The sequence below is a fragment of the Calliopsis andreniformis genome, unplaced genomic scaffold (genome assembly GCF_051401765.1).
Source record: "Calliopsis andreniformis isolate RMS-2024a unplaced genomic scaffold, iyCalAndr_principal scaffold0015, whole genome shotgun sequence".
In the NCBI taxonomy this organism is placed as follows: domain Eukaryota; kingdom Metazoa; phylum Arthropoda; class Insecta; order Hymenoptera; family Andrenidae; genus Calliopsis; species Calliopsis andreniformis.
This window is the reverse complement of record NW_027480428.1, coordinates 10,450,161-10,594,339: the sequence shown is the minus strand read 5'-3', so window position 1 is coordinate 10,594,339 and position 144,179 is coordinate 10,450,161.

Sequence of the window (144,179 nt, the reverse complement as noted above, 5' to 3'; positions counted from 1 at the left end):
TGTTGGAGCAACGCCCTAGGGTGAAGCCTAGGTTGCCCGGAAAGTAGAAATGACGTTAACTTTCACACTGGTTGCTATTATTCGTTCTATACGATGGAAAAACTGTTATATTTATAATGTATTTTATGCTTCGGGCGTTGACTTCTAAGGCCCTAGCTGTTTGATCTGGTGGAGCAACGCCCTAGGGTGAAGCCTAGGTTGCCCGGAACTTAGAAATGACCATAACTTTCACACTGATTGCTATTATTCGTTTTATACCATGGAAAAACTGTTATATTTATATTGTATTTTATGCTTCTGGCGGTGCCTTCTTGGGCCCTAAGTGTTCGATCTGTTGGAACAACGCCCTAGAGTGAAGCCTACGTTGCCCGGAACGTAGAAATGACCATCACTTTCACACTGGTTGCAATTATTCCTGATATACGATGGAAAAACTCTTGTATATTTATTGTATTTTATGCTTCTGGCGTTGACTTCTAAGGCCGTAGCTATTCGATGTGGTGGAGCAACGCCCTAGAGTGAAGCCTAGGTTGTCCGGAACGTAGAAATGGCCATTACTTTCACACTGGTTGAAATTATTAGTTTTATACGATGGAAAAACTGTTCTATTTATTTTGTATTTTATACTTCGGGCGTTGACTTCTAAGGCCCTAACTATTCCATCTGGTGGAACAACGACCTAGGGTGAAGCCTAGGTTGCCCGGAACGTAGAAATGACCATAACTTTCACACCGGTAGCAATTATACGTTTTATACAATGGAAAATCTGTACTATTTATTTTGTATTTTATGCTTCGGGCGTTCACTTCTTAGGCCCTAACTATTCGATCTGGTGGCACAACGCCCTGTGGTGAACCCTAGGTTGCCCGGAACGTAGAAATGACCATAACTATCACATTGGTTGCTATTATTCGTTTTATACGATGGAAAAACTGTTCTATTTATTTTGTATTTTATACTTCGGTCGTTGACTGCTAAGGCCCTAACTGTTTGATCTGGTGCAGCAACGCCCTAGAGTGAAGCCTAGGTTGCCCGGAACGTAGAAATGACCATAATTTTCACACCGGTAGCAATTATTCGTTTTACACGATGGAAAAACTGTTCTATTTATTTTGTATTTTATGCATCGGGCGTTGACTTCTAAGGCCCTAACTATTCAATCTGTTGGAGCAACGCCCTAGGGTGAAGCCTAGGTTGCCCGGAAAGTAGAAATGACGTTAACTTTCACACTGGTTGCTATTATTCGTTTTATACAATGGAAAAACTGTTCTATTTATTTTGTATTTTATGCTTCGGTCGTTGACTTCTAAGGCCCTAACTGTTTGATCTGGGGGAGCAACGCCCTAGAGTGAAGCCTAGGTTGCCCTGAACGTAGAAGTGACCATAACTTTCACACGGGTTGCTATTATTCCTGTTATAGGATGGAAAGACTGTTGTATTTTTATTGTATTTTATGCTTCAGGCGTTGACTTCTGAGGCCGTTGCTATTCGATGTAGTGGAAGAACGCCATAGAGTGAGGCCTAGGTTGCCCCGAACGTAGAAATGACCATAACTTTCATACTGGTTGCAATTATTCGTTTTATACAATGGAAAATCTGTTCTATTTGTTTTGTATTTAGTGCTTCGGGCGTAGACTTCTAAGGCTCTAACTGTTTGATCTGGTGGAGCATCGCCCTAGAGTGAAGCCTATGTTGCCTGGAACGTAGAAATGACCATAACTTTCACACTGGTTGCTATTATTCGTTTTAGACGATGGAAAAACTGTTGTACTTATATTGTATTTTATTCATCTGGCGTTGACTTCTTAGGCCCTAAGTATTCGAACTGGTGGAACAACGCCCTAGGGTGAAGCCTAGGTTGCCCGGAACATGGAAATGACCATTACTTTCACACTGTTTGCAAATATACATTATATACGATGGAAAAGCTGTTGTATTTATATTGCATTTTATGCTTCTGGCGTTGACATCTTACGCCCTAACTATTTAATCTGGTAGAGCACCGCCCTAGAGAGAGGCATAGTTTGCCCGGGACGTAGAACATACCATTACCTTCACACTGGTTGCAATTATTCCTGTTATACGATGGAAAAACTGTTGCATCTTTATTGTACTTTATGCTCCTGGCATTGACTTCTAAGGCCCCAACTATTCGATCTGGTGGAGCAACGCCCTAGAGTGAAGCCTAGGTTGCCCAGAACGTAGAAATGACCATAACTTTCACACCGGTAGCAACTATTCGCTTTATACGATGGAAAAACTGTTCTATTTATTTTGTATTTTATGCTTCACGCGTTGACTTCTAAGGAACTAACTATTCAATCTGTTGGAGCAACGCCCTATCGTGAAGCCTAGGTTGCCCGGAACGTAGAAGTGACCATCACTTTAATACTGGTTGCAATTATTCGTTTTATATGATGGGACAACTGTTGTATTTATATTGTATGTTATGCTTCGGGCGTTGACTTCTAAGGAACTAACTGTTTGATCTGGTGGAGCAACGCCCTAGAGTGAAGCCGAGGTTGCCCGGAACGTAGAAATGACCATAACTTTCACACTGGATGCAATTATTCGTTCTATACGACGGAAAAACTGTTATATTTATACTGTTTCTTATGCTTCTGGCGTTGACTTCTTAGGCCCTAACAATTCGATCTGGTGGAACAACGCCCTAGAGTCAAGCCTAGGTTGCCTGGAACGTACAAATGACCATCACTTCCACACGGGTTGCAATTATTCCTGTTACAGGATGGAAAGACTGTTGCATTTTTATTGTATTTTATGCCTCAGGCGTTGACTTCTGAGGCCGTAGCTATTCGATGTGGTGGAAGAACGCCATAGAGTGAAGCCTAGGTTGCCCGGAACGTAGAAATGACCATAACTTTCATACTGGTTGCAATTATTCGTTTTTATGATGGAAGAACTGTTGTAGTTATATTGTATTTTATGCTGCTGGCATTCACTTCTTAGGCCCTAACTATTCGATCTGGTGGAACAACGACCTGGGGTGAAGCCTAGGTTGCCCGGAACGTAGATATGACCATAACTTTCACACTGGATGCTATTATTCGTTCTATACGATGGAAAAACTGTTATATTTATATTGTATCTTATGCTTCGGGCGTAGACTTCTAAGGCCCTAACTGTTTGATCTGGTGGAGCATCGCCCTAGAGTGAAGCCTATGTTGCCCGGAACGTAGAAATGACCATAACTTTCACACTGGTTGCTATTATTCGTTTTAGACGATGGAAAGACTGTTATATTTAGATTGTATTTTATGCTTCTGGCGTTGACATCTTAGGCCCTAACTGTTCGATCTGGTGGAACAACGCCCTAGGGTGAAGCCTAGGTTGCCCTGAACGTAGAAATGACCATAACTTTCACACTGGTAGCAATTATTCGTTTTATACGATGGAAATACTGTTCTATTTACATATTATTTTATGCTTCGGGCGTTGACTTCTTAGGCCCGAACTATTTGATCTGGTGGAGCAACGCCCTATAGTGAAGCCCAGGTTGCCGGGAACGCAGAAATGACCATCACCTTCACACTGGTTGCAATTATTCGTTTTATACGATGGAAAAGCTGTTGCACCTTTATTGTATTTTATTCATCTGGGGTTGACTTCTAAGGCCGTAGCTATTAGATGTGGTGGAGCAACGCCCTAGGGTGAAGCCTAGGTTGCCCGGAACATGGAAATGACCATTACTTTCACACTGTTTGCAAATATACATTATATACGATGGAAAAGCTGTTGTATTTATATTGTATTTTATGCTTCTGGCGTTGACTTCTTACGCCCTAACTATTTAATCTGGTAGAGCACCGCCCTAGAGAGAAGCATAGGTTGCCCGGGACGTAGAACATACCATTACCTTCACACTGGTTGCAATTATTCCTGTTATACGATGGAAAAACTGTTGCATCTTTATTGTATTTTATGCTTCGCGCGTTGACTTCAAAGGCCCTAACTATTCAATCTGTTGGTGCAACGCCCTAGAGTTAAGCCTAGGTTGCCTGGAACGTAGAAATGAACATAACTTTCACACTGATTGCTATTATTCGTTTTATACGATGGAAAAATTGTTACATTTATATTGTATTTTATGCTTCTGGCGTTGACTTCTAAGGCCCTAAGTATTCGAACTGGTGGAACAACGCCCTAGGGTGAAGCCTAGGTTGCCCGGAACATGGAAATGACCATTACTTTCACACTGTTTGCAAATATACATTATATACGATGGAAAAGCTGTTGTATTTATATTGCATTTTATGCTTCTGGCGTTGACATCTTACGCCCTAACTATTTAATCTGGTAGAGCACCGCCCTAGAGAGAGGCATAGTTTGCCCGGGACGTAGAACATACCATTACCTTCACACTGGTTGCAATTATTCCTGTTATACGATGGAAAAACTGTTGCATCTTTATTGTACTTTATGCTCCTGGCATTGACTTCTAAGGCCCCAACTATTCGATCTGGTGGAGCAACGCCCTAGAGTGAAGCCTAGGTTGCCCAGAACGTAGAAATGACCATAACTTTCACACCGGTAGCAACTATTCGCTTTATACGATGGAAAAACTGTTCTATTTATTTTGTATTTTATGCTTCACGCGTTGACTTCTAAGGAACTAACTATTCAATCTGTTGGAGCAACGCCCTATCGTGAAGCCTAGGTTGCCCGGAACGTAGAAGTGACCATCACTTTAATACTGGTTGCAATTATTCGTTTTATATGATGGGACAACTGTTGTATTTATATTGTATGTTATGCTTCGGGCGTTGACTTCTAAGGAACTAACTGTTTGATCTGGTGGAGCAACGCCCTAGAGTGAAGCCGAGGTTGCCCGGAACGTAGAAATGACCATAACTTTCACACTGGATGCAATTATTCGTTCTATACGACGGAAAAACTGTTATATTTATACTGTTTCTTATGCTTCTGGCGTTGACTTCTTAGGCCCTAACAATTCGATCTGGTGGAACAACGCCCTAGAGTCAAGCCTAGGTTGCCTGGAACGTACAAATGACCATCACTTCCACACGGGTTGCAATTATTCCTGTTACAGGATGGAAAGACTGTTGCATTTTTATTGTATTTTATGCCTCAGGCGTTGACTTCTGAGGCCGTAGCTATTCGATGTGGTGGAAGAACGCCATAGAGTGAAGCCTAGGTTGCCCGGAACGTAGAAATGACCATAACTTTCATACTGGTTGCAATTATTCGTTTTTATGATGGAAGAACTGTTGTAGTTATATTGTATTTTATGCTGCTGGCATTCACTTCTTAGGCCCTAACTATTCGATCTGGTGGAACAACGACCTGGGGTGAAGCCTAGGTTGCCCGGAACGTAGATATGACCATAACTTTCACACTGGATGCTATTATTCGTTCTATACGATGGAAAAACTGTTATATTTATATTGTATCTTATGCTTCGGGCGTAGACTTCTAAGGCCCTAACTGTTTGATCTGGTGGAGCATCGCCCTAGAGTGAAGCCTATGTTGCCCGGAACGTAGAAATGACCATAACTTTCACACTGGTTGCTATTATTCGTTTTAGACGATGGAAAGACTGTTATATTTAGATTGTATTTTATGCTTCTGGCGTTGACATCTTAGGCCCTAACTGTTCGATCTGGTGGAACAACGCCCTAGGGTGAAGCCTAGGTTGCCCTGAACGTAGAAATGACCATAACTTTCACACTGGTAGCAATTATTCGTTTTATACGATGGAAATACTGTTCTATTTACATATTATTTTATGCTTCGGGCGTTGACTTCTTAGGCCCGAACTATTTGATCTGGTGGAGCAACGCCCTATAGTGAAGCCCAGGTTGCCGGGAACGCAGAAATGACCATCACCTTCACACTGGTTGCAATTATTCGTTTTATACGATGGAAAAGCTGTTGCACCTTTATTGTATTTTATTCATCTGGGGTTGACTTCTAAGGCCGTAGCTATTAGATGTGGTGGAGCAACGCCCTAGGGTGAAGCCTAGGTTGCCCGGAACATGGAAATGACCATTACTTTCACACTGTTTGCAAATATACATTATATACGATGGAAAAGCTGTTGTATTTATATTGTATTTTATGCTTCTGGCGTTGACTTCTTACGCCCTAACTATTTAATCTGGTAGAGCACCGCCCTAGAGAGAAGCATAGGTTGCCCGGGACGTAGAACATACCATTACCTTCACACTGGTTGCAATTATTCCTGTTATACGATGGAAAAACTGTTGCATCTTTATTGTATTTTATGCTTCGCGCGTTGACTTCAAAGGCCCTAACTATTCAATCTGTTGGTGCAACGCCCTAGAGTTAAGCCTAGGTTGCCTGGAACGTAGAAATGAACATAACTTTCACACTGATTGCTATTATTCGTTTTATACGATGGAAAAATTGTTACATTTATATTGTATTTTATGCTTCTGGCGTTGACTTCTAAGGCCCTAACTATTCGATCTGGTGGAGCAACGGCCTAGAGTGAAGCCTAGGGTGCCCAGTACGTAGAAATGACCATCACTTTCAAACTGCTTGCAATTATTCCTGTTATAGGATGGAAAAACTGTTGTATTTTTATTGCATTTTATGCTTCGGGCGTTGACTTCTAAGGAACTAACTATTCAATCTGTTGGAGCAACGCCCTATCGTGAAGCCTATGTTGCCCGGAACGTAGAAATGACCATTACTTTCACAGTGTTTGCAAATATACATTATATACGATGGACAAGCTGTTGTATTTATATTGTATTTTATGCTTCGGGCGTTGACTTCTAAGGAACTAACTGTTTGATCTGGTGGAGCAACGCCCTAGAGTGAAGCCTAGGTTGCCCGTAACGTAGAAATGACCATAACTTTCACACTGGATGCTATTATTCGTTCTATACGATGGAAAAACTGTTATATTTATATTGTATCTTATGCTTCTGGCGTTGACTCCTTAGGCCCTAACAATTCGATCTGGTGGAACAACGCCCTAGAGTGAAGCCTAGGTTGCCTGGAACGTACAAATGACCATCACTTCCACACGGGTTGCAATTATTCCTGTTATAGGATGGAAAGACTGTTGCATTTTCATTGTATTTTATGCTTCAGGCGTTGACTTCTGAGGCCGTAGCTATTCGATGTGGTGGAAGAACGCCATAGAGTGAAGCCTAGGTTGCCCGGAACGTCGAAATGACCATAACTTTTACACTGGTTGCTATCAGTCGTTTTATACGATAGAAAAACTGTTATATTTATATTGTATTTAATGCTTCGGGCGTAGACTTCTAAGGCCCTAACTGTTTGATCTGGTGGAGCATCGCCGTAGAGTGGAGCCTATGTTGCCCGGATCGTAGAAATGACCATAACTTTCACACTGGTTGCTATTATTCGTTTTAGACGATGGAAAAACTGTTGTACTTATATTGTATATTATTCTTATGGCGTTGAATTCTAAGTCCCTAGCTATTCGACCTGGTGGAGCAACGCCCTAGAGTGAAACCTATGTTACGCGGAACGCAGAAATGACCACTACTATCACACTGGTTACAAATTATTCCTGCTGTACGGTGGAAAAACTGTAGTATTTTTATTGCATTTTATGCTTCGGGCATTGACTTCTAAGGCCCTGACTATTCAATCTGTTGGTGCAACGCCCTAGGGTGAAGCCTAGGTTGCCCGGAACGTAGAAATGACCATAACTTTCACACTGGTTGCAATTATTCGTTTTATACGATGGAAAAGCTGTTGCATCTTTATTGTATTTTATTCATCTGGGGTTGACTTCTAAGGCCGTAGCTATTAGATGTGGTGGAGCAACGACCTAGGGTGAAGCCTAGGTTGCCCGGAACATGGAAATGACCATTACTTTCACACTGTTTGCAAATATACATTATATACGATGGAAAAGCTGTTGTATTTATATTGTATTTTATGCTTCTGGCGTTGACTTCTTACGCCCTAACCATTTAATCTGGTAGAGCACCGCCCTAGAGAAGCAGAGGTTGCCCGGGACGAAGAACATACCATTACCTTCACACTGGTTGCAATTATTCCTGTTATACGATGGAAAAACTGTTGCATCTTTATTGTATTTTATGCTCCTGGCATTGACTTCTAAGGCCCTAACTATTCGATCTGGTGGAGCAACGCCCTAGAGTGAAGCGTAGGTTGCCTGGAACGTAGAAATGACCATAACTTTTACACTTGTAGCAATTATTCGTTTTATACAATGGAAAATCTGTTCAATTTGTTTTGTATTTAGTGCTTCGGGCGTAGACTTCTAAGGCTCTAACTGTTTGATCTGGTGGAGCATCGCCCTAGAGTGAAGCCTATGTTGCCTGGGACGTAGAAATGACCATAACTTTCACACTGGTTGCTATTATTCGTTTTAGACGATGGAAAAACTGTTGTACTTATATTGTATTTTATTCATCTGGCGTTGACTTCTTAGGCCCTAAGTATTCGAACTGGTGGAACAACGCCCTAGGGTGTAGCCTAGGTTGCCCGGAACATGGAAATGACCATTACTTTCACACTGTTTGCAAATATACATTATATACGATGGAAAAGCTGTTGTATTTATATTGTATTTTATGCTTCTGGCGTTGACATCTTACGCCCTAACTATTTAATCTGGTAGAGCACCGCCCTAGAGAGAGGCATAGTTTGCCCGGGACGTAGAACATACCATTACCTTCACACTGGTTGCAATTATTCCTGTTATACGATGGAAAAACTGTTGCATCTTTATTGTATTTTATGCTTCTGGCGTTGACTACTAAGGCTCTAACTATTCGATCTGGTGGAACAACGCCCTAGAGTGAAGCCTAGGGTGCCCGGTACGTAGAAATGACCATCACTTTCAAACTGCTTGCAATTATTCCTGTTATATGATGGAAAAACTGTTGTATTTTTAATGCATTTTATGCTTCGGGCGTTGACTTCTAAGGAACTAACTATTCAATCTGTTGGAGCAACGCCCTATCGTGAAGCCTAGGTTGCCCGGAACGTAGAAGTGACCATCACTTTAATACTGGTTGCAATTATTCGTTTTATATGATGGAACAACTGTTGTATTTATATTGTATTTTATGCTTCGGGCGTTGACTTCTAAGGAACTAACTGTTTGATCTGGTGGAGCAACGCCCTAGAGTGAAGCCGAGGTTGCCCGGAACGTAGAAATGACCATAACTTTCACACTGGATGCTATTATTCGTTCTATACGATGGAAAAACTGTTATATTTATATTGTATCTTATGCTTCTGGCGTTGACTTCTTAGGCCCTAACAATTCGATCTGGTGGAACAACGCCCTAGAGTGAAGCCTAGGTTGCCTGGAACGTACAAATGACCATCACTTCCACACGGGTTGCAATTATTCCTGTTATAGGATGGAAAGACTGTTGCATTTTTATTGTATTTTATGCTTCAGGCGTTGACTTCTGAGGCCGTTGCTATTCGATGTGGTGGAAGAACGCCATAGAGTGAAGCCTAGGTTGCCCGGAACGTAGAAATGACCATAACTTTCATACTGGTTGCAATTATTCGTTTTTATGATGGAAGAACTGTTGTAGTTATATTGTATTTTATGCTGCTGGCATTCACTTCTTAGGCCCTAACTATTCGATCTGGTGGAACAACGACCTGTGGTGAAGCCTAGGTTGCCCGGAACGTAGATATGAACATCACTTTTACACTTGTTGCAATTATTCATTTTATACAATGGAAAAACTGTTCTATTTATTTTGTATTTTATGCTTAGCGCGTTGACTTCAAAGGCCCTAACTATTCAATCTGTTGGTGCAGCGCCCTAGAGTGAAGCCTAGGTTGCCTGGAACGTAGAAATGAACATAACTTTCACACTGATTGCCATTATTCGTTTTATACGATGGAAAAACTGTTACATTTATATTGTATTTTATGCTTCTGGCGTTGACTTCTAAGGCTCTAACTATTTGATCTGGTGGAGCACCGCCCTAGAGTGAAGCCTATGTTGCCCGGAACGTAGAAATGACCATAACTTTTACACTGGTTGCTATCATTCGTTTTATACGATAGAAAAACTGTTATATTTATATTGCATTTTATGCTTCGAGCGTTGACTTCTAAGGTCCTAACTATTCAATCTGTTGGAGCAACGCCCTATCGTGAAGCCTAGGTTGCCCGGAACGTAGAAGTGACCATCACTTTAATACTGGTTGCCATTATTCGTTTTATATGATAGAAAAACTGTTGTATTTATATTGTATTTTATGCTTCGGGCGTTGACTTCTAAGGAACTAACTGTTTGATCTGGTGGAGCAACGCCCTAGAGTGAAGCCTAGGTTGCCCGTAACGTAGAAATGACCATAACTTTCACACTGGATGCTATTATTCGTTCTATACGATGGAAAAACTGTTATATTTATATTGTATCTTATGCTTCTGGCGTTGACTCCTTAGGCCCTAACAATACGATCTGGTGGAACAACGCCCTAGAGTGAAGCCTAGGTTGCCTGGAACGTACAAATGACCATCACTTCCACACGGGTTGCAATTATTCCTGTTATATGATGGAAAGACTGTTGCATTTTCATTGTATTTTATGCTTCAGGCGTTGACTTCTGAGGCCGTAGCTATTCGATGTGGTGGAAGAACGCCATAGAGTGAAGCCTAGGTTGCCCGGAACGTAGAAATGACCATAACTTTTACACTGGTTGCTATCAGTCGTTTTATACGATAGAAAAACTGTTATATTTATATTGTATTTAATGCTTCGGGCGTAGACTTCTAAGGCCCTAACTGTTTGATCTGGTGGAGCATCGCCCTAGAGTGGAGCCTATGTTGCCCGGAACGTAGAAATGACCATAACTTTCACACTGGTTGCTATTATTCGTTTTAGACGATGGAAAAACTGTTGTACTTATATTGTATATTATTCTTATGGCGTTGAATTCTAAGTCCCTAGCTATTCGACCTGGTGGAGCAACGCCCTAGAGTGAAACCTATGTTACGCGGAACGCAAAAATGACCACTACTATCACACTGGTTACAAATTATTCCTGCTGTACGGTGGAAAAACTGTAGTATTTTTATTGCATTTTATGCTTCGGGCATTGACTTCTAAGGCCCTAACTATTCAATCTGTTGGTGCAACGCCCTAGGGTGAAGCCTAGGTTGCCCGGAACGTAGAAATGACCATAACTTTCACACTGGTTGCAATTATTCGTTTTATACGATGGAAAAGCTGTTGCATCTTTATTGTATTTTATTCATCTGGGGTTGACTTCTAAGGCCGTAGCTATTAGATGTGGTTGAGCAACGCCCTAGGGTGAAGCCTAGGTTGCCCGGAACATGGAAATGACCATTACTTTCACACTGTTTGCAAATATACATTATATACGATGGAAAAGCTGTTGTATTTATATTGTATTTTATGCTTCTGGCGTTGACTTCTTACGCCCTAACCATTTAATCTGGTAGAGCACCGCCCTAGAGAAGCATAGGTTGCCCGGGACGAAGAACACACCATTACCTTCACACTGGTTGCAATTATTCCTGTTATACGATGGAAAAACTGTTGCATCTTTATTGTATTTTATGCTCCTGGCATTGACTTCTAAGGCCCTAACTATTCGATCTGGTGGAGCAACGCCCTAGAGTGAAGCGTAGGTTGCCTGGAACGTAGAAATGAACATAACTTTCACACTGATTGCTATTATTCGTTTTATACGATGGAAATACTGTTCTATTTACATATTATTTTATGCTTCGGGCGTTGAATTCTTAGGCCCTAACTGTTTGATCTGGTGGAGCAACGCCCTAGAGTGAAGCCTAGGTTGCCCGGAACGTAGAAATGACCATAACTTTCACACTGGATGCTATTATTCGTTCTATACGATGGAAAAACTGTTATATTTATTATGTATCTTATGCTTCTGGCGTTGACTTCTTGGGCCCTAACAATTCGATCTGGTGGAACAACGCCCTAGAGTGACGCCTAGGTTGCCTGGAACGTACAAATGACCACCACTTTCACACGAGTTGCAATTATTCCTGTTATAGGATGGAAAGACTGTTGTATTTTTATTGTATTTTATGCTTCAGGCGTTGACTTCTGAGGCCGCAGCTATTCGATGTGGTGGAAGAACGCCATAGAGTGAAGCCTATGTTGCCCGGAACGTAGAAAACACCATAAGTTTCATACTGGTTGCAATTATTTGTTTTATACGATGGAAAAACTGTTGTATTTATATTGTATTTTATGCTTCTGGCGTTTTCTTCTTAGGCCCTAACTATTCGATCTGGTGGAGCAATGCCTCAGAGTTAAGTCTAGGATGCCCGAAACGCCGAAATGATCATTACTTTCACGCTTGTTGAAATTATTCCTGTTATACGATGAAAAGGCTGTTGTATTTGTATTGTATTTTATGCTTCAGGCGTAGGCTTCTAAGGCCGTAGCTATTCGATATGGTGGAGCACCGCCCTAGAGTGAAGCCTAGGATGCTCGGAACGTAGAAATGGCCATTACTTTCGCAATGTTTGCAATTATTCGTTTTATACGATGGAAAAAATGTTGTATTTATATTGTATTTTATGCTTCTGGCGTTGACTTCTAATGCACTAACTATTCGATCTGGCGGAGCAACGCCCTAGAGTGAAGCCGAGGTTTCCCGGAACGTAGAAATGACCATCACTATCAAACTGGTTGCAATTATTCCTGTTATATGATGGAAAAACTGTTGTATTTTTATTGCATTTTATGCTTCCGGCATTGACTTCTAAGGCCCTCACTATTCAATCTGTTGGAGCAACGCCCTAGGGTGTAGCCTAGGTTGCCCGGAAAGTAGAAATGACCATAACTTTCATACTGGTTGCAATTATTCGTTTTATATGATGGAAAAACTGTTGTATTTATATTGTATTTTATGCTTCTGGCGTTGACTTCTTATGCCCTAACTATTCCATCTGGTGGAACAACGCCCTATGGTGAAGCCTAGGTTGCCCGGAACGTAAAAATGACCATAACTTTCACACGGGTAGCAATTATTCGTTTTATACGATGGAAAAACTGTTCTATTTATTTTGTATTTTATGCTTCGGGTGTTGACTTCTAAGGCCCTACCTATTCAATCTGTTGGAGCAACGCCCTAGGATGAAGCCTAGGTTGCCCGGAAAGTAGAAATGACGTTAACCTTCATACTGGTTGCAATTATTCGTTCTATACGATGGAAAAACTGTTGCATTTATATTGTATTTTATGCTTCTGGCTTTGACTTCTTATGCCCTAACTATTCCATCTGGTGGAACAACGCCCTATGGTGAAGCCTAGGTTGCCCGGAACGTAGAAATGACCATAACTTTCACACCGGTAGCAATTATTCGTTTTATACGATGGAAAAACTGTTATATTTATATTGTATTTTATGCTTCGGGTGTTGACTTCTAAGGCCCTAACTATTCTATCTGTTGGAGCAACGCCCTAGGGTGAAGCCTAGGTTGCCCGGAAAGTAGAAATGACGTTAACTTTCATACTGGTTGCAATTATTCGTTTTATACGATGGAAAAACTGTTGTATTTATATTGTATTTTATGCTTCGGGCGTAGACTTCTTAGGCCCTAACTATTCAATCTGGCGGAACAACGTCCTAGGGTGATGCCTAGGTTGCCCGGAACGTAGAAATGACCATAACTTTCACACCGGTAGCAATTATTCGTTTTATACGATGGAAAAACTGTTCTATTTATTTTGTATTTTATGCTTCGGGTGTTGACTTCTAAGGCCCTAACTATTCAATCTGTTGGAGCAACGCCCTAGGGTGAAGCCTAGGTTGCCCGGAAAGTAGAAATGACGTTAACTTTCATACTGGTTGCAATGATTCGTTTTATACGATGGAAAAACTGTTGTATTTATATTGTATTTTAAGCTTCTGGCGTTGACTTCTAAGGCACTAACTATTCGATCTGGTGGAGCAACGCCCTAGAGTGAAGCCTAGGGTGCCCGGTACGTAGAAATGACCATCACTTTCAAACTGCTTGCAATTATTCCTGTTATATGATGGAAAAACTGTTGTATTTTTATTGCATTTTATGCTTCGGGCGTTGACTTCTAAGGAACTAACTATTCAATCTGTTGGAGCAACGCCCTATCGTGAAGCCTAGGTTGCCCGGAACGTAGAAGTGACCATCACTTTAATACTGGTTGCAATTATTCGTTTTATATGATGGAACAACTGTTGTATTTATATTGTATTTTATGCTTCTGGCGTTGACTTCTAAGGAACTAACTGTTTGATCTGGTGGAGCAACGCCCTAGAGTGAAGCCGAGGTTGCCCGGAACGTAGAAATGACCATAACTTTCACACTGGATGCTATTATTCGTTCTATACGATGGAAAAACTGTTTATTTATATTGTATCTTATGCTTCTGGCGTTGACTTCTTAGGCCCTAACAATTCGATCTGGTGGAACAACGCCCTAGAGTGAAGCCTAGGTTGCCTGGAACGTACAAATGACCATCACTTCCACACGGGTTGCAATTATTCCTGTTATAGGATGGAAAGACTGTTGCATTTTTATTGTATTTTATGCTTCAGGCGTTGACTTCTGAGGCCGTAGCTATTCGATGTGGTGGAAGAACGCCATAGAGTGAAGCCTAGGTTGCCCGGAACGTAGAAATGACCACAACTTTCATACTGGTTGCAATTATTCGTTTTTATGATGGAAGAACTGTTGTAGTTATATTGTATTTTATGCTGCTGGCATTCACTTCTTAGGCCCTAACTATTCGATCTGGTGGAACAACGACCTGTGGTGAAGCCTAGGTTGCCCGGAACGTAGATATGACCATAACTTTCACACTGGATGCTATTATTCGTTCTATACGATGGAAAAACTGTTGTATTTATATTGTATCTTATGCTTCGGGCGTAGACTTCTAAGGCCCTAACTGTTTGATCTGGTGGAGCATCGCCCTAGAGTGAAGCCAATGTTGCCCGGAACGTAGAAATGACAATAACTTTCACACTGGTTGCTATTATTCCTGATATACGATGGAAAAACTCTTGTATATTTATTGTATTTTATGCTTCTGGCGTTGACTTCTAAGTCCCTAGCTATTCGATCTGGTGGAGCAACGCCCTAGAGTGAAACCTATGTTATGCGGAACGTAGAAATGACAACTACTATCACACTGGTTACAAATTATTCCTGCTATACTGTGGAAAAACTGTAGTATTTTTATTGCATTTTATGCTTCGGGCATTGACTTCTAAGGCCCTAACTATTCAATCTGTTGGTGCAACGCCCTAGGGTGAAGCCTAGGTTGCCCGGAACGCAGAAATGACCATCACTTTCACTCTGGTTGCAATTATTCGTTTTATACGATGGAAAAGCTGTTGCATCTTTATTGTATTTTATTCATCTGGGGTTGACTTCTAAGGCCGTAGCTATTAGATGTGGTGGAGCAACGCCCTAGGGTGAAGCCTAGGTTGCCCGGAACATGGAAATGACCATTACTTTCACACTGTTTGCAAATATACATTATATACGATGGAAAAGCTGTTGTATTTATATTGTATTTTATGCTTCTGGCGTTGACTTCTTACGCCCTAACTATTTAATCTGGTAGAGCACCGCCCTAGAGAGAAGCATAGGTTGCCCGGGACGTAGAACATACCATTACCTTCACACTGGTTGCAATTATTCCTGTTATACGATGGAAAAACTGTTGCATCTTTATTGTATTTTATGCTTCGCGCGTTGACATCAAAGGCACTAACTATACAATCTGTTGGTGCAACGCCCTAGAGTTAAGCCTAGGTTGCCTGGAACGTAGAAATGAACATAACTTTCACACTGATTGCTATTATTCGTTTTATACGATGGAAAAACTGTTACATTTATATTGTATTTTATGCTTCTGGCGTTGACTTCTAAGGCCCTAACTATTCGATCTGGTGGAGCAACGGCCTAGAGTGAAGCCTAGGGTGCCCGGTACGTAGAAATGACCATCACTTTCAAACTGCTTGCAATTATTCCTGTTATATGATGGAAAAACTGTTGTATTTTTATTGCATTTTATGCTTCGGGCGTTGACTTCTAATGCCCTAACTATTCAATCTGTTGGAGCAACGCCCTATCGTGAAGCCTAGGTTGCCCGGAAAGTAGAAATGACCATAACTTTCATACTGGTTGCTATTATTCGTTCTATACGATGGAAAAACTGTTGTATTTATATTGTATCTTATGCTTCGGGCGTAGACTTCTAAGGCCCTAACTGTTTGATCTGGTGGAGCATCGCCCTAGAGTGAAGCCTATGTTGCCCGGAACGTAGAAATGACCATTACTTTGACACTGTTTGCAAATATACATTATATACTATGGAAAAGCTGTTGTATTTATATTGTATTTTATGCTTCTGGCGTTGACTTCTTACGCCCTAACTATTTAATCTGGTGGAGCAACGCCCTAGAGTGAAGCCTAGATTGCCCGGAACGTTGAAATGACCATAACCTTCACACTGGTTGCAATTACTCGTGTTATACGATGGAAAAACTGTTGTACTTATATTGTATTTTATTCTTATGGCGTTGAATTCTAAGTCCCTAGCTATTCGATCTGGTGGTGCAACGCCCTAGAGTGAAACCTAGGTTACCCGGAACGTAGAAATTACCAGTACTTTCATACTGTTTGCAGTTATTCCTGTTATACGATGGAAAAACTGTTGCATCTTTATTGAATTTTATGCTTCTGGCGTTGACTTCTAAGGCCCTAACTATTCTATCTGGTGGATCAACGCCCTAGAGTGAAGCCTAGGTTGCTCGGAATGTAAAAATGACCATAACATTCACACTGGTTGAAATTATTCGTTTTATACGATGGAAAAGCTGTTGCACCTTTATTGTATTTTATGCTTCTGGCGTTGACTACTAAGGCTCTAACTATTCTATCTGGTGGAACAACGCCCTAGAGTGAAGCCTAGGGTGCCCGGTACGTAGAAATGACCATCACTTTCAAACTGCTTGCAATTATTCCTGTTATATGATGGAAAAACTGTTGTATTTTTATTGCATTTTGTGCTTCGGGCGTTGACTTCTAAGGAACTAACTATTCAATCTGTTGGAGCAACGCCCTATCGTGAAGCCTAGGTTGCCCGGAACGTAGAAGTGACCATCACTTTAATACTGGTTGCAATTATTCGTTTTATATGATGGAACAACTGTTGTATTTATATTGTATTTTATGCTTCGGGCGTTGACTTCTAAGGAACTAACTGTTTGATCTGGTGGAGCAACGCCCTAGAGTGAAGCCGAGGTTGCCCGGAACGTAGAAATGACCATAACTTTCACACTGGATGCTATTATTCGTTCTATACGATGGAAAAACTGTTGTATTTATATTGTATCTTATGCTTCGGGCGTAGACTTCTAAGGCCCTAACTGTTTGATCTGGTGGACCATCGCCCTAGAGTGAAGCCAATGTTGCCCGGAACGTAGAAATGACAATAACTTTCACACTGGTTGCTATTATTCCTGATATACGATGGAAAAACTCTTGTATATTTATTGTATTTTATGCTTCTGGCGTTGACTTCTAAGTCCCTAGCTATTCGATCTGGTGGAGCAACGCCCTAGAGTGAAACCTATGTTATGCGGAACGTAGAAATGACAACTACTATCACACTGGTTACAAATTATTCCTGCTATACGGTGGAAAAACTGTAGTATTTTTATTGCATTTTATGCTTTGGGCATTGACTTCTAAGGCCCTAACTATTCAATCTGTTGGTGCAACGCCCTAGGGTGAAGCCTAGGTTGTCCGGAACGCAGAAATGACCATCACTTTCACTCTGGTTGCAATTATTCGTTTTATACGATGGAAAAGCTGTTGCATCTTTATTGTATTTTATTCATCTGGGGTTGACTTCTAAGGCCGTAGCTATTAGATGTGGTGGAGCAACGCCCTAGGGTGAAGCCTAGGTTGCCCGGAACATGGAAATGACCATTACTTTCACACTGTTTGCAAATATACATTATATACGATGGAAAAGCTGTTGTATTTATATTGTATTTTATGCTTCTGGCGTTGACTTCTTACGCCCTAACCATTTAATCTGGTAGAGCACCGCCCTAGAGAAGCATAGGTTGCCCGGGACGAAGAACACACCATTACCTTCACACTGGTTGCAATTATTCCTGTTATACGATGGAAAAACTGTTGCATCTTTATTGTATTTTATGCTCCTGGCATTGACTTCTAAGGCCCTAACTATTCGATCTGGTGGAGCAACGCCCTAGAGTGAAGCGTAGGTTGCCTGGAACGTAGAAATGAACATAACTTTCACACTGATTGCTATTATTCGTTTTATACGATGGAAATACTGTTCTATTTACATATTATTTTATGCTTCGGGCGTTGAATTCTTAGGCCCTAACTGTTTGATCTGGTGGAGCAACGCCCTAGAGTGAAGCCTAGGTTGCCCGGAACGTAGAAATGACCATAACTTTCACACTGGATGCTATTATTCGTTCTATACGATGGAAAAACTGTTATATTTATTATGTATCTTATGCTTCTGGCGTTGACTTCTTGGGCCCTAACAATTCGATCTGGTGGAACAACGCCCTAGAGTGACGCCTAGGTTGCCTGGAACGTACAAATGACCATCACTTTCACACGAGTTGCAATTATTCCTGTTATAGGATGGAAAGACTGTTGTATTTTTATTGTATTTTATGCTTCAGGCGTTGACTTCTGAGGCCGCAGCTATTCGATGTGGTGGAAGAACGCCATAGAGTGTAGCCTATGTTGCCCGGAACGTAGAAAACACCATAAGTTTCATACTGGTTGCAATTATTTGTTTTATACGATGGAAAAACTGTTGTATTTATATTGTATTTTATGCTTCTGGCGTTTTCTTCTTAGGCCCTAACTATTCGATCTGGTGGAGCAATGCCTCAGAGTTAAGTCTAGGATGCCCGAAACGCCGAAATGATCATTACTTTCACGCTTGTTGAAATTATTCCTGTTATACGATGAAAAGGCTGTTGTATTTGTATTGTATTTTATGCTTCAGGCGTAGGCTTCTAAGGCCGTAGCTATTCGATATGGTGGAGCACCGCCCTAGAGTGAAGCCTAGGATGCTCGGAACGTAGAAATGGCCATTACTTTCGCAATGTTTGCAATTATTCGTTTTATACGATGGAAAAAATGTTGTATTTATATTGTATTTTATGCTTCTGGCGTTGACTTCTAATGCACTAACTATTCGATCTGGCGGAGCAACGCCCTAGAGTGAAGCCGAGGTTTCCCGGAACGTAGAAATGACCATCACTATCAAACTGGTTGCAATTATTCCTGTTATATGATGGAAAAACTGTTGTATTTTTATTGCATTTTATGCTTCCGGCATTGACTTCTAAGGCCCTCACTATTCAATCTGTTGGAGCAACGCCCTAGGGTGTAGCCTAGGTTGCCCGGAAAGTAGAAATGACCATAACTTTCATACTGGTTGCAATTATTCGTTTTATATGATGGAAAAACTGTTGTATTTATATTGTATTTTATGCTTCTGGCGTTGACTTCTTATGCCCTAACTATTCCATCTGGTGGAACAACGCCCTATGGTGAAGCCTAGGTTGCCCGGAACGTAAAAATGACCATAACTTTCACACGGGTAGCAATTATTCGTTTTATACGATGGAAAAACTGTTCTATTTATTTTGTATTTTATGCTTCGGGTGTTGACTTCTAAGGCCCTAACTATTCAATCTGTTGGAGCAACGCCCTAGGATGAAGCCTAGGTTGCCCGGAAAGTAGAAATGACTTTAACCTTCATACTGGTTGCAATTATTCGTTCTATACGATGGAAAAACTGTTGCATTTATATTGTATTTTATGCTTCTGGCTTTGACTTCTTATGCCCTAACTATTCCATCTGGTGGAACAACGCCCTATGGTGAAGCCTAGGTTGCCCGGAACGTAGAAATGACCATAACTTTCACACCGGTAGCAATTATTCGTTTTATACGATGGAAAAACTGTTATATTTATATTGTATTTTATGCTTCGGGTGTTGACTTCTAAGGCCCTAACTATTCTATCTGTTGGAGCAACGCCCTAGGGTGAAGCCTAGGTTGCCCGGAAAGTAGAAATGACGTTAACTTTCATACTGGTTGCAATTATTCGTTTTATACGATGGAAAAACTGTTGTATTTATATTGTATTTTATGCTTCGGGCGTAGACTTCTTAGGCCCTAACTATTCGATCTGGCGGAACGACGTCCTAGGGTGATGCCTAGGTTGCCCGGAACGTAGAAATGACCATAACTTTCACACCGGTAGCAATTATTCGTTTTATACGATGGAAAAACTGTTCTATTTATATTGTATTTTATGCTTCGGGTGTTGACTTCTAAGGCCCTAACTATTCTATCTGTTGGAGCAACGCCCTAGGGTGAAGCCTAGGTTGCCCGGAAAGTAGAAATGCCCATAACGTTCACACTGGTTGCTATTATTCGTTTTATGCGATGGAAAAGCTGTTGTATTTATACCGTATTTTATGCTTCTGGCGTTGACTTCTTATGCCCTAACTATTCCATCTGGTGGAACCACGCCCTAGGGTGAAGCCTAGGTTGCCCGGAACGGAGAAATGACCATCACTTTCAAACTGGTTGCAATTAATCCTTTTATACGATGGAAAAACTGTTGCATTTTTATTGCATTCTATGCGTCGGGCGTTGACTTCTAAGGCCCTATCTATTCAATCTGTTGGAGCAACGCCCTAGGGTGAAGCCTAGGTTGCCCGGAACTTAGAAATGACCATAACTTTCACACTCATTGCTATTATTCGTTTTATACGATGGAAAAACTGTTATATTTATATTGTATTTTATGTTTCTGGCGGTGCCTTCTTAGGCCCTAAGTGTTCGATCTGGTGGAACAACGCCCTAGAGTGAAGCCTACGTTGCCCGGAACGTAGAAATGACCATCACTTTCACACTGGTTGCAATTATTCCTGATATACGATGGAAAAACTCTTGTATATTTATTGTATTTTATGCTTCGGGCGTAGACTTCTTAGGCCCTAACTATTCGATCTGGTGGAACAACGTCCTAGGGTGATGCCTAGGTTGCCCGGAACGTAGAAATGACAATAACTTTTACACTGGTAGCAATTATTCGTTTTATACAATGGAAAAACTGTTGTATTTATATTGTATTTTATGCATCTGGCGTTGCCTTCTCAGGCCCTACCTATTCGATCTGGTGGAGCAACACCCTACAGTGAAGCCAAGGTTGCCCGGAACGTAGATATGACCATAACCTTCACACAGGTTGCAATTATTCGATATCTACGATGGCAAAGCAGTTGTCTTTATATTGTATTTTAAGCTTCCGGTGTTGACTTCTTAGACCCTAACTCTTCGATCTGGTGGAGCAACGCCTCAGAGTTAAGTCTAGGATGCCCGAAACGTCGAAATGATCGTTACTTTCGCACTGGTTGCAATTGGTCATGCTATACAATGGAAAAACTGTTGTATTTATACTGTATTTTATGCTTCTGGCGTTGACTTCTAAGGCCGTAGCTATTCGATGTGGTGGAGCAACGCCGTAGAGTGAAGCCTAGGTTGCCCGGAACGTAGAAATGACCATAACTTTCACACCGGTAGCAATTATACGTTTTATACAATGGAAAAACTGTACTATTTATTTTGTATTTTATGCTTCGGGCGTTGACTTCTAAGGCCCTAACTATTCAATCTGTTGGAGCAACGCCCTAGGGTGAAGCCTAGGCTGCCCGGAACGTAAAAATGAAAATAACTTTCACACCGGTAGCAATTACTCGTTTTATACGATGGAAAAACTGTTCTATTTATTTTGTATTTTATGCTTCGGGTGTTGACTTCTAAAGCCCTAACTATTCAATCTGTTGGAGCAACGCCCTAGGGTGAAGCCTAGGTTGCCCGGAAAGTAGAAATGACGTTAACTTTCATACTGGTTGCAATTATTCGTTTTATGCGATGGAAAAACTGTTGCATTTATATTGTATTTTATGCTTCTGGCTTTGACTTCTAAGGGCCTAGTTATCCGATCTGGTGGAGCAACGCCCTAGAGTGATGCCTAGGTTGCCCGGAACGTAGAAATGACCATCACTTTCAAACTGGTTGCAATTAATCGTTTTATACGATGGAAAAACTGTTGTATTTATATTGTATTTTATGCTTCTGGCGTTGACTTCTAAGGGCCTAGTGATTCGATCTGGTGGAGCAACGCCCTAGAGTGATGCCTAGGTTGCCCGGAACGTAGAAATGACCATCACTTTCAAACTGGTTGCAAATATTCCTGTTATATGATGGAAAAACTGTTGTATTTTTATTGCATTTTATGCTTCCGGCATTGACTTCTAAGGCCCTCACTATTCAATCTGTAGCAGCAACGGCCTAGGGTGTAGCCTAGCTTGCTCGGAAAGTAGAAATGAACATAACTTTCATACTGGTCGCAATTATTCGTTTTATACGATGGAAAAGCTGTTGTATTTATATCGTATTTTATGCTTCTGGCGTTGACTTCTTGGGACGTAACTATTCGGTCTGGTGGAGCAGCGCCCTGGAGTGAAACCTAGGTTGCCCGAAACGTAGAATTGGCCATCACTTTCCAAATTGGTTGCAATTATTCCTGTTATATTATTGAAACACTGTTTTATTTTTATTGCATTATATGCTTCGGGCGTTGACTTCTAAGGCCCTAACTATTCAATCTGTTGGAGCAACGCCCTTGGGTGAAGCGTAGGTTGCTCGGAAAGTAGAAATGACCATAAGTTTCATACTGGTTGCAATTATTCGTTTTATACGATGGAAAAGCTGTTGCATTTATATTGTATCTTATGCTTCTGGCGTTGACTTCTAAGGCCCTAGCTGTTCGACCTAGTGATACAACGCCCTAGAATGAAGCCTAGGTTGCCCGGAAAGGAGAAATGACCATAACTTTCACACTGGTTGCAATTATTCGTTTTATACGATGGAAACGCTGTTGTATTTATATTGTACTTTATGCATCTGGCGTTGACTTCTAAGGCCGTAGGTATTAGATGTGGTGGAGCAACGCCCTAGAGTAAAGCCTAGGGTGCTCGGAACGTAGAAATGACCATTACTTTCACACTGGTTGCAGTTATTCGTTTTATACGATGGAAAAGCTGTTGTATTTATATCGTATTTTATGCTTCTGGCGTTTACTTCTAAGGACCTAACTATTCGATCTGGTGGAGCAACGCCCTAGAGTGAATCCTAGGTTGCTCGGAATGTAGAAATGACCATAACTTTCACACTGGTTGCAATTATTCGTTTTATACGATGGAAACGCTGTTGTATTTAAATTGTACTTTATGCCTCTGGCGTTGACTTCTAAGGCCGTAGCTATTAGATGTGGTGGAGCAACGCCCTAGAGTGACGCCTAGGGTGCTCGGAACGTAGGAATGACCATTACTTTCACACTGGTTGCAATTATTCGTTTTATACGATGGAAAAGCTGTTGTATTTATATCGTATTTTATGCTTCTGGCGTTGACTTCTAAGGCACTAACTATTCGATCTGGTGGAGCAACGCCCTAGAGTGTAGCCTAGGTTGCCCGAAACGTAGAATTGGCCATCACTTTCAAACTGGTCGAAATTATTCCTGTTATATGATGGAAACACTGTTGTATCTTTTTGGATTTTATGGTTCGGGCGTAGGCTTCTAAGGCCCTAACTATTCAATCTGTTGGAGCAACGCCCTAGGGTGAAGCCTATGTTGCTCGGAAAGTAGAAATGACCATAAGTTTCATACTGGTTGCAATTATTCGTTTTATACGATGGAAAAACTGTTGTATTTATATTCTATTTTATGCTTCTGGCGTTGACTTCTAAGGCACTATCTACTCGATCTGGTGGAGCAACGCCCTAGATAGAAGCCTAGTTTGCCCGGAACGTAGAATTGGCCATCACTTTCAAACTGGTTGCAATTATTCCTGTTAGATGATGGAAACACTGTTGTATTTTTTTTGCATTTTATGGTTCGGGCGTTCTCTTCTAAGGTCCTAACTATTCAATCTGTTGGAGCAACGCTCTATGGTGAAGCCTAGCTTGCTCGGAAAGTAGAAATGACCATAAGTTTCATACTGGTTGCAATTATCCGTTTTATACGATGGAAACACTGTTGTATTTTTATTGCATTTTATGCTTCGGGCGTTGACTTCTAATGCCCGAACTATTCAATCTGTTGGAGCAACGCCCTATGGTGAAGCCTAGGTTGCTCGGAATGTAGAAATGACCATCAGTTTCATACTGGTTGCAATTATTCGTTTTATACGATGGAAACGCTGATGCAGTTACATCGTATTTTATGCTTCTGGCGTTGACTTCTAAGGCACTAACTATTCGATATGGTGGAGCAACGCCCTAGAGTGAAGCCTAGGTTGCCCGGAACGTAGAAATGACCATCACTTTCAAACTGGTTGCAATTAATCGTTTTATACGATGGAAAAACTGTTGTATTTATATTGTATTTTATGCTTCTGGCGTTGACTTCTAAGGGCCTAGTGATTCGATCTGGTGGAGCAACGCCCTAGAGTGATGCCTAGGTTGCCCGGAACGTAGAAATGACCATCACTTTCAAACTGGTTGCAAATATTCCTGTTATATGATGGAAAAACTGTTGTATTTTTATTGCATTTTATGCTTCCGGCATTGACTTCTAAGGCCCTCACTATTCAATCTGTAGCAGCAACGGCCTAGGGTGTAGCCTAGCTTGCTCGGAAAGTAGAAATGAACATAACTTTCATACTGGTCGCAATTATTCGTTTTATGCGATGGAAAAACTGTTGCATTTATATTGTATTTTATGCTTCTGGCTTTGACTTCTAAGGGCCTAGTTATCCGATCTGGTGGAGCAACGCCCTAGAGTGATGCCTAGGTTGCCCGGAACGTAGAAATGACCATCACTTTCAAACTGGTTGCAATTAATCGTTTTATACGATGGAAAAACTGTTGTATTTATATTGTATTTTATGCTTCTGGCGTTGACTTCTAAGGGCCTAGTGATTCGATCTGGTGGAGCAACGCCCTAGAGTGATGCCTAGGTTGCCCGGAACGTAGAAATGACCATCACTTTCAAACTGGTTGCAAATATTCCTGTTATATGATGGAAAAACTGTTGTATTTTTATTGCATTTTATGCTTCCGGCATTGACTTCTAAGGCCCTCACTATTCAATCTGTAGCAGCAACGGCCTAGGGTGTAGCCTAGCTTGCTCGGAAAGTAGAAATGAACATAACTTTCATACTGGTCGCAATTATTCGTTTTATACGATGGAAAAGCTGTTGTATTTATATCGTATTTTATGCTTCTGGCGTTGACTTCTTGGGACGTAACTATTCGGTCTGGTGGAGCAGCGCCCTGGAGTGAAACCTAGGTTGCCCGAAACGTAGAATTGGCCATCACTTTCCAAATTGGTTGCAATTATTCCTGTTATATTATTGAAACACTGTTTTATTTTTATTGCATTATATGCTTCGGGCGTTGACTTCTAAGGCCCTAACTATTCAATCTGTTGGAGCAACGCCCTTGGGTGAAGCGTAGGTTGCTCGGAAAGTAGAAATGACCATAAGTTTCATACTGGTTGCAATTATTCGTTTTATACGATGGAAAAGCTGTTGCATTTATATTGTATCTTATGCTTCTGGCGTTGACTTCTAAGGCCCTAGCTGTTCGACCTAGTGATACAACGCCCTAGAATGAAGCCTAGGTTGCCCGGAAAGGAGAAATGACCATAACTTTCACACTGGTTGCAATTATTCGTTTTATACGATGGAAACGCTGTTGTATTTATATTGTACTTTATGCATCTGGCGTTGACTTCTAAGGCCGTAGGTATTAGATGTGGTGGAGCAACGCCCTAGAGTAAAGCCTAGGGTGCTCGGAACGTAGAAATGACCATTACTTTCACACTGGTTGCAGTTATTCGTTTTATACGATGGAAAAGCTGTTGTATTTATATCGTATTTTATGCTTCTGGCGTTTACTTCTAAGGACCTAACTATTCGATCTGGTGGAGCAACGCCCTAGAGTGAATCCTAGGTTGCTCGGAATGTAGAAATGACCATAACTTTCACACTGGTTGCAATTATTCGTTTTATACGATGGAAACGCTGTTGTATTTAAATTGTACTTTATGCCTCTGGCGTTGACTTCTAAGGCCGTAGCTATTAGATGTGGTGGAGCAACGCCCTAGAGTGACGCCTAGGGTGCTCGGAACGTAGGAATGACCATTACTTTCACACTGGTTGCAATTATTCGTTTTATACGATGGAAAAGCTGTTGTATTTATATCGTATTTTATGCTTCTGGCGTTGACTTCTAAGGCACTAACTATTCGATCTGGTGGAGCAACGCCCTAGAGTGTAGCCTAGGTTGCCCGAAACGTAGAATTGGCCATCACTTTCAAACTGGTCGAAATTATTCCTGTTATATGATGGAAACACTGTTGTATCTTTTTGGATTTTATGGTTCGGGCGTAGGCTTCTAAGGCCCTAACTATTCAATCTGTTGGAGCAACGCCCTAGGGTGAAGCCTATGTTGCTCGGAAAGTAGAAATGACCATAAGTTTCATACTGGTTGCAATTATTCGTTTTATACGATGGAAAAACTGTTGTATTTATATTCTATTTTATGCTTCTGGCGTTGACTTCTAAGGCACTATCTACTCGATCTGGTGGAGCAACGCCCTAGATAGAAGCCTAGTTTGCCCGGAACGTAGAATTGGCCATCACTTTCAAACTGGTTGCAATTATTCCTGTTAGATGATGGAAACACTGTTGTATTTTTTTTGCATTTTATGGTTCGGGCGTTCTCTTCTAAGGTCCTACCTATTCAATCTGTTGGAGCAACGCTCTATGGTGAAGCCTAGCTTGCTCGGAAAGTAGAAATGACCATAAGTTTCATACTGGTTGCAATTATCCGTTTTATACGATGGAAACACTGTTGTATTTTTATTGCATTTTATGCTTCGGGCGTTGACTTCTAATGCCCGAACTATTCAATCTGTTGGAGCAACGCCCTATGGTGAAGCCTAGGTTGCTCGGAATGTAGAAATGACCATCAGTTTCATACTGGTTGCAATTATTCGTTTTATACGATGGAAACGCTGATGCAGTTACATCGTATTTTATGCTTCTGGCGTTGACTTCTAAGGCACTAACTATTCGATATGGTGGAGCAACGCCCTAGAGTGAAGCCTAGGTTGCCCGGATCGTAGAATTGGCCATCACTTTCCAAATTGGTTGCAATTATTCCTGTTATATGATGGAAACGCTGTTGTATTTTTTTTTGCTTTTTATGGTTCGGGCGTTGACTTCTAAGGCCCTAACTATTCAATCTGTTGGAGCAACGCCCTAGAGTGATGCCTAGGTTGCCCGGAAAGGAGAAATGACCATCACTTTCAAACTGGTTGCTACTAATCTTGTTATACGATGGAAAAACTGTTGTATTTATATCGTATTTTATGCTTCTGGCGTTTACTTCTAAGGACCTAACTATTCGATCTGGTGGAGCAACGCCCTAGAGTGAATCCTAGGTTGCTCGGAATGTAGAAATGACCATAACTTTCACACTTGTTGCAATTATACGTTTTATACGATGGAAACGCTGTTGAATTTATATCGTATTTTATGCTTCTGGCGTTTACTTCTAAGGACCTAACTATTCGATCTGGTGGAGCAACGCCCTAGAGTGAATAGTAGGCTGCTCGGAATGTAGAAATGACCATAACTTTCACACTGGTTGCAATTATTCGTTTTATACGATGGAAAAGCTGTTGTATTTATATTGTATTTTATGCTTCTGGCGTTGACTTCTAAGGCACTAACTATTCGATCTGTTGGAGCAACGCCCTAGAGTGAAGCCTAGGTTGCCCGGAACGTAGAATTGGCCATCACTTTCAAACTGGTCGCAATTATTCCTGTTATATGATGGAAACACTGTTGTATTTTTTTTGTATTTTATGGCGCGGGCGTAGAGTTCTAAGGCCCTAACTATTCAATCTGTTGGAACAACGACCTAGGGTGAAGCCTAGGTTGCTAGGAAAGTAGAAATGACCATAAGTTTCATACTGGTTGCAATTATTCGTTTTATACGATGGAAAAGCTGTTGTATTTATATCGTATTTTATGCTTCTGGCGTTTACTTCTAAGGACCTAACTATTCGATCTGGTAGAGCAACGCCCTAGAGTGAATCCTAGGCTGCTCGGAATGTAGAAATGACCATAACTTTCACACTGGTTGCAATTATTCGTTTTATACGATGGAAAAGCTGTTGTATTTATATTGTATTTTATGCTTCTGGCGTTGACATCTAAGGCACTAACTATTCGATCTGTTGGAGCAACGCCCTAGAGTGAAGCCTAGGTTGCCTGGAACGTAGAATTGGCCATCACTTCCAAACTGGTCGCAATTATTCCTGTTATATGATGGAAACACTGTTGTATTTTTTTTGCATTTTATGGCTTGGGCGTAGAGTTCTACGGCACTAACTATTCAATCTGTTGGAGCAACGCCCTAGGGTGAAGCCTAGGTTGCTACGAAAGTAGAAATGACCATAAGTTTCATACTGGTTGCAATTATTCGTTTTATACGATGGAAAAGCTGTTGTATTTATATTGTATATTATGCTTCTGGCGTTGACTTCTAAGGCACTAACTATTCCATACGGTGGAGCAACGCCCTAGAGTGAAGCCTAGGTTGCCCGGAACGTAGAATTGGCCATCACTTTCCAAATTGGTTGCAATTATTCCTGTTATATGATGGAAACACTGTTGTATTTTTTTTGCATTTTATGGTTCGGGCGTTGACTTCTAAGGCCCTAACTATTCAATCTGTTGGAGCAAGGCCCTATGGTGAAGCCTATGTTGCTCGGAAAGTAGAAATGACCATAAGTTTCATACTGGTTGCAATTATTCGTTTTATACGATGGAAAAACTGTTGTATTTATATTCTATTTTATGCTTCTGGCGTTGACTTCTAAGGCACTATCTACTCGATCTGGTGGAGCAACGCCCTAGATAGAAGCCTAGTTTGCCCGGAACGTAGAATTGGCCATCACTTTCAAACTGGTTGCAATTATTCCTGTTAGATGATGGAAACACTGTTGTATTTTTTTTGCATTTTATGGTTCGGGCGTTCTCTTCTAAGGTCCTAACTATTCAATCTGTTGGAGCAACGCCCTATGGTGAAGCCTAGCTTGCTCGGAAAGTAGAAATGACCATAAGTTTCATACTGGTTGCAATTATTCGTTTTATACGATGGAAAAGCTGTTGTATTTATATTGTATATTATGCTTCTGGCGTTGACTTCTAAGGCACTAACTATTCCATACGGTGGAGCAACGCCCTAGAGTGAAGCCTAGGTTGCCCGGAACGTAGAATTGGCCATCACTCTCCAAATTGGTTGCAATTATTCCTGTTATATGATGGAAACACTGTTGTATTTTTTTTGCATTTTATGGTTCGGGCGTTGACTTCTAAGGACCTAACTATTCGATCTGGTGGAGCAACGCCCTAGAGTGAATCCTAGGTTGCTCGGAATGTAGAAATGACCATAACTTTCACACTGGTTGCAATTATTCGTTTTATACGATGGAAACGCTGTTGCAGTTACATCGTATTTTATGCTTCTGGCGTTTACTTCTAAGGACCTAACTATTCGATCTGGTGGAACAACAGCCTAGGCTGAAGCCTAGCTTGCCCGGAACGTAGAAATGACCATTACTTTCACACTGTATGCAATTATTCCTTTTATACGATGGAAAAGCTGTTGTATTTATATCGTATTTTATGCTTCTGGCGTTTACTTCAAAGGACCTAACTATTCGATCTGGTGGAGCAACGCCCTAGAGTGAATCCTAGGTTGCTCGGAATGTAGAAATGACCATAACTTTCACACTGGTTGCAATTATTCGTTTTATACGATGGAAACGCTGTTGTATTTATATCGGATTTTATGCTTCTGGCGTTTACTTCTAAGGACCTAACTATTCGATCTGGCGGAGCAACGCCCTAGAGTGAATCCTAGGTTGCTCGGAATGTAGAAATGACCATAACTTTCACACTGGTTGCAATTATTCGTTTTATACGATGGAAACGATGTTGTATTTATATTGTATTTTATGCCTCTGGCGTTGACTTCTAAGGCACTAACTATTCGATATGGTGGAGCAACGCTCTAGAGTGAAGCCTAGGTTGCCCGGAACGTAGAATTGGCCATCACTTTCAGACTGGTCCAAATTATTCCTGTTATATGATGGAAACACTGTTGTATTTTTTTTGTATTTTATGGTTCGGGCGTAGACTTCTAAGGCACTATCTATTCGATCTAGTGGAGCAACGCCCTAGAGTGAATCCTAGGTTGCTCGGAATGTAGAAGTGACCCTAACTTTCACACTGGTTGCAATTATTCGTTTTATACGATGGAACGCTGTTGTAGTTATATCGTATTTTATGCTTCGGGCATTGACTTCTAAGGCCCTAACTATTCAATCTGTTGGAGTAACGCCCTAGGGTGAAGCCTAGGTTGCTCGGAAAGTAGAAATGACCATCAGTTTCATACTGGTACCAATTATTCGTTTTATACGATGGAAAAACTGTTGTATTTATATTGTATTTTATGCTTCTGGCGTTGACTTCTAAGGCCCTAGCTATTCGATCTAGTGGAGCAACGCCCTAGAGTGAAGCCTAGGTTGCCCGGAAAGGAGAAATGACCATCACCTTCAAACTGGTTGCAATTCATCTTGTTATACGATGGAAAAACTGTTGTATTTTTATTGCATTTTATGCTTCTGGCGTTCACTTCTTAGGCCCTAACTATGCGATCTGGTGGAACAACAGCCTAGGGTGAAGCCCAGCTTGCCCGGAACGTAGAAGTGACCATTACTTTCACACTGTTTTGTAATTATTCCTTTTATACGATGGAAAAGCTGTTGTATTTATATCGTATTTTATGTTTCTGGCGTTTACTTCTAAGGACCTAACTATTCAATCTGTTGGAGCAAGGCTCTAGGGTGAAGCCTAGGTTGCTCGAAAAGTAGAAATGACCATAAGTTTCATACTGGTTGCAATTATTCGTTTTATACGATGGAAAAACTGTTGTATTTATATTTTAATTTATGCTTCTGGCGTTGACTTCTAAGGCACTATCTATTCGATCTGGTGGAGCAACGCCCTAGATAGAATCCTAGTTTGCCCGGAACGTAGATTTGGCCATCACTTTCAAACTGGTTGCAATTATTCCTGATATATGATGGAAACACTGTTGTATTTTTTTGCATTTTATGGTTCGGGCGTTCACTTCTAAGGTCCTAACTATTCAATCTGTTGGAGCAACGCCCTATGGTGAAGCCTAGCTTGCTCGGAAAGTAGAAATGACCATAAGTTTCATACTGGTTGCAATTATTCGTTTTATACGATGGAAACACTGTTGTATTTATATTGTATTTTATGCTTCTGGCGTTGACTTCTAAGGCCCTAGCTATTCGATCTAGTGGAGCAACGCCCTAGAGTGAAGCCTAGGTTGCCGGGAAGGAGAAATGACCATCACTTTCAACCTGGTTGCTACTAATCTTGTTATACGATGGAAAAACTGTTGTATTTATATCGTATATTATGCTTCTGGCGTTGACTTCTAAGGAGCTAACTATTCGATCTGGTGGAGCAACGCCCTGGAGTGAATCCTAGGTTGCTCGGAATGTAGAAATGACCATAACTTTCACACTGGTTGCAATTATTCGTTTTGTACGATGGAAACGCTGTTGTAGTTATATCGTATTTTATGCTTCTGGCGTTTATTTCTAAGGACCTAACTATTCGATCTGGTGGAGCAACGCCCTAGAGTGAATCCTAGGTTGCTCGGAAAGTAGAAATGACCATAACTTTCACACTTGTTGCAATTATTCGTTTTATACGATGGAAACGCTGTTGTAGTTATATCGTATTTTATGCTTCTGGCGTTTACTTCTAAGGACCTAACTATTCGACCTGGTGGAACAACGCCCTAGAGTGAATCCTAGGTTGCTCGGAATGTAGAAATGACCATATCTTTCACACTTGTTGCAATTATTCGTTTTATACGATGGAAACGCTGTTGTATTTATGTCGTACTTTATGCTTCTGGCGTTTACTTCTAAGGACCTAACTATTCGATCTGGTGGAGCAACGCCCCAGAATGAATCCTAGGTTGCTCGTAATGTAGAAATGTCCATAACTTTCACACTGGTTGCAATTATTCGTTTTATACGATGGAAAAGCTGTTGTATTTATATTGTATTTTATGCTTCTGGCGTTGACTTCTAAGGCACTAACTATTCGATCTGTCGGAGCAACGCCCTAGAGTGAAGCCTAGGTTGCCCGGAACGTAGAATTGGCCATCACTTTCAAACTGGTCGCAATTATTCCTGTTATATGATGGAAACACTGTTGTATTTTTTTTGCATTTTATGGCTCGGGCGTAGAGTTCTAAGGCCCTAACTATTCAATCTGTTGGAGCAACGCCCTAGGGTGAAGCCTAGGTTGCTAGGAAAGTAGAAATGACCATAAGTTTCATACTGGTTGCAATTATTCGTTTTATACGATGGAAAAGCTGTTGTATTTATACTGTATTTTATGCTTCTGGCGTTGACTTCTAAGGCACTAACTATTCGATATGGTGGAGCAACGCCTTAGAGTGAAGCCTAGGTTGCCCGGAACGTAGAATTGGCCATCACTTTCCAAATTGGTTGCAATTATTCCTGTTATATGATGGAAACACTGTTGTATTTTTTTTGCATTTTATGGTTCGGGCGTTGACTTCTAAGGCCCTAACTATTCAATCTGTTGGAGCAAGGCCCTACGGTGAAGCCTAGGTTGCTCGGAAAGTAGAAATGACCATAAGTTTCATACTGGTTGCAATTATTCGTTTTATACGATGGAAACACTGTTGTATTTATATTTTATTTTATGCTTCTGGCGTTGACTTCTAAGGCACTATCTATTCGATCTGGTGGAGCAACGCCCTAGATAGAAGCCTAGTTTGCCCGGAACGTAGAATTGGCCATCACTTTCAAACTGGTTGCAATTATTCCTGTTATATGATGGAAACACTGTTGTATTTTTTTGCATTTTATGGTTCGGGCGTTCACTTCTAAGGTCCTAACTATTCAATCTGTTGGAGCAACGCCCTATGGTGAAGACTAGCCTGCTCGGAAAGTAGAAATGACCATAAGTTTCATACTGGTTGCAATTATTCGTTTTATACGATGGAAAAGCTGTTGTATTTATATTGCATTTTATGCTTCTGGCGTTGACTTCTAAGGCCCTAGCTACTCGATCTAGTGGAGCAACGCCCTAGAGTGAATCCTAGGTTGCTCGGAATGTAGAATGGGCCATCACTTTCAAACTGGTCGCAATTATTCCTGTTATATGATGGAAACACTGTTGTATTTTTTTTGCATTTTATGGTTCGGGCGTTGACTTCTAAGGACCTAACTATTCGATCTGGTGGAGCAACGCCCTAGAGTGAATCCTAGGTTGCTCGGAATGTAGAAATGACCATAACTTTCACACTGGTTGCAATTATTCGTTTTATACGATGGAAACGCTGTTGCAGTTACATCGTATTTTATGCTTCTGGCGTTTACTTCTAAGGACCTAACTATTCGATCTGGTGGAACAACAGCCTAGGCTGAAGCCTAGCTTGACCGGAACGTAGAAATGACCATCACCTTCAAACTGGTTGCAATTCATCTTGTTATACGATGGAAAAACTGTTGTATTTTTATTGCATTTTATGATTCTGGCGTTCACTTCTTAGGCCCTAACTATGCGATCTGGTGGAACAACAGCCTAGGGTGAAGCCCAGCTTGCCCGGAACGTAGAAGTGACCATTACTTTCACACTGTTTTGTAATTATTCCTTTTATACGATGGAAAAGCTGTTGTATTTATATCGTATTTTATGTTTCTGGCGTTTACTTCTAAGGACCTAACTATTCAATCTGTTGGAGCAAGGCTCTAGGGTGAAGCCTAGGTTGCTCGAAAAGTAGAAATGACCATAAGTTTCATACTGGTTGCAATTATTCGTTTTATACGATGGAAAAACTGTTGTATTTATATTTTAATTTATGCTTCTGGCGTTGACTTCTAAGGCACTATCTATTCGATCTGGTGGAGCAACGCCCTAGATAGAATCCTAGTTTGCCCGGAACGTAGATTTGGCCATCACTTTCAAACTGGTTGCAATTATTCCTGATATATGATGGAAACACTGTTGTATTTTTTTGCATTTTATGGTTCGGGCGTTCACTTCTAAGGTCCTAACTATTCAATCTGTTGGAGCAACGCCCTATGGTGAAGCCTAGCTTGCTCGGAAAGTAGAAATGACCATAAGTTTCATACTGGTTGCAATTATTCGTTTTATACGATGGAAACACTGTTGTATTTGTATTGTATTTTATGCTTCTGGCGTTGACTTCTAAGGCCCTAGCTATTCGATCTAGTGGAGCAACGCCCTAGAGTGAAGCCTAGGTTGCCGGGAAGGAGAAATGACCATCACTTTCAACCTGGTTGCTACTAATCTTGTTATACGATGGAAAAACTGTTGTATTTATATCGTATATTATGCTTCTGGCGTTGACTTCTAAGGAGCTAACTATTCGATCTGGTGGAGCAACGCCCTGGAGTGAATCCTAGGTTGCTCGGAATGTAGAAATGACCATAACTTTCACACTGGTTGCAATTATTCGTTTTGTACGATGGAAACGCTGTTGTAGTTATATCGTATTTTATGCTTCTGGCGTTTATTTCTAAGGACCTAACTATTCGATCTGGTGGAGCAACGCCCTAGAGTGAATCCTAGGTTGCTCGGAAAGTAGAAATGACCATAACTTTCACACTTGTTGCAATTATTCGTTTTATACGATGGAAACGCTGTTGTAGTTATATCGTATTTTATGCTTCTGGCGTTTACTTCTAAGGACCTAACTATTCGACCTGGTGGAACAACGCCCTAGAGTGAATCCTAGGTTGCTCGGAATGTAGAAATGACCATATCTTTCACACTTGTTGCAATTATTCGTTTTATACGATGGAAACGCTGTTGTATTTATGTCGTACTTTATGCTTCTGGCGTTTACTTCTAAGGACCTAACTATTCGATCTGGTGGAGCAACGCCCCAGAGTGAATCCTAGGTTGCTCGTAATGTAGAAATGTCCATAACTTTCACACTGGTTGCAATTATTCGTTTTATACGATGGAAAAGCTGTTGTATTTATATTGTATTTTATGCTTCTGGCGTTGACTTCTAAGGCACTAACTATTCGATCTGTCGGAGCAACGCCCTAGAGTGAAGCCTAGGTTGCCCGGAACGTAGAATTGGCCATCACTTTCAAACTGGTCGCAATTATTCCTGTTATATGATGGAAACACTGTTGTATTTTTTTTGCATTTTATGGCTCGGGCGTAGAGTTCTAAGGCCCTAACTATTCAATCTGTTGGAGCAACGCCCTAGGGTGAAGCCTAGGTTGCTAGGAAAGTAGAAATGACCATAAGTTTCATACTGGTTGCAATTATTCGTTTTATACGATGGAAAAGCTGTTGTATTTATACTGTATTTTATGCTTCTGGCGTTGACTTCTAAGGCACTAACTATTCGATATGGTGGAGCAACGCCTTAGAGTGAAGCCTAGGTTGCCCGGAACGTAGAATTGGCCATCACTTTCCAAATTGGTTGCAATTATTCCTGTTATATGATGGAAACACTGTTGTATTTTTTTTGCATTTTATGGTTCGGGCGTTGACTTCTAAGGCCCTAACTATTCAATCTGTTGGAGCAAGGCCCTACGGTGAAGCCTAGGTTGCTCGGAAAGTAGAAATGACCATAAGTTTCATACTGGTTGCAATTATTCGTTTTATACGATGGAAACACTGTTGTATTTATATTTTATTTTATGCTTCTGGCGTTGACTTCTAAGGCACTATCTATTCGATCTGGTGGAGCAACGCCCTAGATAGAAGCCTAGTTTGCCCGGAACGTAGAATTGGCCATCACTTTCAAACTGGTTGCAATTATTCCTGTTATATGATGGAAACACTGTTGTATTTTTTTGCATTTTATGGTTCGGGCGTTCACTTCTAAGGTCCTAACTATTCAATCTGTTGGAGCAACGCCCTATGGTGAAGACTAGCCTGCTCGGAAAGTAGAAATGACCATAACTTTCACACTGGTTGCAATTATTCGTTTTATACGATGGAAACGCTGTTGTATTTATATCGGATTTTATGCTTCTGGCGTTTACTTCTAAGGACCTAACTATTCGATCTGGCGGAGCAACGCCCTAGAGTGAATCCTAGGTTGCTCGGAATGTAGAAATGACCATAACTTTCACACTGGTTGCAATTATTCGTTTTATACGATGGAAAAGCTGTTGTATTTATATTGTATTTTATGCTTCTGGCGTTGACTTCTAAGGCACTAACTATTCGATCTGTCGGAGCAACGCCCTAGAGTGAAGCCTAGGTTGCCCGGAACGTAGAATTGGCCATCACTTTCAAACTGGTCGCAATTATTCCTGTTATATGATGGAAACACTGTTGTATTTTTTTTGCATTTTATGGCTCGGGCGTAGAGTTCTAAGGCCCTAACTATTCAATCTGTTGGAGCAACGCCCTAGGGTGAAGCCTAGGTTGCTAGGAAAGTAGAAATGACCATAAGTTTCATACTGGTTGCAATTATTCGTTTTATACGATGGAAAAGCTGTTGTATTTATACTGTATTTTATGCTTCTGGCGTTGACTTCTAAGGCACTAACTATTCGATATGGTGGAGCAACGCCTTAGAGTGAAGCCTAGGTTGCCCGGAACGTAGAATTGGCCATCACTTTCCAAATTGGTTGCAATTATTCCTGTTATATGATGGAAACACTGTTGTATTTTTTTTGCATTTTATGGTTCGGGCGTTGACTTCTAAGGCCCTAACTATTCAATCTGTTGGAGCAAGGCCCTACGGTGAAGCCTAGGTTGCTCGGAAAGTAGAAATGACCATAAGTTTCATACTGGTTGCAATTATTCGTTTTATACGATGGAAACACTGTTGTATTTATATTTTATTTTATGCTTCTGGCGTTGACTTCTAAGGCACTATCTATTCGATCTGGTGGAGCAACGCCCTAGATAGAAGCCTAGTTTGCCCGGAACGTAGAATTGGCCATCACTTTCAAACTGGTTGCAATTATTCCTGTTATATGATGGAAACACTGTTGTATTTTTTTGCATTTTATGGTTCGGGCGTTCACTTCTAAGGTCCTAACTATTCAATCTGTTGGAGCAACGCCCTATGGTGAAGACTAGCCTGCTCGGAAAGTAGAAATGACCATAACTTTCACACTGGTTGCAATTATTCGTTTTATACGATGGAAACGCTGTTGTATTTATATCGGATTTTATGCTTCTGGCGTTTACTTCTAAGGACCTAACTATTCGATCTGGCGGAGCAACGCCCTAGAGTGAATCCTAGGTTGCTCGGAATGTAGAAATGACCATAACTTTCACACTGGTTGCAATTATTCGTTTTATACGATGGAAACGATGTTGTATTTATATTGTATTTTATGCCTCTGGCGTTGACTTCTAAGGCACTAACTATTCGATATGGTGGAGCAACGCTCTAGAGTGAAGCCTAGGTTGCCCGGAACGTAGAATTGGCCATCACTTTCAGACTGGTCCAAATTATTCCTGTTATATGATGGAAACACTGTTGTATTTTTTTTGTATTTTATGGTTCGGGCGTAGACTTCTAAGGCACTATCTATTCGATCTAGTGGAGCAACGCCCTAGAGTGAATCCTAGGTTGCTCGGAATGTAGAAGTGACCCTAACTTTCACACTGGTTGCAATTATTCGTTTTATACGATGGAACGCTGTTGTAGTTATATCGTATTTTATGCTTCGGGCATTGACTTCTAAGGCCCTAACTATTCAATCTGTTGGAGTAACGCCCTAGGGTGAAGCCTAGGTTGCTCGGAAAGTAGAAATGACCATCAGTTTCATACTGGTACCAATTATTCGTTTTATACGATGGAAAAACTGTTGTATTTATATTGTATTTTATGCTTCTGGCGTTGACTTCTAAGGCCCTAGCTATTCGATCTAGTGGAGCAACGCCCTAGAGTGAAGCCTAGGTTGCCCGGAAAGGAGAAATGACCATCACCTTCAAACTGGTTGCAATTCATCTTGTTATACGATGGAAAAACTGTTGTATTTTTATTGCATTTTATGCTTCTGGCGTTCACTTCTTAGGCCCTAACTATGCGATCTGGTGGAACAACAGCCTAGGGTGAAGCCCAGCTTGCCCGGAACGTAGAAGTGACCATTACTTTCACACTGTTTTGTAATTATTCCTTTTATACGATGGAAAAGCTGTTGTATTTATATCGTATTTTATGTTTCTGGCGTTTACTTCTAAGGACCTAACTATTCAATCTGTTGGAGCAAGGCTCTAGGGTGAAGCCTAGGTTGCTCGAAAAGTAGAAATGACCATAAGTTTCATACTGGTTGCAATTATTCGTTTTATACGATGGAAAAACTGTTGTATTTATATTTTAATTTATGCTTCTGGCGTTGACTTCTAAGGCACTATCTATTCGATCTGGTGGAGCAACGCCCTAGATAGAATCCTAGTTTGCCCGGAACGTAGATTTGGCCATCACTTTCAAACTGGTTGCAATTATTCCTGATATATGATGGAAACACTGTTGTATTTTTTTGCATTTTATGGTTCGGGCGTTCACTTCTAAGGTCCTAACTATTCAATCTGTTGGAGCAACGCCCTATGGTGAAGCCTAGCTTGCTCGGAAAGTAGAAATGACCATAAGTTTCATACTGGTTGCAATTATTCGTTTTATACGATGGAAACACTGTTGTATTTATATTGTATTTTATGCTTCTGGCGTTGACTTCTAAGGACCTAGCTATTCGATCTAGTGGAGCAACGCCCTAGAGTGAAGCCTAGGTTGCCGGGAAGGAGAAATGACCATCACTTTCAACCTGGTTGCTACTAATCTTGTTATACGATGGAAAAACTGTTGTATTTATATCGTATATTATGCTTCTGGCGTTGACTTCTAAGGAGCTAACTATTCGATCTGGTGGAGCAACGCCCTGGAGTGAATCCTAGGTTGCTCGGAATGTAGAAATGACCATAACTTTCACACTGGTTGCAATTATTCGTTTTGTACGATGGAAACGCTGTTGTAGTTATATCGTATTTTATGCTTCTGGCGTTTATTTCTAAGGACCTAACTATTCGATCTGGTGGAGCAACGCCCTAGAGTGAATCCTAGGTTGCTCGGAAAGTAGAAATGACCATAACTTTCACACTTGTTGCAATTATTCGTTTTATACGATGGAAACGCTGTTGTAGTTATATCGTATTTTATGCTTCTGGCGTTTACTTCTAAGGACCTAACTATTCGACCTGGTGGAACAACGCCCTAGAGTGAATCCTAGGTTGCTCGGAATGTAGAAATGACCATATCTTTCACACTTGTTGCAATTATTCGTTTTATACGATGGAAACGCTGTTGTATTTATGTCGTACTTTATGCTTCTGGCGTTTACTTCTAAGGACCTAACTATTCGATCTGGTGGAGCAACGCCCCAGAGTGAATCCTAGGTTGCTCGTAATGTAGAAATGTCCATAACTTTCACACTGGTTGCAATTATTCGTTTTATACGATGGAAAAGCTGTTGTATTTATATTGTATTTTATGCTTCTGGCGTTGACTTCTAAGGCACTAACTATTCGATCTGTCGGAGCAACGCCCTAGAGTGAAGCCTAGGTTGCCCGGAACGTAGAATTGGCCATCACTTTCAAACTGGTCGCAATTATTCCTGTTATATGATGGAAACACTGTTGTATTTTTTTTGCATTTTATGGCTCGGGCGTAGAGTTCTAAGGCCCTAACTATTCAATCTGTTGGAGCAACGCCCTAGGGTGAAGCCTAGGTTGCTAGGAAAGTAGAAATGACCATAAGTTTCATACTGGTTGCAATTATTCGTTTTATACGATGGAAAAGCTGTTGTATTTATACTGTATTTTATGCTTCTGGCGTTGACTTCTAAGGCACTAACTATTCGATATGGTGGAGCAACGCCTTAGAGTGAAGCCTAGGTTGCCCGGAACGTAGAATTGGCCATCACTTTCCAAATTGGTTGCAATTATTCCTGTTATATGATGGAAACACTGTTGTATTTTTTTTGCATTTTATGGTTCGGGCGTTGACTTCTAAGGCCCTAACTATTCAATCTGTTGGAGCAAGGCCCTACGGTGAAGCCTAGGTTGCTCGGAAAGTAGAAATGACCATAAGTTTCATACTGGTTGCAATTATTCGTTTTATACGATGGAAACACTGTTGTATTTATATTTTATTTTATGCTTCTGGCGTTGACTTCTAAGGCACTATCTATTCGATCTGGTGGAGCAACGCCCTAGATAGAAGCCTAGTTTGCCCGGAACGTAGAATTGGCCATCACTTTCAAACTGGTTGCAATTATTCCTGTTATATGATGGAAACACTGTTGTATTTTTTTGCATTTTATGGTTCGGGCGTTCACTTCTAAGGTCCTAACTATTCAATCTGTTGGAGCAACGCCCTATGGTGAAGACTAGCCTGCTCGGAAAGTAGAAATGACCATAAGTTTCATACTGGTTGCAATTATTCGTTTTATACGATGGAAAAGCTGTTGTATTTATATTGCATTTTATGCTTCTGGCGTTGACTTCTAAGGCCCTAGCTACTCGATCTAGTGGAGCAACGCCCTAGAGTGAATCCTAGGTTGCTCGGAATGTAGAATGGGCCATCACTTTCAAACTGGTCGCAATTATTCCTGTTATATGATGGAAACACTGTTGTATTTTTTTTGCATTTTATGGTTCGGGCGTTGACTTCTAAGGACCTAACTATTCGATCTGGTGGAGCAACGCCCTAGAGTGAATCCTAGGTTGCTCGGAATGTAGAAATGACCATAACTTTCACACTGGTTGCAATTATTCGTTTTATACGATGGAAACGCTGTTGCAGTTACATCGTATTTTATGCTTCTGGCGTTTACTTCTAAGGACCTAACTATTCGATCTGGTGGAACAACAGCCTAGGCTGAAGCCTAGCTTGCCCGGAACGTAGAAATGACCATCACCTTCAAACTGGTTGCAATTCATCTTGTTATACGATGGAAAAACTGTTGTATTTTTATTGCATTTTATGATTCTGGCGTTCACTTCTTAGGCCCTAACTATTGCGATCTGGTGGAACAACAGCCTAGGGTGAAGCCCAGCTTGCCCGGAACGTAGAAGTGACCATTACTTTCACACTGTTTTGTAATTATTCCTTTTATACGATGGAAAAGCTGTTGTATTTATATCGTATTTTATGTTTCTGGCGTTTACTTCTAAGGACCTAACTATTCAATCTGTTGGAGCAAGGCTCTAGGGTGAAGCCTAGGTTGCTCGAAAAGTAGAAATGACCATAAGTTTCATACTGGTTGCAATTATTCGTTTTATACGATGGAAAAACTGTTGTATTTATATTTTAATTTATGCTTCTGGCGTTGACTTCTAAGGCACTATCTATTCGATCTGGTGGAGCAACGCCCTAGATAGAATCCTAGTTTGCCCGGAACGTAGATTTGGCCATCACTTTCAAACTGGTTGCAATTATTCCTGATATATGATGGAAACACTGTTGTATTTTTTTGCATTTTATGGTTCGGGCGTTCACTTCTAAGGTCCTAACTATTCAATCTGTTGGAGCAACGCCCTATGGTGAAGCCTAGCTTGCTCGGAAAGTAGAAATGACCATAAGTTTCATACTGGTTGCAATTATTCGTTTTATACGATGGAAACACTGTTGTATTTGTATTGTATTTTATGCTTCTGGCGTTGACTTCTAAGGCCCTAGCTATTCGATCTAGTGGAGCAACGCCCTAGAGTGAAGCCTAGGTTGCCGGGAAGGAGAAATGACCATCACTTTCAACCTGGTTGCTACTAATCTTGTTATACGATGGAAAAACTGTTGTATTTATATCGTATATTATGCTTCTGGCGTTGACTTCTAAGGAGCTAACTATTCGATCTGGTGGAGCAACGCCCTGGAGTGAATCCTAGGTTGCTCGGAATGTAGAAATGACCATAACTTTCACACTGGTTGCAATTATTCGTTTTGTACGATGGAAACGCTGTTGTAGTTATATCGTATTTTATGCTTCTGGCGTTTATTTCTAAGGACCTAACTATTCGGTCTGGTGGAGCAACGCCCTAGAGTGAATCCTAGGTTGCTCGGAAAGTAGAAATGACCATAACTTTCACACTTGTTGCAATTATTCGTTTTATACGATGGAAACGCTGTTGTAGTTATATCGTATTTTATGCTTCTGGCGTTTACTTCTAAGGACCTAACTATTCGACCTGGTGGAACAACGCCCTAGAGTGAATCCTAGGTTGCTCGGAATGTAGAAATGACCATATCTTTCACACTTGTTGCAATTATTCGTTTTATACGATGGAAACGCTGTTGTATTTATGTCGTACTTTATGCTTCTGGCGTTTACTTCTAAGGACCTAACTATTCGATCTGGTGGAGCAACGCCCCAGAGTGAATCCTAGGTTGCTCGTAATGTAGAAATGTCCATAACTTTCACACTGGTTGCAATTATTCGTTTTATACGATGGAAAAGCTGTTGTATTTATATTGTATTTTATGCTTCTGGCGTTGACTTCTAAGGCACTAACTATTCGATCTGTCGGAGCAACGCCCTAGAGTGAAGCCTAGGTTGCCCGGAACGTAGAATTGGCCATCACTTTCAAACTGGTCGCAATTATTCCTGTTATATGATGGAAACACTGTTGTATTTTTTTTGCATTTTATGGCTCGGGCGTAGAGTTCTAAGGCCCTAACTATTCAATCTGTTGGAGCAACGCCCTAGGGTGAAGCCTAGGTTGCTAGGAAAGTAGAAATGACCATAAGTTTCATACTGGTTGCAATTATTCGTTTTATACGATGGAAAAGCTGTTGTATTTATACTGTATTTTATGCTTCTGGCGTTGACTTCTAAGGCACTAACTATTCGATATGGTGGAGCAACGCCTTAGAGTGAAGCCTAGGTTGCCCGGAACGTAGAATTGGCCATCACTTTCCAAATTGGTTGCAATTATTCCTGTTATATGATGGAAACACTGTTGTATTTTTTTTGCATTTTATGGTTCGGGCGTTGACTTCTAAGGCCCTAACTATTCAATCTGTTGGAGCAAGGCCCTACGGTGAAGCCTAGGTTGCTCGGAAAGTAGAAATGACCATAAGTTTCATACTGGTTGCAATTATTCGTTTTATACGATGGAAACACTGTTGTATTTATATTTTATTTTATGCTTCTGGCGTTGACTTCTAAGGCACTATCTATTCGATCTGGTGGAGCAACGCCCTAGATAGAAGCCTAGTTTGCCCGGAACGTAGAATTGGCCATCACTTTCAAACTGGTTGCAATTATTCCTGTTATATGATGGAAACACTGTTGTATTTTTTTGCATTTTATGGTTCGGGCGTTCACTTCTAAGGTCCTAACTATTCAATCTGTTGGAGCAACGCCCTATGGTGAAGACTAGCCTGCTCGGAAAGTAGAAATGACCATAAGTTTCATACTGGTTGCAATTATTCGTTTTAGACGATGGAAACACTGTTGTATTTATATTGCATTTTATGCTTCTGGCGTTGACTTCTAAGGCCCTAGCTACTCGATCTAGTGGAGCAACGCCCTAGAGTGAATCCTAGGTTGCTCGGAATGTAGAATGGGCCATCACTTTCAAACTGGTCGCAATTATACCTGTTATATGATGGAAACACTGTTGTATTTTTTTTGCATTTTATGGCTCGGGCGTAGAGTTCTAAGGTCCTAACTATTCAATCTGTTGGAGCAACGCCCTAGGGTGAAGCCTATGTTGCTCGGAATGTAGAAATGACCATAACTTTCACACTGGTTGCAATTATTCGTTTTATACGATGGAAACGCTGTTGTAGTTATATCGTATTTTATGCTTCTGGCGTTTACTTCTACGGACCTAACTATTCGATCTGGTGGAACAACAGCCTAGGGTGAAGCCGAGCTTGCCCGGAACGTAGAAATGACTATTACTTTTACACTGTTTGCAATTATTCCTTTTATACGATGGAAAAGCTGTTGTATTTATATTGTATTTTATGCTTCTGGCGTTGACTTCTAAGGCACTAACTATTCGATCTGTTGGAGCAACGCCCTAGAGTGAAGCCTAGGTTGCCCGGAACGTAGAATGGGCCATCACTTTCAAACTGGTCGCAATTATTCCTGTTATATGATGGAAACACTGTTGTATTTTTTTTGCATTTTATGGCTCGGACGTAGAGTTCTAAGGCCCTAACTATTCAATCTGTTGGAGCAACGCCCTAGGGTGAAGCCTATGTTGCTAGGAAAGTAGAAATGACCATAAGTTACATACTGGTTGCAATTATTCGTTTTATACGATGGAAAAGCTGTTGTATTTATATCGTATTTTATGCTTCTGGCGTTGACTTCTAAGGACCTAACTATTCGATCTGGTGGAGCAACGCCCTGTAGTGAATCCTAGGTTGCTCGGAATGTAGAAATGACCATAACTTTCACACTGGTTGCAATTATTCGTTTTATACGATGGAAACGCTGTTGTAGTTATATCGTATTTTATGCTTCTGGCGTTTACTTCTAAGGACCTAACTATTCGATCTGGTGGAGCAACGCCCTAGAGTGAATCCTAGGTTGCTCGGAATGTAGCAATGACCATAACTTTCACACTTGTTGCAATTATTCGTTTTATACGATGGAAACGCTGTTGTAGTTATATCGTATTTTATGCTTCTGGCGTTTACTTCTAAGGACCTAACTATTCGACCTGGTGGAGCAACGCCCTAGAGTGAATCCGAGGTTGCTCGGAATGTAGAAATGACCATAACTTTCACACGTGTTGCAATTATTCGTTTTATACGATGGAAACGCTGTTGTATTTATGTCGTACTTTATGCTTCTGGCGTTTACTTCTAAGGACCTAACTATTCGGTCTGGTGGAGCAACGCCCTAGAGTGAATCCTAGGTTGCTCGGAATGTAGAAATGACCATAACATTCACACTGGTTGCAATTATTCGTTTTATACGATGGAAAAGCTGTTGTATTTATATTGCATTTTATGCTTCTGGCGTTGACTTCTAAGGCACTAACTATTCGATCTGTTGGAGCAACGCCCTAGAGTGAAGCCTAGGTTGCCCGGAACGTAGAATTGGCCATCACTTTCAAACTGGTCGCAATTATTCCTGTTATATGATGGAAACACTGTTGTATTTTTTTTGCATTTTATGGCTCGGGCGTAGAGTTCTAAGGCCCTAACTATTCAATCTGTTGGAGCAACGCCCTAGGGTGAAGCCTAGGTTGCTAGGAAAGTAGAAATGACCATAAGTTACATACTGGTTGCAATTATTCGTTTTATACGATGGAAAAGCTGTTGTATTTATATTGTATTTTATGCTTCTGGCGTTGACTTCTAAGGCACTAACTATTCGATATGGTGGAGCAACGCCTTAGAGTGATGCCTAGGTTGCCCGGAACGTAGAATTGGCCATCACTTTCCAAATTGGTTGCAATTATTCCTGTTATATGATGGAAACACTGTTGTATTTTTTTTGCATTTTATGGTTCGGGCGTTGACTTCTAAGGCCCTAACTATTCAATCTGTTGGAGCAAGGCCCTAGGGTGAAGCCTAGGTTGCTCGGAAAGTAGAAATGACCATAAGTTTCATACTGGTTGCAATTATTCGTTTTATACGATGGATACACTGTTGTATTTTTATTGCATTTTATGCTTCGGGCGTTGACTTCTAAGGCCTGAACTATTCAATCTGTTGGAGCAACGCCCTATGGTGAAGCCTAGGTTGCTCGGAATGTAGAAATGACCATCAGTTTCATACTGGTTGCAATTATTCGTTTTATACGATGGAAACGCTGTTGCAGTTACATCGTATTTTATGCTTCTAGCGTTTACTTCTAAGGACCTAACTATTCGATCTGGTGGAGCAACGCCCTAGAGTGAATCCTAGGTTGCCCGGAAAGGAGAAATGACCATCACTTTCAAACTGGTTGCAATTAATCTTGTTATACGATGGAAAAACTGTTGTATTTGTATTGTATTTTATGCTTCTGGCGTTGACTTCTAAGGACCTAACTATTCGATCTGGTGGAGCAACGCCCTAGAGTGAATCCTAGGTTGCTCGGAATGTAGAAATGACCATAACTTTCACACTGGTTGCAATTATTCGTTTTATACGATGGAAACGCTGTTGCAGTTACATCGTATTTTTTGCTTCTGGCGTTTACTTCTAAGGACCTAGCTATTCGATCTGGTGGAGCAACGCCCTAGAGTGAATCCTAGGTTGCTCGGAATGTAGAAATGACCATAACTTTCACACTTGTTGCAATTATTCGTTTTATACGATGGAAACGCTGTTGGATTTATATCGTATTTTATGCTTCTGGCGTTTACTTCTAAGGACCTAACTATTCGACCTGGTGGAGCAACGCCCTAGAGTGAAACCGAGGTTGCTCGGAATGTAGAAATGACCATAACTTTCACACGTGTTGCAATTATTCGTTTTGTACGATGGAAACGCTGTTGTATTTATGTCGTACTTTATGCTTCTGGCGTTTACTTCTAAGGACCTAACTATTCGGTCTGGTGGAGCAACGCCCTAGAGTGAATCCTAGGTTGCTCGGAATGTAGAAATGACCATAACTTTCACACTGGTTGCAATTATTCGTTTTATACGATGGAAAAGCTGTTGTATTTATATTGTATTTTATGCTTCTGGCGTTGACTTCTAAGGCACTAACTATTCACTCTGTTGGAGCAAGGCCCTAGGGTGAAGCCTAGGTTGCTCGGAAAGTAGAAATGACCATAAGTTTCATACTGGTTGCAATTATTCGTTTTATACGATGGATACACTGTTGTATTTTTATTGCATTTTATGCTTCGGGCGTTGACTTCTAAGGCCCGAACTATTCAATCTGTTGAAGCAACGCCCTATGGTGAAGCCTAGGTTGCTCGGAATGTAGAAATGACCATCAGTTTCATACTGGTTGCAATTATTCGTTTTATACGATGGAAACGCTGTTGCAGTTACATCGTATTTTATGCTTCTGGCGTTTACTTCTAAGAACCTAACTATTCGATCTCGTGGAGCAACGCCCTAGAGTGAAGCCTAGGTTGCTAGGAAAGTAGAAATGACCATAAGTTTCATACTGGTTGCAATTATTCCTGTTATATGATGGAAACACTGTTGTATTTTTTCTGCATTTTATGGCTCGGGCGTAGAGTTCTAAGGCCCTAACTATTCAATCTGTTGGAGCAACGCCCTAGGGTGAAGCCTAGGTTGCTAGGAAAGTAGAAATGACCATAAGTTTCATACTGGTTGCAATTATTCGTTTTATACGATGGAAACACTGTTGTATTTTTATTGCATTTTATGCTTCGGGCGTTGACTTCTAATGCCCGAACTATTCAATCTGTTGGAGCAACGCCCTATGGTGAAGCCTAGGTTGCTCGGAATGTAGAAATGACCATCAGTTTCATACTGGTTGCAATTATTCGTTTTATACGATGGAAACGCTGTTGCAGTTACATCGTATTTTATGCTTCTGGCGTTTACTTCTAAGGACCTAACTATTCGATCTGGTGGAACAACAGCCTAGGGTGAAGCCGAGCTTCCCCGGAACGTAGAAATGACTATTACTTTTACACTGTTTGCAATTATTCCTTTTATACGATGGAAAAGCTGTTGTATTTATATCGTATTTTATGCTTCTGGCGTTTACTTCTAAGGACCTAACTATTCGATCTGGTAGAGCAACGCCCTAGAGTGAATCCTAGGCTGCTCGGAATGTAGAAATGACCATAACATTCACACTGGTTGCAATTATTCGTTTTATACGATGGAAAAGCTGTTGTATTTATATTGTATTTTATGCTTCTGGCGTTGACTTCTAAGGCCCTAGCTATTCGATCTAGTGGAGCCAGGCCCTAGAGTGAAGCCTAGGTTGCCCGGAAAGGAGAAATGACTATCACTTTCAAACTGGTTGCAATTAATCTTGTTATACGGTGGAAAAACTGTTGTATTTTTATTGCATTTTATGCTTCTGGCGTTCACTTCTTAGGCCCTAACTATTCGATCTGGTGGAACAACAGCCTAGGGTGAAGCCGAGCTTGCCCGGAACGTAGAAATGACTATTACTTTTACACTGTTTGCAATTATTCCTTTTATACGATGGAAAAGCTGTTGTATTTATATTGTATTTTATGCTTCTGGCGTTGACTTCTAAGGCACTAACTATTCGATATGGTGGAGCAACGCCCTAGAGTGAAGCCTCGCTTGCTCGGAAAGTAGAAATGACCATAAGTTTCATACTGGTTGCAATTATTCGTTTTATACGATGGAAACACTGTTGTATTTTTATTGCATTTTATGCTTCGGGCGTTGACTTCTAATGCCCGAACTATTCAATCTGTTGGAGCAACGCCCTATGGTGAAGCCTAGGTTGCTCGGAATGTAGAAATGACCATCAGTTTCATACTGGTTGCAATTATTCGTTTTATACGATGGAAACGCTGTTGCAGTTACATCGTATTTTATGCTTCTGGCGTTTACTTCTAAGGACCTAACTATTCGATCTGGTGGAACAACAGCCTAGGGTGAAGCCGAGCTTGCCCGGAACGTAGAAAAGACTATTACTTTTACACTGTTTGCAATTATTCCTTTTATACGATGGAAATGCTGTTGTATTTATATTGTATTTTATGCTTCTGGCGTTGACTTCTAAGGCACTAACTATTCGATATGGTGGAGCAACGCCCTAGAGTGAAGCCTAGGTTGCCCGGATCGTAGAATTGGCCATCACTTTCCAAATTGGTTGCAATTATTCCTGTTATATGATGGAAACGCTGTTGTATTTTTTTTTGCTTTTTATGGTTCGGGCGTTGACTTCTAAGGCCCTAACTATTCAATCTGTTGGAGCAACGCCCTAGAGTGATGCCTAGGTTGCCCGGAAAGGAGAAATGACCATCACTTTCAAACTGGTTGCTACTAATCTTGTTATACGATGGAAAAACTGTTGTATTTATATCGTATTTTATGCTTCTGGCGTTGACTTCTAAGGACGTAACTATTCGATCTGGTGGAGCAACGCCGTAGAGTGAATCCTAGGTTGCTCGGAATGTAGAAATGACCATAACTTTCACACTTGTTGCAATTATTCGTTTTATACGATGGAAACGCTGTTGTATTTATATCGTATTTTATGCTTCTGGCGTTTACTTCTAAGGACCTAACTATTCCATCTGGTGGAGCAACGCCCTAGAGTGAATCCTAGGTTGCTCGGAATGTAGAAATGACCATAACTTTCACACTGGTTGCAATTATTCGTTTTATACGATGGTAAAGCTGTTGTATTTATATTGTATTTTATGCTTCTGGCGTTGACTTCTAAGGCACTAACTATTCGATCTGTTGGAGCAACGCCCTAGAGTGAAGCCTAGGTTGCCCGGAACGTAGAATTGGCCATCACTTTCAAACTGGTCGCAATTATTCCTGTTATATGATGGAAACACTGTTGTATTTTTTCTGCATTTTATGGCTCGGGCGTAGAGTTCTAAGGCCCTAACTATTCAATCTGTTGGAGCAACGCCCTAGGGTGAAGCCTAGGTTGCTAGGAAAGTAGAAATGACCATAAGTTTCATACTGGTTGCAATTATTCGTTTTATACGATGGAAACACTGTTGTATTTTTATTGCATTTTATGCTTCGGGCGTTGACTTCTAATGCCCGAACTATTCAATCTGTTGGAGCAACGCCCTATGGTGAAGCCTAGGTTGCTCGGAATGTAGAAATGACCATCAGTTTCATACTGGTTGCAATTATTCGTTTTATACGATGGACACGCTGTTGCAGTTACATCGTATTTTATGCTTCTGGCGTTTACTTCTAAGGACCTAACTATTCGATCTGGTGGAACAACAGCCTAGGGTGCAGCCGAGCTTGCCCGGAACGTAGAAATGTCTATTACTTTTACACTGTTTGCAATTATTCCTTTTATACGATGGAAAAGCTGTTGTATTTATATCGTATTTTATGCTTCTGGCGTTTACTTCTAAGGACCTAACTATTCGATCTGGTAGAGCAACGCCCTAGAGTGAATCCTAGGCTGCTCGGAATGTAGAAATGACCATAACTTTCACACTGGTTGCAATTATTCGTTTTATACGATGGAAAAGCTGTTGTATTTATATTGTATTTTATGCTTCTGGCGTTGACTTCTAAGGCCCTAGCTATTCGATCTAGTGGAGCCAGGCCCTAGAGTGAAGCCTAGGTTGCCCGGAAAGGAGAAATGACTATCACTTTCAAACTGGTTGCAATTAATCTTGTTATACGATGGAAAAACTGTTGTATTTTTATTGCATTTTATGCTTCTGGCGTTGACTTCTAAGGACCTAACTATTCGATCTGGTGGAGCAACGCCCTAGAGTGAATCCTAGGTTGCTCGGAATGTAGAAATGACCATAACTTTCACACTGGTTGCAATTATTCGTTTTATACGATGGAAACGCTGTTGCAGTTACATCGTATTTTATGCTTCTGGCGTTTACTTCTAAGGACCTAACTATTCGATCTGGTGGAGCAACGCCCTAGAGTGAATCCTAGGTTGCTCGGAATGTAGAAATGACCATAACTTTCACACTTGTTGCAATTATTCGTTTTGTACGATGGAAACGCTGTTGTATTTATATCGTATTTTATGCTTCTGGCGTTTACTTCTAAGGACCTAACAATTCGATCTGGTGGAGCAACGCCCTAGAGTGAATCCTAGGTTGCTCGGAATGTAGAAATGACCATAACTTTCACACTGGTTGCAATTATTCGTTTTATACGATGGAAACGCTGTTGTATTTATATCGGATTTTATGCTTCTGGCGTTTACTTCTAAGGACCTAACTATTCGATCTGGTGGAGCAACGCCCTAGAGTGAATCCTAGGTTGCTCGGACTGTAGAAATGACCATAACTTTCACACTGGTTGCAATTATTCGTTTTATACGATGGAAACGATGTTGTATTTATATTGTATTTTATGCTTCTGGCGTTGACTTCTAAGGCACTAACTATTCGATATGGTGGAGCAACGCTCTAGAGTGAAGCCTAGGTTGCCCGGAACGAAGAATTGGCCATCACTTTCCAAATTGGTTGCAATTATTCCTGTTATATGATGGAAACACTGTTGTATTGTTTTTTGCATTTTATGGTTCGGGCGTTGACTTCTAAGGCCCTAACTATTCAATCTGTTGGAGCAACGCCCTACAGTGAAGCCTAGGTTGCCCGGAGAGGAGAAATGACCATCACTTTCAAACTGGTTGCAATTAATGTTGTTATACGATGGAAAAACTGTTGTGTTTATATTGTATTTTATGCTTCTGGCGTTGACTTCTAAGGACCTAACTATTCGATCTGGTGGAGCAACGCCCTAGAGTGAATCATAGGTTGCTCGGAATGTAGAAATGACCATAACTTTCACACTGGTTGCAATTATTCGTTTTATACGATGGAAAAGCTGTTGTATTTATATTGTATTTTATGCTTCTGGCGTTGACTTCTAAGGCGCTAACTATTCGATCTGTTGGAGCAACGCCCTAGAGTGAAGCCTAGGTTGCCCGGAACGTAGAATTGGCCATCACTTTCAAACTGGTCGCAATTGTTCCTGTTATATGATGGAAACACTGTTGTATTTTTTTTGCATTTTATGGTTCGGGCGTTCACTTCTAAGGTCCTAACTATTCAATCTGTTGGAGCAACGCCCTACGGTGAAGCCTAGGTTGCTCGGAAAGTAGAAATGACCATCAGTTTCATACTGGTTGCAATTATTCGTTTTATACGATGGAAAAACTGTTGTATTTATATTGTATTTTATGCTTCTGGCGTTGACTTCTAAGGCCCTAGCTATTCGATCTAGTGGACCCAGGCCCTAGAGTGAAGCCTAGGTTGCCCGGAAAGGAGAAATGACTATCACTTTCAAACTGGTTGCAATTAATCTTGTTATACGATGGAAAAACTGTTGTATTTTTATTGCATTTTATGCTTCTGGCGTTCACTTCTTAGGCCCTAACTATTCGATCTGGTGGAACAACAGCCTAGGGTGAAGCCGAGCTTGCCCGGAACGTAGAAATGACTATTACTTTTACACTGTTTGCAATTATTCCTTTTATACGATGGAAAAGCTGTTGTATTTATATCGTATTTTATGCTTCTGGCGTTGACTTCTAAGGACGTAACTATTCGATATGGTGGAGCAACGCCGTAGAGTGAATCCTAGGTTGCTCGGAATGTAGAAATGACCATAACTTTCACACTTGTTGCAATTATTCGTTTTATACGATGGAAACGCTGTTGTATTTATATCGTATTTTATGCTTCTGGCGTTTACTTCTAAGGACCTAACTATTCGATCTGGTGGAGCAACGCCCTAGAGTGAATCCTAGGTTGCTCGGACTGTAGAAATGACCATAACTTTCACACTGGTTGCAATTATTCGTTTTATACGATGGAAAAGCTGTTGTATTTATATTGTATTTTATGCTTCTGGCGTTGACTTCTAAGGCACTAACTATTCGATATGGTGGAGCAACGCCCTAGAGTGAAGCCTAGGTTGCCCGGAATGTAGAATTGGCCATCACTTTCCAAATTGGTTGCAATTATTCCTGTTATATGATGGAAACACTGTTGTATTTTTTTTGCATTTTATGGTTCGGGCGTTGACTTCTAAGGCCCTAGCTATTCAATCTGTTGGAGCAAGGCCCTAGGGTGAAGCCTAGGTTGCTCGGAAAGTAGAAATTACCATAAGTTTCATACTGGTTACAATTATTCGTTTTATACGATGGAAACACTGTTGTATTTTTATTGCATTTTATGCTTCGGGCGTTGACTTCTAAGGCCCTAACTATTCAATCTGTTGGAGCAACGCCCTAGGGTGAATCCTAGGTTGCTCGGAATGTAGAAATGACCATAACTTTCACACTGGTTGCAATCATTAGTTTTATACGATGGAAAAGCTGTTGTATTTATATTGTATTTTATGCTTCTGGCGTTGACTTCTAAGGCACTATCTATTCGATCTGGTGGAGCATAGCCCTAGATAGAAGCCTAGTTTGCCCGGAACGTAGAATTGGTCATCACTTTCAAACTGGTTGCAATTATTCCTGTTATATGATGGAAACACTGTTGTATTTTTTTTGCATTTTATGGTTCGGGCGTTCACTTCTAAGTTCCTAACTATTCAATCTGTTGGACCAACGCCCCAGGGTGAAGCCTAGGTTGCTAGGAAAGTAGAAATGACCATAAGTTTCATACTGGTTGCAATTATTCGTTTTATACGATGGAAAATCTGTTGTATTTATATTGTATTTTATGCTTCTGGCGTTGACTTCTAAGGCACTAACTATTCGATATGGTGGAGCAACGCCTTAGAGTGAAGCCTAGGTTGCCCGGAACGTAGAATTGGCCATCACTTTCCAAATTGGTTGCAGTTATTCCTGTTATATGATGGAAACACTGTTGTATTTTTTTTGCATTTTATGGTTCGGGCGTTGACTTCTCAGGCCCTAACTATTCAATCTGTTGGAGCAAGGCCCTAGGGTGAAGCCTAGGTTGCTCTGAAAGTAGAAATGACCATAAGTTTCATACTGGTTGCAATTATTCGTTTTATACGATGGAAACACTGTTGTATTTATATTGTATTTTATGCTTCTGGCGTTGACTTCTAAGGCCCTAGCTATTCGATCTAGTGGAGCAACGCCCTAGAGTGAAGCCTAGGTTGCCGGGAAGGAGAAATGACCATCACTTTCAACCTGGTTGCTACTAATCTTGTTATACGATGGAAAAACTGTTGTATTTATATCGTATATTATGCTTCTGGCGTTGACTTCTAAGGAGCTAACTATTCGATCTGGTGGAGCAACGCCCTGGAGTGAATCCTAGGTTGCTCGGAATGTAGAAATGACCATAACTTTCACACTGGTTGCAATTATTCGTTTTGTACGATGGAAACGCTGTTGTAGTTATATCGTATTTTATGCTTCTGGCGTTTATTTCTAAGGACCTAACTATTCGATCTGGTGGAGCAACGCCCTAGAGTGAATCCTAGGTTGCTCGGAAAGTAGAAATGACCATAACTTTCACACTTGTTGCAATTATTCGTTTTATACGATGGAAACGCTGTTGTAGTTATATCGTATTTTATGCTTCTGGCGTTTACTTCTAAGGACCTAACTATTCGACCTGGTGGAACAACGCCCTAGAGTGAATCCTAGGTTGCTCGGAATGTAGAAATGACCATATCTTTCACACTTGTTGCAATTATTCGTTTTAAACGATGGAAACGCTGTTGTATTTATGTCGTACTTTATGCTTCTGGCGTTTACTTCTAAGGACCTAACTATTCGATCTGGTGGAGCAACGCCCCAGAGTGAATCCTAGGTTGCTCGTAATGTAGAAATGTCCATAACTTTCACACTGGTTGCAATTATTCGTTTTATACGATGGAAAAGCTGTTGTATTTATATTGTATTTTATGCTTCTGGCGTTGACTTCTAAGGCACTAACTATTCGATCTGTCGGAGCAACGCCCTAGAGTGAAGCCTAGGTTGCCCGGAACGTAGAATTGGCCATCACTTTCAAACTGGTCGCAATTATTCCTGTTATATGATGGAAACACTGTTGTATTTTTTTTGCATTTTATGGCTCGGGCGTAGAGTTCTAAGGCCCTAACTATTCAATCTGTTGGAGCAACGCCCTAGGGTGAAGCCTAGGTTGCTAGGAAAGTAGAAATGACCATAAGTTTCATACTGGTTGCAATTATTCGTTTTATACGATGGAAAAGCTGTTGTATTTATACTGTATTTTATGCTTCTGGCGTTGACTTCTAAGGCACTAACTATTCGATATGGTGGAGCAACGCCTTAGAGTGAAGCCTAGGTTGCCCGGAACGTAGAATTGGCCATCACTTTCCAAATTGGTTGCAATTATTCCTGTTATATGATGGAAACACTGTTGTATTTTTTTTGCATTTTATGGTTCGGGCGTTGACTTCTAAGGCCCTAACTATTCAATCTGTTGGAGCAAGGCCCTACCGTGAAGCCTAGGTTGCTCGGAAAGTAGAAATGACCATAAGTTTCATACTGGTTGCAATTATTCGTTTTATACGATGGAAACACTGTTGTATTTATATTTTATTTTATGCTTCTGGCGTTGACTTCTAAGGCACTATCTATTCGATCTGGTGGAGCAACGCCCTAGATAGAAGCCTAGTTTGCCCGGAACGTAGAATTGGCCATCACTTTCAAACTGGTTGCAATTATTCCTGTTATATGATGGAAACACTGTTGTATTTTTTTGCATTTTATGGTTCGGGCGTTCACTTCTAAGGTCCTAACTATTCAATCTGTTGGAGCAACGCTCTATGGTGAAGACTAGCCTGCTCGGAAAGTAGAAATGACCATAAGTTTCATACTGGTTGCAATTATTCGTTTTAGACGATGGAAACACTGTTGTATTTATATTGCATTTTATGCTTCTGGCGTTGACTTCTAAGGCCCTAGCTACTCGATCTAGTGGAGCAACGCCCTAGAGTGAATCCTAGGTTGCTCGGAATGTAGAATGGGCCATCACTTTCAAACTGGTCGCAATTATTCCTGTTATATGATGGAAACACTGTTGTATTTTTTTTGCATTTTATGGCTCGGGCGTAGAGTTCTAAGGTCCTAACTATTCAATCTGTTGGAGCAACGCCCTAGGGTGAAGCCTATGTTGCTCGGAATGTAGAAATGACCATAACTTTCACACTGGTTGCAATTATTCGTTTTATACGATGGAAACGCTGTTGTAGTTATATCGTATTTTATGCTTCTGGCGTTTACTTCTAAGGACCTAACTATTCGATCTGGTGGAACAACAGCCTAGGGTGAAGCCGAGCTTGCCCGGAACGTAGAAATGACTATTACTTTTACACTGTTTGCAATTATTCCTTTTATACGATGGAAAAGCTGTTGTATTTATATTGTATTTTATGCTTCTGGCGTTGACTTCTAAGGCACTAACTATTCGATCTGTTGGAGCAACGCCCTAGAGTGAATCCTAGGTTGCTCGGAATGTAGAAATGACCATAACATTCACACTGGTTGCAATTATTCGTTTTATACGATGGAAACGCTGTTGTAGTTATATCGTATTTTATGCTTCTGGCGTTTACTTCTAAGGACCTAACTATTCGACCTGGTGGAGCAACGCCCTAGAGTGAATCCGAGGTTGCTCGGAATGTAGAAATGACCATAACTTTCACACGTGTTGCAATTATTCGTTTTATACGATGGAAACGCTGTTGTATTTATGTCGTACTTTATGCTTCTGGCGTTTACTTCTAAGGACCTAACTATTCGGTCTGGTGGAGCAACGCCCTAGAGTGAATCCTAGGTTGCTCGGAATGTAGAAATGACCATAACATTCACACTGGTTGCAATTATTCGTTTTATACGATGGAAAAGCTGTTGTATTTATATTGTATTTTATGCTTCTGGCGTTGACTTCTAAGGCACTAACTATTCGATATGGTGGAGCAACGCCTTAGAGTGATGCCTAGGTTGCCCGGAACGTAGAATTGGCCATCACTTTCCAAATTGGTTGCAATTATTCCTGTTATATGATGGAAACACTGTTGTATTTTTTTTGCATTTTATGGTTCGGGCGTTGACTTCTAAGGCCCTAACTATTCAATCTGTTGGAGCAAGGCCCTAGGGTGAAGCCTAGGTTGCTCGGAAAGTAGAAATGACCATAAGTTTCATACTGGTTGCAATTATTCGTTTTATACGATGTATACACTGTTGTATTTTTATTGCATTTTATGCTTCGGGCGTTGACTTCTAAGGCCTGAACTATTCAATCTGTTGGAGCAACGCCCTATGGTGAAGCCTAGGTTGCTCGGAATGTAGAAATGACCATCAGTTTCATACTGGTTGCAATTATTCGTTTTATACGATGGAAACGCTGTTGCAGTTACATCGTATTTTATGCTTCTGGCGTTTACTTCTAAGGACCTAACTATTCGATCTGGTGGAGCAACGCCCTAGAGTGAATCCTAGGTTGCCCGGAAAGGAGAAATGACCATCACTTTCAAACTGGTTGCAATTAATCTTGTTATACGATGGAAAAACTGTTGTATTTGTATTGTATTTTATGCTTCTGGCGTTGACTTCTAAGGACCTAACTATTCGATCTGGTGGAGCAACGCCCTAGAGTGAATCCTAGGTTGCTCGGAATGTAGAAATGACCATAACTTTCACACTGGTTGCAATTATTCGTTTTATACGATGGAAACGCTGTTGCAGTTACATCGTATTTTTTGCTTCTGGCGTTTACTTCTAAGGACCTAACTATTCGATCTGGTGGAGCAACGCCCTAGAGTGAATCCTAGGTTGCTCGGAATGTAGAAATGACCATAACTTTCACACTTGTTGCAATTATTCGTTTTATACGTTGGAAACGCTGTTGTATTTATATTGTATTTTATGCTTCTGGCGCTGACTTCTAAGGCACTAACTATTCGATCTGTTGGAGCAACGCCCTAGGGTGAAGCCTATGTTGCTAGGAAAGTAGAAATGACCATAAGTTTCATACTGGTTGCAATTATTCGTTTTATACGATGGAAACACTGTTGTATTTATATTGTATTTTATGCTTCTGGCGTTGACTTCTAAGGCCCTAGCTATTCGATCAAGTGGAGCAACGCCCTAGAGTGAAGCCTAGGTTGCCCGGAAAGGAGAAATGACCATCACTTTCAACCTGGTTGCTACTAATCTTGTTACACGATGGAAAAACTGTTGTATTTATATCGTATTTTATGCTTCTGGCGTTGACTTCTAAGGACCTAACTATTCGATCTGGTGGAGCAACGCCCTGGAGTGAATCCTAGGTTGCTCGGAATGTAGAAATGACCATAACTTTCACACTGGTTGCAATTATTCGTTTTATACGATGGAAACGCTGTTGTAGTTATATCGTATTTTATGCTTCTGGCGTTTCCTTCTAAGGACCTAACTATCCGATCTGGTGGAGCAACGCCCTAGAGTGAATCCTAGGTTGCTCGGAATGTAGAAATGACCATAACTTTCACACTTGTTGCAATTATTCGTTTTATACGATGGAAACGCTGTTGTAGTTATATCGTATTTTATGCTTCTGGCGTTTACTTCTAAGGACCTAACTATTCGACCTGGTGGAGCAACGCCCTAGAGTGAAACCGAGGTTGCTCGGAATGTAGAAATGACCATAACTTTCACACGTGTTGCAATTATTCGATTTATACGATGGAAACGCTGTTGTATTTATGTCGTACTTTATGCTTCTGGCGTTTACTTCTAAGGACCTAACTATTCGGTCTGGTGGAGCAACGCCCTAGAGTGAATCCTAGGTTGCTCGGAATGTAGAAATGACCATAACTTTCACACTGGTTGCAATTATTCGTTTTATACGATGGAAAAGCTGTTGTATTTATATTGTATTTTATGCTTCTGGCGTTGACTTCTAAGGCACTAACTATTCACTCTGTTGGAGCAAGGCCCTAGGGTGAAGCCTAGGTTGCTCGGAAAGTAGAAATGACCATAAGTTTCATACTGGTTGCAATTATTCGTTTTATACGATGGATACACTGTTGTATTTTTATTGCATTTTATGCTTCGGGCGTTGACTTCTAAGGCCCGAACTATTCAATCTGTTGAAGCAACGCCCTATGGTGAAGCCTAGGTTGCTCGGAATGTAGAAATGACCATCAGTTTCATACTGGTTGCAATTATTCGTTTTATACGATGGAAACGCTGTTGCAGTTACATCGTATTTTATGCTTCTGGCGTTTACTTCTAAGAACCTAACTATTCGATCTCGTGGAGCAACGCCCTAGAGTGAAGCCTAGGTTGCCCGGAAAGGAGAAATGACCATCACTTTCAAACTGGTTGCAATTAATCTTGTTATACGATGGAAAAACTGTTGTATTTATATCGTATTTTATGCTTCTGGCGTTGACTTCTAAGGACGTAACTATTCGATCTGGTGGAGCAACGCCGTAGAGTGAATCCTAGGTTGCTCGGAATGTAGAAATGACCATAACTTTCACACTTGTTGCAATTATTCGTTTTATACGATGGAAACGCTGTTGTATTTATATCGTATTTTATGCATCTGGCGTTTACTTCTAAGGACCTAACTATTCGATCTGGTGGAGCAACGCCCTAGAGTGAATCCTAGGTTGCTCGGAATGTAGAAATGACCATAACTTTCACACTGGTTGCAAGTATTCGTTTTATACGATGGAAAAGCTGTTGTATTTATATTGTATTTTATGCTTCTGGCGTTGACTTCTAAGGCACTAACTATTCGATCTGTTGGAGCAACGCCCTAGAGTGAAGCCTAGGTTGCCCGGAACGTAGAATTGGCCATCACTTTCAAACTGGTCGCAATTATTCCTGTTATATGATGGAAACACTGTTGTATTTTTTCTGCATTTTATGGCTCGGGCGTAGAGTTCTAAGGCCCTAACTATTCAATCTGTTGGAGCAACGCCCTAGGGTGAAGCCTAGGTTGCTAGGAAAGTAGAAATGACCATAAGTTTCATACTGGTTGCAATTATTCGTTTTATACGATGGAAACACTGTTGTATTTTTATTGCATTTTATGCTTCGGGCGTTGACTTCTAATGCCCGAACTATTCAATCTGTTGGAGCAACGCCCTATGGTGAAGCCTAGGTTGCTCGGAATGTAGAAATGACCATCAGTTTCATACTGGTTGCAATTATTCGTTTTATACGATGGAAACGCTGTTGCAGTTACATCGTATTTTATGCTTCTGGCGTTTACTTCTAAGGACCTAACTATTCGATCTGGTGGAACAACAGCCTAGGGTGAAGCCGAGCTTGCCCGGAACGTAGAAATGACTATTACTTTTACACTGTTTGCAATTATTCCTTTTATACGATGGAAAAGCTGTTGTATTTATATTGTATTTTATGCTTCTGGCGTTGACTTCTAAGGCACTAGCTATTCGATATGGTGGAGCAACGCCCTAGAGTGAAGCCTCGCTTGCTCGGAAAGTAGAAATGACCACAAGTTTCATACTGGTTGCAATTATTCGTTTTATACGATGGAAACACTGTTGTATTTTTATTGCATTTTATGCTTCGGGCGTTGACTTCTAATGCCCGAACTATTCAATCTGTTGGAGCAACGCCCTATGGTGAAGCCTAGGTTGCTCGGAATGTAGAAATGACCATCAGTTTCATACTGGTTGCAATTATTCGTTTTATACGATGGAAACGCTGTAGCAGTTACATCGTATTTTATGCTTCTGGCGTTTACTTCTAAGGACCTAACTATTCGATCTGGTGGAACAACAGCCTAGGGTGAAGCCGAGCTTGCCCGGAACGTACAAATGACTATTACTTTTACACTGTTTGCAATTATTCCTTTTATACGATGGAAATGCTGTTGTATTTATATTGTATTTTATGCTTCTGGCGTTGACTTCTAAGGCACTAACTATTCGATATGGTGGAGCAACGCCCTAGAGTGAAGCCTAGGTTGCCCGGATCGTAGAATTGGCCATCACTTTCCAAATTGGTTGCAATTATTCCTGTTATATGATGGAAACGCTGTTGTATTTTTTTTTGCTTTTTATGGTTCGGGCGTTGACTTCTAAGGCCCTAACTATTCAATCTGTTGGAGCAACGCCCTAGAGTGATGCCTAGGTTGCCCGGAAAGGAGAAATGACCATCACTTTCAAACTGGTTGCTACTAATCTTGTTATACGATGGAAAAACTGTTGTATTTATATCGTATTTTATGCTTCTGGCGTTGACTTCTATGGACGTAACTATTCGATCTGGTGGAGCAACGCCGTAGAGTGAATCCTAGGTTGCTCGGAATGTAGAAATGACCATAACTTTCACACTTGTTGCAATTATTCGTTTTATACGATGGAAACGCTGTTGTATTTATATCGTATTTTATGCTTCTGGCGTTTACTTCTAAGGACCTAACTATTCCATCTGGTGGAGCAACGCCCTAGAGTGAATCCTAGGTTGCTCGGAATGTAGAAATGACCATAACTTTCACACTGGTTGCAATTATTCGTTTTATACGATGGTAAAGCTGTTGTATTTATATTGTATTTTATGCTTCTGGCGTTGACTTCTAAGGCACTAACTATTCGATCTGTTGGAGCAACGCCCTAGAGTGAAGCCTAGGTTGCCCGGAACGTAGAATTGGCCATCACTTTCAAACTGGTCGCAATTATTCCTGTTATATGATGGAAACACTGTTGTATTTTTTCTGCATTTTATGGCTCGGGCGTAGAGTTCTAAGGCCCTAACTATTCAATCTGTTGGAGCAACGCCCTAGGGTGAAGCCTAGGTTGCTAGGAAAGTAGAAATGACCATAAGTTTCATACTGGTTGCAATTATTCGTTTTATACGATGGAAACACTGTTGTATTTTTATTGCATTTTATGCTTCGGGCGTTGACTTCTAATGCCCGAACTATTCAATCTGTTGGAGCAACGCCCTATGGTGAAGCCTAGGTTGCTCGGAATGTAGAAATGACCATCAGTTTCATACTGGTTGCAATTATTCGTTTTATACGATGGACACGCTGTTGCAGTTACATCGTATTTTATGCTTCTGGCGTTTACTTCTAAGGACCTAACTATTCGATCTGGTGGAACAACAGCCTAGGGTGAAGCCGAGCTTGCCCGGAACGTAGAAATGTCTATTACTTTTACACTGTTTGCAATTATTCCTTTTATACGATGGAAAAGCTGTTGTATTTATATCGTATTTTATGCTTCTGGCGTTTACTTCTAAGGACCTAACTATTCGATCTGGTAGAGCAACGCCCTAGAGTGAATCCTAGGCTGCTCGGAATGTAGAAATGACCATAACTTTCACACTGGTTGCAATTATTCGTTTTATACGATGGAAAAGCTGTTGTATTTATATTGTATTTTATGCTTCTGGCGTTGACTTCTAAGGCCCTAGCTATTCGATCTAGTGGAGCCAGGCCCTAGAGTGAAGCCTAGGTTGCCCGGAAAGGAGAAATGACTATCACTTTCAAACTGGTTGCAATTAATCTTGTTATACGATGGAAAAACTGTTGTATTTTTATTGCATTTTATGCTTCTGGCGTTGACTTCTAAGGACCTAACTATTCGATCTGGTGGAGCAACGCCCTAGAGTGAATCCTAGGTTGCTCGGAATGTAGAAATGACCATAACTTTCACACTGGTTGCAATTATTCGTTTTATACGATGGAAACGCTGTTGCAGTTACATCGTATTTTATGCTTCTGGCGTTTACTTCTAAGGACCTAACTATTCGATCTGGTGGAGCAACGCCCTAGAGTGAATCCTAGGTTGCTCGGAATGTAGAAATGACCATAACTTTCACACTTGTTGCAATTATTCGTTTTGTACGATGGAAACGCTGTTGTATTTATATCGTATTTTATGCTTCTGGCGTTTACTTCTAAGGACCTAACAATTCGATCTGGTGGAGCAACGCCCTAGAGTGAATCCTAGGTTGCTCGGAATGTAGAAATGACCATAACTTTCACACTGGTTGCAATTATTCGTTTTATACGATGGAAACGCTGTTGTATTTATATCGGATTTTATGCTTCTGGCGTTTACTTCTAAGGACCTAACTATTCGATCTGGTGGAGCAACGCCCTAGAGTGAATCCTAGGTTGCTCGGAATGTAGAAATGACCATAACTTTCACACTGGTTGCAATTATTCGTTTTATACGATGGAAACGATGTTGTATTTATATTGTATTTTATGCTTCTGGCGTTGACTTCTAAGGCACTAACTATTCGATATGGTGGAGCAACGCTCTAGAGTGAAGCCTAGGTTGCCCGGAACGAAGAATTGGCCATCACTTTCCAAATTGGTTGCAATTATTCCTGTTATATGATGGAAACACTGTTGTATTGTTTTTTGCATTTTATGGTTCGGGCGTTGACTTCTAAGGCCCTAACTATTCAATCTGTTGGAGCAACGCCCTACAGTGAAGCCTAGGTTGCCCGGAGAGGAGAAATGACCATCACTTTCAAACTGGTTGCAATTAATGTTGTTATACGATGGAAAAACTGTTGTGTTTATATTGTATTTTATGCTTCTGGCGTTGACTTCTAAGGACCTAACTATTCGATCTGGTGGAGCAACGCCCTAGAGTGAATCATAGGTTGCTCGGAATGTAGAAATGACCATAACTTTCACACTGGTTGCAATTATTCGTTTTATACGATGGAAAAGCTGTTGTATTTATATTGTATTTTATGCTTCTGGCGTTGAGTTCTAAGGCGCTAACTATTCGATCTGTTGGAGCAACGCCCTAGAGTGAAGCCTAGGTTGCTCGGAACGTAGAATTGGCCATCACTTTCAAACTGGTCGCAATTGTTCCTGTTATATGATGGAAACACTGTTGTATTTTTTTTGCATTTTATGGTTCGGGCGTTCACTTCTAAGGTCCTAACTATTCAATCTGTTGGAGCAACGCCCTACGGTGAAGCCTAGCTTGCTCGGAAAGTAGAAATGACCATAAGTTTCATACTGGTTGCAATTATTCGTTTTATACGATGGAAACACTGTTGTATTTTTATTGCATTTTATGCTTCGGGCCTTGACTTCTAAGGCCCTAACTATTTAATCTGTTGGAGCAACGCCCTAGGGTGAAGCCTAGGTTGCTCGGAAAGTAGAAATGACCATCAGTTTCATACTGGTTGCAATTATTCGTTTTATACGATGGAAAAACTGTTGTATTTATATTGTATTTTATGCTTCTGGCGTTGACTTCTAAGGCCCTAGCTATTCGATCTAGTGGAGCCAGGCCCTAGAGTGAAGCCTAGGTTGCCCGGAAAGGAGAAATGACTATCACTTTCAAACTGGTTGCAATTAATCTTGTTATACGATGGAAAAACTGTTGTATTTTTATTGCATTTTATGCTTCTGGCGTTCACTTGTTAGGCCCTAACTATTCGATCTGGTGGAACAACAGCCTAGGGTGAAGCCGAGCTTGCCCGGAACGTAGAAATGACTATTACTTTTACACTGTTTGCAATTATTCCTTTTATACGATGGAAAAGCTGTTGTATTTATATCGTATTTTATGCTTCTGGCGTTGACTTCTAAGGACGTAACTATTCGATATGGTGGAGCAACGCCGTAGAGTGAATCCTAGGTTGCTCGGAATGTAGAAATGACCATAACTTTCACACTTGTTGCAATTATTCGTTTTATACGATGGAAACGCTGTTGTATTTATATCGTATTTTATGCTTCTGGCGTTTACTTCTAAGGACCTAACTATTCGATCTGGTGGAGCAACGCCCTAGAGTGAATCCTAGGTTGCTCGGAATGTAGAAATGACCATAACTTTCACACTGGTTGCAATTATTCGTTTTATACGATGGAAAAGCTGTTGTATTTATATTGTATTTTATGCTTCTGGCGTTGACTTCTAAGGCACTAACTATTCGATATGGTGGAGCAACGCCCTAGAGTGAAGCCTAGGTTGCCCGGAAAGTAGAATTGGCCATCACTTTCCAAATTGGTTGCAATTATTCCTGTTATATGATGGAAACACTGTTGTATTTTTTTTGCATTTTATGGTTCGGGCGTTGACTTCTAAGGCCCTAGCTATTCAATCTGTTGGAGCAAGGCCCTAGGGTGAAGCCTAGGTTGCTCGGAAAGTAGAAATTACCATAAGTTTCATACTGGTTACAATTATTCGTTTTATACGATGGAAACACTGTTGTATTTTTATTGCATTTTATGCTTCGGGCGTTGACTTCTAAGGCCCTAACTATTCAATCTGTTGGAGCAACGCCCTAGGGTGAATCCTAGGTTGCTCGGAATGTAGAAATGACCATAACTTTCACACTGGTTGCAATCATTAGTTTTATACGATGGAAAAGCTGTTGTATTTATATTGTATTTTATGCTTCTGGCGTTGACTTCTAAGGCACTATCTATTCGATCTGGTGGAGCATAGCCCTAGATAGAAGCCTAGTTTGCCCGGAACGTAGAATTGGCCATCACTTTCAAACTGGTTGCAATTATTCCTGTTATATGATGGAAACACTGTTGTATTTTTTTTGCATTTTATGGTTCGGGCGTTGACTTCTCAGGCCCTAACTATTCAATCTGTTGGAGCAAGGCCCTAGGGTGAAGCCTAGGTTGCTCTGAAAGTAGAAATGACCATAAGTTTCATACTGGTTGCAATTATTCGTTTTATACGATGGAAAAACTGTTGTATTTATATTTTATTTTATGCTTCTGGCGTTGACTTCTAAAGCACTATCTATTCGATCTGGTGGAGCAACGCCCTAGATAGAAGCCTAGTTTGCCCGGAACGTAGAATTGGCCATCACTTTCAAACTGGTTGCAATTATTCCTGTTATATGATGGAAACACTGTTGTATTTTTTTGCATTTTATGGTTCGGGCGTTCACTTCTAAGGTCCTAACTATTCAATCTGTTGGAGCAACGCCCTATGGTGAAGACTAGCTTGCTCGGAAAGTAGAAATGACCATAAGTTTCATACTGGTTGCAATTATTCGTTTTATACGATGGAAACACTGTTGTATTTATATTGTATTTTATGCTTCTGGCGTTGACTTCTAAGGCCCTAGCTATTCGATCTAGTGGAGCAACGCCCTGGAGTGAATCCTAGGTTGCTCGGAATGTAGAAATGACCATAACTTTCACACTGGTTGCAATTATTCGTTTTATACGATGGAAACGCTGTTGCAGTTACATCGTATTTTATGCTTCTGGCGTTTACTTCTAAGGACCTAACTATTCGATCTGGTGGAGCAACGCCCTAGAGTGAATCCTAGGTTGCTCGGAATGTAGAAATGACCATAACTTTCACACTTGTTGCAATTATTCGTTATATACGATGGAAACGCTGTTGTATTTATATCGTATTTTATGCTTCTGGCGTTTACTTCTAAGGACCTAACAATTCGATCTGGTGGAGCAACGCCCTAGAGTGAAGCCTAGGTTGCCCGGAAAGGAGAAATGACCATCACTTTCAACCTGGTTGCTACTAATCTTGTTATACGATGGAAAAACTGTTGTATTTATATCGTATTTTATGCTTCTGGCGTTGACTTCTAAGGACCTAACTATTCGATCTGGTGGAGCTACGCCCTGGAGTGAATCCTAGGTTGCTCGCAATGTAGAAATGACCATAAATTTCACACTGGTTGCAATTATTCGTTTTATACGATGGAAACGCTGTTGTAGTTATATCGTATTTTATGCTTCTGGCGTTTACTTCTAAGGACCTAACTATTCGACCTGGTGGAGCAACGCCCTAGAGTGAATCCTAGGTTGCTCGGAATGTAGAAATGACCATAACTTTCACACTTGTTGCAATTATTCGTTTTATACGATGGAAACGCTGTTGTATTTATGTCGTACTTTATGCTTCTGGCGTTTACTTCTAAGGACCTAACTATTCGATCTGGTGGAGCAGCGCCCTAGAGTGAATCCTAGGTTGCTCGGAATGTAGAAATGACCATAACTTTCACACTGGTTGCAATTATTCGTTTTATACGATGGAAAAGCTGTTGTATTTATATTGTATTTTATGCTTCTGGCGTTGACTTCTAAGGCACTAACTATTCGATCTGTTGGAGCAACGCCCTAGAGTGAAGCCTAGGTTGCCCGGAACGTAGAATTGGCCATCACTTTCAAACTGGTCGCAATTATTCCTGTTATATGATGGAAACACTGTTGTATTTTTTTGCATTTTATGGTTCGGGCGTTCACTTCTAAGGTCCTAACTATTCAATCTGTTGGAGCAACGCCCTATGGTGAAGACTAGCTTGCTCGGAAAGTAGAAATGACCATAAGTTTCATACTGGTTGCAATTATTCGTTTTATACGATGGAAACACTGTTGTATTTATATTGTATTTTATGCTTCTGGCGCTGACTTCTAATGCCCTAGCTATTCGATCTAGTGGAGCAACGCCCCAGAGTGAAGCCTAGGATGCCCGGAAAGGAGAAATGACCATCACTTTCAAACTGGTTGCTACTAATCTTGATATACGATTGAAAAACTGTTGTATTTATATCGTATTTTATGCTTCTGGCGTTGACTTCTAAGGACCTAACTATTCGATCTGGTGGAGCAACGCCCTAGAGTGAAGCCTAGGTTGCTCGGAATGTAGAAATGACCATAAATTTCACACTTGTTGCAATTATTCGTTTTATACGATGGAAACGCTGTTGTATTTATGTCGTACTTTATGCTTCTGGCGTTTACTTCTATTGACCTAACTATTCGATCTGGTGGAGCAACGCCCTAGAGTGAATCCTAGGTTGCTCGGAATGTAGAAATGACCATAACTTTCACACTTGTTGCAATTATTCGTTTTATACGTTGGAAACGCTGTTGGATTTATATCGTATTTTATGCTTCTGGCGTTTACTTCTAAGGACCTAACAATTCGATCTGGTGGAGCAACGCCCTAGAGTGAATCCTAGGTTGCTCGGAATGTAGAAATGACCATAACTTTCACACTGGTTGCAATTATTCGTTTTATACGATGGAAACGCTGTTGTATTTTATCGGATTTTATGCTTCTGGCGTTTACTTATAAGGACCTAACTATTCGATCTGGTGGAGCAACGCCCTAGAGTGAATCCTAGGTTGCTCGGAATGTAGAAATGACCATAACTTTCACACTGGTTGCAATTATTCGTTTTATACGATGGGAACGCTGTTGTATTTATATTGTATTTTATGCTTCTGGCGCTGACTTCTAAGGCACTAACTATTCGATCTGTTGGAGCAACGCCCTAGGGTGAAGCCTATGTTGCTAGGAAAGTAGAAATGACCATAAGTTTCATACTGGTTGCAATTATTCGTTTTATACGATGGAAACACTGTTGTATTTATATTGTATTTTATGCTTCTGGCGTTGACTTCTAAGGCCCTAGCTATTCGATCAAGTGGAGCAACGCCCTAGAGTGAAGCCTAGGTTGCCCGGAAAGGAGAAATGACCATCACTTTCAACCTGGTTGCTACTAATCTTGTTACACGATGGAAAAACTGTTGTATTTATATCGTATTTTATGCTTCTGGCGTTGACTTCTAAGGACCTAACTATTCGATCTGGTGGAGCAACGCCCTGGAGTGAATCCTAGGTTGCTCGGAATGTAGAAATGACCATAACTTTCACACTGGTTGCAATTATTCGTTTTATACGATGGAAACGCTGTTGTAGTTATATCGTATTTTATGCTTCTGGCGTTTCCTTCTAAGGACCTAACTATCCGATCTGGTGGAGCAACGCCCTAGAGTGAATCCTAGGTTGCTCGGAATGTAGAAATGACCATAACTTTCACACTTGTTGCAATTATTCGTTTTATACGATGGAAACGCTGTTGTAGTTATATCGTATTTTATGCTTCTGGCGTTTACTTCTAAGGACCTAACTATTCGACCTGGTGGAGCAACGCCCTAGAGTGAAACCGAGGTTGCTCGGAATGTAGAAATGACCATAACTTTCACACGTGTTGCAATTATTCGATTTATACGATGGAAACGCTGTTGTATTTATGTCGTACTTTATGCTTCTGGCGTTTACTTCTAAGGACCTAACTATTCGGTCTGGTGGAGCAACGCCCTAGAGTGAATCCTAGGTTGCTCGGAATGTAGAAATGACCATAACTTTCACACTGGTTGCAATTATTCGTTTTATACGATGGAAAAGCTGTTGTATTTATATTGTATTTTATGCTTCTGGCGTTGACTTCTAAGGCACTAACTATTCACTCTGTTGGAGCAAGGCCCTAGGGTGAAGCCTAGGTTGCTCGGAAAGTAGAAATGACCATAAGTTTCATACTGGTTGCAATTATTCGTTTTATACGATGGATACACTGTTGTATTTTTATTGCATTTTATGCTTCGGGCGTTGACTTCTAAGGCCCGAACTATTCAATCTGTTGAAGCAACGCCCTATGGTGAAGCCTAGGTTGCTCGGAATGTAGAAATGACCATCAGTTTCATACTGGTTGCAATTATTCGTTTTATACGATGGAAACGCTGTTGCAGTTACATCGTATTTTATGCTTCTGGCGTTTACTTCTAAGAACCTAACTATTCGATCTCGTGGAGCAACGCCCTAGAGTGAAGCCTAGGTTGCCCGGAAAGGAGAAATGACCATCACTTTCAAACTGGTTGCAATTAATCTTGTTATACGATGGAAAAACTGTTGTATTTATATCGTATTTTATGCTTCTGGCGTTGACTTCTAAGGACGTAACTATTCGATCTGGTGGAGCAACGCCGTAGAGTGAATCCTAGGTTGCTCGGAATGTAGAAATGACCATAACTTTCACACTTGTTGCAATTATTCGTTTTATACGATGGAAACGCTGTTGTATTTATATCGTATTTTATGCATCTGGCGTTTACTTCTAAGGACCTAACTATTCGATCTGGTGGAGCAACGCCCTAGAGTGAATCCTAGGTTGCTCGGAATGTAGAAATGACCATAACTTTCACACTGGTTGCAAGTATTCGTTTTATACGATGGAAAAGCTGTTGTATTTATATTGTATTTTATGCTTCTGGCGTTGACTTCTAAGGCACTAACTATTCGATCTGTTGGAGCAACGCCCTAGAGTGAAGCCTAGGTTGCCCGGAACGTAGAATTGGCCATCACTTTCAAACTGGTCGCAATTATTCCTGTTATATGATGGAAACACTGTTGTATTTTTTCTGCATTTTATGGCTCGGGCGTAGAGTTCTAAGGCCCTAACTATTCAATCTGTTGGAGCAACGCCCTAGGGTGAAGCCTAGGTTGCTAGGAAAGTAGAAATGACCATAAGTTTCATACTGGTTGCAATTATTCGTTTTATACGATGGAAACACTGTTGTATTTTTATTGCATTTTATGCTTCGGGCGTTGACTTCTAATGCCCGAACTATTCAATCTGTTGGAGCAACGCCCTATGGTGAAGCCTAGGTTGCTCGGAATGTAGAAATGACCATCAGTTTCATACTGGTTGCAATTATTCGTTTTATACGATGGAAACGCTGTTGCAGTTACATCGTATTTTATGCTTCTGGCGTTTACTTCTAAGGACCTAACTATTCGATCTGGTGGAACAACAGCCTAGGGTGAAGCCGAGCTTGCCCGGAACGTAGAAATGACTATTACTTTTACACTGTTTGCAATTATTCCTTTTATACGATGGAAAAGCTGTTGTATTTATATTGTATTTTATGCTTCTGGCGTTGACTTCTAAGGCACTAGCTATTCGATATGGTGGAGCAACGCCCTAGAGTGAAGCCTCGCTTGCTCGGAAAGTAGAAATGACCACAAGTTTCATACTGGTTGCAATTATTCGTTTTATACGATGGAAACACTGTTGTATTTTTATTGCATTTTATGCTTCGGGCGTTGACTTCTAATGCCCGAACTATTCAATCTGTTGGAGCAACGCCCTATGGTGAAGCCTAGGTTGCTCGGAATGTAGAAATGACCATCAGTTTCATACTGGTTGCAATTATTCGTTTTATACGATGGAAACGCTGTAGCAGTTACATCGTATTTTATGCTTCTGGCGTTTACTTCTAAGGACCTAACTATTCGATCTGGTGGAACAACAGCCTAGGGTGAAGCCGAGCTTGCCCGGAACGTACAAATGACTATTACTTTTACACTGTTTGCAATTATTCCTTTTATACGATGGAAATGCTGTTGTATTTATATTGTATTTTATGCTTCTGGCGTTGACTTCTAAGGCACTAACTATTCGATATGGTGGAGCAACGCCCTAGAGTGAAGCCTAGGTTGCCCGGATCGTAGAATTGGCCATCACTTTCCAAATTGGTTGCAATTATTCCTGTTATATGATGGAAACGCTGTTGTATTTTTTTTTGCTTTTTATGGTTCGGGCGTTGACTTCTAAGGCCCTAACTATTCAATCTGTTGGAGCAACGCCCTAGAGTGATGCCTAGGTTGCCCGGAAAGGAGAAATGACCATCACTTTCAAACTGGTTGCTACTAATCTTGTTATACGATGGAAAAACTGTTGTATTTATATCGTATTTTATGCTTCTGGCGTTGACTTCTATGGACGTAACTATTCGATCTGGTGGAGCAACGCCGTAGAGTGAATCCTAGGTTGCTCGGAATGTAGAAATGACCATAACTTTCACACTTGTTGCAATTATTCGTTTTATACGATGGAAACGCTGTTGTATTTATATCGTATTTTATGCTTCTGGCGTTTACTTCTAAGGACCTAACTATTCCATCTGGTGGAGCAACGCCCTAGAGTGAATCCTAGGTTGCTCGGAATGTAGAAATGACCATAACTTTCACACTGGTTGCAATTATTCGTTTTATACGATGGTAAAGCTGTTGTATTTATATTGTATTTTATGCTTCTGGCGTTGACTTCTAAGGCACTAACTATTCGATCTGTTGGAGCAACGCCCTAGAGTGAAGCCTAGGTTGCCCGGAACGTAGAATTGGCCATCACTTTCAAACTGGTCGCAATTATTCCTGTTATATGATGGAAACACTGTTGTATTTTTTCTGCATTTTATGGCTCGGGCGTAGAGTTCTAAGGCCCTAACTATTCAATCTGTTGGAGCAACGCCCTAGGGTGAAGCCTAGGTTGCTAGGAAAGTAGAAATGACCATAAGTTTCATACTGGTTGCAATTATTCGTTTTATACGATGGAAACACTGTTGTATTTTTATTGCATTTTATGCTTCGGGCGTTGACTTCTAATGCCCGAACTATTCAATCTGTTGGAGCAACGCCCTATGGTGAAGCCTAGGTTGCTCGGAATGTAGAAATGACCATCAGTTTCATACTGGTTGCAATTATTCGTTTTATACGATGGACACGCTGTTGCAGTTACATCGTATTTTATGCTTCTGGCGTTTACTTCTAAGGACCTAACTATTCGATCTGGTGGAACAACAGCCTAGGGTGAAGCCGAGCTTGCCCGGAACGTAGAAATGTCTATTACTTTTACACTGTTTGCAATTATTCCTTTTATACGATGGAAAAGCTGTTGTATTTATATCGTATTTTATGCTTCTGGCGTTTACTTCTAAGGACCTAACTATTCGATCTGGTAGAGCAACGCCCTAGAGTGAATCCTAGGCTGCTCGGAATGTAGAAATGACCATAACTTTCACACTGGTTGCAATTGTTCGTTTTATACGATGGAAAAGCTGTTGTATTTATATTGTATTTTATGCTTCTGGCGTTTACTTCTAAGGCCCTAGCTATTCGATCTAGTGGAGCCAGGCCCTAGAGTGAAGCCTAGGTTGCCCGGAAAGGAGAAATGACTATCACTTTCAAACTGGTTGCAATTAATCTTGTTATACGATGGAAAAACTGTTGTATTTTTATTGCATTTTATGCTTCTGGCGTTGACTTCTAAGGACCTAACTATTCGATCTGGTGGAGCAACGCCCTAGAGTGAATCCTAGGTTGCTCGGAATGTAGAAATGACCATAACTTTCACACTGGTTGCAATTATTCGTTTTATACGATGGAAACGCTGTTGCAGTTACATCGTATTTTATGCTTCTGGCGTTTACTTCTAAGGACCTAACTATTCGATCTGGTGGAGCAACGCCCTAGAGTGAATCCTAGGTTGCTCGGAATGTAGAAATGACCATAACTTTCACACTTGTTGCAATTATTCGTTTTGTACGATGGAAACGCTGTTGTATTTATATCGTATTTTATGCTTCTGGCGTTTACTTCTAAGGACCTAACAATTCGATCTGGTGGAGCAACGCCCTAGAGTGAATCCTAGGTTGCTCGGAATGTAGAAATGACCATAACTTTCACACTGGTTGCAATTATTCGTTTTATACGATGGAAACGCTGTTGTATTTATATCGGATTTTATGCTTCTGGCGTTTACTTCTAAGGACCTAACTATTCGATCTGGTGGAGCAACGCCCTAGAGGGAATCCTAGGTTGCTCGGAATGTAGAAATGACCATAACTTTCACACTGGTTGCAATTATTCGTTTTATACGATGGAAACGATGTTGTATTTATATTGTATTTTATGCTTCTGGCGTTGACTTCTAAGGCACTAACTATTCGATATGGTGGAGCAACGCTCTAGAGTGAAGCCTAGGTTGCCCGGAACGAAGAATTGGCCATCACTTTCCAAATTGGTTGCAATTATTCCTGTTATATGATGGAAACACTGTTGTATTGTTTTTTGCATTTTATGGTTCGGGCGTTGACTTCTAAGGCCCTAACTATTCAATCTGTTGGAGCAACGCCCTACAGTGAAGCCTAGGTTGCCCGGAGAGGAGAAATGACCATCACTTTCAAACTGGTTGCAATTAATGTTGTTATACGATGGAAAAACTGTTGTGTTTATATTGTATTTTATGCTTCTGGCGTTGACTTCTAAGGACCTAACTATTCGATCTGGTGGAGCAACGCCCTAGAGTGAATCATAGGTTGCTCGGAATGTAGAAATGACCATAACTTTCACACTGGTTGCAATTATTCGTTTTATACGATGGAAAAGCTGTTGTATTTATATTGTATTTTATGCTTCTGGCGTTGACTTCTAAGGCGCTAACTATTCGATCTGTTGGAGCAACGCCCTAGAGTGAAGCCTAGGTTGCTCGGAACGTAGAATTGGCCATCACTTTCAAACTGGTCGCAATTGTTCCTGTTATATGATGGAAACACTGTTGTATTTTTTTTGCATTTTATGGTTCGGGCGTTCACTTCTAAGGTCCTAACTATTCAATCTGTTGGAGCAACGCCCTACGGTGAAGCCTAGCTTGCTCGGAAAGTAGAAATGACCATAAGTTTCATACTGGTTGCAATTATTCGTTTTATACGATGGAAACACTGTTGTATTTTTATTGCATTTTATGCTTCGGGCCTTGACTTCTAAGGCCCTAACTATTTAATCTGTTGGAGCAACGCCCTAGGGTGAAGCCTAGGTTGCTCGGAAAGTAGAAATGACCATCAGTTTCATACTGGTTGCAATTATTCGTTTTATACGATGGAAAAACTGTTGTATTTATATTGTATTTTATGCTTCTGGCGTTGACTTCTAAGGCCCTAGCTATTCGATCTAGTGGAGCCAGGCCCTAGAGTGAAGCCTAGGTTGCCCGGAAAGGAGAAATGACTATCACTTTCAAACTGGTTGCAATTAATCTTGTTATACGATGGAAAAACTGTTGTATTTTTATTGCATTTTATGCTTCTGGCGTTCACTTGTTAGGCCCTAACTATTCGATCTGGTGGAACAACAGCCTAGGGTGAAGCCGAGCTTGCCCGGAACGTAGAAATGACTATTACTTTTACACTGTTTGCAATTATTCCTTTTATACGATGGAAAAGCTGTTGTATTTATATCGTATTTTATGCTTCTGGCGTTGACTTCTAAGGACGTAACTATTCGATATGGTGGAGCAACGCCGTAGAGTGAATCCTAGGTTGCTCGGAATGTAGAAATGACCATAACTTTCACACTTGTTGCAATTATTCGTTTTATACGATGGAAACGCTGTTGTATTTATATCGTATTTTATGCTTCTGGCGTTTACTTCTAAGGACCTAACTATTCGATCTGGTGGAGCAACGCCCTAGAGTGAATCCTAGGTTGCTCGGAATGTAGAAATGACCATAACTTTCACACTGGTTGCAATTATTCGTTTTATACGATGGAAAAGCTGTTGTATTTATATTGTATTTTATGCTTCTGGCGTTGACTTCTAAGGCACTAACTATTCGATATGGTGGAGCAACGCCCTAGAGTGAAGCCTAGGTTGCCCGGAAAGTAGAATTGGCCATCACTTTCCAAATTGGTTGCAATTATTCCTGTTATATGATGGAAACACTGTTGTATTTTTTTTGCATTTTATGGTTCGGGCGTTGACTTCTAAGGCCCTAGCTATTCAATCTGTTGGAGCAAGGCCCTAGGGTGAAGCCTAGGTTGCTCGGAAAGTAGAAATTACCATAAGTTTCATACTGGTTACAATTATTCGTTTTATACGATGGAAACACTGTTGTATTTTTATTGCATTTTATGCTTCGGGCGTTGACTTCTAAGGCCCTAACTATTCAATCTGTTGGAGCAACGCCCTAGGGTGAATCCTAGGTTGCTCGGAATGTAGAAATGACCATAACTTTCACACTGGTTGCAATCATTAGTTTTATACGATGGAAAAGCTGTTGTATTTATATTGTATTTTATGCTTCTGGCGTTGACTTCTAAGGCACTATCTATTCGATCTGGTGGAGCATAGCCCTAGATAGAAGCCTAGTTTGCCCGGAACGTAGAATTGGCCATCACTTTCAAACTGGTTGCAATTATTCCTGTTATATGATGGAAACACTGTTGTATTTTTTTTGCATTTTATGGTTCGGGCGTTGACTTCTCAGGCCCTAACTATTCAATCTGTTGGAGCAAGGCCCTAGGGTGAAGCCTAGGTTGCTCTGAAAGTAGAAATGACCATAAGTTTCATACTGGTTGCAATTATTCGTTTTATACGATGGAAAAACTGTTGTATTTATATTTTATTTTATGCTTCTGGCGTTGACTTCTAAAGCACTATCTATTCGATCTGGTGGAGCAACGCCCTAGATAGAAGCCTAGTTTGCCCGGAACGTAGAATTGGCCATCACTTTCAAACTGGTTGCAATTATTCCTGTTATATGATGGAAACACTGTTGTATTTTTTTGCATTTTATGGTTCGGGCGTTCACTTCTAAGGTCCTAACTATTCAATCTGTTGGAGCAACGCCCTATGGTGAAGACTAGCTTGCTCGGAAAGTAGAAATGACCATAAGTTTCATACTGGTTGCAATTATTCGTTTTATACGATGGAAACACTGTTGTATTTATATTGTATTTTATGCTTCTGGCGTTGACTTCTAAGGCCCTAGCTATTCGATCTAGTGGAGCAACGCCCTGGAGTGAATCCTAGGTTGCTCGGAATGTAGAAATGACCATAACTTTCACACTGGTTGCAATTATTCGTTTTATACGATGGAAACGCTGTTGCAGTTACATCGTATTTTATGCTTCTGGCGTTTACTTCTAAGGACCTAACTATTCGATCTGGTGGAGCAACGCCCTAGAGTGAATCCTAGGTTGCTCGGAATGTAGAAATGACCATAACTTTCACACTTGTTGCAATTATTCGTTATATACGATGGAAACGCTGTTGTATTTATATCGTATTTTATGCTTCTGGCGTTTACTTCTAAGGACCTAACAATTCGATCTGGTGGAGCAACGCCCTAGAGTGAAGCCTAGGTTGCCCGGAAAGGAGAAATGACCATCACTTTCAACCTGGTTGCTACTAATCTTGTTATACGATGGAAAAACTGTTGTATTTATATCGTATTTTATGCTTCTGGCGTTGACTTCTAAGGACCTAACTATTCGATCTGGTGGAGCTACGCCCTGGAGTGAATCCTAGGTTGCTCGCAATGTAGAAATGACCATAAATTTCACACTGGTTGCAATTATTCGTTTTATACGATGGAAAAACTGTTGTATTTATATCGTATTTTATGCTTCTGGCGTTGACTTCTAAGGACCTAACTATTCGATCTGGTGGAGCAACGCCCTGGAGTGAATCCTAGGTTGCTCGGAATGTAGAAATGACCATAACTTTCACACTGGTTGCAATTATTCGTTTTATACGATGGAAACGCTGTTGTAGTTATATCGTATTTTATGCTTCTGGCGTTTACTTCTAAGGACCTAACTATTCGATCTGGTGGAGCAACGCCCTAGAGTGAATCCTAGGTTGCTCGGAATGTAGAAATGACCATAACTTTCACACTTGTTGCAATTATTCGTTTTATACGATGGAAACGCTGTTGTAGTTATATCGTATTTTATGCTTCTGGCGTTTACTTCTAAGGACCTAACTATTTGACCTGGTGGAGCAACGCCCTAGAGTGAATCCGAGGTTGCTCGGAATGTAGAAATGACCATAACTTTCACACGTGTTGCAATTATTCGTTTTATACGATGGAAACGCTGTTGTATTTATGTCGTACTTTATGCTTCTGGCGTTTACTTCTAAGGACCTAACTATTCGGTCTCGTGGAGCAACGCCCTAGAGTGAATCCTAGGTTGCTCGGAATGTAGAAATGACCATAACTTTCACACTGGTTGCAATTATTCGTTTTATACGATGGAAAAGCTGTTGTATTTATATTGTATTTTATGCTTCTGGCGTTGACTTCTAAGGCACTAACTATTCGATCTGTTGGAGCAACGCCCTAGAGTGAAGCCTAGGTTGCCCGGAACGTAGAATTGGCCATCACTTTCAAACTGGTCGCAATTATTCCTGTTATATGATGGAAACTCTGTTGTATTTTTTTTGCATTTTATGGCTAGGGCGTAGAGTTCTAAGGCCCTAACTATTCAATCTGTTGGAGGAACGCCCTAGGGTGAAGCCTAGGTTGCTAGGAAAGTAGAAATGACCATAAGTTTCATACTGGTTGCAATTATTCGTTTTATACGATGGAAAAGCTGTTGTATTTATATTGTATTTTATGCTTCTGGCGTTGACTTCTAAGGCACTAACTATTCGATACGGTGGAGCAACGCCTTAGAGTGAAGCCTAGGTTGCCCGCAACGTAGAATTGGCCATCACTTTCCAAATTGGTTGCAATTATTCCTGTTATATGATGGAAACACTGTTGTATTTTTTTTGCATTTTATGGTTCGGGCGTTGACTTCTAAGGCCCTAACTATTCAATCTGTTGGAGCAAGGCCCTAGGGTGAAGCCTAGGTTGCTCGGAAAGTAGAAATGACCATAAGTTTCATACTGGTTGCAATTATTCGTTTTATACGATGGATACACTGTTGTATTTTTATTGCATTTTATGCTTCGGGCGTTGACTTCTAAGGCCCGAACTATTCAATCTGTTGGAGCAACGCCCTATGGTGAAGCCTAGGTTGCTCGGAATGTAGAAATGACCACCAGTTTCATACTGGTTGCAATTATTCGTTTTATACGATGGAAACGCTGTTGCAGTTACATCGTATTTTATGCTTCTGGCGTTTACTTCTAAGGACCTAACTATTCGATCTGGTGGAGCAACGCCCTAGAGTGAAGCCTAGGTTGCTCGGAAAGGAGAAATGACCATCACTTTCAAACTGGTTGCAATTAATCTTGTTATACGATGGAAAAACTGTTGCATTTATATTGTATTTTATGCTTCTGGCGTTGACTTCTAAGGACCTAACTATTCGATCTGGTGGAGCAACGCCCTAGAGTGAATCCTAGGTTGCTCGGAATGTAGAAATGACCATAACTTTCACACTGGTTGCAATTATTCGTTTTATACGATGGAAACGCTGTTGCAGTTACATCGTATTTTATGCTTCTGGCGTTTACTTCTAAGGACATAACTATTCGATCTGGTGGAGCAACGCCCTAGAGTGAATCCTAGGTTGCTCGGAATGTAGAAATGACCATAACTTTCACACTTGTTGCAATTATTCGTTTTATACGATGGAAACGCTGTTGGATTTATATCGTATTTTATGCTTCTGGCGTTTACTTCTAAGAACCTAACAATTCGATCTGGTGGAGCAACGCCCTAGAGTGAATCCTAGGTTGCTCGGAATGTAGAAATGACCATAACTTTCACACTGGTTGCAATTATTCGTTTTATACGATGGGAACGCTGTTGTACTTATATTTTAATTTATGCCTCTGGCGTTGACTTCTAAGGCACTATCTATTCGATCTGGTGGAGCAACGCCCTAGATAGAATCCTAGTTTGCCCGGAACGTAGAATTGGCCATCACTTTCAAACTGGTTGCAATTATTCCTGATATATGATGGAAACACTGTTGTATTTTTTTGCATTTTATGGTTCGGCCGTTCACTTCTAAGGTCCTAACTATTCAATCTGTTGGAGCAACGCCCTATGGTGAAGCCTAGCTTGCTCGGAAAGTAGAAATGACCATAAGGTTCATACTGGTTGCAATTATTCGTTTTATACGATGGAAACGCTGTTGTAGTTATATCGTATTTTATGCTTCTGGCGTTTACTTCTAAGGACCTAACTATTCGACCTGGTTGAGCAACGCCCTAGAGTGAATCCGAGGTTGCTCGGAATGTAGAAATGACCATAACTTTCACACGTGTTGCAATTGTTCGTTTTATACGATGGAAACGCTGTTGTATTTATGTCGTACTTTATGCTTCTGGCGTTTACTTCTAAGGACCTAACTATTCGGTCTGGTGGAGCAACGCCCTAGAGTGAATCCTAGGTTGCTCGGAATGTAGAAATGACCATAACTTTCACACTGGTTGCAATTATTCGTTTTATACGATGGAAAAGCTGTTGTATTTATATTGTATTTTATGCTTCTGGCGTTGACTTCTAAGGCACTAACTATTCGATCTGTTGGAGCAACGCCCTAGAGTGAAGCCTAGGTTGCCCGGAACGTAGAATTGGCCATCACTTTCAAACTGGTCGCAATTATTCCTGTTATATGATGGAAACACTGTTGTATTTTTATTGCATTTTATGGCTCGGGCGTAGAGTTCTAAGGCCCTAACTATTCAATCTGTTGGAGCAACGCCCTAGGGTGAAGCCTAGGTTGCTAGGAAAGTAGAAATGACCATAAGTTTCATACTGGTTGCAATTATTCGTTTTATACGATGGAAAAGCTGTTGTATTTATATTGTATTTTATGCTTCTGGCGTTGACTTCTAAGGCACTAACTATTCGATATGGTGGAGCAACGCCTTAGAGTGAAGCCTAGGTTGCCCGGAACGTAGAATTGGCCATCACTTTCCAAATTGGTTGCAATTATTCCTGTTATATGATGGAAACACTGTTGTATTTTTTTTGCATTTTATGGTTCGGGCGTTGACTTCTAAGGCCCTAACTATTCAATCTGTTGGAGCAAGGCCCTAGGGTGAAGCCTAGGTTGCTCGGAAAGTAGAAATGACCATAAGTTTCATACTGGTTGCAATTATTCGTTTTATACGATGGATACACTGTTGTATTTTTATTGCATTTTATGCTTCGGGCGTTGACTTCTAAGGCCCGAACTATTCAATCTGTTGGAGCAACGCCCTATGGTGAAGCCTAGGTTGCTCGGAATGTAGAAATGACCACCAGTTTCATACTGGTTGCAATTATTCGTTTTATACGATGGAAACGCTGTTGCAGTTACATCGTATTTTATGCTTCTGGCGTTTACTTCTAAGGACCTAACTATTCGATCTGGTGGAGCAACGCCCTAGAGTGAAGCCTAGGTTGCCCGGAAAGGAGAAATGACCATCACTTTCAAACTGGTTGCAATTAATCTTGTTATACGATGGAAAAACTGTTGTATTTATATTGTATTTTATGCTTCTGGCGTTGACTTCTAAGGACCTAACTATTCGATCTGGTGGAGCAACGCCCTAGAGTGAATCCTAGGTTGCTCGGAATGTAGAAATGACCATAACTTTCACACTGGTTGCAATTATTCGTTTTATACGATGGATACACTGTTGTATTTTTTTGCATTTTATGGTTCGGCCGTTCACTTCTAAGGTCCTAACTATTCAATCTGTTGGAGCAACGCCCTATGGTGAAGCCTAGCCTGCTCGGAAAGTAGAAATGACCATAAGGTTCATACTGGTTGCAATTATTCGTTTTATACGATGGAAACGCTGTTGTAGTTATATCGTATTTTATGCTTCTGGCGTTTACTTCTAAGGACCTAACTATTCGACCTGGTTGAGCAACGCCCTAGAGTGAATCCGAGGTTGCTCGGAATGTAGAAATCACCATAACTTTCACACGTGTTGCAATTGTTCGTTTTATACGATGGAAACGCTGTTGTATTTATGTCGTACTTTATGCTTCTGGCGTTTACTTCTAAGGACCTAACTATTCGATCTGGTGGAGCAACGCCCTAGAGTGAATCCTAGGTTGCTCGGAATGTAGAAATGACCATAACTTTCACACTGGTTGCAATTATTCGTTTTATACGATGGAAAAGCTGTTGTATTTATATTGTATTTTATGCTTCTGGCGTTGACTTCTAAGGCACTAACTATTCGATCTGTTGGAGCAACGCCCTAGAGTGAAGCCTAGGTTGCCCGGAACGTAGAATTGGCCATCAGTTTCAAACTGGTCGCAATTATTCCTGTTATATGATGGAAACACTGTTGTATTTTTATTGCATTTTATGGCTCGGGCGTAGAGTTCTAAGGCCCTAACTATTCAATCTGTTGGAGCAACGCCCTAGGGTGAAGCCTAGGTTGCTAGGAAAGTAGAAATGACCATAAGTTTCATACTGGTTGCAATTATTCGTTTTATACGATGGAAAAGCTGTTGTATTTATATTGTATTTTATGCTTCTGGCTTTGACTTCTAAGGCACTAACTATTCGATATGGTGGAGCAACGCCTTAGAGTGAAGCCTAGGTTGCCCGGAACGTAGAATTGGCCATCACTTTCCAAATTGGTTGCAATTATTCCTGTTATATGATGGAAACACTGTTGTATTTTTTTTGCATTTTATGGTTCGGGCGTTGACTTCTAAGGCCCTAACTATTCAATCTGTTGGAGCAAGGCCCTAGGGTGAAGCCTAGGTTGCTCGGAAAGTAGAAATGACCATAAGTTTCATACTGGTTGCAATTATTCGTTTTATACGATGGATACACTGTTGTATTTTTATTGCATTTTATGCTTCGGGCGTTGACTTCTAAGGCCCGAACTATTCAATCTGTTGGAGCAACGCCCTATGGTGAAGCCTAGGTTGCTCGGAATGTAGAAATGACCACCAGTTTCATACTGGTTGCAATTATTCGTTTTATACGATGGAAACGCTGTTGCAGTTACATCGTATTTTATGCTTCTGGCGTTTACTTCTAAGGACCTAACTATTCGATCTGGTGGAGCAACGCCCTAGAGTGAAGCCTAGGTTGCCCGGAAAGGAGAAATGACCATCACTTTCAAACTGGTTGCAATTAATCTTGTTATACGATGGAAAAACTGTTGTATTTATATTGTATTTTATGCTTCTGGCGTTGACTTCTAAGGACCTAACTATTCGATCTGGTGGAGCAACGCCCTAGAGTGAATCCTAGGTTGCTCGGAATGTAGAAATGAGCATAACTTTCACACTGGTTGCAATTATTCGTTTTATACGATGGAAACGCTGTTGCAGTTACATCGTATTTTATGCTTCTGGCGTTTACTTCTAAGGACCTAACTATTCGATCTGGTGGAGCAACGCCCTAGAGTGAATCCTAGGTTGCTCGGAATGTAGAAATGACCATAACTTTCACACTTGTTGCAATTATTCGTTTTATACGATGGAAACGCTGTTGGATTTATATCGTATTTTATGCTTCTGGCGTTTACTTCTAAGGACCTAACAATTCGATCTGGTGGAGCAACGCCCTAGAGTGAATCCTAGGTTGCTCGGAATGTAGAAATGACCATAACTTTCACACTGGTTGCAATTATTCGTTTTATACGATGGAAACGCTGTTGTATTTTATCGGATTTTATGCTTCTGGCGTTTACTTCTAAGGACCTAACTATTCGATCTGGTGGAGCAACGCCCTAGAGTGAATCCTAGGTTGCTCGGAATGTAGAAATGACCATAACTTTCACACTGGTTGCAATTATTCGTTTTATACGATGGAAACGCTGTTGCAGTTACATCGTATTTTATGCTTCTGGCGTTTACTTCTAAGGACCTAACTATTCGATCTGGTGGAGCAACGCCCTAGAGTGAATCCTAGGTTGCTCGGAATGTAGAAATGACCATAACTTTCACACTTGTTGCAATTATTCGTTTTATACGATGGAAACGCTGTTGGATTTATATCGTATTTTATGCTTCTGGCGTTTACTTCTAAGGACCTAACAATTCGATCTGGTGGAGCAACGCCCTAGAGTGAATCCTAGGTTGCTCGGAATGTAGAAATGACCATAACTTTCACACTGGTTGCAATTATTCGTTTTATACGATGGAAACGCTGTTGTATTTTATCGGATTTTATGCTTCTGGCGTTTACTTCTAAGGACCTAACTATTCGATCTGGTGGAGCAACGCCCTAGAGTGAATCCTAGGTTGCTCGGAATGTAGAAATGACCATAACTTTCACACTGGTTGCAATTATTCGTTTTATACGATGGGAACGCTGTTGTATTTATATCGTATTTTATGCTTCTGGCGTTTATTTCTAAGGACCTAACTATTCGATCTGGTAGAGCAACGCCCTGGAGTGAATCCTAGGCTGCTCGGAATGTAGAAATGACCATAACTTTCACACTGGTTGCAATTATTCGTTTTATACGATGGAAAGGCTGTTGTATTTATATTGTATTTTATGCTTCTGGCGTTGACATCTAAGGCACTAACTATTCGATCTGTTGGAGCAACGCCCTAGAGTGAAGCCTAGGTTGCCCGGAACGTAGAATTGGCCATCACTTCCAAACTGGTCGCAATTATTCCTGTTAAATGATGGAAACACTGTTGTATTTTTTTTGCATTTTATGGCTTGGGCGTAGAGTTCTAAGGCCCTAACTATTCAATCTGTTGGAGCAACGCCCTAGGGTGAAGCCTAGGTTGCTAGGAAAGTAGAAATGAACATAAGTTTCATACTGGTTGAAATTATTCGTTTTATACGATGGAAAAGCCGTTGTATTTATATTGTATATTATGCTTCTGGCGTTGACTTCTAAGGCACTAACTATTCCATACGGTGGAGCAACGCCCTAGAGTGAAGCCTAGGGTGCCCGGAACTTAGAATTGGCCATCACTTTCCAAATAGGCTGCAATTATTCCTGTTATATGATGGAAACACTGTTGTATTTTTTTTGCATTTTATGGTTCGGGCGTAGACTTCTAAGGCCCTAACTATTCAATCTGTTGGAGCAAGGCCCTAGGGTGAAGCCTATGTTGCTCGGAAAGTAGAAATGACCATAAGTTTCATACTGGTTGCAATTATTCGTTTTATACGATGGAAAAACTGTTGTATTTATATTTTATTTTATGCTTCTGGCGTTGACTTCTAAGGCACTATCTATTCGATCTGGTGGAGCAACGCCCTAGATAGAAGCCTAGTTTGCCCGGAACGTAGAATTGGCCATCACTTTCAAACTGGTTGCAATTATTCCTGTTATATGATGGAAACACTGTTGTATTTTTTTTGCATTTTATGGTTCGGGCGTTCACTTCTAAGGTCCTAACTATTCAATCTGTTGGAGCAACGCCCTATGGTGAAGCCTAGCTTGCTCGGAAAGTAGAAATGACCATAAGTTTCATACTGGTTGCAATTATTCGTTTTATACGATGGAAACACTGTTGTATTTTTATTGCATTTTATGCTTCGGGCGTTGACTTCGAAGGCCCGAACTATTCAATCTGTTGGAGCAACGCCCTATGGTGAAGCCTAGGTTGCTCGGAATGTAGAAATGACCATCAGTTTCATACTGGTTGCAATTATTCGTTTTATACGATGGAAACGCTGTTGCAGTTACATCGTATTTTATGCTTCTGGCGTTTACTTCTAAGGACCTAACTATTCGATCTGGTGGAGCAACGCCCTAGAGTGAAGCCTAGGTTGCCCGAAAAGGAGAAATGACCATCACTTTCAAACTGCTTGCAATTAATCTTGTTATACGATGGAAAAACTGTTGTGTTTATATTGTATTTTATGCTTCTGGCGTTGACTTCTAAGGACCTAACTATTCGATCTGGTGGAGCAACGCCCTAGAGTGAATCCTAGGTTGCTCGGAAAGTAGAAATGACCATAAGTTTCATACTGGTTGCAATTATTCGTTTTATACGATGGAAAAACTGTTGTATTTATATTTTATTTTATGCTTCTGGCGTTGACTTCTAAGGCACTATCTATTGGATCTGGTGGAGCAACGCCCTAGATAGAAGCCTAGTTTGCCCGGAACGTAGAATTGGCCATCACTTTCAAACTGGTTGCAATTATTCCTGTTATATGATGGAAACACTGTTGTATTTTTTTTGCATTTTATGGTTCGGGCGTTCACTTCTAAGGTCCTAACTATTCAATCTGTTGGAGCAACGCCCTATGGTGAAGCCTAGCTTGCTCGGAAAGTAGAAATGACCATAAGTTTCATACTGGTTGCAATTATTCGTTTTATACGATGGAAACACTGTTGTATTTTTATTGCATTTTATGCTTCGGGCGTTGACTTCGAAGGCCCGAACTATTCAATCTGTTGGAGCAACGCCCTATGGTGAAGCCTAGGTTGCTCGGAATGTAGAAATGACCATCAGTTTCATACTGGTTGCAATTATTCGTTTTATACGATGGAAACGCTGTTGCAGTTACATCGTATTTTATGCTTCTGGCGTTTACTTCTAAGGACCTAACTATTCGATCTGGTGGAGCAACGCCCTAGAGTGAAGCCTAGGTTGCCCGGAAAGGAGAAATGACCATCACTTTCAAACTGGTTGCAATTAATCTTGTTATACGATGGAAAAACTGTTGTATTTATATTGTATTTTATGCTTCTGGCGTTGACTTCTAAGGACCTAACTATTCGATCTGGTGGAGCAACGCCCTAGAGTGAATCCTAGGTTGCTCGGAATGTAGGAATGAGCATAACTTTCACACTGGTTGCAATTATTCGTTTTATACGATGGAAACGCTGTTGCAGTTACATCGTATTTTATGCTTCTGGCGTTTACTTCTAAGGACCTAACTATTCGATCTGGTGGAGCAACGCCCTAGAGTGAATCCTAGGTTGCTCGGAATGTAGAAATGACCATAACTTTCACACTTGTTGCAATTATTCGTTTTATACGATGGAAACGCTGTTGGATTTATATCGTATTTTATGCTTCTGGCGTTTACTTCTAAGGACCTAACAATTCGATCTGGTGGAGCAACGCCCTAGAGTGAATCCTAGGTTGCTCGGAATGTAGAAATGACCATAACTTTCACACTGGTTGCAATTATTCGTTTTATACGATGGAAACGCTGTTGTATTTTATCGGATTTTATGCTTCTGGCGTTTACTTCTAAGGACCTAACTATTCGATCTGGTGGAGCAACGCCCTAGAGTGAATCCTAGGTTGCTCGGAATGTAGAAATGACCATAACTTTCACACTGGTTGCAATTATTCGTTTTATACGATGGAAACGCTGTTGCAGTTACATCGTATTTTATGCTTCTGGCGTTTACTTCTAAGGACCTAACTATTCGATCTGGTGGAGCAACGCCCTAGAGTGAATCCTAGGTTGCTCGGAATGTAGAAATGACCATAACTTTCACACTTGTTGCAATTATTCGTTTTATACGATGGAAACGCTGTTGGATTTATATCGTATTTTATGCTTCTGGCGTTTACTTCTAAGGACCTAACAATTCGATCTGGTGGAGCAACGCCCTAGAGTGAATCCTAGGTTGCTCGGAATGTAGAAATGACCATAACTTTCACACTGGTTGCAATTATTCGTTTTATACGATGGAAACGCTGTTGTATTTTATCGGATTTTATGCTTCTGGCGTTTACTTCTAAGGACCTAACTATTCGATCTGGTGGAGCAACGCCCTAGAGTGAATCCTAGGTTGCTCGGAATGTAGAAATGACCATAACTTTCACACTGGTTGCAATTATTCGTTTTATACGATGGGAACGCTGTTGTATTTATATCGTATTTTATGCTTCTGGCGTTTATTTCTAAGGACCTAACTATTCGATCTGGTAGAGCAACGCCCTGGAGTGAATCCTAGGCTGCTCGGAATGTAGAAATGACCATAACTTTCACACTGGTTGCAATTATTCGTTTTATACGATGGAAAGGCTGTTGTATTTATATTGTATTTTATGCTTCTGGCGTTGACATCTAAGGCACTAACTATTCGATCTGTTGGAGCAACGCCCTAGAGTGAAGCCTAGGTTGCCCGGAACGTAGAATTGGCCATCACTTCCAAACTGGTCGCAATTATTCCTGTTAAATGATGGAAACACTGTTGTATTTTTTTTGCATTTTATGGCTTGGGCGTAGAGTTCTAAGGCCCTAACTATTCAATCTGTTGGAGCAACGCCCTAGGGTGAAGCCTAGGTTGCTAGGAAAGTAGAAATGAACATAAGTTTCATACTGGTTGAAATTATTCGTTTTATACGATGGAAAAGCCGTTGTATTTATATTGTATATTATGCTTCTGGCGTTGACTTCTAAGGCACTAACTATTCCATACGGTGGAGCAACGCCCTAGAGTGAAGCCTAGGTTGCCCGGAACTTAGAATTGGCCATCACTTTCCAAATAGGCTGCAATTATTCCTGTTATATGATAGAAACACTGTTGTATTTTTTTTGCATTTTATGGTTCGGGCGTAGACTTCTAAGGCCCTAACTATTCAATCTGTTGGAGCAAGGCCCTAGGGTGAAGCCTATGTTGCTCGGAAAGTAGAAATGACCATAAGTTTCATACTGGTTGCAATTATTCGTTTTATACGATGGAAAAACTGTTGTATTTATATTTTATTTTATGCTTCTGGCGTTGACTTCTAAGGCACTATCTATTCGATCTGGTGGAGCAACGCCCTAGATAGAAGCCTAGTTTGCCCGGAACGTAGAATTGGCCATCACTTTCAAACTGGTTGCAATTATTCCTGTTATATGATGGAAACACTGTTGTATTTTTTTTGCATTTTATGGTTCGGGCGTTCACTTCTAAGGTCCTAACTATTCAATCTGTTGGAGCAACGCCCTATGGTGAAGCCTAGCTTGCTCGGAAAGTAGAAATGACCATAAGTTTCATACTGGTTGCAATTATTCGTTTTATACGATGGAAACACTGTTGTATTTTTATTGCATTTTATGCTTCGGGCGTTGACTTCGAAGGCCCGAACTATTCAATCTGTTGGAGCAACGCCCTATGGTGAAGCCTAGGTTGCTCGGAATGTAGAAATGACCATCAGTTTCATACTGGTTGCAATTATTCGTTTTATACGATGGAAACGCTGTTGCAGTTACATCGTATTTTATGCTTCTGGCGTTTACTTCTAAGGACCTAACTATTCGATCTGGTGGAGCAACGCCCTAGAGTGAAGCCTAGGTTGCCCGAAAAGGAGAAATGACCATCACTTTCAAACTGCTTGCAATTAATCTTGTTATACGATGGAAAAACTGTTGTGTTTATATTGTATTTTATGCTTCTGGCGTTGACTTCTAAGGACCTAACTATTCGATCTGGTGGAGCAACGCCCTAGAGTGAATCCTAGGTTGCTCGGAATGTAGAAATGACCATAATTTTCACACTGGTTGCAATTATTCGTTTTATACGATGGAAACGCTGTTGCAGTTATATCGTATTTTATGCTTCTGGCGTTTACTTCTAAGGACCTAACTGTTCGATCTGGTGGAGCAACGCCCTAGAGTGAAGCCTAGGTTGCCCGAAACGTAGAATTGGCCATCACTTTCAAACTGGTCGAAATTATTCCTGTTATATGATGGAAACACTGTTGTATTTTTTTTGTATTTTATGGTTCGGGCGTAGACTTCTACGGCCCTAACTATTCAATCTGTTGGAGCAACGCCCTAGGGTGAAGCCTAGGTTGCTCGGAAAGTAGAAATGACCATAAGTTTAATACTGGTTGCAGTTATTCGTTTTATACGATGGAAAAGCTGTTGTATCTATATTGTATATTATGCTTCTGGCGTTGACTTCTAAGGCACTAACTATTCCATACGGTGGAGCAACGCCCTAGAGTGAAGCCTAGGTTGCCCGGAACGTAGAATTGGCATCACTTTCCAAATAGGCTGCAATTATTCCTGTTATATGATGGAAACACTGTTGTATTTTTTTTGCATTTTATGGTTCGGGCGTTGACTTCTAAGGCCCTAACTATTCAATCTGTTGGAGCAAGGCCCTAGGGTGAAGCCTATGTTGCTCGGAAAGTAGAAATGACCATAAGTTTCATACTGGTTGCAATTATTCGTTTTATACGATGGAAAAACTGTTGTATTTATATTTTATTTTATGCTTCTGGCGTTGACTTCTAAGGCACTATCTATTCGATCTGGTGGAGCAACGCCCTAGATAGAAGCCTAGTTTGCCCGGAACGTAGAATTGGCCATCACTTTCAAACTGGTTGCAATTATTCCTGTTATATGATGGAAACACTGTTGTATTTTTTTTGCATTTTATGGTTCGGGCGTTCACTGCTAAGGTCCTAACTTTTCAATCTGTTGGAGCAACGCCCTATGGTGAAGCCTAGCTTGCTCGGAAAGTAGAAATGACCATAAGTTTCATACTGGTTGCAATTATTCGTTTTATACGATGGAAACACTGTTGTATTTTTATTGCATTTTATGCTTCGGGCGTTGACTTCGAAGGCCCGAACTATTCAATCTGTTGGAGCAACGCCCTATGGTGAAGCCTAGGTTGCTCGGAATGTGGAAATGACCATCAGTTTCATACTGGTTGCAATTATTCGTTTTATACGATGGAAACGCTGTTGCAGTTACATCGTATTTTATGCTTCTGGCGTTTACTTCTAAGGACCTAACTATTCGATCTGGTGGAGCAACGCCCTAGAGTGAAGCCTAGGTTGCCCGGAAAGGAGAAATGACCATCACTTTCAAACTGGTTGCAATTAATCTTGTTATACGATGGAAAAACTGTTGTGTTTATATTGTGTTTTATGCTTCTGGCGTTGACTTCTAAGGACCTAACTATTCGATCTGGTGGAGCAACGCCCTAGAGTGAATCCTAGGTTGCTCGGAATGTAGAAATGACCATAACTTTCACACTGGTTGCAATTATTCGTTTTATACGATGGAAACGCTGTTGCAGTTATATCGTATTTTATGCTTCTGGCGTTTACTTCTAAGGACCTAACTGTTCGATCTGGTGGAGCAACGCCCTAGAGTGAAGCCTAGGTTGCCCGAAACGTAGAATTGGCCATCACTTTCAAACTGGTCGAAATTATTCCTGTTATATGATGGAAACACTGTTGTATTTTTTTTGTATTTTATGGTTCGGGCGTAGACTTCTACGGCCCTAACTATTCAATCTGGTGGAGCAACGCCCTAGAGTGAAGCCTAGGTTGCCCGGAAAGGAGAAATGACCATCACTTTCAAACTGGTTGCAATTAATCTTGTTATACGATGGAAAAACTGTTGTGTTTATATTGTGTTTTATGCTTCTGGCGTTGACTTCTAAGGACCTAACTATTCGATCTGGTGGAGCAACGCCCTAGAGTGAATCCTAGGTTGCTCGGAATGTAGAAATGACCATAACTTTCACACTGGTTGCAATTATTCGTTTTATACGATGGAAACGCTGTTGCAGTTATATCGTATTTTATGCTTCTGGCGTTTACTTCTAAGGACCTAACTGTTCGATCTGGTGGAGCAACGCCCTAGAGTGAAGCCTAGGTTGCCCGAAACGTAGAATTGGCCATCACTTTCAAACTGGTCGAAATTATTCCTGTTATATGATGGAAACACTGTTGTATTTTTTTTGTATTTTATGGTTCGGGCGTAGACTTCTACGGCCCTAACTATTCAATCTGTTGGAGCAACGCCCTAGGGTGAAGCCTAGGTTGCTCGGAAAGTAGAAATGACCATAAGTTTAATACTGGTTGCAGTTATTCGTTTTATACGATGGAAAAGCTGTTGTATTTATATTGTATTTTATGCTTCTGGCGTTGACTTCTAAGGACCTAACTATTCGATCTGGTGGAGCAACGCCCTAGAGTGAATCCTAGGTCGCTCGGAATGTAGAAATGACCATAACTTTCACACTGGCTGCAATTATTCGTTTTATACGATGGAAACGCTGTTGTAGTTATATCGTATTTTATGCTCCTGGCGTTTACTTCTAAGGACCGAACTATTCGATCTGGTGGAGCAACGCCCTAGAGTGAATCCTAGGTTGCTCGGAATGTAGAAATGACCACAACTTTCACACTTGTTGCAATTATTCGTTTTATACGATGGAAACGCTGTTGTATTTATATCGTACTTTATGTTTCTGGTGTTTACTTCTAAGGACCTAACTATTCGATCTGGTGGAGCAACGCCCTAGAGTGAATCCTAGGTTGCCCGGAATGTAGAAATGACCATAACTTTCACACTGGTTGCAATTATTCGTTTTATACGATGGAAAAACTGTTGTATTTATATTTTATTTTATGCTTCTGGCGTTGACTTCTAAGGCACTATCTATTCGATCTGGTGGAGCAACGCCCTAGATAGAAGCCTAGTTTGCCCGGAACGTAGAATTGGCCATCACTTTCAAACTGGTTGCAATTATTCCTGTTATATGATGGAAACACTGTTGTATTTTTTTTGCATTTTATGGTTCGGGCGTTCACTGCTAAGGTCCTAACTATTCAATCTGTTGGAGCAACGCCCTATGGTGAAGCCTAGCTTGCTCGGAAAGTAGAAATGACCATAAGTTTCATACTGGTTGCAATTATTCGTTTTATACGATGGAAACACTGTTGTATTTTTATTGCATTTTATGCTTCGGGCGTTGACTTCGAAGGCCCGAACTATTCAATCTGTTGGAGCAACGCCCTATGGTGAAGCCTAGGTTGCTCGGAATGTGGAAATGACCATCAGTTTCATACTGGTTGCAATTATTCGTTTTATACGATGGAAACGCTGTTGCAGTTACATCGTATTTTATGCTTCTGGCGTTTACTTCTAAGGACCTAACTATTCAATCTGCTGGAGCAAGGCCCTAGGGTGCAGCCTAGGTTGCTCGGAAAGTAGAAATGACCATAAGTTTCATACTGTTTGCAATTATTCGTTTTATACGATGGAAAAACTGTTGTATTTATATTTTAATTTATGCTTCTGGCGTTGACTTCTAAGGCACTATCTATTCGATCTGGTGGAGCAACGCCCTAGATAGAATCCTAGTTTGCCCGGAACGTAGAATTGGCCATCACTTTCAAACTGGTTGCAATTATACCTGGTATATGATGGAAACACTGTTGTATTTTTTTGCATTTTATGGTTCGAGCGTTCACTTCTAAGGTCCTAACTATTCAATCTGTTGGAGCAACGCCCTAGGGTGAAGCCTAGCTTGCTCGGAAAGTAGAAATGACCATAAGTTTCATACTGGTTGCAATTATTCGTTTTATACGATGGAAACACTGTTGTATTTATATTGTATTTTATGCATCTGGCGTTGACTTCTAAGGCCCTAGCTATTCGACCTAGTGGAGCAACGCCCTAGAGTGAAGCCTAGGTTGCCCGGAAAGGAGAAATGACCATCACTTTCAACCTGGTTGCTACTAATCTTGTTATACGATGGAAAAACTGTTGTATTTATATCGTAATTTATGCTTCTGGCGTTGACTTCTAAGGACCTAACTATTCGATCTGGTGGAGCAACGCCCTGGAGTGAATCCTAGGTTGCTCGCAATGTAGAAATGACCATAAATTTCACACTGGTTGCAATTATTCGTTTTATACGATGGAAACGCTGTTGTAGTTATATCGTATTTTATGCTTCTGGCGTTTACTTCTAAGGACCTAACTATTCGACCTGGTGGAGCAACGCCCTAGAGTGAATCCTAGGTTGCTCGGAATGTAGAAATGACCATAACTTTCACACTTGTTGCAATTATTCGTTTTATACGATGGAAACGCTGTTGTATTTATGTCGTACTTTATGCTTCTGGCGTTTACTTCTAAGGACCTAACTATTCGATCTGGTGGAGCAACGCCCTAGAGTGAATCCTAGGTTGCTCGGAATGTAGAAATGACCATAACTTTCACACTGGTTGCAATTATTCGTTTTATACGATGGAAAAGCTGTTGTATTTATATTGTATTTTATGCTTCTGGCGTTGACTTCTAAGGCACTAACTATTCGATCTGTTGGAGCAACGCCGTAGAGTGAAGCCTAGGTTGCCCGGAACGTAGAATTGGCCATCACTTTCAAACTGCTCGCAATTATTCCTGTTATATGATGGAAACACTGTTGTATTTTTTTTTGCATTTTATGGCTCGGGCGTAGAGTTCTAAGGCCCTAACTATTCAATCTGTTGGAGCAACGCCCTAGGGTGAAGCCTAGGTTGCTAGGAAAGTAGAAATGACCATAACTTTCACACTGGTTGCAATTATTCGTTTTATACGATGGAAACACTGTTGTCTTTTTTTTGCATTTTATGGTTCGGGCGTTGACTTCTAAGGCCCTAACTATTCAATCTGTTGGAGCAAGGCCCTAGGGTGAAGCCTAGGTTGCTCGGAAAGTAGAAATGACCATAAGTTTCATACTGGTTGCAATTATTCGTTTTATACGATGGAAACACTGTTGTATTTGTATTTTATTTTATGCTTCTGGCCTTGACTTCTAAGGCACTATCTATTCGATCTGGTGGAGCAACGCCCTAGATAGAAGCCTAGTTTGCCCGGAACGTAGAATTGGCCATCACTTTCAAACTGGTTGCAATAATTCCTGTTATATGATGGAAACACTGTTGTATTTTTTTGCATTTTATGGTTCGGGAGTTCACTTCTAAGGTCCTAACTATTCAATCTGTTGGAGCAACGCCCTATGGTGAAGACTAGCTTGCTCGGAAAGTAGAAATGACCATAAGTTTCATACTGGTTGCAATTATTCGTTTTATACGATGGAAACACTGTTGTATTTATATTGTATTTTATGCTTCTGGCGTTGACTTCTAAGGCCCTAGCTATTCGATCTAGTGGAGCAACGCCCCAGAGTGAAGCCTAGGTTGCCCGGAAAGGAGAAATGACCATCACTTTCAAACTGGTTGCTACTAATCTTGATATACGATTGAAAAACTGTTGTATTTATATCGTATTTTATGCTTCTAGCGTTGACTTCTAAGGACCTAACTATTCGATCTGGTGGAGCAACGCCCTAGAGTGAAGCCTAGGTTGCTCGGAATGTAGAAATGACCATAACTTTCACACTTGTTGCAATTATTCGTTTTATACGATGGAAACGCTGTTTTATTTATGTCGTACTTTATGCTTCTGGCGTTTACTTCTATTGACCTAACTATTCGATCTGGTGGAGCAACGCCCTAGAGTGAATCCTAGGTTGCTCGGAATGTAGAAATGACCATAACTTTCACACTGGTTGCAATTATTCGTTTTATACGATGGAAAAGCTGTTGTATTTATATTGTATTTTATGCTTCTGGCGTTGACTTCTAAGGCACTAACTATTCGATCTGTTGGAGCAACGCCCTAGAGTGAAGCCTAGGTTGCCCGGAACGTAGAATTGGCCATCACTTTCAAACTGGTCGCAATTATTCCTGTTATATGATGGAAACACTGTTGTATTTTTTTTGCATTTTATGGCTCGGGCGTAGAGTTCTAAGGCCCTAACTATTCAATCTGTTAGAGCAACGCCCTAGGGTGAAGCCTAGGTTGGTAGGAAAGTAGAAATGACCATAAGTTTCATACTGGTTGCAATAATTCGTTTTATACGATGGAAACACTGTTGTATTTTTTTTGCATTTTATGGCTCGGGCGTTGACTTCTAAGGCCCTAACTATTCAATCTGTTGGAGCAAGGCCCTAGGGTGAAGCCTAGGTTGCTCGGAAAGTAGAAATGACCATAAGTTTCATACTGGTTGCAATTATTCGTTTTATACGATGGAAACACTGTTGTACTTATATTTTATTTTATGCTTCTGGCGTTGACTTCTAAGGCACTATCTATTCGATCTGGTGGAGCAACGCCCTAGATAGAAGCCTAGTTTGCCCGGAACGTAGAATTGGCCATCACTTTCAAACTGGTTGCAATTATTCCTGTTATATGATGGAAACACTGTTGTATTTTTTTGCATTTTATGGTTCGGGCGTTCACTTCTAAGGTCCTAACTATTCAATCTGTTGGAGCAACGCCCTATGGTGAAGACTAGCTTGCTCGGAAAGTAGAAATGACCATAAGTTTCATACTGGTTGCAATTATTCGTTTTATACGATGGAAACACTGTTGTATTTATATTGTATTTTATGCTTCTGGCGTTGACCTCTAAGGCCCTAGCTATTCGATGTAGTGGAGCAACGCCCCAGAGTGAAGCCTAGGTTGCCCGGAAAGGAGAAATGACCATCACTTTCAAACTGGTTGCTACTAATCTTGATATACGATTGAAAAACTGTTGTATTTATATCGTATTTTATGCTTCTGGCGTTGACTTCTAAGGACATAACTATTCGATCTGGTGGAGCAACGCCCTAGAGTGAAGCCTAGGTTGCTCGGAATGTAGAAATGACCACAACTTTCACACTTGTTGCAATTATTCGTTTTATACGATGGAAACGCTGTTGTATTTATGTCGTACTTTATGCTTCTGGCGTTTACTTCTATTGACCTAACTATTCGATCTGGTGGAGCAACGCCCTAGAGTGAATCCTAGGTTGCTCGGAATGTAGAAATGACCATAACTTTCACACTGGTTGCAATTATTCGTTTTATACGATGGAAAAGCTGTTGTATTTATATTGTATTTTATGCTTCTGGCGTTGACTTCTAAGGCACTAACTATTCGATCTGTTGGAGCAACGCCCTAGAGTGAAGCCTAGGTTGCCCGGAACGTAGAATTGGCCATCACTTTCAAACTGGTCGCAATTATTCCTGTTATATGATGGAAACACTGTTGTATTTTTTTTGCATTTTATGGCTCGTGCGTAGAGTTCTAAGGCCCTAACTATTCAATCTGTTGGAGCAACGCCCTAGGGTGAAGCCTAGGTTGCTAGGAAAGTAGAAATGACCATAAGTTTCATACTGGTTGCAATTATTCGTTTTATACGATGGAAAAGCTGTTGTATTTATATTGTATTTTATGCTTCTGGCGTTGACTTCTAAGGCACTAACTATTCGATATGGTGGAGCAACGCCTTAGAGTGAAGCCTAGGTTGCCCGGAACGTAGAATTGGCCATCACTTTCCAAATTGGTTGCAGTTATTCCTGTTATATGATGGAAACACTGTTGTATTTTTTTTGCATTTTATGGTTCGGGCGTTGACTTCTCAGGCCCTAACTATTCAATCTGTTGGAGCAAGGCCCTAGGGTGAAGCCTAGGTTGCTCTGAAAGTAGAAATGACCATAAGTTTCATACTGGTTGCAATTATTCGTTTTATACGATGGAAAAACTGTTGTATTTATATTTTATTTTATGCTTCTGGCGTTGACTTCTAAGGCACTATCTATTCGATCTGGTGGAGCAACGCCCTAGATAGAAGCCTAGTTTGCCCGGAACGTAGAATTGGCCATCACTTTCAAACTGGTTGCAATTATTCCTGTTATATGATGGAAACACTGTTGTATTTTTTTGCATTTTATGGTTCGGGCGTTCACTTCTAAGGTCCTAACTATTCAATCTGTTGGAGCAACGCCCTATGGTGAAGACTAGCTTGCTCGGAAAGTAGAAATGACCATAAGTTTCATACTGGTTGCAATTATTCGTTTTATACGATGGAAACACTGTTGTATTTAAATTGTACTTTATGCTTCTGGCGTTGACTTCTAAGGCCCTAGCTATTCGATCTAGTGGAGCAACGCCCTAGAGTGAAGCCTAGGTTGCCCGGAAAGGAGAAATGACCATCACTTTCAACCTGGTTGCTTCTAATCTTGTTACACGATGGAAAAACTGTTGTATTTATATCGTATTTTATGCTTTTGGCGTTGACTTCTAAGGACCTAACTATTCGATCTGGTGGAGCAACGCCCTGGAGTGAATCCTAGGTTGCTCGGAATGTAGAAATGACCATAACTTTCACACTGGTTGCAATTATTCGTTTTATACGATGGAAACGCTGTTGTCGTTATATCGTATTTTATGCTTCTGGCGTTTACTTCTAAGGACCTAACTATTCGATCTGGTGGAGCAACGCCCTAGAGTGAATCCTAGGTTGCTCGGAATGTAGAAATGACCATAACTTTCACACTTGTTGCAATTATTCGTTTTATACGATGGAAACGCTGTTGGATTTATATCGTATTTTATGCTTCTGGTGTTTACTTCTAAGGACCTAACAATTCGATCTGGTGGAGCAACGCCCTAGAGTGAATCCTAGGTTGCTCGGAATGTAGAAATGACCATAACTTTCACACTGGTTGCAATTATTCGTTTTATACGATGGAAACGCTGTTGTATTTTATCGGATTTTATGCTTCTGGCGTTTACTTCTAAGGACCTAACTATTCGATCTGGTGGAGCAACGCCCTAGAGTGAATCCTAGGTTGCTCGGAATGTAGAAATGACCATAACTTTCACACTGGTTGCAATTATTCGTTTTATACGATGGGAACGCTGTTGTATTTATATTTTAATTTATGCCTCTGGCGTTGACTTCTAAGGAACTATCTATTCGATCTGGTGGAGCAACGCCCTAGATAGAATCCTAGTTTGCCCGGAACGTAGAATTGGCCATCACTTTCAAACTGGTTGCAATTATTCCCGATATATGATGGAAACACTGTTGTATTTTTTTGCATTTTATGGTTCGGCCGTTCACTTCTAAGGTCCTAACTATTCAATCTGTTGGAGCAACGCCCTATGGTGAAGCCTAGCTTGCTCGGAAAGTAGAAATGACCATAAGGTTCATACTGGTTGCAATTATTCGTTTTATACGATGGAAACACTGTTGTACTTATATTGTATTTTATGCTTCTGGCGTTGACTTCTAAGGCCCTAGCTATTCGATCTAGTGGAGCAACGCCCTAGAGTGAAGCCTAGGTTGCCCGGAAAGGAGAAATGACCATCACTTTCAACCTGGTTGCTACTAATCTTGTTACACGATGGAAAAACTGTTGTATTTATATCGTATTTTATGCTTCTGGCGTTGACTTCTAAGGACCTAACTATTCGATCTGGTGGAGCAACGCCCTGGAGTGAATCCTAGGTTGCTCGGAATGTAGAAATGACCATAACTTTCACACTGGTTGCAATTATTCGTTTTATACGATGGAAACGCTGTTGTAGTTATATCGTATTTTATGCTTCTGGCGTATACTTCTAAGGACCTAACTATTCGATCTGGTGGAGCAACGCCCTAGAGTGAATCCTAGGTTGCTCGGAATGTAGAAATGACCATAACTTTCACACTTGTTGCAATTATTCGTTTTATACGATGGAAACGCTGTTGTAGTTATATCGTATTTTATGCTTCTGGCGTTTACTTCTAAGGACCTAACTATTCGACCTGGTGGAGCAACGCCCTAGAGTGAATCCGAGGTTGCTCGGAATGTAGAAATGACCATAACTTTCACACGTGTTGCAATTATTCGTTTTATACGATGGAAACGCTGTTGTATTTATGTCGTACTTTATGCTTCTGGCGTTTACTTCTAAGGACCTAACTATTCGGTCTGGTGGAGCAACGCCCTAGAGTGAATCCTAGGTTGCTCGGAATGTAGAAATGACCATAACTTTCACACTGGTTGCAATTATTCGTTTTATACGATGGAAAGGCTGTTGTATTTATATTGTATTTTATGCTTCTGGCGTTGACTTCTAAGGCACTAACTATTCGATCTGTTGGAGCAACGCCCTAGAGTGAAGCCTAGGTTGCCCGGAACGTAGAATTGGCCATCACTTTCAAACTGGTCGCAATTATTCGTTTTATACGATGGAAACGCTGTTGCAGTTACATCGTATTTTATGCTTCTGGCGTTTACTTCTAAGGACCTAACTGTTCGATCTGGTGGAGCAACGCCCTAGAGTGAAGCCTAGGTTGCCCGAAACGTAGAATTGGCCATCACTTTCAAACTGGTCGCAATTATTCCTGTTATATGATGGAAACACTGTTGTATTTTTTTTGCATTTTATGGCTCGGGCGTAGAGTTCTAAGGCCCTAACTATTCAATCTGTTGGAGCAACGCCCTAGGGTGAAGCATATGTTGCTAGGAAAGTAGAAATGACCATAAGTTTCATACTGGTTGCAATAATTCGTTTTATACGATGGAAAAGCTGTTGTATTTATATTGTATTTTATGCTTCACTCGTTGACTTCTAAGGCACTAACTATTCGATATGGTGGAGCAACGCCTGAGAGTGAAGCCTAGGTTGCCCGGAACGTAGAATTGGCCATCACTTTCCAAATTGGTTGCAATTATTCCTGTTATATGATGGAAACACTGTTGTATTTTTTTTGCATTTTATGGTTCGGGCGTTGACTTCTAAGGCCCTAACTATTCAATCTGTTGGAGCAAGGCCCTAGGGTGAAGCCTAGGTTGCTCGGAAAGTAGAAATGACCATAAGTTTCATACTGTTTGCAATTATTCGTTTTATACGATGGAAAAACTGTTGTATTTATATTTTAATTTATGCTTCTGGCGTTGACTTCTAAGGCACTATCTATTCGATCTGGTGGAGCAACGCCCTAGATAGAATCCTAGTTTGCCCGGAACGTAGAATTGGCCATCACTTTCAAACTGGTTGCAATTATACCTGATATATGATGGAAACACTGTTGTATTTTTTTGCATTTTATGGTTCGGGCGTTCACTTCTAAGGTCCTAACTATTCAATCTGTTGGAGCAACGCCCTATGGTGAAGACTAGCTTGCTCGGAAAGTAGAAATGACCATAAGTTTCATACTGGTTGCAATTATTCGTTTTATACGATGGAAACACTGTTGTATTTATATTGTATTTTATGCTTCTGGCGTTGACTTCTAAGGCCCTGGCTATTCGATCTAGTGGAGCAACGCCCCAGAGTGAAGCCTAGGTTGCCCGGAAAGGAGAAATGACCATCACTTTCAAACTGGTTGCTACTAATATTGATATACGATGGAAAAACTGTTGTATTTATTTCGTATTTTATGCTTCTGGCGTTGACTTCTAAGGACCTAACTATTCGATCTGGTGGAGCAACGCCCTAGAGTGAAGCCTAGGTTGCTCGGAATGTAGAAATGACCATAACTTTCACACTGGTTGCAATTATTCGTTTTATACGATGGAAAAGCTGTTGTATTTATATTGTATTTTATGCTTCTGCCGTTGACTTCTAAGGCACTAACTATTCGATATGGTGGAGCAACGCCTTAGAGTGAAGCCTAGGTTGCCCGGAACGTAGAATTGGCCATCACTTTCCAAATTGGTTGCAGTTATTCCTGTTATATGATGGAAACACTGTTGTATTTTTTTTGCATTTTATGGTTCGGGCGTTGACTTCTAAGGCCCTAACTATTCAATCTGTTGGAGCAAGGCCCTAGGGTGATGCCTAGGTTGCTCTGAAAGTAGAAATGACCATAAGTTTCATACTGGTTGCAATTATTCGTTTTATACGATGGAAAAACTGTTGTATTTATATTTTATTTTATGCTTCTGGCGTTGACTTCTAAGGCACTATCTATTCGATCTGGTGGAGCAACGCCCTAGAGTGAAGCCTAGGTTGCCCGAAACGTAGAATTGGCCATCACTTTCAAGCTGGTCGAAATTATTCCTGTTATATGATGGAAACACTGTTGTATTTTTTTGCATTTTATGGTTCGGGCGTTCACTTCTAAGGTCCTAACTATTCAATCTGTTGGAGCAACGCCCTATGGTGAAGACTAGCTTGCTCGGAAAGTAGAAATGACCATAAGTTTCATACTGGTTGCAATTATTCGTTTTATATGATGGAAACACTGTTGTATTTATATTGTATTTTATGCTTCTGGCGTTGACTTCTAAGGACCTAACTATTCGATCTGGTGGAGCAACGCCCTAGAGTGAATCCTAGGTTGCTCGGAATGTAGAAATGACCATAACTTTCACACTGGTTGCAATTATTCGTTTTATACGATGGAAACGCTGTTGCAGTTACATCGTATTTTATGCTTCTGGCGTTTACTTCTAAGGACCTAACTATTCGATCTGGTGGAGCAACGCCCTAGAGTGAATCCTAGGTTGCTCGGAATGTAGAAATGACCATAACTTTCACACTTGTTGCAATTATTCGTTTTATACGATGGAAACGCTGTTGGATTTATATCGTATTTTATGCTTCTGGCGTTTACTTCTAAGGACCTAACAATTCGATCTGGTGGAGCAACGCCCTAGAGTGAATCCTAGGTTGCTCGGAATGTAGAAATGACCATAACTTTCACACTGGTTGCAATTATTCGTTTTATACGATGGAAACGCTGTTGTATTTTATCGGATTTTATGCTTCTGGCGTTTACTTCTAAGGACCTAACTATTCGATCTGGTGGAGCAACGCCCTAGAGTGAATCCTAGGTTGCTCGGAATGTAGAAATGACCATAACTTTCACACTGGTTGCAATTATTCGTTTTATACGATGGGAACGCTGTGGTATTTATATTGTATTTTATGCTTCTGGCGCTGACTTCTAAGGCACTAACTATTCGATCTGTTGGAGCAACGCCCTAGGGTGAAGCCTATGTTGCTAGGAAAGTAGAAATGACCATAAGTTTCATACTGGTTGCAATAATTCGTTTTATACGATGGAAAAGCTGTTGTATTTATATTGTATTTTATGCTTCACGCGTTGACTTCTAAGGCACTAACTATTCGATATGGTGGAGCAACGCCTTAGAGTGAAGCCTAGGTTGCCCGGAACGTAGAATTGGCCATCACTTTCAAACTGGTTGCAATTATACCTGATATATGATGGAAACACTGTTGTATTTTTTTGCATTTTATGGTTCGGGCGTTCACTTCTAAGGTCCTAACTATTCAATCTGTTGGAGCAACGCCCTATGGTGAAGCCTAGCTTGCTCGGAAAGTAGAAATGACCATAAGTTTCATACTGGTTGCAATTATTCGTTTTATACGATGGAAACACTGTTGTATTTATATTGTATTTTATGCTTCTGGCGTTGACTTCTAAGGCCCTAGCTATTCGATCTAGTGGAGCAACGCCCTAGAGTGAAGCCTAGGTTGCCCGGAAAGGAGAAATGACCATCACTTTCAACCTGGTTGTTACTAATCTTGTTATACGATGGAAAAACTGTTGTATTTATATCGTATTTTATGCTTCTGGCGTTGACTTCTAAGGACCTAACTATTCGATCTGGTGGAGCAACGCCCTAGAGTGAATCCTAGGTTGTTCGGAATGTAGAAATGACCATAACTTTCACACTTGTTGCAATTATTCGTTTTATACGATGGAAACGCTGTTGTAGTTATATCGTATTTTATGCTTCTGGCGTTTACTTCTAAGGACCTAACTATTCGACCTGGTGGAGCAACGCCCTAGAGTGAATCCTAGGTTGCTCGGAATGTAGAAATGACCATAACTTTCACACTTGTTGCAATTATTCGTTTTAGACGATGGAAACGCTGTTGTATTTATGTCGTACTTTATGCTTCTGGCGTTTACTTCTAAGGACCTAACTATTCGATCTGGTGGAGCAACGCCCTAGAGTGAAACCTAGGTTGCTCGGAATGTAGAAATGACCATAACTTTCACACTGGTTGCAATTATTCGTTTTATACGATGGAAAAGCTGTTGTATTTATATTGTATTTTATGCTTCTGGCGTTGACTTCTAAGGCACTAACTATTCGATCTGTTGGAGCAACGCCCTAGAGTGAAGCCTAGGTTGCCCGGAACGTAGAATTGGCCATCACTTTCAAACTGGTCCCAATTATTCCTGTTATATGATGGAAACACTGTTGTATTTTTTTTGCATTTTATGGCTCGGGCGTAGAGTTCTAAGGCCCTAACTATTCAATCTGTTGGAGCAACGCCCTAGGGTGAAGCCTAGGTTGCTAGGAAAGTAGAAATGACCATAACTTTCACACTGGTTGCAATTATTCGTTTTATACGGTGGAAACACTGTTGTATTTTTTTTGGATTTTATGGCTCGGGCGTTGACTTCTAAGGCCCTAACTATTCAATCTGTTGGAGCAAGGCCCTAGGGTGAAGCCTAGGTTGCTCGGAAAGTAGAAATGACCATAAGTTTCATACTGGTTGCAATTATTCGTTTTATACAATGGAAAAACTGTTGTATTTATATTTTATTTTATGCTTCTGGCGTTGACTTCTACGGCACTATCTATTCGATCTGTTGGAGCAACGCCCTAGAGTGATGCCTAGGTTGCCCGGAACGTAGAATTGGCCATCACTTTCAAACTGGTCGGAATTATTCCTGTTATATGATGGAAACACTGTTGTATTTTTTTTGCATTTTATGGTTCGGGCGTTCACTTCTAAGGTCCTAACTATTCAATCTGTTGGAGCAACGCCCTATGGTGAAGACTAGCTTGCTCGGAAAGTAGAAATGACCATAAGTTTCATACTGGTTGCAATTATTCGTTTTATACGATGGAAACACTGTTGTATTTATATTGTATTTTATGCTTCTGGCGTTGACTTCTAAGGCCCTAGCTATTCGATCTAGTGGAGCAACGCCCTAGAGTGAAGCCTAGGTTGCCCGGAAAGGAGAAATGATTCATCACTTTCAACCTGGTTGCTACTAATCTTGTTATACGATGGAAAAACTGTTGTATTTATATCATATTTTATGCTTCTGGCGTTGACTTCTAAGGACCTAACTATTCGATCTGGTGGAGCAACGCCCTGGAGTGAATCCTAGGTTGCTCGGAATGTAGAAATGACCATAACATTCACACTGGTTGCAATTATTCGTTTTATACGATGGAAACGCTGTTGTAGTTATATCGTATTTTATGCTTCTGGTGTTTACTTCTAAGGACCTAACTATTCGATCTGGTGGAGCAACGCCCTAGAGTGAATCCTAGGTTGCTCGGAATGTAGAAATGACCATAACTTTCACACTTGTTGCAATTATTCGTTTTATACGATGGAAACGCTGTTGTAGTTATATCGTATTTTATGCTTCTGGCGTTTACTTCTAAGGACCTAACTATTCGACCTGGTGGAGCAACGCCCTAGAGTGAATCCTAGGTTGCTCGGAATGTAGAAATTACCATAACTTTCACACTGGTTGCAATTATTCGTTTTATACGATGGAAAAGCTGTTGTATTTATATTGTATTTTATGCTTCTGGCGTTGACTTCTAAGGCACTAACTATTCGATCTGTTGGAGCAACGCCCTAGAGTGAAGCCTAGGTTGCCCGGAACGTAGAATTGGCCATCACTTTCAAACTGGTCCCAATTATTCCTGTTATATGATGGAAACACTGTTGTATTTTTTTTGCATTTTATGGCTCGGGCGTAGAGTTCTAAGGCCCTAACTATTCAATCTGTTGGAGCAACACCCTAGGGTGAAGCCTAGGTTGCTAGGAAAGTAGAAATGACCATAACTTTCACACTGGTTGCAATTATTCGTTTTATACGATGGAAACACTGTTGTATTTTTTTTTGCATTTTATGGCTCGGGCGTTGACTTCTAAGGCCCTAACTATTCAATCTGTTGGAGCAAGGCCCTAGGGTGAAGCCTAGGTTGCTCGGAAAGTAGAAATGACCATAAGTTTCATACTGGTTGCAATTATTCGTTTTATACGATGGAAAAACTGTTGTATTTATATTTTATTTTATGCTTCTGGCGTTGACTTCTAAGGCACTATCTATTCGATCTGTTGGAGCAACGCCCTAGAGTGATGCCTAGGTTGCCCGGAACGTAGAATTGGCCATCACTTTCAAACTGGTCGGAATTATTCCTGTTATATGATGGAAACACTGTTGTATTTTTTTGCATTTTATGGCTCGGGCGTAGAGTTCTAAGGCCCTAACTATTCAATCTGTTGGAGCAACGCCCTAGGGTGAAGCCTAGGTTGCTAGGAAAGTAGAAATGACCATAACTTTCACACTGGTTGCAATTATTCGTTTTATACGATGGAAACACTGTTGTATTTTTTTTGCATTTTATGGTTCGGGCGTTGACTTCTAAGGCCCTAACTATTCAATCTGTTGGAGCAAGGCCCTAGGGTGAAGCCTAGGTTGCTCGGAACGTAGAATTGGCCATCACTTTCAAACTGGTTGCAATTATTCCTGTTATATGATGGAAACGCTGTTGTATTTATGTCGTACTTTATGCTTCTGGCGTTTACTTCTAAGGACCTAACTATTCGAACTGGTGGAGCAACGCCCTAGAGTGAATCCTAGGTTGCTCGGAATGTTGAAATGACCATAACTTTCACACTGGTTGCAATTATTCGTTTTATACGATGGAAACGCTGTTGTAGTTATATCGTATTTTATGCTTCTGGTGTTTACTTCTAAGGACCTAACTATTCGATCTGGTGGAGCAACGCCCTAGAGTGAATCCTAGGTTGCTCGGAATGTAGAAATGACCATAACTTTCACACTGGTTGCAATTATTCGTTTTATACGATGGAAACACTGTTGTATTTTTTTTTGCATTTTATGGCTCGGGCGTTGACTTCTAAGGCCCTAACTATTCAATCTGTTGGAGCAAGGCCCTAGGGTGAAGCCTAGGTTGCTCGGAAAGTAGAAATGACCATAAGTTTCATACTGGTTGCAATTATTCGTTTTATACGATGGAAAAACTGTTGTATTTATATTGTATTTTATGCTTCTGGCGTTGACTTCTAAGGCCCTAGCTATTCGATCTAGTGGAGCAACGCCCCAGAGTGAAGCCTAGGTTGCTCGGAATGTAGAAATGACCATAACTTTCACACTGGTTGCAATTATTCGTTTTATACGATGGAAACGCTGTTGTAGTTATATCGTATTTTATGCTTCTGGCGTTTACTTCTAAGGACCTAACTATTCGATCTGGTGGAGCAACGCCCTAGAGTGAATCCTAGGTTCCTCGGAATGTAGAAATGACCATAACTTTCACACTTGTTGCAATTATTCGTTTTATACGATGGAAAAGCTGTTGTATTTATATTGTATTTTATGCTTCTGGCGTTGACTTCTAAGGCACTAACTATTCGATCTGTTGGAGCAACGCCCTAGAGTGAAGCCTATGTTGCCCGGAACGTAGAATGGGCCATCACTTTCAAACTGGTCGCAATTATTCCTGTTATATGATGGAAACACTGTTGAATTTTTTTTGCATTTTATGGTTCGGGCGTTGACTTCTGAGGCCCTAACTATTCAATCTGTTGGAGCAAGGCCCTAGGGTGAAGCCTAGGTTGCTCGGAAAGTAGAAATGACCATAAGTTTCATACTGGTTGCAATTATTCGTTTTATACGATGGAAAAACTGTTGTATTTATATTGTATTTTATGCTTCTGGCGTTGACTTCTAAGGCCCTAGCTATTCGATCTAGTGGAGCAACGCCCTAGAGTGAAGCCTAGGTTGCCCGGAAAGGAGAAATGATTCATCACTTTCAACCTGGTTGCTACTAATCTTGTTATACGATGGTAAAACTGTTGTATTTATATCATATTTTATGCTTCTGGCGTTGACTTCTAAGGACCTAACTATTCGATCTGGTGGAGCAACGCCCTGGAGTGAATCCTAGGTTGCTCGGAATGTAGAAATGACCATAACTTTCACACTGGTTGCAATTATTCGTTTTATACGATGGAAACGCTGTTGTAGTTATATCGTATTTTATGCTTCTGGTGTTTACTTCTAAGGACCTAACTATTCGATCTGGTGGAGCAACGCCCTTGAGTGAATCCTAGGTTGCTCGGAATGTAGAAATGACCATAACTTTCACACTTGTTGCAATTATTCGTTTTATACGATGGAAACGCTGTTGTAGTTATATCGTATTTTATGCTTCTGGCGTTTACTTCTAAGGACCTAACTATTCGACCTGGTGGAGCAACGCCCTAGAGTGAATCCTAGGTTGCTCGGAATGTAGAAATGACCATAACTTTCACACTTGTTGCAATTATTCGTTTTATACGATGGAAACGCTGTTGTATTTATGTCGTACTTTATGCTTCTGGCGTTTACTTCTATTGACCTAACTATACGATCTGGTGGAGCAACACCCTAGAGTGAATCCTAGGTCGCTCGGAATGTAGAAATGACCATAACTTTCACACTGGTTGCAATTATTCGTTTTACACGATGGAAAAGATGTTGTATTTATATTGTATTTTATGCTTCTGGCGTTGACGTCTAAGGCACTAACTATTCGATCTGTTGGAGCAACGCCCTAGAGTGAAGCCTAGGTTGCACGGAACGTAGAATTGGCCATCACTTTCAAACTGGTCGCAATTATTCCTGTTATATGATGGAAACACTGTTGTATTTTTTTTGCATTTTATGGCTCGGGCGTAGAGTTCTAAGGCCCTAACTATTCAATCTGTTGGAGCAACGCCCTAGGGTGAAGCCTAGGTTGCTAGGAAAGTAGAAATGACCATAAGTTTCATACTGGTTGCAATTATTCGTTTTATACGATGGAAAAGCTGTTGTATTTATATTGTATTTTATGCTTCTGGCGTTGACTTCTAAGGCACTAACTATTCGATCTGTTGGAGCAGCGCCCTAGAGTGAAGCCTAGGTTGCCCGGAACGTAGAACTGGCCATCACTTTCAAACTGGTCGCAATTATTCCTGTTATATGATGGAAACACTATTGTATTTTTTTTGCATTTTATGGCTCGGGCGTAGAGTTCTAAGGCCCTAACTATTCAATCTGTTGGAGCAACGCCCTAGGGTGAAGCCTAGGTTGCTAGGAAAGTAGAAATGACCATAAGTTTCATACTGGTTGCAATTATTCGTTTTATACGATGGAAAAGCTGTTGTATTTATATTGTATTTTATGCTTCTGGCGTTGACTTCTAAGGCACTAACTATACGATATGGTGGAGCAACGCCTTAGAGTGAAGCCTAGGTTGCCCGGAACGTAGAATTGGCCATCACTTTCCAAATTGGTTGCAGTTATTCCTGTTATATGATGGAAACACTGTTGTATTTTTTTGCATTTTATGGTTCGGGCGTTCACTTCTAAGGTCCTAACTATTCAATCTGTTGGAGCAACGCCCTATGGTGAAGACTAGCTTGCTCGGAAAGTAGAAATGACCATAAGTTTCATACTGGTTGCAATTATTCGTTTTATACGATGGAAACACTGTTGTATTTATATTGTATTTTATGCTTCTGGCGTTGACTTCTAAGGCCCTAGCTATTCGATCTAGTATAGCAACGCCCTAGAGTGAAGCCTAGGTTGCCCGGAAAGGAGAAATGACCATCACTTTCAAACTGGTTGCTACTAATCTTGTTATACGATGGAAAAACTGTTGTATTTATATCGTATTTTATGCTTCTGGCGTTGACTTCTAAGTACCTAACTATTCGATCTGGTGGAGCAACGCCCTAGAGTGAATCCTAGGTTGCTCGGAATGTAGAAATGACCATAACTTTCACACTTGTTGCAATTATTCGTTTTATACGATGGAAACGCTGTTGTATTTATATCGTATTTTATGCTTCTGGCGTTTACTTCTATGGACCTAACTATTCGATCTGGTGGAGCAACGCCCTAGAGTGAATCCTAGGTTGCTCGGAATGTAGAAATGACCATAACTTTCACACTGGTTGCAATTATTCGTTTTATACGATGGAAAAGCTGTTGTATTTATATTGTATTTTATGCTTCTGCCGTTGACTTCTATGGCGCTAACTATTCGATCTGTTGGAGCAACGCCCTAGAGTGAAGCCTAGGTTGCCCGGAACGTGGAATTGGCCATCACTTTCAAACTGGTCGCAATTATTCCTGTTATATAATGGAAACACTGTTGTATTTTTTTTGCATTTTATGGTTCGGGCGTTGACTTCTGAGGCCCTAACTATTCAATCTGTTGGAGCAAGGCCCTAGGGTGAAGCCTAGGTTGCTCGGAAAGTAGAAATGACCATAAGTTTCATACTGGTTGCAATTATTCGTTTTATACGATGGAAAAACTGTTGTATTTATATTGTATTTTATGCTTCTGGCGTTGACTTCTAAGGCCCTAGCTATTCGATCTAGTGGAGCAACGCCCTAGAGTGAAGCCTAGGTTGCCCGGAAAGGAGAAATGATTCATCACTTTCAACCTGGTTGCTACTAATCTTGTTATACGATGGAAAAACTGTTGTATTTATATCATATTTTATGCTTCTGGCGTTGACTTCTAAGGACCTAACTATTCGATCTGGTGGAGCAACGCCCTGGAGTGAATCCTAGGTTGCTCGGAATGTAGAAATGACCATAACTTTCACACTGGTTGCAATTATTCGTTTTATACGATGGAAACGCTGTTGTAGTTATATCGTATTTTATGCTTCTGGTGTTTACTTCTGAGGACCTAACTGTTCGATCTGGTGGAGCAACGCCCTAGAGTGAATCCTAGGTTGCTCGGAATGTAGAAATGACCATAACTTTCACACTTGTTGCAATTATTGGTTTTATACGATGGAAACGCTGTTGTAGTTATATCGTATTTTATGCTTCTGGCGTTTACTTCTAAGGACCTAACTATTCGACCTGGTGGAGCAACGCCCTAGAGTGAATCCTAGGTTGCTCGGAATGTAGAAATGACCATAACTTTCAGACTTGTTGCAATTATTCGTTTTATACGATGGAAACGCTGTTGTATTTATGTCGTACTTTATGCTTCTGGCGTTTACTTCTATTGACCTAACTATTCGATCTGGTGGAGCATCGCCCTAGAGTGAATCCTAGGTTGCTCGGAATGTAGAAATGACCATAACTTTCACACTGGTTGCAATTATTCGTTTTATACGATGGAAAAGCTGTTGTATTTATATTGTATTTTATGCTTCTGGCGTTGACTTCTAAGGCACTAACTATTCGATCTGTTGGAGCAACGCCCTAGAGTGAAGCCTAGGTTGCCCGGAACGTAGAATTGGCCATCACTTTCAAACTGGTCGCAATTATTCCTGTTATATGATGGAAACACTGTTGTATTTTTTTTGCATTTTATGGCTCGGGCGTAGAGTTCTAAGGCCCTAACTATTCAATCTGTTGGAGCAACGCCCTACGGTGAAGCCTAGGTTGCTAGGAAAGTAGAAATGACCATAAGTTTCATACTGGTTGCAATTATTCGTTTTATACGATGGAAAAGCTGTTGTATTTATATTGTATTTTATGCTTCTGGCGTTGACTTCTAAGGCACTAACTATTCGATCTGTTGGAGCAGCGCCCCAGAGTGAAGCCTAGGTTGCCCGGAACGTAGAATTGGCCATCACTTTCAAACTGGTCGCAATTATTCCTGTTATATGATGGAAACACTATTGTATTTTTTTTGCATTTTATGGCTCGGGCGTAGAGTTCTAAGGCCCTAACTATTCAATCTGTTGGAGCAACGCCCTATGGTGAAGCCTAGGTTGCTCGGAATGTAGAAATGACCACCTGTTTCATACTGGTTGCAATTATTCGTTTTATACGATGGATACACTGTTGTATTTTTATTGCATTTTATGCTTCGGGCGTTGACTTCTAAGGCCCGAACTATTCAATCTGTTGGAGCAACGCCCTATGGTGAAGCCTAGGTTGCTCGGAATGTAGAAATGACCACCAGTTTCATACTGGTTGCAATTATTCGTTTTATACGATGGAAAAACTGTTGTATTTATATTGTATTTTATGCTTCTGGCGTTGACTTCTAAGGACCTAACTATTCGATCGGGTGGAGCAACGCCCTAGAGTGAATCCTAGGTTGCTCGGAATGCAGAAATGACCATAACTTTCACACTGGTTGCAATTATTCGTTTTATACGATGGAAACGCTGTTGCAGTTACATCGTATTTTATGCTTCTGGCGTTTACTTCTAAGGACCTAACTATTCGATCTGGTGGAGCAACGCCCTAGAGTGAAGCCTAGGTTGCCCGGGAAGGAGAGATGACCATCACTTTCAAACTGGTTGCAATTAATCTTGTTATACGATGGAAAAACTGTTGTATTTATATTGTATTTTATGCTTCTGGCGTTGACTTCTAAGGACCTAACTATTCGATCTGGTGGAGCAACGCCCTAGAGTGAATCCTAGGTTGCTCGGAATGTAGAAATGACCATAACTTTCACACTGGTTGCAATTATTCGTTTTATACGATGGAAACGCTGTTGCAGTTACATCGTATTTTATGCTTCTGGTGTTTACTTCTAAGGACCTAACTATTCGATCTGGTGGAGCAACGCCCTGGTGTGAATCCTAGGTTGCTCGGAATGTAGAAATGACCATAACTTTCACACTTGTTGCAATTATTCGTTTTATACGATGGAAACGCTGTTGGATTTATATCGTATTTTATGCTTCTGGCGTTTACTTCTAAGGACCTAACAATTCGATCTGCTGGAGCAACGCCCTAGAGTGAATCCTAGGTTGCTCGGAATGTAGAAATGACCATAACTTTCACACTGGTTGCAATTATTCGTTTTATACGATGGAAACGCTGTTGCAGTTACATCGTATTTTATGCTTCTGGCGTTTACTTCTAAGGACCTAACTATTCGATCTGGTGGAGCAACGCCCTAGAGTGAATCCTAGGTTGCTCGGAATGCAGAAATGACCATAACTTTCACACTGGTTGCAATTATTCGTTTTATACGATGGAAACGCTGTTGCAGTTACATCGTATTTTATGCTTCTGGCGTTTACTTCTAAGGACCTAACTATTCGATCTGGTGGAGCAACGCCCTGGAGTGAATCCTAGGTTGCTCGGAATGTAGAAATGACCATAACTTTCACACTGGTTGCAATTATTCGTTTTATACGATGGAAACGCTGTTGTAGTTATATCGTATTTTATGCTTCTGGTGTTTACTTCTAAGGACCTAACTATTCGATCTGGTGGAGCAACGCCCTTGAGTGAATCCTAGGTTGCTCGGAATGTAGAAATGACCATAACTTTCACACTTGTTGCAATTATTCGTTTTATACGATGGAAACGCTGTTGTAGTTATATCGTATTTTATGCTTCTGGCGTTTACTTCTAAGGACCTAACTATTCGACCTGGTGGAGCAACGCCCTAGAGTGAATCCTAGGTTGCTCGGAATGTAGAAATGACCATAACTTTCACACTTGTTGCAATTATTCGTTTTATACGATGGAAACGCTGTTGTATTTATGTCGTACTTTATGCTTCTGGCGTTTACTTCTATTGACCTAACTATACGATCTGGTGGAGCAACACCCTAGAGTGAATCCTAGGTCGCTCGGAATGTAGAAATGACCATAACTTTCACACTGGTTGCAATTATTCGTTTTACACGATGGAAAAGATGTTGTATTTATATTGTATTTTATGCTTCTGGCGTTGACGTCTAAGGCACTAACTATTCGATCTGTTGGAGCAACGCCCTAGAGTGAAGCCTAGGTTGCACGGAACGTAGAATTGGCCATCACTTTCAAACTGGTCGCAATTATTCCTGTTATATGATGGAAACACTATTGTATTTTTTTTGCATTTTATGGCTCGGGCGTAGAGTTCTAAGGCCCTAACTATTCAATCTGTTGGAGCAACGCCCTAGGGTGAAGCCTAGGTTGCTAGGAAAGTAGAAATGACCATAAGTTTCATACTGGTTGCAATTATTCGTTTTATACGATGGAAAAGCTGTTGTATTTATATTGTATTTTATGCTTCTGGCGTTGACTTCTAAGGCACTAACTATACGATATGGTGGAGCAACGCCTTAGAGTGAAGCCTAGGTTGCCCGGAACGTAGAATTGGCCATCACTTTCCAAATTGGTTGCAGTTATTCCTGTTATATGATGGAAACACTGTTGTATTTTTTTGCATTTTATGGTTCGGGCGTTCACTTCTAAGGTCCTAACTATTCAATCTGTTGGAGCAACGCCCTATGGTGAAGACTAGCTTGCTCGGAAAGTAGAAATGACCATAAGTTTCATACTGGTTGCAATTATTCGTTTTATACGATGGAAACACTGTTGTATTTATATTGTATTTTATGCTTCTGGCGTTGACTTCTAAGGCCCTAGCTATTCGATCTAGTATAGCAACGCCCTAGAGTGAAGCCTAGGTTGCCCGGAAAGGAGAAATGACCATCACTTTCAAACTGGTTGCTACTAATCTTGTTATACGATGGAAAAACTGTTGTATTTATATCGTATTTTATGCTTCTGGCGTTGACTTCTAAGTACCTAACTATTCGATCTGGTGGAGCAACGCCCTAGAGTGAATCCTAGGTTGCTCGGAATGTAGAAATGACCATAACTTTCACACTTGTTGCAATTATTCGTTTTATACGATGGAAACGCTGTTGTATTTATATCGTATTTTATGCTTCTGGCGTTTACTTCTAAGGACCTAACTATTCGATCTGGTGGAGCAACGCCCTAGAGTGAATCCTAGGTTGCTCGGAATGTAGAAATGACCATAACTTTCACACTGGTTGCAATTATTCGTTTTATACGATGGAAAAGCTGTTGTATTTATATTGTATTTTATGCTTCTGCCGTTGACTTCTATGGCGCTAACTATTCGATCTGTTGGAGCAACGCCCTAGAGTGAAGCCTAGGTTGCCCGGAACGTGGAATTGGCCATCACTTTCAAACTGGTCGCAATTATTCCTGTTATATAATGGAAACACTGTTGTATTTTTTTTGCATTTTATGGTTCGGGCGTTGACTTCTGAGGCCCTAACTATTCAATCTGTTGGAGCAAGGCCCTAGGGTGAAGCCTAGGTTGCTCGGAAAGTAGAAATGACCATAAGTTTCATACTGGTTGCAATTATTCGTTTTATACGATGGAAAAACTGTTGTATTTATATTGTATTTTATGCTTCTGGCGTTGACTTCTAAGGCCCTAGCTATTCGATCTAGTGGAGCAACGCCCTAGAGTGAAGCCTAGGTTGCCCGGAAAGGAGAAATGATTCATCACTTTCAACCTGGTTGCTACTAATCTTGTTATACGATGGAAAAACTGTTGTATTTATATCATATTTTATGCTTCTGGCGTTGACTTCTAAGGACCTAACTATTCGATCTGGTGGAGCAACGCCCTGGAGTGAATCCTAGGTTGCTCGGAATGTAGAAATGACCATAACTTTCACACTGGTTGCAATTATTCGTTTTATACGATGGAAACGCTGTTGTAGTTATATCGTATTTTATGCTTCTGGTGTTTACTTCTGAGGACCTAACTGTTCGATCTGGTGGAGCAACGCCCTAGAGTGAATCCTAGGTTGCTCGGAATGTAGAAATGACCATAACTTTCACACTTGTTGCAATTATTGGTTTTATACGATGGAAACGCTGTTGTAGTTATATCGTATTTTATGCTTCTGGCGTTTACTTCTAAGGACCTAACTATTCGACCTGGTGGAGCAACGCCCTAGAGTGAATCCTAGGTTGCTCGGAATGTAGAAATGACCATAACTTTCAGACTTGTTGCAATTATTCGTTTTATACGATGGAAACGCTGTTGTATTTATGTCGTACTTTATGCTTCTGGCGTTTACTTCTATTGACCTAACTATTCGATCTGGTGGAGCATCGCCCTAGAGTGAATCCTAGGTTGCTCGGAATGTAGAAATGACCATAACTTTCACACTGGTTGCAATTATTCGTTTTATACGATGGAAAAGCTGTTGTATTTATATTGTATTTTATGCTTCTGGCGTTGACTTCTAAGGCACTAACTATTCGATCTGTTGGAGCAACGCCCTAGAGTGAAGCCTAGGTTGCCCGGAACGTAGAATTGGCCATCACTTTCAAACTGGTCGCAATTATTCCTGTTATATGATGGAAACACTGTTGTATTTTTTTTGCATTTTATGGCTCGGGCGTAGAGTTCTAAGGCCCTAACTATTCAATCTGTTGGAGCAACGCCCTACGGTGAAGCCTAGGTTGCTAGGAAAGTAGAAATGACCATAAGTTTCATACTGGTTGCAATTATTCGTTTTATACGATGGAAAAGCTGTTGTATTTATATTGTATTTTATGCTTCTGGCGTTGACTTCTAAGGCACTAACTATTCGATCTGTTGGAGCAGCGCCCCAGAGTGAAGCCTAGGTTGCCCGGAACGTAGAATTGGCCATCACTTTCAAACTGGTCGCAATTATTCCTGTTATATGATGGAAACACTATTGTATTTTTTTTGCATTTTATGGCTCGGGCGTAGAGTTCTAAGGCCCTAACTATTCAATCTGTTGGAGCAACGCCCTATGGTGAAGCCTAGGTTGCTCGGAATGTAGAAATGACCACCTGTTTCATACTGGTTGCAATTATTCGTTTTATACGATGGATACACTGTTGTATTTTTATTGCATTTTATGCTTCGGGCGTTGACTTCTAAGGCCCGAACTATTCAATCTGTTGGAGCAACGCCCTATGGTGAAGCCTAGGTTGCTCGGAATGTAGAAATGACCACCAGTTTCATACTGGTTGCAATTATTCGTTTTATACGATGGAAAAACTGTTGTATTTATATTGTATTTTATGCTTCTGGCGTTGACTTCTAAGGACCTAACTATTCGATCGGGTGGAGCAACGCCCTAGAGTGAATCCTAGGTTGCTCGGAATGCAGAAATGACCATAACTTTCACACTGGTTGCAATTATTCGTTTTATACGATGGAAACGCTGTTGCAGTTACATCGTATTTTATGCTTCTGGCGTTTACTTCTAAGGACCTAACTATTCGATCTGGTGGAGCAACGCCCTAGAGTGAAGCCTAGGTTGCCCGGGAAGGAGAGATGACCATCACTTTCAAACTGGTTGCAATTAATCTTGTTATACGATGGAAAAACTGTTGTATTTATATTGTATTTTATGCTTCTGGCGTTGACTTCTAAGGACCTAACTATTCGATCTGGTGGAGCAACGCCCTAGAGTGAATCCTAGGTTGCTCGGAATGTAGAAATGACCATAACTTTCACACTGGTTGCAATTATTCGTTTTATACGATGGAAACGCTGTTGCAGTTACATCGTATTTTATGCTTCTGGTGTTTACTTCTAAGGACCTAACTATTCGATCTGGTGGAGCAACGCCCTGGAGTGAATCCTAGGTTGCTCGGAATGTAGAAATGACCATAACTTTCACACTTGTTGCAATTATTCGTTTTATACGATGGAAACGCTGTTGGATTTATATCGTATTTTATGCTTCTGGCGTTTACTTCTAAGGACCTAACAATTCGATCTGCTGGAGCAACGCCCTAGAGTGAATCCTAGGTTGCTCGGAATGTAGAAATGACCATAACTTTCACACTGGTTGCAATTATTCGTTTTATACGATGGAAACGCTGTTGCAGTTACATCGTATTTTATGCTTCTGGCGTTTACTTCTAAGGACCTAACTATTCGATCTGGTGGAGCAACGCCCTAGAGTGAATCCTAGGTTGCTCGGAATGCAGAAATGACCATAACTTTCACACTGGTTGCAATTATTCGTTTTATACGATGGAAACGCTGTTGCAGTTACATCGTATTTTATGCTTCTGGCGTTTACTTCTAAGGACCTAACTATTCGATCTGGTGGAGCAACGCCCTAGAGTGAAGCCTAGGTTGCCCGGGAAGGAGAAATGACCATCACTTTCAAACTGGTTGCAATTAATCTTGTTATACGATGGAAAAACTGTTGTATTTATATTGTATTTTATGCTTCTGGCGTTGACTTCTAAGGACCTAACTATTCGATCTGGTGGAGCAACGCCCTAGAGTGAATCCTAGGTTGCTCGGAATGTAGAAATGACCATAACTTTCAAACTGGTTGCAATTATTCGTTTTATACGATGGAAACGCTGTTGCAGTTACATCGTATTTTATGCTTCTGGCGTTTACTTCTAAGGACCTAACTATTCGATCTGGTGGAGCAACGCCCTGGAGTGAATCCTAGGTTGCTCGGAATGTAGAAATGACCATAACTTTCACACTTGTTGCAATTATTCGTTTTATACGATGGAAACGCTGTTGGATTTATATCGTATTTTATGCTTCTGGCGTTTACTTCTAAGGACCTAACAATTCGATCTGCTGGAGCAACGCCCTAGAGTGAATCCTAGGTTGCTCGGAATGTAGAAATGACCATAACTTTCACACTGGTTGCAATTATTCGTTTTATACGATGGAAACGCTGTTGCAGTTACATCGTATTTTATGCTTCTGGCGTTTACTTCTAAGGACCTAACTATTCGATCTGGTGGAGCAACGCCCTAGAGTGAATCCTAGGTTGCTCGGAATGTAGAAATGACCATAACTTTCACACTTGTTGCAATTATTCGTTTTATACGATGGAAACGCTGTTGGATTTATATCGTATTTTATGCTTCTGGCGTTTACTTCTAAGGACCTAACAATTCGATCTGGTGGAGCAACGCCCTAGAGTGAATCCTAGGTTGCTCGGAATGTAGAAATGACCATAACTTTCACACTGGTTGCAATTATTCGTTTTATACGATGGAAAAGCTGTTGTATTTATATTGTATTTTATGCTTCTGGCGTTGACTTCTAAGGCACTAACTATTCGATCTGTTGGAGCAACGCCCTAGAGTGAAGCCTAGGTTGCCCGGAACGTAGAATTGGCCATCACTTTCAAACTGGTCGCAATTATTCCTGTTATATGATGGAAACACTGTTGTATTTTTTTTGCATTTTATGGCTCGGGCGTAGAGTTCTAAGGCCCTAACTATTCAATCTGTTGGAGCAACGCCCTAGGGTGAAGCCTAGGTTGCTAGGAAAGTAGAAATGACCATAAGTTTCATACTGGTTGCAATTATTCGTTTTATACGATGGAAAAGCTGTTGTATTTATATTGTATTTTATGCTTCTGGCGTTGACTTCTAAGGCACTAACTATTCGATCTGTTGGAGCAGCGCCCTAGAGTGAAGCCTAGGTTGCCCGGAACGTAGAACTGGCCATCACTTTCAAACTGGTCGCAATTATTCCTGTTATATGATGGAAACACTATTGTATTTTTTTTGCATTTTATGGCTCTGGCGTAGAGTTCTAAGGCCCTAACTATTCAATCTGTTGGAGCAACGCCCTAGGGTGAAGCCTAGGTTGCTAGGAAAGTAGAAATGACCATAAGTTTCATACTGGTTGCAATTATTCGTTTTATACGATGGAAAAGCTGTTGTATTTATATTGTATTTTATGCTTCTGGCGTTGACTTCTAAGGCACTAACTATTCGATATGGTGGAGCAACGCCTTAGAGTGAAGCCTAGGTTGCCCGGAACGTAGAATTGGTCATCACTTTCCAAATTGGTTGCAGTTATTCCTGTTATATGATGGAAACACTGTTGTATTTTTTTGCATTTTATGGTTCGGGCGTTCACTTCTAAGGTCCTAACTATTCAATCTGTTGGAGCAACGCCCTATGGTGAAGACTAGCTTGCTCGGAAAGTAGAAATGACCATAAGTTTCATACTGGTTGCAATTATTCGTTTTATACGATGGAAACACTGTTGTATTTATATTGTATTTTATGCTTCTGGCGTTGACTTCTAAGGCCCTAGCTATTCGATCTAGTGGAGCAACGCCCTGGAGTGAAGCCTAGGTTGCCCGGAAAGGAGAAATGACCATCACTTTCAAACTGGTTGCTACTAATCTTGTTATACGATGGAAAAACTGTTGTATTTATATCGTATTTTATGCTTCTGGCGTTGACTTCTAAGGACCTAACTATTCGATCTGGTGGAGCAACGCCCTAGAGTGAATCCTAGGTTGCTCGGAATGTAGAAATGACCATAACTTTCACACTGGTTGCAATTATTCGTTTTATACGATGGAAACGCTGTTGTAGTTATATCGTATTTTATGCTTCTGGCGTTTACTTCTAAGGACCTAACTATTCGATCTGGTGGAGCAACGCCCTAGAGTGAATCCTAGGTTGCTCGGAATGTAGAAATGACCTTAACTTTCACACTTGTTGCAATTATTCGTTTTATACGATGGAAACGCTGTTGTATTTATATCGTATTTTATGCTTCTGGCGTTTACTTCTTAGGACCTAACTATTCGATCTGGTGGAGCAACGCCCTAGAGTGAATCCTAGGTTGCTCGGAATGCAGAAATGACCATAACTTTCACACTGGTTGCAATTATTCGTTTTATACGATGGAAACGCTGTTGCAGTTACATCGTATTTTATGCTTCTGGCGTTTACTTCTAAGGACCTAACTATTCGATCTGGTGGAGCAACGCCCTAGAGTGAAGCCTAGGTTGCCCGGGAAGGAGAAATGACCATCACTTTCAAACTGGTTGCAATTAATCTTGTTATACGATGGAAAAACTGTTGTATTTATATTGTATTTTATGCTTCTGGCGTTGACTTCTAAGGACCTAACTATTCGATCTGGTGGAGCAACGCCCTAGAGTGAATCCTAGGTTGCTCGGAATGTAGAAATGACCATAACTTTCACACTGGTTGCAATTATTCGTTTTATACGATGGAAACGCTGTTGCAGTTACATCGTATTTTATGCTTCTGGCGTTTACTTCTAAGGACCTAACTATTCGATCTGGTGGAGCAACGCCCTGGAGTGAATCCTAGGTTGCTCGGAATGTAGAAATGACCATAACTTTCACACTTGTTGCAATTATTCGTTTTATACGATGGAAACGCTGTTGGATTTATATCGTATTTTATGCTTCTGGCGTTTACTTCTAAGGACCTAACAATTCGATCTGCTGGAGCAACGCCCTAGAGTGAATCCTAGGTTGCTCGGAATGTAGAAATGACCATAACTTTCACACTGGTTGCAATTATTCGTTTTATACGATGGAAACGCTGTTGCAGTTACATCGTATTTTATGCTTCTGGCGTTTACTTCTAAGGACCTAACTATTCGATCTGGTGGAGCAACGCCCTAGAGTGAATCCTAGGTTGCTCGGAATGTAGAAATGACCATAACTTTCACACTTGTTGCAATTATTCGTTTTATACGATGCAAACGCTGTTGGATTTATATCGTATTTTATGCTTCTGGCGTTTACTTCTAAGGACCTAACAATTCGATCTGGTGGAGCAACGCCCTAGAGTGAATCCTAGGTTGCTCGGAATGTAGAAATGACCATAACTTTCACACTGGTTGCAATTATTCGTTTTATACGATGGAAAAGCTGTTGTATTTATATTGTATTTTATGCTTCTGGCGTTGACTTCTAAGGCACTAACTATTCGATCTGTTGGAGCAGCGCCCTAGAGTGAAGCCTAGGTTGCCCGGAACGTAGAACTGGCCATCACTTTCAAACTGGTCGCAATTATTCCTGTTATATGATGGAAACACTATTGTATTTTTTTTGCATTTTATGGCTCTGGCGTAGAGTTCTAAGGCCCTAACTATTCAATCTGTTGGAGCAACGCCCTAGGGTGAAGCCTAGGTTGCTCGGAATGTAGAAATGACCATAACTTTCACACTGGTTGCAATTATTCGTTTTATACGATGGAAACGCTGTTGTAGTTATATCGTATTTTATGCTTCTGGCGTTTACTTCTAAGGACCTAACTATTCGATCTGGTGGAGCAACGCCCTAGAGTGAATCCTAGGTTGCTCGGAATGTAGAAATGACCTTAACTTTCACACTTGTTGCAATTATTCGTTTTATACGATGGAAACGCTGTTGTATTTATATCGTATTTTATGCTTCTGGCGTTTACTTCTTAGGACCTAACTATTCGATCTGGTGGAGCAACGCCCTAGAGTGAATCCTAGGTTGCTCGGAATGCAGAAATGACCATAACTTTCACACTGGTTGCAATTATTCGTTTTATACGATGGAAACGCTGTTGCAGTTACATCGTATTTTATGCTTCTGGCGTTTACTTCTAAGGACCTAACTATTCGATCTGGTGGAGCAACGCCCTAGAGTGAAGCCTAGGTTGCCCGGGAAGGAGAAATGACCATCACTTTCAAACTGGTTGCAATTAATCTTGTTATACGATGGAAAAACTGTTGTATTTATATTGTATTTTATGCTTCTGGCGTTGACTTCTAAGGACCTAACTATTCGATCTGGTGGAGCAACGCCCTAGAGTGAATCCTAGGTTGCTCGGAATGTAGAAATGACCATAACTTTCACACTGGTTGCAATTATTCGTTTTATACGATGGAAACGCTGTTGCAGTTACATCGTATTTTATGCTTCTGGCGTTTACTTCTAAGGACCTAACTATTCGATCTGGTGGAGCAACGCCCTGGAGTGAATCCTAGGTTGCTCGGAATGTAGAAATGACCATAACTTTCACACTTGTTGCAATTATTCGTTTTATACGATGGAAACGCTGTTGGATTTATATCGTATTTTATGCTTCTGGCGTTTACTTCTAAGGACCTAACAATTCGATCTGCTGGAGCAACGCCCTAGAGTGAATCCTAGGTTGCTCGGAATGTAGAAATGACCATAACTTTCACACTGGTTGCAATTATTCGTTTTATACGATGGAAACGCTGTTGCAGTTACATCGTATTTTATGCTTCTGGCGTTTACTTCTAAGGACCTAACTATTCGATCTGGTGGAGCAACGCCCTAGAGTGAATCCTAGGTTGCTCGGAATGTAGAAATGACCATAACTTTCACACTTGTTGCAATTATTCGTTTTATACGATGCAAACGCTGTTGGATTTATATCGTATTTTATGCTTCTGGCGTTTACTTCTAAGGACCTAACAATTCGATCTGGTGGAGCAACGCCCTAGAGTGAATCCTAGGTTGCTCGGAATGTAGAAATGACCATAACTTTCACACTGGTTGCAATTATTCGTTTTATACGATGGAAAAGCTGTTGTATTTATATTGTATTTTATGCTTCTGGCGTTGACTTCTAAGGCACTAACTATTCGATCTGTTGGAGCAGCGCCCTAGAGTGAAGCCTAGGTTGCCCGGAACGTAGAACTGGCCATCACTTTCAAACTGGTCGCAATTATTCCTGTTATATGATGGAAACACTATTGTATTTTTTTTGCATTTTATGGCTCTGGCGTAGAGTTCTAAGGCCCTAACTATTCAATCTGTTGGAGCAACGCCCTAGGGTGAAGCCTAGGTTGCTAGGAAAGTAGAAATGACCATAAGTTTCATACTGGTTGCAATTATTCGTTTTATACGATGGAAAAGCTGTTGTATTTATATTGTATTTTATGCTTCTGGCGTTGACTTCTAAGGCACTAACTATTCGATATGGTGGAGCAACGCCTTAGAGTGAAGCCTAGGTTGCCCGGAACGTAGAATTGGCCATCACTTTCCAAATTGGTTGCAGTTATTCCTGTTATATGATGGAAACACTGTTGTATTTTTTTGCATTTTATGGTTCGGGCGTTCACTTCTAAGGTCCTAACTATTCAATCTTTTGGAGCAACGCCCTATGGTGAAGACTAGCTTGCTCGGAAAGTAGAAATGACCATAAGTTTCATACTGGTTGCAATTATTCGTTTTATACGATGGAAACACTGTTGTATTTATATTGTATTTTATGCTTCTGGCGTTGACTTCTAAGGCCCTAGCTATTCGATCTAGTGGAGCAACGCCCTAGAGTGAAGCCTAGGTTGCCCGGAAAGGAGAAATGACCATCACTTTCAAACTGGTTGCTACTAATCTTGTTATACGATGGAAAAACTGTTGTATTTATATCGTATTTTATGCTTCTGGCGTTGACTTCTAAGGACCTAACTATACGATCTGGTGGAGCAACGCCCTAGAGTGAATCCTAGGTTGCTCGGAATGTAGAAATGACCATAACTTTCACACTGGTTGCAATTATTCGTTTTATACGATGGAAACGCTGTTGTAGTTATATCGTATTTTATGCTTCTGGCGTTTACTTCTAAGGACCTAACTATTCGATCTGGTGGAGCAACGCCCTAGAGTGAATCCTAGGTTGCTCGGAATGTAGAAATGACCTTAACTTTCACACTTGTTGCAATTATTCGTTTTATACGATGGAAACGCTGTTGTATTTATATCGTATTTTATGCTTCTGGCGTTTACTTCTAAGGACCTAACTATTCGATCTGGTGGAGCAACGCCCTAGAGTGAATCCTAGGTTGCTCGGAATGTAGAAATGACCATAACTTTCACACTGGTTGCAATTATTCGTTTTATACGATGGAAAAGCTGTTGTATTTATATTGTATTTTATGCTTCTGCCGTTGACTTCTATGGCGCTAACTATTCGATCTGTTGGAGCAACGCCCTAGAGTGAAGCCTAGGTTGCCCGGAACGTAGAATTGGCCATCACTTTCAAACTGGTCGCAATTATTCCTGTTATATGATGGAAACACTGTTGTATTTTTTTTGCATTTTATGGTTCGGGCGTTCACTTCTAAGGTCCTAACTATTCAATCTGTTGGAGGAACGCCCTACGGTGAAGCCTAGCTTGCTCGGAAAGTAGAAATGACCATAAGTTTCATACTGGTTGCAATTATTCGTTTTATACGATGGAAAAGCTGTTGTATTTATATTGTATTTTATGCTTCGGGCCTTGACTTCTAAGGCCCTAACTATTTAATCTGTTGGAGCAACGCCCTAGAGTGAAGCCTAGGTTGCCCGGAACGTAGAATTGGCCATCACTTTCAAACTGGTCGCAATTATTCCTGTTATATGATGGAAACACTGTTGTATTTTTTTTGCATTTTATGGTTCGGGCGTTCACTTCTAAGGTCCTAACTATTCAATCTGTTGGAGGAACGCCCTACGGTGAAGCCTAGCTTGCTCGGAAAGTAGAAATGACCATAAGTTTCATACTGGTTGCAATTATTCGTTTTATACGATGGAAAAGCTGTTGTATTTATATTGTATTTTATGCTTCTGGCGTTGACTTCTAAGGCACTAACTATTCGATCTGTTGGAGCAGCGCCCTAGAGTGAAGCCTAGGTTGCCCGGAACGTAGAACTGGCCATCACTTTCAAACTGGTCGCAATTATTCCTGTTATATGATGGAAACACTATTGTATTTTTTTTGCATTTTATGGCTCTGGCGTAGAGTTCTAAGGCCCTAACTATTCAATCTGTTGGAGCAACGCCCTAGGGTGAAGCCTAGGTTGCTAGGAAAGTAGAAATGACCATAAGTTTCATACTGGTTGCAATTATTCGTTTTATACGATGGAAAAGCTGTTGTATTTATATTGTATTTTATGCTTCTGGCGTTGACTTCTAAGGCACTAACTATTCGATATGGTGGAGCAACGCCTTAGAGTGAAGCCTAGGTTGCCCGGAACGTAGAATTGGCCATCACTTTCCAAATTGGTTGCAGTTATTCCTGTTATATGATGGAAACACTGTTGTATTTTTTTGCATTTTATGGTTCGGGCGTTCACTTCTAAGGTCCTAACTATTCAATCTGTTGGAGCAACGCCCTATGGTGAAGACTAGCTTGCTCGGAAAGTAGAAATGACCATAAGTTTCATACTGGTTGCAATTATTCGTTTTATACGATGGAAACACTGTTGTATTTATATTGTATTTTATGCTTCTGGCGTTGACTTCTAAGGCCCTAGCTATTCGATCTAGTGGAGCAACGCCCTGGACTGAAGCCTAGGTTGCCCGGAAAGGAGAAATGACCATCACTTTCAAACTGGTTCTACTAATCTTGTTATACGATGGAAAAACTGTTGTATTTATATCGTATTTTATGCTTCTGGCGTTGACTTCTAAGGACCTAACTATTCGATCTGGTGGAGCAACGCCCTAGAGTGAATCCTAGGTTGCTCGGAATGTAGAAATGACCATAACTTTCACACTGGTTGCAATTATTCGTTTTATACGATGGAAACGCTGTTGTAGTTATATCGTATTTTATGCTTCTGGCGTTTACTTCTAAGGACCTAACTATTCGATCTGGTGGAGCAACGCCCTAGAGTGAATCCTAGGTTGCTCGGAATGTAGAAATGACCTTAACTTTCACACTTGTTGCAATTATTCGTTTTATACGATGGAAACGCTGTTGTATTTATATCGTATTTTATGCTTCTGGCGTTTACTTCTAAGGACCTAACTATTCGATCTGGTGGAGCAACGCCCTAGAGTGAATCCTAGGTTGCTCGGAATGCAGAAATGACCATAACTTTCACACTGGTTGCAATTATTCGTTTTATACGATGGAAACGCTGTTGCAGTTACATCGTATTTTATGCTTCTGGCGTTTACTTCTAAGGACCTAACTATTCGATCTGGTGGAGCAACGCCCTAGAGTGAAGCCTAGGTTGCCCGGGAAGGAGAAATGACCATCACTTTCAAACTGGTTGCAATTAATCTTGTTATACGATGGAAAAACTGTTGTATTTATATTGTATTTTATGCTTCTGGCGTTGACTTCTAAGGACCTAACTATTCGATCTGGTGGAGCAACGCCCTAGAGTGAATCCTAGGTTGCTCGGAATGTAGAAATGACCATAACTTTCACACTGGTTGCAATTATTCGTTTTATACGATGGAAACGCTGTTGCAGTTACATCGTATTTTATGCTTCTGGCGTTTACTTCTAAGGACCTAACTATTCGATCTGGTGGAGCAACGCCCTGGAGTGAATCCTAGGTTGCTCGGAATGTAGAAATGACCATAACTTTCACACTTGTTGCAATTATTCGTTTTATACGATGGAAACGCTGTTGGATTTATATCGTATTTTATGCTTCTGGCGTTTACTTCTAAGGACCTAACAATTCGATCTGCTGGAGCAACGCCCTAGAGTGAATCCTAGGTTGCTCGGAATGTAGAAATGACCATAACTTTCACACTGGTTGCAATTATTCGTTTTATACGATGGAAACGCTGTTGCAGTTACATCGTATTTTATGCTTCTGGCGTTTACTTCTAAGGACCTAACTATTCGATCTGGTGGAGCAACGCCCTAGAGTGAATCCTAGGTTGCTCGGAATGTAGAAATGACCATAACTTTCACACTTGTTGCAATTATTCGTTTTATACGATGCAAACGCTGTTGGATTTATATCGTATTTTATGCTTCTGGCGTTTACTTCTAAGGACCTAACAATTCGATCTGGTGGAGCAACGCCCTAGAGTGAATCCTAGGTTGCTCGGAATGTAGAAATGACCATAACTTTCACACTGGTTGCAATTATTCGTTTTATACGATGGAAAAGCTGTTGTATTTATATTGTATTTTATGCTTCTGGCGTTGACTTCTAAGGCACTAACTATTCGATCTGTTGGAGCAGCGCCCTAGAGTGAAGCCTAGGTTGCCCGGAACGTAGAACTGGCCATCACTTTCAAACTGGTCGCAATTATTCCTGTTATATGATGGAAACACTATTGTATTTTTTTTGCATTTTATGGCTCTGGCGTAGAGTTCTAAGGCCCTAACTATTCAATCTGTTGGAGCAACGCCCTAGGGTGAAGCCTAGGTTGCTAGGAAAGTAGAAATGACCATAAGTTTCATACTGGTTGCAATTATTCGTTTTATACGATGGAAAAGCTGTTGTATTTATATTGTATTTTATGCTTCTGGCGTTGACTTCTAAGGCACTAACTATTCGATATGGTGGAGCAACGCCTTAGAGTGAAGCCTAGGTTGCCCGGAACGTAGAATTGGCCATCACTTTCCAAATTGGTTGCAGTTATTCCTGTTATATGATGGAAACACTGTTGTATTTTTTTGCATTTTATGGTTCGGGCGTTCACTTCTAAGGTCCTAACTATTCAATCTGTTGGAGCAACGCCCTATGGTGAAGACTAGCTTGCTCGGAAAGTAGAAATGACCATAAGTTTCATACTGGTTGCAATTATTCGTTTTATACGATGGAAACACTGTTGTATTTATATTGTATTTTATGCTTCTGGCGTTGACTTCTAAGGCCCTAGCTATTCGATCTAGTGGAGCAACGCCCTAGAGTGAAGCCTAGGTTGCCCGGAAAGGAGAAATGACCATCACTTTCAAACTGGTTGCTACTAATCTTGTTATACGATGGAAAAACTGTTGTATTTATATCGTATTTTATGCTTCTGGCGTTGACTTCTAAGGACCTAACTATACGATCTGGTGGAGCAACGCCCTAGAGTGAATCCTAGGTTGCTCGGAATGTAGAAATGACCATAACTTTCACACTGGTTGCAATTATTCGTTTTATACGATGGAAACGCTGTTGTAGTTATATCGTATTTTATGCTTCTGGCGTTTACTTCTAAGGACCTAACTATTCGATCTGGTGGAGCAACGCCCTAGAGTGAATCCTAGGTTGCTCGGAATGTAGAAATGACCATAACTTACACACTTGTTGCAATTATTCGTTTTATACGATGGAAACGCTGTTGTACTTATATCGTATTTTATGCGTCTGGCGTTTACTTCTAAGGACCTAACTATTCGATCTGGTGGAGCAACGCCCTAGAGTGAATCCTAGGTTGCTCGGAATGTAGAAATGACCGTAACTTTCACACTGGGTGCAATTATTCGTTTTATACGATGGAAACGCTGTTGTATTTATATTGTATTTTATGCTTCGGGCCTTGACTTCTAAGGCCCTAACTATTTAATCTGTTGGAGCAACGCCCTAGAGTGAAGCCTAGGTTGCCCGGAACGTAGAATTGGCCATCACTTTCAAACTGGTCGCAATTATTCCTGTTATATGATGGAAACACTGTTGTATTTTTTTTGCATTTTATGGCTCGGGCGTAGAGTTCTAAGGCCCTAACTATTCAATCTGTTGGAGCAACGCCCTAGGGTGAAGCCTAGGTTGCTAGGAAAGTAGAAATGACCATAAGTTTCATACTGGTTGCAATTATTCGTTTTATACGATGGAAAAGCTGTTGTATTTATATTGTATTTTATGCTTCTGGCGTTGACTTCTAAGGCACTAACTATTCGATCTGTTGGAGCAGCGCCCTAGAGTGAAGCCTAGGTTGCCCGGAACGTAGAACTGGCCATCACTTTCAAACTGGTCGCAATTATTCCTGTTATATGATGGAAACACTATTGTATTTTTTTTGCATTTTATGGCTCTGGCGTAGAGTTCTAAGGCCCTAACTATTCAATCTGTTGGAGCAACGCCCTAGGGTGAAGCCTAGGTTGCTAGGAAAGTAGAAATGACCATAAGTTTCATACTGGTTGCAATTATTCGTTTTATACGATGGAAAAGCTGTTGTATTTATATTGTATTTTATGCTTCTGGCGTTGACTTCTAAGGCACTAACTATTCGATATGGTGGAGCAACGCCTTAGAGTGAAGCCTAGGTTGCCCGGAACGTAGAATTGGCCATCACTTTCCAAATTGGTTGCAGTTATTCCTGTTATATGATGGAAACACTGTTGTATTTTTTTGCATTTTATGGTTCGGGCGTTCACTTCTAAGGTCCTAACTATTCAATCTGTTGGAGCAACGCCCTATGGTGAAGACTAGCTTGCTCGGAAAGTAGAAATGACCATAAGTTTCATCCTGGTTGCAATTATTCGTTTTATACGATGGAAACACTGTTGTATTTATATTGTATTTTATGCTTCTGGCGTTGACTTCTAAGGCCCTAGCTATTCGATCTAGTGGAGCAACGCCCTAGAGTGAAGCCTAGGTTGCCCGGAATGGAGAAATGACCATCACTTTCAAACTGGTTGCTACTAATCTTGTTATACGATGGAAAAACTGTTGTATTTATATCGTATTTTATGCTTCTGGCGTTGACTTCTAAGGACCTAACTATTCGATCTGGTGGAGCAACGCCCTAGAGTGAATCCTAGGTTGCTCGGAATGTAGAAATGACCATAACTTTCACACTGGTTGCAATTATTCGTTTTATACGATGGAAACGCTGTTGTAGTTATATCGTATTTTATGCTTCTGGCGTTTACTTCTAAGGACCTAACTATTCGATCTGGTGGAGCAACGCCCTAGAGTGAATCCTAGGTTGCTCGGAATGTAGAAATGACCTTAACTTTCACACTTGTTGCAATTATTCGTTTTATACGATGGAAACGCTGTTGTATTTATATCGTATTTTATGCTTCTGGCGTTTACTTCTAAGGACCTAACTATTGGATCTGGTGGAGCAACGCCCTAGAGTGAATCCTAGGTTGCTCGGAATGTAGAAATGACCATAACTTTCACACTTGTTGCAATTATTCCTGTTATATGATGGAAACACTGTTGTATTTTTTTTGCATTTTATGGTTCGGGCGTTCACTTCTAAGGTCCTAACTATTCAATCTGTTGGAGGAACGCCCTACGGTGAAGCCTAGCTTGCTCGGAAAGTAGAAATGACAATAAGTTTCATACTGGTTGCAATTATTCGTTTTATACGATGGAAAAGCTGTTGTATTTATATTGTATTTTATGCTTCGGGCCTTGACTTCTAAGGCCCTAACTATTTAATCTGTTGGAGCAACGCCCTAGAGTGAAGCCTAGGTTGCCCGGAACGTAGAATTGGCCATCACTTTCAAACTGGTCGCAATTATTCCTGTTATATGATGGAAACACTGTTGTATTTTTTTTGCATTTTATGGTTCGGGCGTTCACTTCTAAGGTCCTAACTATTCAATCTGTTGGAGGAACGCCCTACGGTGAAGCCTAGCTTGCTCGGAAAGTAGAAATGACCATAAGTTTCATACTGGTTGCAATTATTCGTTTTATACGATGGAAACACAGTTGTATTTTTATTGCATTTTATGCTTCGGGCCTTGACTTCTAAGGCCCTAACTATTTAATCTGTTGGAGCAACGCCCTAGGGTGAAGCCTAGGTTGCCCGGAACGTAGAATTGGCCATCACTTTCCAAATTGGTTGCAATTATTCCTGTTATATGATGGAAACACTGTTGTATTTTTTTTGCATTTTATGGTTCGGGCGTTGACTTCTGAGGCCCTAACTATTCAATCTGTTGGAGCAAGGCCCTAGGGTGAAGCCTAGGTTGCTCGGAAAGTAGAAATGACCATAAGTTTCATACTGGTTGCAATTATTCGTTTTATACGATGGAAAAACTGTTGTATTTATATTGTATTTTATGCTTCTGGCGTTAACTTCTAAGGCCCTAGCTATTCGATCTAGTGGAGCAACGCCCTAGAGTGAAGCCTAGGTTGCCGGGAAAGGAGAAATGATTCATCACTTTCAACCTGGTTGCTACTAATCTTGTTATACGATGGAAAAACTGTTGTATTTATATCATATTTTATGCTTCTGGCGTTGACTTCTAAGGACCTAACTATTCGATCTGGTGGAGCAACGCCCTGGAGTGAATCCTAGGTTGCTCGGAATGTAGAAATGACCATAACTTTCACACTTGTTGCAATTATTCGTTTTATACGATGGAAACGCTGTTGTAGTTATATCGTATTTTATGCTTCTGGCGTTTACTTCTAAGGACCTAACTATTCGACCTGGTGGAGCAACGCCCTAGAGTGAATCCTAGGTTGCTCGGAATGTAGAAATGACCATAACTTTCACACTTGTTGCAATTATTCGGTTTATACGATGGAAACGCTGTTGTATTTATGTCGTACTTTATGCTTCTGGCGTTTACTTCTATTGACCTAACTATTCGATCTGGTGGAGCAACGCCCTAGAGTGAATCCTAGGTTGCTCGGAATGTAGAAATGACCATAACTTTCACACTGGTTGCAATTATTCGTTTTATACGATGGAAAAGCTGTTGTATTTATATTGTATTTTATGCTTCTGGCGTTGACTTCTATGGCACTAACTATTCGATCTGTTGGAGCAACGCCCTAGAGTGAAGCCTAGGTTGCCCGGAACGTAGAATTGGCCATCACTTTCAAACTGGTCGCAATTATTCCTGTTATATGATGGTAACACTGTTGTATTTTTTTTGCATTTTATGGCTCGGGCGTAGAGTTCTAAGGCCCTAACTATTCAATCTGTTGGAGCAACGCCCTAGGGTGAAGCCTAGGTTGCTAGGAAAGTAGAAATGACCATAAGTTTCATACTGGTTGCAATTATTCGTTTTATACGATGGAAAAGCTGTTGTATTTATATTGTATTTTATGCTTCTGGCGTTGACTTTTAAGGCACTAACTATTCGATCTGTTGGAGCAGCGCCCTAGAGTGAAGCCTAGGTTGCCCGGAACGTAGAATTGGCCATCACTTTCAAACTGGTCGCAATTATTCCTGTTATATGATGGAAACACTATTGTATTTTTTTTGCATTTTATGGCTCGGGCGTAGAGTTCTAAGGCCCTAACTATTCAATCTGTTGGAGCAACGCCCTAGGGTGAAGCCTAGGTTGCTAGGAAAGTAGAAATGACCATAAGTTTCATACTGGTTGCAATTATTCGTTTTATACGATGGAAAAGCTGTTGTATTTATATTGTATTTTATGCTTCTGGCGTTGACTTCTAAGGCACTAACTATTCGATATGGTGGAGCAACGCCTTAGAGTGAAGCCTATGTTGCCCGGAACGTAGAATTGGCCATCACTTTCCAAATTGGTTGCAGTTATTCCTGTTATATGATGGAAACACTGTTGTATTTTTTTGCATTTTATGGTTCGGGCGTTCACTTCTAAGGTCCTAACTATTCAATCTGTTGGAGCAACGCCCTATGGTGAAGACTAGCTTGCTCGGAAAGTAGAAATGACCATAAGTTTCATACTGGTTGCAATTATTCGTTTTATACGACGGAAACACTGTTGTATTTATATTGTATTTTATGCTTCTGGCGTTGACTTCTAAGGCCCTAGCTATTCGATCCAGTGGAGCAACGCCCTAGAGTGAAGCCTAGGTTGCCCGGAAAGGAGAAATGACCATCACTTTCAAACTGGTTGCTACTAATCTTGTTATACGATGGAAAAACTGTTGTATTTATATCGTATTTTATGCTTCTGGCGTTGACTTCTAAGGACCTAACTATTCGATCTGGTGGAGCAACGCCCTAGAGTGAATCCTAGGTTGCTCGGAATGTAGAAATGACCATAACTTTCACACTGGTTGCAATTATTCGTTTTACACGATGGAAACGCTGTTGTAGTTATATCGTATTTTATGCTTCTGGCGTTTACTTCTAAGGACCTAACTATTCGATCTGGTGGAGCAACGCCCTAGAGTGAATCCTAGGTTGCTCGGAATGTAGAAATGACCATAACTTTCACACTTGTTGCAATTATTCGTTTTATACGATGGAAACGCTGTTGTATTTATATCGTATTTTATGCTTCTGGCGTTTACTTCTAAGGACCTAACTATTCGATCTGGTGGAGCAACGCCCTAGAGTGAATCCTAGGTTGCTCGGAATGTAGAAATGACCATAACTTTCACACTGGTTGCAATTATTCGTTTTATACGATGGAAAAGCTGTTGTATTTATATTGTATTTTATGCTTCTGCCGTTGACTTCTATGGCGCTAACTATTCGATCTGTTGGAGCAACGCCCTAGAGTGAAGCCTAGGTTGCCCGGAACGTAGAATTGGCCATCACTTTCAAACTGGTCGCAATTATTCCTGTTATATGATGGAAACACTGTTGTATTTTTTTTGCATTTTATGGTTCGGGCGTTCACTTCTAAGGTCCTAACTATTCAATCTGTTGGAGGAACGCCCTACGGTGAAGCCTAGCTTGCTCGGAAAGTAGAAATGACCATAAGTTTCATACTGGTTGCAATTATTCGTTTTATACGATGGAAAAGCTGTTGTATTTATATTGTATTTTATGCTTCGGGCCTTGACTTCTAAGGCCCTAACTATTTAATCTGTTGGAGCAACGCCCTAGAGTGTATCCTAGGTTGCTCGGAATGTAGAAATGACAATAACTTTCACACTTGTTGCAATTATTCGGTTTATACGATGGAAACGCTGTTGTATTTATGTCGTACTTTATGCTTCTGGCGTTTACTTCTATTGACCTAACTATTCGATCTGGTGGAGCAACGCCCTAGAGTGAATCCTAGGTTGCTCGGAATGTAGAAATGACCATAACTTTCACACTGGTTGCAATTATTCGTTTTATACGATGGAAAAGCTGTTGTATTTATATTGTATTTTATGCTTCTGGCGTTGACTTCTAAGGCACTAACTATTCGATCTGTTGGAGCAACGCCCTAGAGTGAAGCCTAGGTTGCCCGGAACGTAGAATTGGCCATCACTTTCAAACTGGTCGCAATTATTCCTGTTATATGATGGTAACACTGTTGTATTTTTTTTGCATTTTATGGCTCGGGCGTAGAGTTCTAAGGCCCTAACTATTCAATCTGTTGGAGCTACGCCCTAGGGTGAAGCCTAGGTTGCTAGCAAAGTAGAAATGACCATAAGTTTCATACTGGTTGCAATTATTCGTTTTATACGATGGAAAAGCTGTTGTATTTATATTGTATTTTATGCTTCTGGCGTTGACTTTTGAGGCACTAACTATTCGATCTGTTGGAGCAGCGCCCTAGAGTGAAGCCTAGGTTGCCCGGAACGTAGAATTGGCCATCACTTTCAAACTGGTCGCAATTATTCCTGTTATATGATAGAAACACTATTTTATTTTTTTTGCATTTTATGGCTCGGGCGTAGAGTTCTAAGGCCCTAACTATTCAATCTGTTGGAGCAACGCCCTAGGGTGAAGCCTAGGTTGCTAGGAAAGTAGAAATGACCATAAGTTTCATACTGGTTGCAATTATTCGTTTTATACGATGGAAAAGCTGTTGTATTTATATTGTATTTTATGCTTCTGGCGTTGACTCCTAAGGCACTAACTATTCGATATGGTGGAGCAACGCCTTAGAGTGAAGCCTAGGTTGCCCGGAACGTAGAATTGGCCATCACTTTCCAAATTGGTTGCAGTTATTCCTGTTATATGATGGAAACACTGTTGTATTTTTTTGCATTTTATGGTTCGGGCGTTCACTTCTAAGGTCCTAACTATTCAATCTGTTGGAGCAACGCCCTATGGTGAAGACTAGCTTGCTCGGAAAGTAGAAATGACCATAAGTTTCATACTGGTTGCAATTATTCGTTTTATACGATGGAAACACTGTTGTATTTATATTGTATTTTATGCTTCTGGCGTTGACTTCTAAGGCCCTAGCTATTCGATCTAGTGGAGCAACGCCCTAGAGTGAAGCCTAGGGTGCCCGGAAAGGAGAAATGACCATCACTTTCAAACTGGTTGCTACTAATCTTGTTATACGATGGAAAAACTGTTGTATTTATATCGTATTTTATGCTTCTGGCGTTGACTTCTAAGGACCTAACTATTCGATCTGGTGGAGCAACGCCCTAGAGTGAATCCTAGGTTGCTCGGAATGTAGAAATGACCATAACTTTCACACTGGTTGCAATTATTCGTTTTATACGATGGAAAAGCTGTTGTATTTATATTGTATTTTATGCTTCTGCCGTTGACTTCTATGGCGCTAACTATTCGATCTGTTGGAGCAACGCCCTAGAGTGAAGCCTAGGTTGCCCGGAACGTAGAATTGGCCATCACTTTCAAACTGGTCGCAATTACTCCTGTTATATGATGGAAACACTGTTGTATTTTTTTTGCATTTTATGGTTCGGGCGTTCACTTCTAAGGTCCTAACTATTCAATCTGTTGGAGGAACGCCCTACGGTGAAGCCTAGCTTGCTCGGAAAGTAGAAATGACCATAAGTTTCATACTGGTTGCAATTATTCGTTTTATACGATGGAAACACTGTTGTATTTTTATTGCATTTTATGCTTCGGGCCTTGACTTCTAAGGCCCTAACTATTTAATCTGTTGGAGCAACGCCCTAGGGTGAAGCCTAGGTTGCTCGGAAAGTAGAAATGACCATCAGTTTCATACTGGTTGCAATTATTCGTTTTATACGATGGAAAAACTGTTGTATTTATATTGTATTTTATGCTTCTGGCGTTGACTTCTAAGGCCCTAGCTATTCGATCTAGTGGAGCCAGGCCCTAGAGTGAAGCCTAGGTTGCCCGGAAAGGAGAAATGACTATCACTTTCAAACTGGTTGCTACTAATCTTGTTATACGGTGGAAAAACTATTGTATTTATATCGTATTTTATGCTTCTGGCGTTGACTTCTAAGGACCTAACTATTCGATCTGGTGGAGCAACGCCCTAGAGTGAATCCTAGGTTGCTCGGAATGTAGAAATGACCATAACTTTCACACTGGTTGCAATTATTCGTTTTATACGATGGAAACGCTGTTGTAGTTATATCGTATTTTATGCTTCTGGCGTTTACTTCTAAGGACCTAACTATTCGATATGGTGGAGCAACGCCCTAGAGTGAAGCCTAGGTTGCCCGGAACGTAGAATTGGCCATCACTTTCCAAATTGGTTGCAATTATTCCTGTTATATGATGGAAACACTGTTGTATTTTTTTTGCATTTTATGGTTCGGGCGCTGACTTCTAAGGACCTAACTATTCAATCTGTTGGAGCAACGCCCTAGAGTGATGCCTAGGTTGCCCGGAAAGGAGAAATGACCATCACTTTCAAACTGGTTGCTACTAATCTTGTTATACGATGGAAAAACTGTTGTATTTATATCGTAATTTATGCTTCTGGCGTTGACTTCTAAGGACGTAACTATTCGATATGGTGGAGCATAGCCCTAGATAGAAGCCTAGTTTGCCCGGAAGGTAGAATTGGCCATCACTATCAAATTGGTTGCAATTATTCCTGTTATATGATGGAAACACTGTTGTATTTTTTTTGCATTTTATGCTTCGGGCGTTGACTTCTAAGGCCCTAACTATTCAATCTGTTGGAGCAGCGCCCTAGGGTGCAGCCTAGGTTGCTCGGAAAGTAGAAATGACCATCAGTTTCATACTGGTTGCAATTATTCGTTTTATACGATGGAAAAACTGGTGTACTTATATTGTATTTTATGCTTCTGGCGTTAACTTCTAAGGCCCTAGCTATTCGATCTAGTGGCGCAACGCCCTAGAGTGAAGCCTAGGTTGCCCGGAAAGGAGAAATGACTACCACTTTCGAACTGGTTGCAATTAATCTTGTTATACGATGGAAAAACTGTTGTATTTTTATTGCATTTTATGCTTCTGGCGTTCACTTCTTAGGCCCTAACTATTCGATCTGGTGGAACAACAGCCTAGGGTGACGCCTAGCTTGCCCGGAACGTAGAAATGACCATTACTTTCACACTGTATGCAATTATTCATTTTATACGATGGAAAAGCTGTTGTATTTATGTCGTATTTTATGCTTCTGGCGTTTACTTCAAAGGACCTAACTATTCGATCTGGTGGAGCAACGCCCTAGAGTGAATCCTAGGTTGCTCGGAATGTAGAAATGACCATAACTTTCACACTGGTTGCAATTATTCGTTTTATACGATGGAAACGCTGTTGTATTTATATCGTATTTTATGCTTCTGTCGTTTACTTCCAAGGACCTAACTATTCGATCTGGTGGAGCAACGCCCTAGAGTGAATCCTAGGTTGCTCGGAATGTAGAAATGACCATAACTTTCACACTTGTTGCAATTATTCGTTTTATACGATGGAAACGCTGTTGTATTTTTTTTGCATTTTATGGTTCGGGCGTTGACTTCTAAGGCCCTAACTATTCAATCCGTTGGAGCAACGCCCTAGGGTGAAGCCCAGGTTGCTTGGAAAGTAGAAATGACCATAAGTTTCATACTGGTTGCAATTATTTGTTTTATACGATGGAAAAACTGTTGTATTTATATTGTATTTTATGCTTCTGGCGTTGACTTCTAAGGTACTAACTATTCGACCTGGTGGAGCAACGCAATAGAGTGAAGCCTAGGTTGCCCGGAACGTAGAATTGGCCATCGCTTTCAAACTGGTTGCAATTATTCCTGTTATATGATGGAAGCACTGTTGTGTTTTTTTTGCATTTTATGGTTCGGGCGTTGACTTCTAAGGCCCTAACTATTCAATCTGCTGGAGCAGCGCCCTAGGGTGAAGCCTAGGTTGCTCGGAAAGTAGAAATGACCATAAGTTTCATACTGGTTGCAGTTATTCGTTTTATACGATGGAAAAGCTGTTGTATTTATATTGTATTTTATGCTTCTGGCGTTGACTTCTAAGGACCTAACTATTCGATCTGGTGGAGCAACGCCCTAGAGTGAATCCTAGGTTGCTCGGAATGTAGAAATGACCATAACTTTCACACTGGTTGCAATTATTCGATTTATACGATGGAAACGCTGTTGTATTTATATCGTATTTTATGCTTCTGGCGTTTACTTCTAAGGACCTAACTATTCGATCTGGTGGAGCAACGCCCTGGAGTGAATGCTAGGTTGCTCGGAATGTAGAAATGACCATAACTTTCACACTGGTTGCAATTATTCGTTTTATACGACGGAAACGCTGTTGTATTTATATTGTACTTTATGCCTCTGGCGTTGACTTCTAAGGCCGTAGCTATTAGAAGTGGTGGAGCAACGCCCTAGAGTGACGCCTAGGGTGCTCGGAACGTAGAAATGACCATTACTTTCACACTGGTTCCAATTATTCGTTTCTTACGATGGAAAAGCTGTTGTATTTATATCGTATTTTATGCTTCTGGCGTTTGCTTCTAAGGACCTAACTATTCGATCTGGTGGAGCAACGCCCTAGAGTGAATGCTAGGTTGCTCGGAATGTAAAAATGACCATAACTTTCACACTTGTTGCAATTATTCGTTTTATACGATGGAAACGCTGTTGTATTTATATCGTATTTTATGCTTCTGGCGTTTACTTCTAAGGACCTCACTATTCGATCTGGTGGAGCAACGCCCTGGAGTGAATCCTAGGTTGCTCGGAATGTAGAAATGACCATAACTTTCACACTGGTTGCAATTATTCGTTTTATACGACGGAAACGCTGTTGTATTTATATTGTTCTTTATGCCTCTGGCGTTGACTTCTAAGGCCGTAGCTATTAGAAGTGGTGGAGCAACGCCATAGAGTGACGCCTAGGGTGCTCGGAACGTAGAAATGACCATTACTTTCACACTGGTTCCAATTATTCGTTTTTTACGATGGAAAAGCTGTTGTATTTATATCGTATTTTATGCTTCTGGCGTTTGCTTCTAAGGACCTAACTATTCGATCTGGTGGAGCAACGCCCTAGAGTGAATCCTAGGTTGCTCGGAATGTAGAAATGACCATAAGTTTCATACTGGTTGCAATTATTCGTTTTATACGATGGAAAAGCTGTTGTATTTATATTGTATTTTATGCTTCTGGCGTTGACTTCTAAGGCACTAACTATTCGATCTGGTGGAGCAACGCCCGAAGGTGAAGCCTAGGTTGCTCGGAATGTAGAAATGACCATAACTTTCATACTTGTTGCAATTATTCGTTTTATACAATGGAAACGCTGTTGTATTTTTTTTGCATTTTATGGTTCGGGCATTGACTTCTAAGGCCCTAACTATTCAATCCGTTGGAGCAACGCCCTAGGGTGAAGCCTAGGTTGCTCGGAAAGTAGAAATGACCATAGGTTTCATACTGGTTGCAATTATTTGTTTTATACGATGGAAAAACTGTTGTATTTATATTGTATTTTATGCTTCTGGCGTTGACTTCTAAGGCACTAACTATTCGATCTGGTGGAGCAACGCGATAGACTGAAGCCTAGGTTGCCCGGAACGTAGAATTGGCCATCACTTTCAAACTGGTTGCAATTATTCCTGTTATATGATGGAAGCACTGTTGTATTTTTTTTGCATTTTATGGTTCGGGCGTTCACTTCGTAGGCCCTTACTATTCGATCTGGTGCAACAACAGCCTAGGGTGAAGCCTAGCTTGCCCGGAACGTAGAAATGACCATTACTTTCACACTGTTTGCAATTATTCCTTTTATACCATGGGAAAGCTATTGTATTTATATCGTATTTTATGCTTCTGGCGTTTACTTCTAAAGACCTAACTATTCGATCTGGAGGGGCAACGCCCTAGAGTGAATCCTAGGTTGCTGGGAATGTAGAAATGACCATAACTTTCACACTGGTTGCAATTATTCGTTTTATACGATGGAAACGCTGTTGTATTTATATCGTATTTTATGCTTCTGGCGTTTACTTCTAAGGACCTAACTATTCGATCTGGTGGAGCAACGCCCTGGAGTGAATCCTAGGTTGCTCGGAATGTAGAAATGACCATAACTTACACACTTGTTGCAATTATTCGTTTTATACGATGGAAACGCTGTTGTATTTATATCGTATTTTATGCGTCTGGCGTTTACTTCTAAGGACCTAACTATTCGATCTGGTGGAGCAACGCCCTAGAGTGAATCCTAGGTTGCTCGGAATGTAGAAATGACCATAACTTACACACTTGTTGCAATTATTCGTTTTATACGATGGAAACGCTGTTGTACTTATATCGTATTTTATGCGTCTGGCGTTTACTTCTAAGGACCTAACTATTCGATCTGGTGGAGCAACGCCCTAGAGTGAATCCTAGGTTGCTCGGAATGTAGAAATGACCGTAACTTTCACACTGGGTGCAATTATTCGTTTTATACGATGGAAACGCTGTTGTATTTATATTGTACTTTATGACTCTGGCGTTGACTTCTAAGGCCGTAGCTATTAGATGTGGTGGAGCAACGCCCTAGAGTGACGCCTAGGGTGCTCGGAACGTAGAAATGACCATTACTTTCACACTAGTTGCAATTATTCGTTTTATACGATGGAAAAGCTGTTGTATTTATATCGTATTTTATGCTTCTGGCGTTGACTTCTAAGGACCTAACTATTCGATCTGGTGGAGCAACGCCCTAGAGTGAATCCTAGGTTGCTCGGAATGTAGAAATGACCATAACTTTCACACTGGTTCCAATTATTCGTTTTTTACGATGGAAAAGCTGTTGTATTTATATCGTATTTTATGCTTCTGGCGTTTGCTTCTAAGGACCTAACTATTCGATCTGGTGGAGCAACGCCCTAGAGTGAATCCTAGGTTGCTCGGAATGTAGAAATGACCATAAGTTTCATACTGGTTGCAATTATTTGTTTTATACGATGGAAAAACTGTTGTATTTATATTGTATTTTATGCTTCTGGCGTTGACTTCTAAGGCACTAACTATTCGACCTGGTGGAGCAACGCAATAGAGTGAAGCCTAGGTTGCCCGGAACGTAGAATTGGCCATCGCTTTCACACTGGTTGCAATTATTCGTTTTATACGATGGAAACGCTGTTGTAGTTATATCGTATTTTATGCTTCTGGCGTTTACTTCTAAGGACCTAACCATTCGATCTGGTGGAGCAACGCCCTAGAGTGAATCCTAGGTTGCTCGGAATGTAGAAATGACCATAACTTTCACACTGGTTGCAATCATTCGTTTTATACGATGGAAAAGCTGTTGTATTTATATCGTATTTTATGCTTCTGTCGTTTACTTCTAAGGACCTAACTATTCGATCTGGTGGAGCAACGCCCTAGAGTGACGCCTAGCTTGCCCGGATAGTAGAAATGACCATTACGTTCACACTGTTTGCAATTATTCCTTTTATACGATGGAAAAGCTGTTGTATTTATATCGTATTTTATGTTTCTGGCGTTTACTTCTAAGGACCTAACTATTCGATCTGGTGGAGCAACGCCCTAGAGTGAATCCTAGGTTGCTCAGATTGTAGAAATGACCATAACTTTCACACTGGTTGCAATTATTCGTTTTATACGATGGAAACGCTGTTGTATTTATATCGTATTTTATGCTTCTGGCGTTTACTTCTAAGGACCTAACTATTCGATCTGGTGGAGCAACGCCCTAGAGTGAATCCTAGGTTGCTCGGAATGTAGAAATGACCATAACTTTCACACTGGTTGCAATTATTCGTTTTACACGATGGAAACGCTGTTGTATTTATATTGTACTTTATGCCTCTGGCGTTGACTTCTAAGGCCGTAGCTATTAGATGTGGTGGAGCAACGCCCTAGAGTGACGCTCAGCGTGCTCGGAACGTAGAAATGACAATTACTTTCACACTGGTTGCAATTATTCGTTTTATACGATGGAAAAGCTGTTGTATTTATATCGTATTTTATGCTTCTGGCGTTTACTTCTAAGGACCTAACTATTCGATCTGGTGGAGCAACGCCCTAGAGTGAATCCTAGGTTGCTCGGATTGTAGAAATGACCATAACTTTCACACTGGTTGCAATTATTCGTTTTATACGATGGAAACGCTGTTGTATTTATATCGTATTTTATGCTTCTGGCGTTTACTTCTAAGGACCTAACTATTCGATCTGGTGGAGCAACGCCCTAGAGTGAATCCTAGGTTGCTCGGAATGTAGAAATGACCATAACTTTCATACTTGTTGCAATTATTCGTTTTATACGATGGAAACGCTGTTGTACTTATATTGTACTTTATGCCTCTGTCGTTGACTTCTAAGGCCGTAGCTATTAGATGTGGTGGAGCAACGCCCTAGAGTGACGCCTAGGGTGCTCGCAACGTAGAAATGACAATTACTTTCACACTGGTTGCAATTATTCGTTTTATACGATGGAAAAGCTGTTGTATTTATACCGTATTTTATGCTTCTGGCGTTGACTGCTTAGTCCGTAACTATTCGTTCCGGTGGAGCAACGCCCTGGAGTGAAACCTAGGTTGCCCGGAACGTAGAATTGGCCATCACTTTCATACTGGTTGCAATTATTCGTTTTATACGATGGAAACACGGTTGTATTTTTTTTGCATTTTATGGTTCGGGCGTAGAGTTCTAAGGCCCTAACTATTCAATCTGTTGGAGCTACGCCCTAGGGTGAAGCCTAGGTTGCTCGGAAAGTAGAAATGACCATAAGTTTCATACTGGTTGCAATTATTTGTTTCATACGATGGAAAAGCTGTTGTATTTTTTTTGCATTTTATGGTTCGGGCGTTGACTTCTAAGGCCCTAACTATTCAATCCGTTGGAGCAACGCCCTAGGGTGAAGCCTAGGTTGCTCGGAAAGTAGAAATGAACATAAGTTTCATACTGGTTGCAATTATTTGTTTTATACGATGGAAAAACTGTTGTAGTTATATTGTATTTTATGCTTCTGGCGTTGACTTCTAAGGCACTAACTATTCGATCTGGTGGAGCAACGCAATAGAGTGAAGCCTAGGTTGCCCGGAACGTAGAATTGGCCATCACTTTCAAACTGGTTCCAATTATTCCTGTTATATGATGGAAGCACTGTTGTATTTTTTTTGCATTTTATGGTTCGGGCGTTCACTTCTTAGGCCCTAACTATTCGATCTGGTGGAACAACAGCCTAGGGTGAAGCCTAGCTTGCCCGGAACGTAGAAATGACCATTTCTTTCACACTGTTTGCAATTATTCCTTTTATACGATGGAAAAGCTGTTGTATTTATATCGTATTTTATGCTTCTGGCGTTTACTTCTAAGGACCTAACTATTCGATCTGGAGGAGCAACGCACTAGAGTGAATCCTAGATTGCTCGGAATGTAGAAATGACCATAACTTTCACACTGGTTGCAATTTTTCGTTTTATACGATGGAAACGCTGTTGTATTTATATCGTATTTTATGCTTCTGGCGTTTACTTCTAAGGACCTAACTATTCGATCTGGTGGAGCAACGCCCTAGAGTGAATCCTAGGTTGCTCGGAATGTAGAAATGACCATAACTTTCACACTGGTTGCAATTATTCGTTTTATACGGTGGAAAAGCTGTTGTATTTATATTGTATTTTATGCTTCTGGCGTTGACTTCTAAGGCCGTAACTACTCGGTCTGGTGGAGCAACGCCCTGGAGTGAAACCTAGGTTGCCCGGAACGTAGAATTGGCCATCACTTTCAAACTGGTTGCAATTATTCCTGTTATATGATGGAAACACTGTTGTATTTTTTTTGCATTTTATGGTTCGGGCGTTGACTTCTAAGGCCCTAACTGTTCAATCCGTTTGAGCATCGCCCTAGGGTGAAGCCTAGGTTGCTCGGAAAGTAGAAATGACCATAAGTTTCATACTGGTTGCAATTATTCGTTTTATACGATGGAAAAACTGTTGTATTTATATTGTATTTTATGCTTCTAGCGTTGACTTCTACGGCACTAACTATTCGATCTGGTGGAGCAACGCCCTAGAGTGAAGCCTAGGTTGCCCGGAACGTAGAATTGGCCATCACTTTCAAACTGGTTGCAATTGTTCCTGTTATATGATGGAAACACTGTTGTATTTTTTTTGCATTTTATGGTTCGGGCGTTGACTTCTAAGGCCCTAACTGTTCAGTCCGTTTGAGCATCGCCCTAGGGTGAAGCCTAGGATGCTCGGAAAGTAGAAATGACCATAAGTTTCATACTGGTTGCAATTATTCGTTTTATACGATGGAAAAGCTGTTGTATTTATATTGTATTTTATGCTTCTGGCGTTGACTTCTAAGGCACTAACTATTCGATCTGGTGGAGCAACGCCCTAGAGTGAAGCCTAGGTTGCTCGGAATGAAGAAATGACCATAACTTTCATACTTGTTGCAATTATTCGTTTTATACGATGGAAACGCTGTTGTAGTTATATCGTATTTTATGCTTCTGGCGTTTACTTCTAAGGACCTAACTATTCGATCTGGTGGAGCAACGCCCTAGAGTGAATCGTAGGTTGCTCGGAAAGTAGAAATGACCATCAGTTTCATACTGGTTGCAATTATTCGTTTTATACGATGGAAAAACTGTTGTATTTATATTGTATTTTATGCTTCTGGCGTTGACTTCTAAGTCCCCAGCTATTCGATCTAGTGGAGCAACGCCCTAGAGTGGAGCCTAGGTTGCCCGGAAAGGAGAAATGACCATCACCTTCAAACTGGTTGCAATTCATCTTGTTATACGATGGAAAAACTGTTGTATTTTTATTGCATTTTATGCTTCTGGCGTTCACTTCTTAGGACCTAACTATTCGATCTGGTGGAACAACAGCCTAGGGTGAAGCCCAGCTTGCCCGGAACGTAGAAATGACCATTACTTTCACACTGTTTGCAATTATTCCTTTTATACGATGGAAAAGCTATTGTATTTATATCGTATTTTATGCTTCTAGCGTTGACTTCTACGGCACTAACTATTCGATCTGGTGGAGCAACGCCCTAGAGTGAAGCCTAGGTTGCTCGGAATGAAGAAATGACCATAACTTTCATACTTGTTGCAATTATTCGTTTTATACGATGGAAACGCTGTTGTAGTTATATCGTATTTTATGCTTCTGGCGTTTACTTCTAAGGACCTAACTATTCGATCTGGTGGAGCAACGCCCTAGAGTGAATCGTAGGTTGCTCGGAAAGTAGAAATGACCATCAGTTTCATACTGGTTGCAATCATTCGTT